The sequence below is a fragment of the Anopheles coustani genome, chromosome 3 (assembly GCF_943734705.1).
Source record: "Anopheles coustani chromosome 3, idAnoCousDA_361_x.2, whole genome shotgun sequence".
NCBI lineage: Eukaryota > Metazoa > Arthropoda > Insecta > Diptera > Culicidae > Anopheles > Anopheles coustani.
Window position 1 is genome coordinate 31,712,217 of NC_071288.1, and position 128,600 is coordinate 31,840,816.

The 128,600-nt window shown below is 46.4% G+C and overlaps 10 protein-coding genes across 13 annotated transcripts; 4 read left to right on the plus strand and 6 right to left on the minus strand.

Moving 5' to 3' along the window:
• Window positions 1-3,582: 3,582 nt before the first annotated feature.
• On the minus strand, window positions 3,583-7,259 carry LOC131259710 (protein unc-45 homolog B). 2 transcript variants are annotated; one of them, XM_058261281.1, is made up of 3 exons: window positions 7,168-7,259; window positions 5,439-7,022; window positions 3,583-5,357 (listed from the first exon to the last, which is right to left on the minus strand). In XM_058261281.1, exons 2-3 carry the CDS (start codon window positions 6,777-6,779, stop codon window positions 3,846-3,848), a joined length of 2,853 nt encoding a protein of 950 aa, XP_058117264.1. In that variant the 5' UTR covers window positions 6,780-7,022; window positions 7,168-7,259; the 3' UTR covers window positions 3,583-3,845. The 2 variants fall into 2 exon arrangements, with proteins under 2 accessions (XP_058117264.1, XP_058117265.1); XM_058261282.1 differs by having other exon boundaries at window positions 7,119-7,178.
• Window positions 7,260-7,603: 344 nt separating this feature from the next.
• On the plus strand, window positions 7,604-8,971 carry LOC131259713 (probable 18S rRNA (guanine-N(7))-methyltransferase). The gene is made up of 3 exons (XM_058261286.1): window positions 7,604-7,720; window positions 7,781-8,197; window positions 8,283-8,971. The coding sequence occupies exons 1-3, from the start codon at window positions 7,682-7,684 to the stop codon at window positions 8,661-8,663; spliced, it is 837 nt and encodes a 278-aa protein (XP_058117269.1). The 5' UTR covers window positions 7,604-7,681; the 3' UTR covers window positions 8,664-8,971.
• LOC131259714 (dnaJ homolog subfamily C member 30, mitochondrial) lies at window positions 8,701-9,580 on the minus strand. The gene has a single exon (XM_058261287.1). The coding sequence runs from the start codon at window positions 9,527-9,529 to the stop codon at window positions 8,810-8,812; it is 720 nt and encodes a 239-aa protein (XP_058117270.1). The 5' UTR covers window positions 9,530-9,580; the 3' UTR covers window positions 8,701-8,809.
• Window positions 9,581-9,919: 339 nt separating this feature from the next.
• Window positions 9,920-15,906, minus strand: LOC131259712 (uncharacterized). Its single transcript, XM_058261285.1, has 4 exons — window positions 15,787-15,906; window positions 11,492-11,681; window positions 10,606-11,406; window positions 9,920-10,535 (listed from the first exon to the last, which is right to left on the minus strand). Exons 2-4 carry the CDS (start codon window positions 11,621-11,623, stop codon window positions 10,104-10,106), a joined length of 1,365 nt encoding a protein of 454 aa, XP_058117268.1. The 5' UTR covers window positions 11,624-11,681; window positions 15,787-15,906; the 3' UTR covers window positions 9,920-10,103.
• On the plus strand, window positions 14,206-24,834 carry LOC131259711 (phosphatidylinositol 4-kinase type 2-alpha). Of its 2 annotated transcripts, none has more exons than XM_058261283.1 (5): window positions 14,206-15,365; window positions 22,527-22,645; window positions 23,189-23,319; window positions 23,380-24,258; window positions 24,615-24,834. In XM_058261283.1, the coding sequence occupies exons 1-5, from the start codon at window positions 14,780-14,782 to the stop codon at window positions 24,697-24,699; spliced, it is 1,800 nt and encodes a 599-aa protein (XP_058117266.1). In that variant the 5' UTR covers window positions 14,206-14,779; the 3' UTR covers window positions 24,700-24,834. The 2 variants fall into 2 exon arrangements, with proteins under 2 accessions (XP_058117266.1, XP_058117267.1); XM_058261284.1 differs by lacking the exon at window positions 14,206-15,365 and adding an exon at window positions 19,319-20,487.
• Window positions 24,835-29,641: 4,807 nt separating this feature from the next.
• LOC131259402 (stabilizer of axonemal microtubules 1) lies at window positions 29,642-32,653 on the plus strand. The gene is made up of 7 exons (XM_058260887.1): window positions 29,642-29,661; window positions 29,927-30,188; window positions 30,263-30,469; window positions 30,541-30,829; window positions 30,909-31,261; window positions 31,781-32,066; window positions 32,153-32,653. The coding sequence occupies exons 1-7, from the start codon at window positions 29,642-29,644 to the stop codon at window positions 32,449-32,451; spliced, it is 1,716 nt and encodes a 571-aa protein (XP_058116870.1). The 3' UTR covers window positions 32,452-32,653.
• A 661-nt stretch (window positions 32,654-33,314) lies between these two features.
• Window positions 33,315-34,751, minus strand: LOC131271247 (eukaryotic translation initiation factor 1A, X-chromosomal). 2 transcript variants are annotated; one of them, XM_058272657.1, is made up of 3 exons: window positions 34,686-34,751; window positions 34,296-34,559; window positions 33,315-33,914 (listed from the first exon to the last, which is right to left on the minus strand). In XM_058272657.1, exons 2-3 carry the CDS (start codon window positions 34,497-34,499, stop codon window positions 33,672-33,674), a joined length of 447 nt encoding a protein of 148 aa, XP_058128640.1. In that variant the 5' UTR covers window positions 34,500-34,559; window positions 34,686-34,751; the 3' UTR covers window positions 33,315-33,671. The 2 variants fall into 2 exon arrangements, with proteins under 2 accessions (XP_058128640.1, XP_058128648.1); XM_058272665.1 differs by having other exon boundaries at window positions 34,637-34,693.
• Window positions 34,752-35,500: 749 nt separating this feature from the next.
• LOC131259412 (mucin-19) lies at window positions 35,501-43,360 on the plus strand. The gene is made up of 6 exons (XM_058260899.1): window positions 35,501-36,416; window positions 36,500-41,054; window positions 41,719-41,818; window positions 41,908-41,988; window positions 42,064-42,188; window positions 42,282-43,360. Exons 1-6 carry the CDS (start codon window positions 36,278-36,280, stop codon window positions 42,403-42,405), a joined length of 5,124 nt encoding a protein of 1,707 aa, XP_058116882.1. The 5' UTR covers window positions 35,501-36,277; the 3' UTR covers window positions 42,406-43,360.
• A 697-nt stretch (window positions 43,361-44,057) lies between these two features.
• LOC131272539 (SWI/SNF complex subunit SMARCC1) lies at window positions 44,058-50,269 on the minus strand. The gene is made up of 6 exons (XM_058274298.1): window positions 50,103-50,269; window positions 49,604-49,723; window positions 47,381-49,534; window positions 47,031-47,316; window positions 45,772-46,644; window positions 44,058-45,660 (listed from the first exon to the last, which is right to left on the minus strand). The coding sequence occupies exons 1-6, from the start codon at window positions 50,223-50,225 to the stop codon at window positions 44,999-45,001; spliced, it is 4,218 nt and encodes a 1,405-aa protein (XP_058130281.1). The 5' UTR covers window positions 50,226-50,269; the 3' UTR covers window positions 44,058-44,998.
• Window positions 50,270-52,162: 1,893 nt separating this feature from the next.
• On the minus strand, window positions 52,163-80,248 carry LOC131259627 (putative transcription factor capicua). Its single transcript, XM_058261167.1, has 20 exons — window positions 78,702-80,248; window positions 72,022-73,750; window positions 70,336-71,047; window positions 69,391-70,264; window positions 69,152-69,263; window positions 68,847-69,065; window positions 68,614-68,732; window positions 64,691-64,939; window positions 63,715-64,639; window positions 62,274-63,660; window positions 61,075-61,522; window positions 60,431-60,997; window positions 58,551-58,912; window positions 55,809-57,001; window positions 55,444-55,595; window positions 55,214-55,351; window positions 54,881-55,125; window positions 54,675-54,813; window positions 54,365-54,585; window positions 52,163-54,208 (listed from the first exon to the last, which is right to left on the minus strand). Exons 2-19 carry the CDS (start codon window positions 73,347-73,349, stop codon window positions 54,404-54,406), a joined length of 9,351 nt encoding a protein of 3,116 aa, XP_058117150.1. The 5' UTR covers window positions 73,350-73,750; window positions 78,702-80,248; the 3' UTR covers window positions 52,163-54,208; window positions 54,365-54,403.
• Between the last annotated feature and the right edge of the window lie 48,352 nt (window positions 80,249-128,600).

Below are 128,600 nucleotides of genomic sequence, written 5' to 3' on the forward strand. Positions count from 1 at the left end.
AAAACCGCTTTCCTCGAGCACTTTACGTAATGAAACGATTTGCACAAAACCAACGCTACCGAAGGGCAATGGAGAGGAATCGAAAAACCGTTCAGCGTCCGATTAGAGACTGACCAAAATAAGAAGCAAAAAAAGGACTTGAATAACGGACAGAAGTGCAAATTTGCACCGCATTCAAACCCTTTATGGGGCCGTAGTTAGTTAATCAGCATTCTCGAATGACTGGGTTGGCGAAGATTCTCCGGCTGGTACCGACCGTCATCTTCAGGTGCAGAATGGAGAGGAGAAAGAAGGAAAACATCTAACCCGTTCCGAACTAAATTGCAAACCAACTTTGTGACTTAAGGGGACTGCTGCGACGGGGAAGAATGTAATGGTAACCCATCAGCGCCCAAATCCCGTAGTGCTAAAAGGTTATTGATTTTGGTCAGCGTTTCTAATGCCACGTAAAAATCGGTCCCTTGGGAACGGTACTTTGGATTCAAGTTTTCCACCCCGTTTTATTTTATTTTATTTAACTTTGTTTTTTCATTACCTTCACCCGGTTCGATCTTGCCGCGGTTTGGCTTCAATATTGACATTCGTGGGTGAAAATTGCCACAGGCCATGGAGAGATAGGAAATGGTTTGTTGTTTTGAGCGCATGTGTTCTGCGTGTATTTACAAATGGAAGATAATCAAGCGGAAGTGGAATTTAATAACAATATTCGAAACAACGTTCAATTGATCACCGCATTCGAAGAAAATTCAATTTTTAATCATTTCAAGCGTTTAACTCACTCACGTATGTAACGATGAACCTGCACAGAATATTTATTCGAAATTGAAGAATCCCTTCTGATTGTAATTTATGTTGGCTGTGACCCATTATTAACTGTAATAAATTAAATTTCAAAAACGAATAAAAAGTCAATCGTTTCACTTGCCCACTGAATCTGACATTTGTCGCAATACAAAATTCTTTGGTTTATTGAAACCAACATAAACGACATGAGCCAGAATAAAATGGATCGCCTACGGGGTTTGAAATTGTTGGGGAAAACAAGAAAAACGAAAACGCTCTCGTGCCGGGGCAAGAAACACTCGCAACGAACAGATGTCGAGCGCTGTTGTTTATCGTGTAGCGCGAGTTCGGGCGAGACTTTTCGTAAGTCGGATAATTGGCATTAGCCACCATAAATCTAGCTTTCGGAGCGGCTTATCCAGCGATAAAGCAAAATCATAGACCTTTCGCCGGAAACTGCCGGCGAGTGTCAACTGCCTGACGCCAGCCCAGCCCTTTTCTCTTTCGCTTTGTTTCACGATACATAAAAGCATCGGCCACCCAAAAACCTGAGGGGCCGACTGCGGGATAATGCCGGAATCGTAGAGGCAAGCACGATGCCGAACGTCCCAACGTGGTGGGATAATTTATTTTATCTGCCCAAAAATCCTTCCGCCGATTAGAGAAACTTCAACGCGCGGTGGGTCGCTCCGTGGGCACAAAATGAAATCATAACGTAATCTACACCATCTCGACGATCGCAAGACCACTCCGATGGCAACTGGGAGGTGGTCATTTATGCCACTCCAAATTCCGAAAGGTCGGCCTACTCTTTACCGGCCCGAAGGAAAAGAATACACCACCCATTTTCGTTTCGGTTGAGTTGTGAATTTTCTCTCGGGCGCCCACCCACGCTAGAGTATGCCCGGTTAGACGCTACAATTTTTTGACCCATCACAAAATGAGATTAATGACAAAAGTTTTCTTATTTTGTTTCCTTCTTTTACCATCGTTGGAGGGAAAAATGTTAGTTTCGTGTAAGTGATAAGGGTTTTCGCTGCTGTCGCAAAATTGTTCTTTTTGTTTCATGCGACGAAAATATAGCAGACGAATGCTTGATAGAAGAATGTCCAAGTGCACTCAAAGATAGAATGTAATTCTCAAGCAGCACATGCGACAGAATGAATAATACCATACAATTGAATCTACCCTATGACAATATGAAATGATATGATCAATTACATTATCGCAAATGCAAGTGGAAGTAATTACTTTAATCTCATAATTTCAAGCCCAAGCACACGAACAAATAGCGGTTGATATTAAAGAGGAATGGAAAACGATTAACGCACGAACAAATACCAACAATGCGTTGTTCAGACGTAAAAAAGACCAACGTTACTTATTATTAATTTGCTAAGTGATAAATTTTATTTGAGAAATATGCGAACACAATACCAGGATAGAGTGTTATTTACCCTGATACAAAATAAAAACGACCTGTATGGAAAAAGAGAAACACGTGCATCAACATTTACCGGCTAATTATTTTTATTCACAAACATGGTTCAAAAGGTAATTGGGTGGAACGGAAACATCTCCCCGAGGGGGAGATATATTTCGCAATGGATGGTAGGCTTTTTCTTTTTTGCTTGGATGGTTTTCGTTACAAAAGGCCATTGTAGCCGGTGGAAAAAGTTGGTGCACAAAGCAGAAGCAGTGAAGAAATCGCTGCCAAAAATAAGCTAAGTGCCGCCTACCGAAACATGCCCGTAGCTTTGGAGTGAACGGAAAAAAAGATTTTTCCCAAAACGCAAGAAAGCAAGCCGGACGAAAAATAACTGTCAAGCGATTTTCCATTGGAGATGGGTTGACAGCACGCGACCGGTTTTGTTTGTTTTTCGCGTGGCAAACGTGAGCGGAGGTTCCGTTGGGGTGAACAAAACTTCGACAAAAAAACCGGCACCGAATGATAGAAACAATGGAAAATGGATACCGATTTGTAAGCGAAAGGGTTAAGCTTGCGGAGCCAAATTTTCACCAAACACGTGAGCAACATTGATCGAATTTTCCTTAGAGTACTTTCATACATCAACAATCTATTAGCTTCATTAAAGCAAAGCGGGTGGAAAACGAAGGCTCCGGTGCGTGGTCGCATGTGCTTTACACAAATCATACCTCCAATACTATCGTAAACTAATCGTTTGGTGCCTTTGAAAGTCAACTCTTGCCTCGTTTCGCAGGTGGAAGCACGCTGGACGTTCGACAACGGGACGATAACGACCGTCAACATAATTTACCTTGCCCCAGTCCCAAAGGACCGTCGGCGCGACGATCCGAAGTAACGTTGTGCCCGATCGGAACATTGCAACGCTTGCTACGGAACCGCTCTGCGATGCCGTTTTCAGAAGCTTTTCCAATGCAACGAGGAAGCTTCTACCGTGCCGAACTTCAAGTGCGGCTCTTCGTTCTCCGAACGATACGAGACGAGAGAAGAAAAGTTAACTTTCTAGTGAATTTCTCCTACAAACTCACTGGTGAGTTTTGCGGTGCAATGATGTGCAGGGGAGATTTTTCCCCACCAACGATGAGAAAATTCATTGGTACGATGAGAAATGTGTGGCATAGTGAGATTTTAACATTTCCTCAATTTCCCCCTCAACGGAAATTCACTGTAAGTGAGTATCGTGAAAAGAAAATCTTCCATGCGGTGAGAAAATTCTTGATTTAAAATTATTCGTCGAAAAAACATAATTTAATTCTTTATCTTCATACAATGTAAAAGTAAAGTAAATGATAATAAAATACATATATGCTTATTTGGAAAACTTTATTTTAAAATGTTATATTGTCAATCGAAAAATCTGAAGGGTCTTGACACTCGAAAAACTTATTTAAACTCAACCTCTCTCCTAACCATTTTAATAAGTACGATCCACTCTCGTAACGAGAGTATACGCTGCGTGTATTTCCCTCCCATTTGGTACGGAAAATAGAACGTTTGAATCAGTGTGATATAAATATGTAATCAAAAATCGATTGTAATGCACTTTAGTTTCTTCAACCGCGCCCCCTTCTTGTGTTCAGTTGTCGATCTCCTCCATCGTTGCCTCCTGCTGCTTGAAAACATCCGGTGCTAGATCGGCATCAGCGTTTTCCTGAATCAGGCGATACTCTTCGGCCAGCTTCAAACATTCCCGTGCTAACTCAATAGCAGGTGCGCGTCGCTCGTCATTCAGCTGCGTGACACCGTACAGCATCTGCAGAATGTCGGTATCGAACAACCGAGACGCTAGCGTCTGGCTCGTCTTGATGATGTTCCGTATGATCACCATGCCCCGATGTTGCACGCCGGGGCTCGGGTTCGCTAAGAGGGTGTGGAAAATTTCCAACCACGACGAGGCTTCGAACATCTTCTCACAACAGCGCTCCGAAACGGCCGTCACGTAGGCGAGTGCACCGGATGCCGCCAGCGCCGTATCTTCGTCCTCCTCTTCGCAAAGTAGCGCTAACAGCTTGACACGATCGTTCGGTTTCTCCAGCCGTTCGATAACGTCCGGCGACTGCACCATGTTGCACAGGACCTGTGTGGCGGCCCTACGAAGCATCGGATGCTCCTCGGTCATGTACTCTTCGATTCTGTTCATACCTTGCTCCTTAAGGATGCGCTGCCGGGTCGACTCGTTCATCGCGGCCAAATTACACAGCGCCATCAACGCCTCGAAGTTTTCCAGCGACGTGTAATCAGGATGCAGCTGATTCATAAACGGCCGAATCACCTCCAGATTACGCTGTCCCGGAAAGGCCACCTCCGGATTGATGGTTATACCGATGCGCGACAGAGCCTGAGTTGCATGCCGCTTGCCATTCGCTGTGCAATTAAGTGACAGCGGAAGCAGTACCTTTACGCCACCCTGTTGCACCACCTTGCCACGTACCTCCTGCTCGCTACAGAGCGCATTGAAGACGCGCGCAATCATTTCCTTCGAGTTGTCGCTTTCCGTTTTGCACAACGCCACCAAACCAGACGTTACGCCCTCGTTCGCCAGCACGATGATTCGCGCACTCACAAAGTCCGGATCGTCCAGCTCGTGCTCTTCCGGGATGTGATGTTTGGCGAACTTGGCCAGCTCGACCAGCTCCGGTACCATTTCCTGCTTGTCGTACGCGTTCACTAGATTGACCAACGTAGTCACGACACCGTACAGTGCCGACTGGTCACCAGTTTTTGCCAGCTCGATCAATCCCTGGATGGCCGGACGATCTTCAACCAGTTTCTCTTTCACTTCCGCATCGAGCGTAAGGTAGGCGAGACCTTCGGCGGCAAACTTGCGGATGTCCTTATCCTTTCCCGGTTTCACCAAAAATCGGCGGCAAGCTTCGGCCAGCTTCTTGGTCGATCCGTCAGCAAACGGGCGGATTGAGGCGTCCAGTCCACCGGAACTGCCAATCTTGCACAGACCGACCAGTGCGCGGACGCGAATTTCCTCGTTCTTCGAAGTGTATAGTTTTTTCAAAATTTCTGCACCGGTTTGCACGAGACCTTTTGCCTTGTCCTTCTTGGAAGCGGCCGCAATCAGACATTCACAGGCAACCTTTATAACGAAAATAAAAAAGACAATTAAAAACTATTATTTCTCGATCGATTTGCACCAATAAAAAAACGCATGAATTACCTTCTGTTCAAGTAAGTTATCCGACTGCGCCATGACGAGAATCATCTGCAGGACACCCTCCCGAGAAATGATGGTATTACCAGCATCCAGCGGTCCCAACAGTAGCGAAGTGATTGCCACCGTGACGCGCACCTTCGATTCATGATCGGGTGTCAACAGTTTGTCTTTCACGAACTCTGCAATCTGCTCAGTGAACCGTTCACGTGCCGCATCGTAGTACATGTTTTCGTAGATACGCGACAGACAAACGGCGGCGATCGTGCGCGAGGAGGGTGTAATATTCATCGCACTCTCGTACTTGTACTCCTCCAGCTCCGAACATACATCCATCAGGCGCAGCAGACCCTTCAGTTCGACCAACCGTTCCGCCCAGTTCAGTGTCTTCCAGTGAACGTTACGAATCAGCAACTCCATGATGGAGTCTCGAGCCATACCCGTGATTGTCCGATCGGTCACGGAGTAGAGCAGACACGTCAAGAGCGTTTCGATGATATGATTGTTTTCTTTCACCAACGCATCAATCGGTTTCGAGTCTTCTTTGTTCTCCATACCGGAGATGGAGTTGAGCACTGTCTGCATGCAGTGCTGCGATGCCGCCACCCGCTCTTCCACGTTACAGTCCAGCATCTGCAGGAACCACGGGATGCCCAGTTCGTTGATTACCTGCTTCGTGCGCTCGGGACTTTTGACACACACTCCGTCTACGGCCCGGATGGCGTTAGTGATAATTTCGTTATTTTTCTCCACCTTCAACAACTTCCCGATGCGCGTTATCAATCCTTCCTTCATCATCACCTCCACCCCGGCCTGCTCTCGCGACAACACAACGATATTACCCATCGCTTGCTCCCGCTTATCCTTAGCTGCACCGATGTCGAAGGCAATCTCGAACATCTGTGTCACCTTGTTCGACGTCTGCGCTCGCTGTCTTGCCCGTTCCTGCACGATCGAATGGAGCCGTTCGAGGTGTGGTTTGATCGTTTTATTATTGGGATCGTGCGTGTGGATCGTGCGTAGATCCTTGTACGCCTCCTCAAAGCGCTCCAACGCTTCCAGTGCTTGGAAGCGACGGAACAGTGCTTTCGGATCGTTCGGGCAGTGCTCCAACGACACCGTACAATCCTTGTGGGCATTTTCGTACTTCTCCTGCTTCAGATAGGCGGCGGCACGGTTCTTGTAGAATACCGGCAAATCCTTGTGCTTCTCGCCGACGGCGATCGCTTTCGTGTACCACTTGATCGCTGCCTCCCAGCAGTCCTCCTTGAACTCGGCATTGCCACGTTCTTTGAAGGCCGTCGCTTCATCGACGTCTGCCGGAACAGTTCCCTCCGTTGCAACCATATTCGGTAACTATTTCTTTCACACAGCTAACAAATTCAGTAACGTAACTAGAACTCTCTTTAGACACTTCTTGTTCGATCACTGTCCTTTCAAATAATCTCGTGCAAGTTCACACCGGGTTGCCTTTTATAAAATTCCTGTGCCCGTTCTAGATTGTTCTCCAACTTTCTCGCAGCCACGAAACAACGTGCATTCGTGCAATCCGTCGAAAGAATTCCCTCTAATGTCGCTGGTACCGTCGTGCTGAGGAGAGGAAAATTGAAAATTATCTATTTTTAAACCAACGACCACCGCACCCATTCGACCCTTCAGCCCCCCGCAACGTTCTAACCTATTTACACTTTAAATGTCGTATAAATCTAGTAAATCTCAACCCGATTTGAAAAACCTTTAAGCGTTCTTTCTAACACAGATTACAATTTTATTAATCTAACTAGTATAGCCAGGGAAAGCCATACAAATTCGTATTGAGAAACAGATGTTTTGTACCGGCGGAAAACACACAAATTCCTCAGATGATTAATAACAACAAACTTGTGTCAACAAGGTAGATTCGATTGACATTTGATAACAGGAGCGAATTTTAAAGACTGTCCAGACAACATTATTTCTTATCTTATATTAAAGTGAAAAAAAAAATCGGAAAAATATTCCAGTGGAACTTGTGAAAAGTGATAAAATATGATAAATTTTTAACTTCTTTAGCAAACGCAAAACATCTGTGAATTGTCATTTTTGTTTCAAAGAGTAGCGCTCCCTGGTGTTCGGAAAAGCTACCTTTCTGATATTTATTTACCAGGAATTCGATTGACAATTTGTCATACCAGACACTTCATCGCACCACATTTTGCGTTGTAAACAAAAGAATTAGGAAATCATCCAGAACTAGATAAAAAGTAATTATGGCTGGCCGACCAGAGCACAAGGCTCCTCCGGAGATTGTAAGTGACACCAAGATCAAACCCCTTCGGAAAAACATTTACAATAAACTTTTATTTCAGTTCTACAACGACGATGAAGCCCAAAAGTACACCAACAACACGCGAATCATAGAGATCCAGGTACAAATGTGCGAGCGTGCGATCGAGCTACTGGCCCTCGACCCGGACGATGATGGCCCGAGGCTCATTTGCGATATTGGATGCGGCTCCGGACTGTCCGGCAGTGTTTTGGAGGAGCAGGGCCATCAGTGGATTGGCGTGGACATATCGAAGTTCATGTTGGAAGTCGCAACGCAGCGGGAAGTGGAAGGTGATCTCATTCTCGGTGACATGGGACAGGGAATGCCCTTCAAAGCTGGCACATTCGACGGTGCGGTGTCTATTTCGGCCCTGCAGTGGTTGTGCAATGCCGATAAGAAAAGCCACATACCCCAACAACGTTTGCATAAGTTTTTCACCACCTTGTTGTCGTGCCTGGTAAGTTAACTGGTGCTAAATGGCGCTTGATATGATAGTTTTTCTTAAAACTCATTCCTTATATTTTTTGTTCTTGTTATTTCAGACCCGTAATGCAAGAGCCGTCTTTCAGTTTTATCCGGAGAATTCAGCACAACTCGAGCTGATTACTTCTCAAGCGACCAAGGCTGGATTCTTTGGTGGACTCGTCGTCGATTATCCCAACTCTAGCAAGGCTAAAAAATACTTCCTCGTACTAACTACTGGTGGCATTGCAAAACTGCCCGCAGCGCTGGGAACCGGTGAAACAGAAAGCCAGGTCCCGTACAACCGTAAGCAGGCGGCATACGCTAAGAATGCCCGTGGTAAACCACTGAAAAAATCGCGCGAGTGGGTCTTAGCGAAAAAAGAACAGCGTAGGAAGCAAGGCGAGGACACTCGTAAAGATTCTCGCTACACAGCCCGGAAGCGTAGTGGAAGATTCTGAAAAAATAACAAGGATAATCAAACTGTAACAAGGTGGTTGTTTATTATTGGCGTTGCACACCAGCGGTATATTGTTATTACTTCATCAAAATATGTACACATAAATAACACATCTTCACTTATGCACTTTACTAACGAACGGCCAACTCATGGCTCCTTCTTAGTTACCGGTTGTGGAGTATCATAGCTTGCCTCTTGGAAAGCGATCACACAATAAAGTATACAGAAAAACAACAACGGAAATATGATGTATTCGTGCTGCAGGCGCGTCTGAAATATCTCCTCCCTTTCCGCCTTTCGTTTGAACCGTTCTTCCGCCTTCATTTTTTGCTCAAATCTGCTCCCGTAATGGTTTCGAGACCATTCGTCAAAATCGTAAATCGGCGTCCTACCTGACGCCGTTGGCGCATGAGTTCTATTCATACGCTTTTTGTAGAATCGTGTCTGGGCGTCGTCTTCCGGCTGTTCGGAGGCTGCACTTGGAGCCTCGCTGGCATAATGCCGACCGGCGGTATGCAAAATGCCTTTGTCGTACAGCTTCCGTAGGCGATAGTTTCCCAGCACCTCGTAGGCAGCGGTAATGTCTCGGAACTTTTCCGCAGCCGAATCACTGCCTTTATTTTTATCCGGATGGTACAGCTTCGACAGTTTGTAGTACGCTTGTTTAATGTCGTTCTGGGTGGCATTCGGGGTCACGCCAAGCGAGTCGTAGTGACTACGGAGCAACGCTAACGAACAGCTGATCCATCGTTTCTGGCTTTCACCACTTCCGAACAGAACCGCCCGTGTGAGCCACCAGTTGAACGGGTGCCGAGGTGGTAACATTTTATAGACTGAGTCAACACGAGTTATCCATTTTCTATTCATTTACCAAACTATCGAAGGGCTACCACTCCTGCGGCAAGTTCCGAACCATTTCAAAACAATTTCTAAATGTTATGTCACGGCAAACAAATGTTTATATAATTTGACAGCATGCCGGATGGATTTTGACGTTTGTCATAATTCTTCGATCTTCGAAAATTCAAACAATAGGAAAGAAATAAATTAATTTACCCACGTGCATTATTCGCATCCTTACTTAGTAAAACGTGTAAAAAGCGTAAAGATTGTATTATAAACTCATGCGAGTATAGTAAAGTCACTTGTATATGTCAACATCCTCAAAACACATTGGCTAAATTGAAAACAAAGTCTCTACACGTGGTATGAAAAATTATCATATGTTCTGATAGACAGAAACGATTCATAGTTTTATTGTCATGGAGAAAGATAAATATTTTTCAGGTTATATCGATTACTACTACTTTCATCTTGGTAACATCTATAAAGATCTACCCTGTTAAATACTGCCTCAGATTAAGCTGCACGTGCAACGATGGAACCCTAGTTTCCCTCCTACAGAAGGAATATTTGGTATGACATTCAGTTTAAATCTCGCTTAAAGCATGCCTCCGTCGACCAGCTCCAGCACGAGCTCGGTCATCTTTCTCCGACACATCTCGTTCGGGGGCACGTTCAGCTCGGGCGGAGAGGTAGCCGTTTCCGACCCACTCGCATACAGATCCGGTGCTTCCTCCGAAGAACAGGTGCTGATGGGAAGCATATCCATAGCTGTGCCAAGTCCAAAACGAGCACAAATCTTAAACTCCTCGTTGATTAGCTCCCAGAGACGCTTTTCCGAACCGAAAAGATCCTCAAAAGCACCCAGAAGTAGAAGTTTAAGCGAGCGTACCAGTTGCCGGTGGTAGGTTTGCAGCCATTGCTGAAGAGATTCCTTGCGCAAGGAGCTATCCGTGCAGCAGTAGATAAGATAGGCCAAATCAAGTGCAAGCGACCCGTAACGAATGAGCTGAAAGTCCACCAAACACGTCTGAAATGTGAAAACAGAGATATAAGGGAAATTTAACACGTTACAATATCACCAAAAGGCGAATACATACTTCACCAATGCTTCCATCATCTACATAGCGGAAGAGCACATTGTTTGTCCAGCAGTCCCCATGGCAAATAACCGAAAGTTCACTATCACGGCTAACCAGCTCCACCAAGTTTGCGAAACAATTTTCTAGAAACGCTTCCAATTTCGCCAGGTGTTCCTTCTTCTCTGGTACGGTTTGACGCACCATTTGAATGGCATTACGCGTCAATACGTCATAGTACTTCCGGTACCAATCGGTATTTGCTTGAGAGAAAATGCCCTCCGACAGGCTGTTTACAAGCTTCTGAAACTCCACCGGATGCTGCTGTTTGTACGCAAGACTGACCGCATGAAACTTGGCCAGTTCGATAAGCACAGCTTCTAGCTGCGTCGGACCTAGTCCGGCCTGCCGATCCGGCATAGTGAACGATCGCACTCGCAAATCTTCCAGTACGAGCAGATCATCCTGGGCCAGATAGCATTGCGGAACAGCATCGAATATACTTTCACTCTGCTGTTCATCGCTTTCGTCCTCTTCGTTGACATGTTTTGTGCCACGGCATTTCGATGCCTCCTTCACCTGACGACGCTGATAGTCGATGTATTCCGGCATAATGCTGTTGTAGAATACGACCTCATTACGAAACAGAGCTTCACTTTTAAACGCCTCCCGTTTTATCTTGCAATCCGGCAAACGCTTACAGATGACACTCTTCTCCCATTTGAGCTTCTTGGAGCTTCCCTCCGGTTGCGTGTGTCCTTTTAGTGCCAGGCGGAACAGAGCAGCTGTGTAGTTGTCACCGCGGCCTGAACCCTGCGCTTCCTGCAAGAGAAACCATCAAATAACATAAAGCCCGTACATTCTTTGAATTAAAAAAAACTAAAGCCACCTATGAACAATCACATACCTCATAAGAGTCTATCACTAAATCAGGCTCAAACTTAACGAACAAGCGTTGCAGTAGCTCCAAATCCAGGTGCGAAGTGGAAGTGGATGATGTAATGGAATCCTTTCGTGAGTCGCCTGCATTCACTCCCATGTTCTTTCAGGTTTCCAACCGTTGGCACGTGTTTTGGCACAAAAGAACACTCGACCCACTTGAAGAACCAAACAACTAAATTAGCACGAGCTCTTCAAACCAAGGAAGTTTGTGAATTCACACCAATTCTAACAAATCGTTCGTCCGTAGCCACCGAGACCGGTTCGAATGGTGGAAAAATCAGCAGGAATATCGATCGATAATGGGGTGTCCTGCTGTATCACTCGTCCTTCAGCGGCCAGCGGTACGTCACACGGTTCTGTCATCGGCCTCCGTTCGAAAACTAAAACCGTTACAAGAAGCCGCATGGAACACGACTTTCTTCGAGGGGCATTAGTGTGGCTCACTGGCCCGTCGTAGCCTGCACTGAACCGGTACTACTATAGTGCACAACGATGGCCTAAGACTGTGCAATCGGCTGTGTACCCAGACACCGAGCCTGGTGGGCTGCATTTGAATCATCTTCCGCATTGTTTGACCCTTGCTCGTGGACACCATCATCAACGTGATTATCGTTTGACACGTTGCGGCTGACCGAAACATGTGGATTGGATCATGCTTGGACTTTGTGTTGTTCCGCAGCGACCCTTTTTGATCGGTTCAATTGGACGGTGCCGAGTGAAGTCGTTTATTAAATTGATGCATATGCTGGTCATAAGATATATCACATTAGGGATAAACAACTTACAGAGTAGCCCACATGATTCTTCATAGACACGATCAAAGAAAAGGGAAACATTAAGAAACATAATTGAAGAAATTTAATAATTGTGACATTGAAATAACAAGACTTCCAGCTTCACCTTCATGACAGGTACAAACACATTTTTAACAGCTAAAGAATATCTTGATTTACCATCTAGGGAGATTTGGCACATGCAGCATCTCAGAATCGTTTCGATTCACTTAGAACAATTGAAGTCACGGATCTCCCGAGACGTCGGCAATTGTTGGTTTTTATTATCCTCACCCAATGGTATTCCAGCTCATTGAAATTCGCACAATTTGTCTTCTGTAATCATTTTTCATTGACGCAATGCCATCGGAAAACATGTGTATCTTGTACTCCACCGCTTTGCTGAACTATTTGTCTTTTTTAATCATATTTCATTGTCGCCACGATGTTGCAAAACATGTGCACAATGCATTCCGGCTACCAATTCAATTTGTGTTTATTTTTAGTCTCTTGTTTTTCGGAGTCCACACTACAGCGCGACGTCGCCTGACAGGAGCTGAACTCCATACTCGGGGTCCACACTGCAGCGCGACGTCCCGTTTCAAAAGTAGCCCAGTTTCGGCAGAACAATCGCGCAAGCTAAGCGCGACAGAGGTAGGAGAGTATGTGGAAATATGCATCACATTGGGGCGCCAACTCGGCTAAAATTTTTTATTGAATTTTGAGGTAGTAATGCATGATATTTGTTTCGCTACGTATTTTATGCACCCTGAGTGAGTTTGGCGCTTCCACATTTGAAATTCACTGAGAAAACGAACTTAAACCAACAACGACGAAATTTGGCCCGCCTTAGGAAGTATATATTTCCACATCATCTCCTACTTGTTGAAGAACAGTTTGTTTACGTTTCGGCACCCGAAAAAACTTTGGTAAAAATATCAATCAAAACGGAGTTTGAAAACTGAATTACATTTGTGAAGCCTAATAATAAGTAGTTCAATGAAAAATCCGAAGTTTCGTGAAGAATATTGCTCGTTTTGTTCGCGTTTGTGATTCGGTTTGTTTACGTTTTGTCCAGCTGTCGGTTTGTTTTCGTTTCGAATTGACATTTCACAAGAGCTAGCGCGACGTCGCGTTTTTCGCTGTTTCTACACTAGCGCGATTTTAGCGACATTTTTTTTTGTATGGAGTTCAGCCGCCTGTCAGGCGACGTCGCGTTTTGTGACGGGACGTCGCGCTGTAGTGTGGACCCCGAGATACTCGTGCAAAAAAAAACCATGCAAAAAAAAACCTAGCACGATTCGCGCGACATCGCGCAAGGTTTTTTTTATATGGAGTTCAGCTCCTGTCAGGCGACGTCGCGCTGTAGTGTGGACCCCGAGTAACAACTAATGAAACAACGAATACGTTGGTAAAAACACGGTCGAATGCTTGCTAGTTGGCCAGACTTGCACAGTAAACAGTAAACAGTAAACAAACAAAGGTTTGACAGCCATTACCTCTTTCCACTGTGGTGCCTCCCAAAAAAAAAATATTGGTAGGTTATGAGGAGTCCATGCCTACCAAAAATACACTTGGCAAGGTTCTTTTTGGTAGGCATGTATACCTTTGGTAGGAAAGTGCAGCAAGGTTCTCCTTGGGTTGTCTCTAGGTTGACTCGTTATGTGACTAATTCGACTCAAATCATTGTGAGTCGATTCAAACAGTTTACGATCAAGTCAGAATCGAATCAAATCGAGTCCCAAACCAATAAAATCTGATTCGAATCCTAATCGAATCAAATCTTTAGATTCTGTCAGATGGGATTCGAATCTTTAGAATCCGTCTAGGGATCGAATCTTCGAATCTTCCGAGTCCCGATTCTGCCAACACTATTCTTTCATCTCGCAGCAAAAAATCACAAAACGCAAAGTAGTACCAGCTGGGGCGATTGAATCTTTCTTTTCGGACCAATTTCAGGGTCCATAAATCGTGGTGTCGTAGCAATTCACATTTCCCGTATTCCGCAGCGCATTCCCATCGAGTTGTGCAAAATATCGATCGAAAAACGTACGTTCGCGCGAGCGACGGAAGTGTTTATCATACACCCCCTTTCCTGGTACTCGCTTTGTTGGTGGAAATTGCGTGTCTATCGTAGCCCTACGACGGCGATGATAATGACGAGAAATTTGCGTCAAGTAAATCAGTCGATGACAAACTAAAGACGTTCGATTACGAATTCGACACCCGGAGTGAAGGACGTCTGCATTCGTTCGGACCGAAAGGCTATCGCTTCGCGGGAAAGGTTTCACGACGGTTCTGGTCGAGCAAGTTCCGTCTTTTGATGCTGCAGGGCACACACAAAAAATCGTGCAATCTCTAGCAAATAGGTAGATTTTGTCATTCCGCGGCAGTACGTTTGACTATCATCTTCATTTAGTGCGGTGCAGTGATTATTCGATGGTGTCATCCGTCGGGTAGTATAGAATAGCGACTATCAAATGACCTCGGAAGGACCGCTTGTGGATCTGGACTTCGGAGACACAAGCAGCCACGGTGACCCGGCAGCACCAGTGAACGGCTACTTTAGACCGATACCGAACGGTCACCCGGAACCGGCCAGCTTCGAAAGCATATCGACGTTAGCGACCATTCACGAAAGAGTGGTGTTGCGTCAACAGGCGAACGAATCGCCCTACGAAAAGACACCGTCATTCAAGTCGACAGTGACCGCTGCATCGAATGGAGACCAACGGATCCTGAAAGATGCGATCGTAAACAGCAACGGCCTACTGCCACCACTATCTTCCGTGCCGCTGTTCAATTCCGTGGCGGGCGAAGATAACCAGAGCGTGAAGAACAGCCACAGCGCGTCGCTGCTGTTGGGCGCGCCGTCAACCTCGACCGTGGCCACCACCGCGTCCAGCGCCGTCACTACCACCGCCACCGTGGACATCGGGGACGGGACGTCACTCGTGCTGCCGGACGTTGGCTTCGAAGGCATCACGCTGGATTCCGGTATCGATCGCGAATCGCAGCCCCTTTTGGGGTCGCGCGATCATGAGATTACGTACAATCAATTTCCCGGTAAGTATTCACGCGAACTCCGGGTGACTCACCCGACTTGAGGTGCGCATTATTTACACTTGCTTCAATGCGGTAAACAACGAGCCTGAACGTTGCAACATCTAGTACAAGTTACGCGAACCGGGTCAGAAGAAACCCTCTAGAAAGAGAGGCTTTAACAGTCTCGATAGCGATCCCGCCTCGGGAAACATTGTGCATACATTGATCGCCTCGCGGAACCACTGTCCACCGCATCTAGGCTGAGGCGACATGAGGCTTATCTCGTTGGGCCGGGTTGGAACGAAATGCGTATTTCGATGCAATCAGCTTCCACAGCAGCAAACCCATCAGCGAGTAACACCCTTAGGTTTCACTGGTCTTACTGGTGAATTCGATCTTTCTTTCGTCATGCAACGAAAGACGTCACCAAAGGAATACTTACAACTGCCGTCGGTCCTCATCGCCGTTGGGGTTGAGTAAAAACCGTACCCACCAGGGATTTGTGACCCAAGCATTGCCAATGCTGTCTGTAAGCTTATCGCCTTCCCTGGAACTACAGTTGCGATGGACGAAGCTGTCTCGTAGTTCATTGTGATGGCAAGCTGTGCAAGGATTTTTTTCTTTTCCAAATACTAAAAGAAAAAAAAGGAACCTTAATTGGAACGACATCCGCTTGGGCTGCAAGAAGGGTTCATTAGGCCACATTGTATGTTATCAAATGGAATGAGGAGATAGTAACAAATCTCGTTATTATGTTGATCCTTTTTAGTTTTGCTGCCATTTTACGATGGTTTTACAGCTCTAAGTTGCACTGTTTTATTATAAATTATTCAGATTTGTACAGGATTAAGCAAGAAAACTTACTTTAATTTTTTACACTTAAATTGAATGTCAACTTGTTTCTCACATCAGAGTTTTAGTAGCAATTTTAATCGTAACTTAAACTAAACATATTGTCTCGTACTCGAAACATACTAATTGTGAATTCACATACCGTGTTACTTTATCACTAAAGTTTTCTGTGAACTACACAAACAGAAAACCATCAATCCACCCATCGAGCTGTAACCATGATTTGTGTTTCCCTTGCACATGTGTTTCTACCATGACCAACCTTCACGATGTGCACTTAACCTTGACCGTGAAGCACGCAGCAATGTTTTGATCGTCATTTTGTGCATTTTCCCATCGAAGTAGTATCGTGTGTCTACTCGTTGAAGCGCCCAATGACACTGCGTTAGTTTTCCTTTGATTTTTTTTTTAAATTTAAGAGCGTTTACGACCACAATTGGCTTGCTTGGCGGTGGCCGTCTTGAGCCGGATGGATTTGAAAGTCCATGTACCCTTTGCCACATTACTTTCCGTGGTGGACCTAATCTGTTATTCATTTTCAGACCGTGGTCAAGTGTGAATTATGAAAACTGGTTCATCTATGTCCACTGTTCTTATCGTGTTTGGGTTCGATAACATAATTATTGAATGAATCATGTGAAATCCCTACCTATAAATTATTATTTTGCATCACAGTCTTCGATCTCCATGAAAGCTTCCTTTAATTCTTCTCTACTTCAAATTATAATAGAGCCGGTTCAAAATCAAAGAATCCTATAAAGAAACTTAAACATTTCTCATCCTTTGCTAAAAACATCGTATAGAGGGAAACCAATCAATTGGAACAATATGCAAATTACACCCGCCACTGTAAAAAGATACACTTTCAACTGCTGACCTTCTGCCACGCATCGTAAATGACAGGCACGGTAGACTGGTTCCTACTCACTTTTGCGAAATGCACCGACCACGTTTCCTTCCACGACAGTAGTTTTCCAGAGGGTTGCACCCGTCGTTCGCACCTCTTACAAGCTTGCGCCCTTCTACTATTCCCCGTTGTACTATGAACATCACGGATATTGAAAAGCTCCGAGCGATTTCCGGAAGCTCGCGAAGCTTTCCTTTGATAAAACAGTGGGTGGGGGTTCGTGACAGATTTTGTTTTACCCCGGAGGCAGAAAATGTCACGCGTGACATAAAAATGTTGTATACCCCGCGCAATTAGCGCGCAATTGGCGCGCAATGTAACAGCTAATTGCGCGGGTCTGAGTTACCCTCGTGGGCGATTTTGCGCATGCGCATGGATCAGAAATGGCGGCCCCCGAGTACCCTGTATAGTGATGGTCATCATGCAAACATAAGTCCGCCAGTTCCGTAATATTTTTATCAAAATATATATTTATTTCGGTTTATTTTTAATTACCTACACCGCTTAAGACTATTCTTAGTCATAAATTTCACTACATATCACTGCACTACACACAACACTTGTACACTAGAGGATATCTTCGGATTCGCATCCGAGCAGCGGAATCCAAAACAAGCTTCCGACGAAAGATGCTCTAGAAATGAAAATAGATAGGAAATTACTATTGATGTTTATACACAATCAATGATGGAATACTCATCTTTTTTTGTTTTTTATCGATGAATTCTGCGAGAACGGATCGGACGCCAGCAGCAGCAGTACCTCTCCGTGCGGAAGAGTAGCGATGTAAACAACACTATCTATCGATTAAATATGTCGTTTTCGGGCTGAATATGAGCAGCAAAGCAAGCCCACACACAATTTCTTCACTCTTATCCATAAAGATCACTAAAAAACACAGAAAACACCACTAATTTACCCACTTTATTTTCACTGCGCTCGACGCACTCCAAGCCGGTCCCGGCGGCTGCCATCACTGAACGCTCCCTTGACAGCTTGACTGTGAGCGTGGGTTTGAGACTATGGTGGCCAAAAATAAGTGTGATCGTTGAACAAAAATCGCGTGTGACGAAAGTTTATCTGTCCTAAATTTTTTTAAATTTGATAATATTTTTTTGTACGGGGTTGAGGTTTCGCCTATTCAACAATTGCATGAAAAATCGGTGATAAAAATAATTTATCCACCCGCAATAAACTTTGTCCACAGGACAACCAAATCCCACAATAATGTAGGCGGTTTCGCTTGGCATTGAGTGATTGAAAATCTGGTCGAAGTGTGAATTTGATTTTCATTGTTATTTTCAAATACATGGACGTAAATCATATTGAAAATGATGGAATCGAACGCATAATTTCTTTTCTATGTTTATTTCTGTTGTAAAATGTGCTGAAATCATTTGAAGTGCATTATGGACATGCTTTTAAACTTTTTTATTCTGTATAGTTACGTACAAAAGTACAAATACGTTTGGAATTTGACAAATTTGTTGATCATTAATCAAATCGACGTTATTTATTTAAGTTTTGCAAAAATGAAAACGGTTTGAAAAATTGACTAAGTCCCAAAAGAGCGAGTACGAAAATTCGGGGTCGAAGGTGGGAGTAGGATGGCCTGCTGATTGTAGCAATTGACCGTTGACGATGTTGCACATCGTTTGAAAAGTGTGGGCCAATGAGGGGTGGAAACGGGTGGAGACGGGAGAGACGTAGACGTGACACGGAATTTTGAGTTACCGCTGCCAGCAGGGTATAGAGATGACGATACATCGAGTTACTTAGATTTTGTTAAAATCTCATGGCGGGATAGTTCTTCATGGACTTCATTGAGGTGTTTCATCATCCTTACGAATCCTTGCTGATTCAATCATTGTTCACATTTCGTCCCATAGAAATAGCTGTGGTACGTGTTCAATCTTTTATCCTCGCAACCACCATCGACAGCCGGTATTTGTTGTGGCTGCTGCGATTGAACACCGTTCGTTCGGCAGTGTGGGTGTAGATATGAAGCACCCTTGCAAAGGGCTTCGTTGGTATGTTCTTTCAGCGAACCGTCTCGCTCTTGGGGCCACGTAGGGCCGCGTCGAGCTTTCGGGTGCTTTCGGTGTACCGATGTGTGGCGCCAGCCGCCAGTCGAAGTTTTCACTTTCGAGTGGCAGCACTTTTCGGGTCCGCGCTACCTTCAACTGCTGCTGCTGCTCGTTCTGTATCTAATTTTCCGTCTAACACATAGCCGTCGTTTATCGTCATACGGACGTATCATAGCACGCTGCGAATGATTTCGGACTACGCGGGTTCATGTGGATGTGGTTCCGCGATCCGCGTGTCACCAAGACAAAGGAGAACGGACTCGTCGTGAAACGCAACTAACGCCGTAGCCATTGCTCACCAGACAGTGTCATCTGGTCCACCCGAGCGGGTGGAAAATCTTTTTAAAGGCCAAGAAAATGAGCAGCGCGTAAATCGGAAAGTATAACCTCCTATCGGGACCGCAGACCGGGATTTCTGCGGGCGCAATATTTCTTGTGTGTTTGTGAACCAGCAGAAAACAAATGGCGACTGGTGGAAACGTGTGCATTAGATTTTTCTCTGTTTTCAACCAACCAACCAAATGCCCTAGTTAAAGGCGTCAATTAAAAGTGCAGTGCCAGTATCTCGCGGTAATTAGTGGTATCGGCTCCCATGATGATGTGTCGGTCCACTGACACCAGGTTTCCACCGACCGAAACACAAAAGGAAAACGCTTCGTAGCTACACCCGTGCCATCGTTTTTCCGTGCAGTTTAGTATGTCCACCGGTGGCAGGTCAACGCCGTGCGTGGTGCGTCCTCGCCCAGGGAAAGCAAGAAGAAGAAGCAGTTTTGCTGTTAATAATTAAGTTACTCCACGGCACGAAGCTACCGGAAGTATCTTTAAGGTCACCTTAAAGTGCCACGGGTGTTCGGGGAAACAATGCTTGTGGAAAATGCGAACATTTTCATCCTGGACGACAGTAACGTCGTCGGTGTGCCTCAATCCACCACCGGTGGGGACGACGAGCAATCCTCCTCCTCCCCGCTGGCGGATGGTGGTAACTGCGTGATAAATCCCACCTACCTGCTGGGACCTCCATCGGAATCCGATGTGGCCACGTACAGCCTTCGCTCGGGCGAATCATCCCGGGCCCATATCGCGCCGGCGGATATCCGGGACGCCAGCTCGCTGGGGAAGAAGCAGACCGCGGGGCATAGTTACCAGCTCCACACGGCTATCGTTAGCCTGACCGAGGGCTCGGCAGGTCTCGAAAACAGCATCAACAGAGGCAGCAGGGCAGATACCCGTGTGGAATGTATTAACGGGGAGTTTCTCATTGCCGAAGACGACTACTATCCGTACAACGATATTCCAGGTAACGTAGGATATGGTTCCTCCAAGTACTCGCACTCCCCCGCTTCGGTGACGTGGCATTGGCGGTGTGGAAAATGGCCCGCCTTATTTCGTGCAGATATTTGCTGCCGCCTTCGGGAGTTGCGGGTCACGTGGTACACATCGGTTTCCCGTCCCCGGCACGTGAAACCAACACGTACGGAGCTACACATAACATACTCCGCTCAGCTGTGTTTAAAAGGATGCCATGCACTAAAGCATGCGGTGAGACAGAGGGAGATAGAAAACCTAGTGGACAGATATACACGCCGTCAGGACAACGCAAGACAACGTGCTATTTGGCGAAACAGTGACGGCTTGATTCCGTCCTTTCGTGGTCAACATTCGTAAACGACCATCAGGCAGGTTGTCCTCGGCTAAGAATATACATTTGCTAAGTTGATCCTCTACAACCCGGTGTGGTCAAAACAAACCGCAGAATAGCAACCACCAGCGCCAGCTGGAGGGAAATCGATAGCTAAGTGAACATGTATAACTTTCTTCGTTCAAGACGAAACGGGTTTCGTTTAATTTTAATTTGCTCCTTGCTTGTGTGAGGCAATATGCTAGCAAATCTTGCTGCTTTTATTGATTTTCTTTTTATTTTTTTTTATGAATTTACGATTGAACAAATAATAATGAGGCACAACTTTTTGAATTGAACCCTTTACATACCCACTTTCTTGACGAAAAGAATCGATCCTTAAACATTATTCGATACAATGTTCGGGTCCAATCGGTGTCTCGCTCATGAAAAATGTATGCTTCAAAAATCATTTCTTTTTTCCCGTCTATTCTAATCCTGAGTATGACGATATTGGCCATCGTGAATTATTCTTAGCCATAATGAAAAAGTACAACCCAAAGACGGAGTGTCCCAGAAACCGTCGTTTGCCGAGTGTTAGTAGCACCCGGCTTGGCCTTGAGCCTGCTCCATTGTGAGTGGGTTTGGGTTTACCTATTTTAGTATTTGCAAGTTTTCGGTTAAATCCCGTTCACTTCCTTGCCTTTCCAAAGACAAAATGATTGTCCGAAAATAAAAAGAATTAGATTATCCCCGCCCCAGCTTCTTCGCACGGGTGGTATTTTTATTTATTTTTTGCTGCTTCTCGTTGTGAAGGCCAACGTCGCAGCTTGGACGAAAAGCTCGGACAACAACAACAACAATTTTGCAAGTGGCACTATTTTTGGCACGACACTCTCTGCGCAATCGAGACCGGCTACGACCCATCACCGGCGGTGCACAATAAAGTGCACTCGAGGTTCCGAAACCCGTTTCATTACTGGTCCCGCCGGGTCGGAAAATGTCCGCCCTCATGAACCCCCAAAAAAGAGGCTTTAATTTGTTGGACGTTTGCCAATGGATATGAGAAACTCATGGCAACGTTCAAGAATGGAGGAAAAAAACAATTTAAAACGCAGAAATGCACAACATGCGGGCGAATGGAAATTCGTATCGAAAGAAAACAACAAAAAAAACCGAATGTGCAAGAACCGTAGGTGTATGTGGCAGAACTTTAATCGGATTTATCCGGTACATGTTTTTCCTCGTGTACCGGAGCTGCACGTTCCACTCCAGGCCATGTCATGGAACCGAGAGGAATACCCGGTAGGGAGTGACAAAGCGAAGGGAAACTATAATTAAAATTACAACTCCACCCACTGCTCCGTGGTTGGCCCAAAAAAGACGGCAAAACGGAGTGTGTACCCCTTTCTTGCGATAACCTAATTCGGTTCGGTTTTAGAGCAACTGGCGCAAGGGCTCGCGAAAGAAACTAATGGTGCACCGTTTTGATATGCATTGGTAGTATAAATTCTGCCTGATAAACCCGTTGACTTTCTTTGGGACAGGTTTTAGGCTGGAAAACATTTTCACTTAGTCCGCAAATTGCCATTCAACAAGTGTGATAAAACTGCCCTGTGCCTGTAGTTGTAGTCTTTAAAACACTTCAAATGTAATTCGAGCCGCATAAATACATCGCATATAATCATTTGCCTAACATTTCTGTCCTATTTTTTCAGATGATCCCCACTTCAGCGACTTGGTCTACTCGGCCGAGATAGCGATCGATGCCGGCATTTACCCGGAGCGCATCTACCAGGGTAGCAGCGGCTCGTACTTTGTCAAGAATCCCGCCGACGTAAGTGTACTGCGAAGGGGGAGACCGGTGGGGGAGGGAAAGCTATCAAATCCATTTCGAACGCTCATTTTTCAACGGGAACCATCGTCCGCAAGCCCTATTGGCGATACGCAATCCTGCAAGAGTGAGCGGACAGCAGAGGAGAGAAAACCCTCAGGCGATTCCCATTCGGTTCATTCGGTTTGAGCGATGTTTGACGTGAGCTGGCATGGGCTTGGCCTGGGCAGCTCCGAATTGCAAGTGGACACGAACACGTCTGTTCTTCGATGCTTTAATCGGTGTCCTGCCGGAGGATGGTCCTAAGGACAACAGGGCGGAGGAACATCGTTTCGTGAACGCTTTGCAACTAATCAACGTCGTGCTCGAGCCTAATGAGTCGAATGCACGGGGAATTTCCAGTCCGTTGAGAATGTCACTGGAAGTTTTGGTATGAATCGTACATCATCAGTCTTGCGAACCTTGGGAAAGGCAATCGGGAACCTCTTTAGAAGTCGATAAAATTAACTGAGATGTCGTTGTGCTGTTCGTTTTATATCTTTGCAGAAAGTCGTGGCCGTCTTTAAACCCAAAGATGAGGAACCGTACGGGCGGCTGAACCCAAAGTGGACCAAATGGATGCACAAGCTGTGCTGTCCGTGCTGTTTTGGTCGCGCCTGCCTGATACCGAACCAGGGGTATGTGTCCGGGTTTTGTCGAATCGAATCGAATCGCTTATCGCGCGACTCCCATTACAGGTATCTCTCGGAAGCCGGAGCTAGTCTAGTGGACCAAAAACTAAACCTTAACATCGTGCCGAAGACGCGCGTCGTCCGGCTGGTGTCGGAAACGTTCAACTACCCGCGCATCGACCGGCAGAAGGCGCGTATCAAGAAGACGATCAAGGAGCGCATTCCGGCGGCCCGGTTCAACCGAATGTCGCTGCCACCGAAGACGGGCTCGTTCCAGCTGTTCGTCGAAGGCTACAAGGATGCCGACTTCTGGCTGCGCCGATTCGAGCAGGACCCGCTGCCGACGCGGCTTGCGCAAAAGTTTCAGATCCAGTTCGAGCGGCTGGTCGTGCTGGACTACATCATCCGCAACACGGACCGGGGCAACGACAACTGGCTGATCAAGTACGATCAGCCATCGATCCTGCCGACGACGCCCACGAGCCCGACCGGTGCCAACGGGTCCGTGCCGAACGGCATCAACGGCGGCGGTTACATTCCACGCAGCAGCAGTCGACTGGAGATGATGGAGCACACGGACTGGAATCTGGTGCAGCTGCCCGAAATAAAGATTGCCGCGATCGATAACGGGCTGGCGTTCCCGTTCAAGCATCCTGACTCGTGGCGGGCCTATCCGTACCACTGGGCGTGGCTCCCGCAGGCCAAGCAACCGTTCAGCCAGGATATCAAGGATCTGGTGCTGCCGTCGCTGTCCGATCCGAACTTTTGCGAGGAACTGTGCAACGAGCTGTACGAGCTGTTCAAGCAGGACAAGGGTTTCGATCGCGGCCTGTTCGAGCGGCAGATGTCTGTGATGCGCGGCCAGATGCTCAATCTGACGCAAGCTTTAAAGGACGGGAAGAGCCCGGTACAGCTGGTCCAGATGCCAGCCGTCATCGTCGAGAGGTGAGTCCGGAGCTACAGCACAACGAAGTTTGCATGAGTGTGTTTATCTGTTACTAACAACCTAGAAGCTTGCAGAAGAAAACAGAACTGTTTATTACGACCGCTTGTTCTTCATTCCTTTTTATTAATTCGCTGTTTTTATAGTTAGTATTATGCTTTGTAATAGAACGTTCCCTACACGATATGGTTTTTGGGGTCTTTCCAAACTTTACTTTCTTTTGTATTTCCTTTCTTTCTCTACTAATCGCACTGTTACACTTAGGTACGTTTTCAAGTTTGCTTTCCTGTAGCTAAGGTTTCAAATAAATGAATAAAACTCACAACTCTAAACCCTTTTGCTTACCGATTCCTTCCAGGTCGAAGGTAAACCCTGGATCGTCGAGGTTTTTCTCATTCCAGCAGCGCTTCCAAAACAAGAGTCCGTTCTTTTCGTGGTGTTAGGTTTTTATGAGCACACAAAATAAAAAAAAAAAAGAACGACAAACGAGGGAAAATCAAATCACATCGTCATCACATCCTCCTCCGGAAAGGAACAGAAACGATCGGGGGTATTGTCGGCAGTAAAAACTCTAGCCTGTGTGGCGTATCATGTGAGTCTAGAGTAAAGCGTGGTTGGCTCGAAACAAAAAGAAATTATTCGTAGTAAGAAAAGATGAAGACGGTACACTGTGGTAGGGCTAGCTATGAAACTCTATCACCCATGAAGGGGACGACGGAAAAGGTAAACCCGTGCCCGTGGTGTGATAGATGTAGGTAATTGGAAACTAATACCCACAATAAGTGCAACGCGCGGTACATATATATTATAATATAGGCATATTTAAAACTAAAAACAAAAACGAACTGGATTCAAGAGAGACACAACAGACCATAATCCGTAGTCGCGTGAGGTTGAGGGAAAGTTAGGTGAAAAGTGAAATCTTATACGCATCAGGATGCAAACCCAGGCACGGGTATTGGAAGCAGTCGAATAGGTGATTTATTTAAAAAAATACCCCATTTATTGTCTCAGGCAACGGCAAAGGGAAAGACTATGGCGTGGTCAATTTTAATTTAGTGTGGGTTTATAGGCTGTTCCGAGTCGGTACAGCAAAACAAACCGAATCCACTCTTTTGTTTTGCCTCTGATCTGAATCATCCGTGCGTCAGAGCATCGAGCAGATCGAAGGAACCGTGTACCGATTGTAAAAAATAGGATGTCCTTTCTTTGTTTTTTTTTTCTGTAAGTAAACCTAAGTGCTAAAAGTGAAACGAACAACGTAAAATTATCAGTACCAGGTAACTGCATAATCAAGTTATATCCACTAGTCCCTATATTAAACGCAAGTGTAATCGATTATGAAAATTAAGAAATGCGCACGACCTCGTGTTACTGCAACTACTCCCTCACTCTACTGCAACTACTATTACTACTAATCTACCTACAACCTACAACCACTATTACTATCCCAACACCACCACCATCTATTGTTTTTTTGTCGCAACTATCTGTTAAAGTCTGTTAAAACTATTACGTCAGTCCTCGTGGTTGGGGTCGCGTAATGTTGGAATGTCTCTGCAGGCCTAGGTTCGATCGTTTTCTGCAACCGGAGTGCCACTGAATGCGCCACGTGTGCCTAAAAACGAATTTCTCGTAACAATACGGCGTAGATAGCAAAATAGGAACGAAAGGAGTGGCGCACTTTTATTTTTATTGTTCTGTGTGTAGTCGGTCGGGCAGGCAGGCAATCAGGACGCGGCGGAAGTGGTTAGCATTATGCAAATGGTATAACGTAAGAAAAATCACACCGGGCGTAACAACACGACGGGGCCATGGCGGGGAGCGCAGAACTAAAACACCGCCACGACATCTCGTAGCAATGATAGCAAAAGGAGAGTCCTTCTTTTCATTCTCGCTTTCGCACGAAGACGTTTCCGTTTCTCACTTCACTGTGTTGATCTTTAAGCTGAAACCCCTTTTCCGTTAATATTTCCTTCCTTTACTCTGTATCCTTATTTGTAAAATATAATTGAAAAAATGCCTAAAACCCTAAACCTGTTGTTGATCAGTGGGAAATCCTGTGGTTTGGAAAAGATGAGAAAACTAGCGAAAGCGGTGTACCGTTCCTGCGACTGAGTTGTTTATCTTCAGTATAACTTCCGAGCCACACGCAACGAAGAAATTAAAACCACCGTGCACGAGGGCAACCCCTTTGCAGATAACCCAGGCTCATCCTTGGGCCTACGGGTGCGACCTAATTTCCAAAGTTTTCTACCACCTCACCGATGGCCCCCTTGGTTTCGGTTGCATTTCAACAATTATGTTTGGTATCCTTTCCTTTGATGTGTGTTTCCGAATTCTTGTTGTTCCATTAAACCATCCTTCCTTCCCATCCCGTTGCCAACGATCCTTGAAAAAGTTTAACCGATGCAGCGAATGACTTCAATTTTATACTTTTTTTTTATCAGTGTTCAACAGTTTTGAGGAAGAAACACAGACACGGATGCCGTCGAAGGAGGTTTATTCCTTGGTTCGGGCAGGGCAAGAGTACTACCAGTAATGTGTGTTTGATCGATGCTCCTGGCATATTTGCGCGTCCTGTACGTGACCTGCTTTTGTGATGGGAAAAATAGGGAGCGACAGCAACGGCTCGGAAACATTCGGGGACTACCCCAAAGATAAGCAAAGTGATTTACCGACGGTTGTGGAAATAATGTTGTTTGGCAATTTCGAGCGGAACGATCCGACTGAGACGTCTCTACCAACACCCGACGTACTGTATGTTTGAAAGGACTTGCCTTTTCTTGAAACTTCATAATACTTTGCTGTTTTTTAATTTAAAAGGCAATTGAATTATTAACATAACTCATAAAACGGTTGATTAAGAAAAGTATTAACCATACTTATCTTCACAGGATCCAAAAATGTACAGCAACTAGAACCAATACACTAAAACACACAAATCGGGCCACTCGGTGAACTCCGTACACCCGTTTGCTGGCATTCCGACAGGGTTGACCTAACCTTGTCGCACCTAAGCACACATGCCCCAAACTGGCAACACGAACCAACATCGAACCCCGAACTCCAATCAGGGGTTGATTGTTTTCCAATATTAAAACACGCCGGCGGAAGAAAGTGAAAATCCTTTCATCGCCCTCGTTCCTCGGAGGGGTTTGGTGGCAAGAAGTTAAAGCAGCCCGCGCCTTGCGGAAAGGCTACGCAAGGACCTCTTTTTTACGATTAGCTGCATTCAAAAGTCAAACTTCCTTGCTTCACGCTTCGGTCGTTAGGATAGGGGAGGTCTGGAATGACCCTCTGCAAGCCTGTTTCTGTTTTCCCTTTCCTTTTTCGTTTAAAGTTGTTCCAACGTCCACTGTCCACTCGACCGGAACACACCCGAACAGTTCGGACCAGAGCATAGTAATGGTGGCATATGAGCTTGTGTTCGTTACTAGCCACGGGGTGGCTTACTTGCAGGACGAACGATTAAGGGATGGGGCATATCATTTCAGGCGTTCATTCGTCTGGCGACGTAGGCGTACGGCCCGTCCTTCCACTTAGGTCCACAGCCGGCGGCGTCATTGTCATCCCCATCATCATCGTCGGCATCTACGGACCCTCCTAAGTCAGCTCTCGGAAAACGAAACCCCCTCGACTGTTGACGCGGTTTGTGCTAACGAATTCGGCCGATGCCATCGGCGTTGCCGTTCGTTTTCAGTTTCGCTTCTTCGCTCGGTCGGTACGGAACGACGGTTCCGAAAGTAGCCGCGCACGGGTCTGGTGAGTCGTTTCTTTTTGTTTGTTCGTTTGCCCATTTCTGCTTAAGTATCCTGGCATGTTTCCGTTCTGATTTTAACTATCGAGGCCACGGAGGCTAGTGTTTTCGCATCTTGGGTCTTTTAAAGTGATTTCAAATGAAAACACACAGAGAGTCAGGGTGTCGTTTACAGCTAGAAGAACCTATCCTACTTTGAAATGGTGGTCAGTGTTGAGCTTATTTAATAACTTAATGGGATATAAGTGATTGATGAAAGCGTGATTTATAACGTGGATCTTTTGTATGGGAAAATCATCATCGTTGAGTTTTAAATAGCACATTTAATTCGGTATGAGGAAAAATCTTGAGGTCGTAACATGAAAGTGAGCCTGTGGTTTGTGGTGCAGAATAATAAAATTGACCCACAACGCGTGCCCAACTCCTGAGTTATCGTTATTCAATCATAATTTACGACCGGTTCACGCATGGTCCATTTTTCGAATGTTTTCATTTTTGCAATTATTTGGCATTACAGAGTCCCCCTACTGGTGAGAAGTTAATCTATGTAACCATGCACGTACTCCTTTAATTTAATGAACCAAAAGTTTTTTGGTAATCAAAGAGAGTGTTTTGGAAGAAACTATTAATCTTACCCGTCTAGAACAAAATGAAGTGATTTACACTACTATGGTTTATTTTAAGCACATGTTTTTCTTTCTTGTTAATTTGTCTGGTATGGATCGACATAAATAGTAAATCTTTAATTTCGATCAGCGGTCATAGTGGTCTACATATGTCTAGCTTCAACGCGGGGAGAAGTTTCTGGCCAAACCAGCCCTTACAGACTTCCAGAAAAGTCTGAATGTTAAGGAAGTTGACCTTCACGTTTATCCTCGAAAAGTGCATAAATTAAGTTTAAATGGAAATCGACAAGCGCTAGCCGGCTTTTAGGGACTAAAAAATGCCCCAAAGCTCCATCCATGATTTTCCATGTATGAATATTACCGATGATGATACAGAACTTCTCTTCGCTGCAATTGAAAGAAACACTTTTTCGTTATCCTTGCGAGTAAAAATAAAAGCAAACGAGAACAAAATCACCGGAGGGCAACGTAGACAGCATGCACTCCACCGTAAAGTGTGTGTATGTGTTTTTTGTGAGTACCAACGTCCCACGCGCTGGGAGTTGGCGTTACTATTTGACCTGGAAATGAAACAAGCTGCCAACGGTAAAAGCAGGTCATGTGCCATCACCGAAAAAAAGACGCAAAGAAAAACACACGCCTACCCACCAGAGGAAAAAAGTATCGCTTTTCGACGATACGGCCAGTTAAAATAAAAACCATTTCAGCGTTGCGCCATGTTTTCTATGCTTAGTATGCCTCGCTTTCCCAACTATGATCCATGGAGGATGCCATGCTTGAAAATCACTACCAATCGACAACGCAAGTAGTCGCAGCAAGCTGAGACTGCAACGTTCACGAGCATAATTCGCGAACAACCATTCAGGATCGGCTCCATTTGCTTAAGCCACGGCAGGTTGGAAAGGTTGAACCAAATTTCGGTCCGAAATTATACCGTTTTGAAAACGTTTTTTCCCGTTACCCACCGTCCGGTTGTGCCGGAAGTTCAAGTTCCGGGATATGGAGTGTGACGGTGTTGGGTAAGTGTCTTTTTTAACGAGCCCCAGGCTGTAGGGATATTTTTGGCCTCATCATGGCCAACCGCCGTCGGTTACAAAGCGCGCACTTGAGAAACGAAAGGAGGTCGAATGTGGCGTTATTTGGGCGAATAATTGAACAGTATAAATAGGTTTTATTGATTAAATATGCTCGTCGGGATGCTTCCGTGTTTTGTGGAATAATGCTAAAATGCCACACTTACTCCATGCTGGTCCGATTGGTTTAACCTCCAAAACTTTTTTTTAGAGCTGCTCAACAATCCCTTGTGGAGGATACTACCGCCTGCTATGATGAGGGTGTGCCATTAGCACCACAAGTGCCTTGCAGCCCGATAATCCAAGGGGAGCCAGAGCCGGATCAGTGTGACGAATTGTGTGTTGATCAGCAGAACTGTTCCCAGCCCTGCGTGGAACCTGGTCCAACCGTAATTGATCAGCGCACCGCCGAGATGCCTCAGTGTTGCAATTGCGCTTGTGGAAGGCCCGGCTGTGTGCCCACGAAGCGGGTAGTGAGTACAAGGACATGTGAGGGTTGTATTAAATAAATTTAATAATATATTTTTGTCTTATTTTGAATCACCAGCGCTACGTTCAGCCACCGAAACGTGAATCCTGTAAACCGATAGCAACGTACAAAGCCCCGGAGGTGCAATTCGGTGGAGATTCGGTGTACAAGACATCGTACAACCCAGATCCACAACTCGTCATCAACGCTCGACCGCTGCCGATCAAACCCCAGTCTCACCTTGTACCAAATCCAGGATGTGTGGAAAACACAACGGTCACTGCGGTAGGAATCGAGAACCTTGAACATCCTTTGCACTGGTTGGTAACATTCTGAACGATTTTTCTGCATTCCAGATGTCGTACCCCGGGTACAACAATATCGAGCGAGCGCAACCGATTGTACCAGTTGGAAACCAGCTGATACAATCGGGACCGTTGCAGGAAGTCACCACGAATCGGCACGACTATGTAGCCAAAACGACTCCGAAACGGTACAAAATTGTGCCCGCCGGTCACATGCACGTGCACAGTGCGCCCTTCGAGAAGCAAACCGTCAACAAGCTCTCGTACAGCTGCCCCAATATGGCCAGTTTTGAACCGGCTCGATCCTGTAAACCGCTGCGCGAGTACGAACGTCCGGAGAGTGAGTACACAGATTTATCTGGGTATGTACCATTTAGGACAATACATTTTCAATCACCGTCCTCTTTTCCCTCCCGTAGTTCCTATGCAATCGGATACGACGACCAAGCTAAGCTATGGACCAATCTGTCCTCCGCCGAAGGAGGACGTCCCGTGGGCTCGGCGCGCCTGCTATCAGCCACCAAACGTTGCAATGGACAACGAGACGACGTACAAGAAGAGCTACATATCGAGCCATTGTGCGAACGAGCGTGCCAAGATGGTGTTGCCATACAATAACTTAGCTGTACCTGCCGGTTCGGGCTTCGAATCGAAGACAGTCTACAAGGATAGTTACCACAGTGCACCCTGTGGCGAGCGGCCGCCGGCCATACGACCGGTCGTGCAGCTGCGGGTGCCCAACACGAAGCTCGAGGACGATACGGTTTACAAGGTATACCCTAGCTATATCGTGGATCATTCCAACTTTTTCTGACCGGAACCAATCGGTGCTGGAGACCATCTGTTCTCAGTAGCGATGGACAGCTAAATTGCACAGCCGGTTACTTAAGACGATAGCCTAGTAGGAGTATCTATCCATTCGTATAATCTCGTATCTCGTAAATTGACCAACTGTGCCTGCACTCCCATTTAATTCATAACGTAAAAGCTTACAAAAGAGAATACTTGATCACCCGTCGGTTTGTCGAAGGTAATTGCCTAGAAGTACATCTCTAGCAGCATGTCTATCACCTCGCGATACACTTAGTGCTTTGTCCACATATTGATTCGATAAACCTGTAGTGTAACTAACACCTTCGTTGATCATTGAGATGGAAATTTTGTACATACAAATTTTAGGCCACCTTTCTAAAAAGCAGTGCATGCCATCGCCACATTTGTTATAGAACGGTCGTCAGTTCAGTAGTATTTGTGGGATCGTACAATTAATATAAACGATTCCAATTTTTAGACTTCGTTCGCCACCCATTGCCATGCTGAACGCCCTGCCCCAATTCTTCCCCGGCCAGCGCCGTTAATTGGGGATGGACCGATGCAGGAAATGACCACACAGCGGCATGACTTCGTCTGCAAGGGCCACGCCAAACGGGAACCAATCGTTCCGCAGGGATCACTTGCCATTCCCACCGGGCGGTTGGAAAGTGCCACCTCGAACCGATTATCGTTTCCAGCGAACAAAGAAAACGTGGTTCCGACAAAGTCTTGTAAACCGGTACGAGTATATAAGAGACCGGAAGGTAAGTAGACCATTCCTGCGCCTGGGTTCTGGGGTTCTTTAACAAACGTTTTCTTGATTAAAAATTCATCCCTTTGCTATGCGCAGAACCTATGGAAAGTGATACGACGCAAAAGCTCAGCTATATGCCCGTCTGTCCACCACCGAAAGAACACTATCCTTGGGCTCAACGTGTGCGCTTCCAGGCACCGAACCAACCGATGGAGTCGGACACCGTGCAAAAGCTTAGTTATCCTCCCCCAGGCCAGTATATCGAGGAAACTGGTCCTTCTGACGGCGGTTTGGCATGCTGCCAGTCGTGTAATCCGGCGGCGATGAACTGTTGCGGTAATATGGACACATCCTGCTCGGGGGTGAGCTACCCAAGGGCCGGCATAGTGAAATAAATGTTCCTCCAGCGCCCGTTGCTCCACCGGGCAGGTGGAAGGGCATATTATTAATGTTTACACCATAAAGCAAGAAGCTGAACCAAATTTTAAGTTGTGACTAAGTTAAAAACAAATTTGTATAAATATTTCCTCCGACCGTGTTGTATGAATGAAAGGACCAGCCTTAGAGAAAGTTTAGTTTATTGTTGTTGTGTTGTATACGCGTCTAAAAAAGAAGTAGTATCTCTATTTCTTCTGTAAAGAAGAATAAAGCAATAAATCCCAATGTGAATGCTCTAGAATTGTTTTTAATGTAAAAAACTCATCCATAGCTCGTGACACACAAGCTTGCACCAATACAATTGCTGGTAACCATAACGACGGGTGCATCGAATGAACAAGCAAAACTCAAGTTATCAATCCTAGACGTGACCTACTTTCCCGTTCCAACACCCGTTCGCCGTGAGACCAGCCACCTGCGAGAAGGTGGCAGTCAATGAAAATGCAACCGTTGCTAAAAATCACTTCATTTCTACGACAGATATTGCAACTCTTTGCATGCATCTGCAATGTTTCCTACGTTTGCTCACTGTTTTGGATCTTCTTCTTCTTCTTGGCGTAACGACCTCTGGTCATGCCTGCCCGTTAAGGGCTTACGAGACTTGTTTTCCTGTTGTACGTGGATAGTCAGTCCTCTCGTACAGGGGAGGGTCCGGTCTCAGTTGGGATTCGAACCCACGCCGTCGAGGTGGTGAGCCCCGGCGCTCATGGGCCGATTTTCTAAGCCGGGTTTTGGATCATGACGTTGATTGTTTTCATTCCTTTCCCTCTCACAAACACACATTTTCTTTGCACAATTAAATACGACACATTTGAAGGAATTTAGTTGGGATCTGTGTTATATAAACATTTCTTTTCAGCAGGAAATTTGGAATTTCTTATACAACACACATAGTTCTTCGCACTGCCTGCCCTGCGCTGCCACCGAGAGGATAAGGATCCTCCTTCTACACTCACACACACTCTTCCGACCGTCTGGCATTCCGCTATCTGCACAAACAATAATATTTTGTTGATATACTAATAGAACCATACCGCACTGCTGCTGTTGTTTATTACTGGTGATTCAATTTCATTTGCATCAGTCGCAGCACCGCTTGCTCACGCGCTTGCCGCCTGCCGTACTGCATATCCGGTCTATTTTAGTTGCAGTTGCTGTTGCCGGTTCTGCCAGCAGATCATATGGCGTCGATCGCGTCGCCCTCCTCCGATGAGCTGTAGTCGTCACCGAACTCGATGTCGTCGTCCATGTCGTTCTCAACGAACGTCACCGTTTCGTTGATGCGCACGGACTCTGGGAACTCGCCGTACGTCTTCAAATTTCGGGCCTCGTCGGGCGTGTACTTAAGGATAACGTCCGCCTTCGAGTCCTGGTAGTCGCGCAGACCGATCAAAATGATGTCACCCTGGTTGATCCAGACCTATCGGGGGAAGAATGTAAACAAAATGAAACAAACACGCACGCGCACGCACGTACGCGGTATTAGTCACAATCGTAGGAGCTCCCCCTTCGTCATACACGTATGCAATCCTCGAGCAGTTGCGTTCACTTGGCATTGACTATTGCGATGCGCAAATATCACCTTCCTTCTCCACTACCCCTCCCATTTGGGGTGGCACACAAGCGTCAGGAATGTTCCGGATGTTGTACTGGTTGACGTTACTTTACGGATTGCGGTACGGAATATGCGCTAGTTGCACTTTTGTGCCTGCAGAATGTGTCCTTCTACCTTCCACCCCTTCTAGGAAGTGCACTGCCAACTAAGATGCACACACACACAAACAATAGCGAAGGTGCTCACCTTTTTTCGCAGCTTGCCACGGATGTGACAAAGTCGCTTCACACCATCGAAGCACATCGCCTCCAGTCTGCCGTTACCCAGCATTTTTGTAACCTGTGCATATTCCTGTTCGTCTTCCTTGAAGATCAGTTCGCGCTTCTCGGACTCGTTCTCATTCTTACCGCGACGACGGTTTTTACCTCCCTTTCCCTTGTTCTTCGGCATGGTGGTGCTGGTGCTACCGAGGTATCTGGCCTGTGGCTATCGCTACACGCAATCGTTTTGCTGAAAAAACCAAGAAAGTTCACACACGCACGGTTCGCGTTAATGCTCTAAGAAAGAACGTAAGCAGAATGGCCCACTTTGCCAATGGCGAACTTTGTTTCGCTCGTGGAAAAAGAAACTTGTTACCAGAATTGCTGCCGCTGCTTGACAGGCGTGGAAACGAAAAGAAGCTGTCATGTATGCGCCTAGCTGACAGCATGGTAGAACTGGTTCAAGGTGATATCGCAAAGGTGGTTTCATGAACAATTTATTTGACACAATCTTTCTTTCAGCAAAGGAATGTTTGTCCATCGCTCATTATTTGAGGGTGATTTTGTCTACCTAGAGTTCGAATCCTCTAGTGTTATTTTTCCAACAGGTCAGCATTATTTTCTCATAAACAAAAATGAAAGAAAAAACGCATTAAAAATAAACCACCGAAATTCTGTTTTGTATCCTTGGTATTGATTTCGAAAAAGTGAAAATTCGAACATTTGCTGTCAAAGTCGAACAAAACAGATGCTTCGCCATCAGGAAATCAAAACATTGGAATAATATTTGTAAACTCTACATTTCGCACATTTGTGAACCACCTGTGGGTAGGTAACAATCAAGAGCATTTCTATTTAAATGAATCAACTTTGATTTCAAACAAGTTGCACTATCAACCTTTCTGCCAATGGAATCCGAGCTCTTTCATAACAAACGTATCGCTGCACTGGTGCTAAAGTGTCTTGTGTAGGACAGAAATAGCAAACGCCCTTTTGTGACACGCCGAATATGGGAATCTGAGCAGGACGGCTACACCGTGCATGACAGCGCAGCAGGGCAGTCAACATCGATTCCATATCGCTTCCCAGTTGCTACTCGAACCGATGGGATGGTGGTGCGAAGACCGATCGGGTGTCGTCTAGCCAAAGAATTCCAGACTCTTTAGTGTTCTCTACCGTGTGCCATCGGTGTTCTGCAGCTGTGCAGGTCTTTGCACCCCTTATTTGCATCGTGTCGGTTGGCAAAAAGCAAGCGAAAACTGTGAATCCTGGTTGGTGTCAGCCGTGCAGCGCTCCTCAAAAGCTGTGTGGGTATATGCGCGTGTGTGGTTTACATTTGCGTCTTAAAAATAAGGGTATGAATCGTCAGGGATGTTGCAGGTTTTTCCGTTTCGTGGCGTACTGGTAACGTGGCCAGTCCTTGGGGCCGTTGTCCACTGGTGCCCAGCTGCCAATAAGTGCCCCCGTTCGGTTGCGTTTGTAAGGTGAAGAATTGTGGAAATTTGTAAAACAGAGAAAAAAACAAAACCGTCTCGCCAGCAGACGAGCAACGTCAGTTCGTTCTAATCCGTGCCAGTGTGTTGCTGCGCCGTGTGCGTAGGTCGCACCGCGACGGGTGTAGTAGTGTCATGAGTGCATTCGGAAATACCATTTCTGTGGCATAATATCAGTTGAGGCGTTTCGAAAAACGACGGCCTACCCCGGCGACGTAGAATATTTTCCAACGAACGGAAAAAGCGTCGACGTAAGGACGTCATCGCGATTGGTCTCAGTAATCTATCCCGTAAAACGTGAAAAGTGAAAGAAGTCTAGCTTGTCTAGGTTCAGCTGTGTGTTCAGTGTAGAAAATGTTATCAACTAAAGTTAAGTGTAAATTACAATCACCAATAGCGTGTTGTAGGACCTTTAAAGTGTAGTACCGTGTAGAGAGCAGACCGCTAGCGGAAGCTATCGGACTGAAGGCGTATGATGTCCTCATCGTCGACGTCAGCGTCGTCGTCTTCGTCATCCGCGATGCGCAGCCCTGGTGAGTGGATGGAGGCGGACAGCCTACGGGATATCCTGAACACTGCCATCCTGTCTAACGTCGATGCACCGGATACACTGGGTAAGAGGAACTCTGGAGCGCGCGAATGGCGACTCACTCCACCCACCTTCTGATGTCTTATTATTCTTTCAATTTCCCCCCAGCGAGTGATGTGGACATTGATCCATCATTGTTTGCCAGTGGAAGCAATTCACTCGACTATCCCGTAGCTCCGCTGCAGCGTCTTCAGCGCCCGGAAAGGGAATTCAGTCAGGGCTTCCACAACGAGGCCTATCCACGGAGGAATATGTTCTGCCTCGACGGATTGTCGTTGCTCAACTCGGACGGTGGAGTGGCTTATTATCCACCGATGGACCCACCGCAGGACGTGCCGGTCCAGCTGACGACAACAGCGACAACGATCCCGTCGGTGGAACCGCCCAATCCGATTCCCCCAACACCTGTCACGCAGCCTACGGCGGCAGTATTTACATCAAGTGCCGGTACGTCGAGTACCACGACGGCGGCACGGCCCTGCCGAATGCGGAACCACCACTACGATATGCTATTCCCCACTGCGCACTACCGAACGCATCCGCAACGGGAACGGCCGGCCGTATCGTCGAGTTCGTTTGGAGCGCACGCCACCCACGGCGGTCGAACGTTCAAAAACGACACACCGATTCCGCCGGCTAATCATCCGTACATGCCGCGCGAAGGATACCATCAACCGCACCGTCCCTCTCCACCAACCTATGTACCGCCGGATGAAAGTGCGCAGATGGGAGGTCAAGAATCGGGTAGGAATGGCGCATGCAACGGCACCAGACGAGCCATGAAGCGTTCGCTGAGCGGAGAACGTAGTGATGATGAGCAGCGGCAACAACCGGCCAGAATGGCCACCGGTTTGTCCTTCGAGGAAAGAGAACTAAGACAAGGCGAAACGTCGTCAACTGCAGGAGCTGTGGTGAAGCTAGAAAATGGATCCCAAAGCGAGGAATGTACGCCTCCGGTAACTGTAAAGACAGAACCGTCGACCTCGGGGCTGGAAAACGGAGCACCTGCGCCTCCAACCCGGGACGATCTGCCGATAATTGCGCCGGAGTTGCTCAAAAGAGAACCGAATGAAGATGAACATGTACCACCACTACCCAACAATTCCGACACGTTTCGAGAGCGGGATGTGGTTCCTCGGTCGCACGATAGCAGTGGCCATACGATAAAGCAGGAACCGAGTGAATGTAGCGGAACAAACAGTACCACGTCAGTCGTTGTATCGCCAGCGGCACCAGCTGTAGGTGCGGGATGTTCGTGCCAGGAATGTTTAGCCGGCGTGAGTAATGACCATCCGCGCAGCGAGCGTACCTTTTGTTCCTGTACTGTCGCTGCCGACGCTCCACCATCATCTCCTTTACCATCGTCTTCGGCAGCGTGTCCACCACAGCAGCAGCAGCCAACGTCGATTAAGGTGGAACCGTGCGAAACTGCACAATCTCTCGTCGATGTTCCTTTGCCACCAACGACGACGGCATACACGGCTGATTCCGGGGCGGAAGTTATGCCGCAAACATCACCGGCCAGAGCTGAAGCTGGTGTCGGTACTTCGACGGTCGCTCCCCCTACGGTGGCTACCGAGGTGGTTAGAAGAGAACCGGCGGTGGTGGATCTGCCGAGCACGAGCAATGCCGCCCAGTCAGGCAGTTCGACGAACGAACCGTCAACCAGCGGCAGAGCGAAGCCATCGACGCTCAGAAAAGCTCAAGTTGAATGGGGAATGGGTCCGGAAAGGCCCAGTACGAGTGGGCTTGTAAAACGTATTTTTACCGCTAAACAAATGGAGATACCAACCGAAAAGTACAATCTTTCCATGTACGGCCCACCAACGTGGGATCCTCCCAGTTTCACAGATGAAGAAGATAGTGAAAATGATGACGGGGACGATGATGAAGAGAGCGAAGATGACGATGATGACGATGCTGACGATAATGATAGCAGCGGTAGTTCATCGTCGAGCGACGGCGACGACCAGGCTAAGCACAAATTGGTGAAGTGTGAGGGAAAGGCCAAGAGTTTCGATAGCGACGACGGGATGGATGTTATCTACATGGGTCCGTATCGAAATTTGAACGAAAGGATCGGCCCGCCGAGTCGCGATCTACGGTCGGACCAGGAACCGGGTAACGGACGACGCACGGCGGGCGATGGTGAAGAGTCCAACGGCGCTGAACCACTAACGCCTAGTACCGCCGCTAATGCTGGTGACGGTTCCTCCGGCCATCCAGGTTCGTCGGGACCGGACACGGAAAGTTGTGGGCGAAGCAGAAAGAGCGATGACACGTCTGCTGCAACGGCCTCCTCCCGTTCGACCCAAACGGGCAGCTCGGATGCACTGAACGCACCGGATTTGCAGCTCGATTGGATCACGGACACGAGCAGCATCAGCGACGAAAGCGATGACGTAATTATTTTAGGTAGCGTGTCCCCGATGCGTGGCTTTACTTCACCACCTGCCACCCCCCGTGACCGTGAGCCGATCGATCTGACGAACGATTCCGAAGACGACGACATCGCGCGCCGCCGAATGACCTCGACGGCGGTCCCTGCTCGGCGTAGTAAAGCGAACGAAACGATGCCACACGCACAGTCACGCACTCGGGGTATCAACGATCGGCCACCACTGCCACCACCGGTGCCATCGTCGTCCGGAAGTCATCCCGTTCTGCGGCATCGTTCGGCCGTGTTCTATCCGTCGACGGTGCGAAGCAGTGGCGCGGTAAGTCGTACCGGTGTCCGTGGGGACATGGGCCGGATGCCGATGTTGAACGCTATCACGCAACCACCGTCGGTGGTGGGTGGACACGAGCACCGGCTGTCCCGGTACAGTTCCAGCCGCTGGTGGGAATCCGCCTACTACCCGATTCCTCACATGACGTCCGGTTCGTCCCGAACGGGAGGAGGGGGAGCGGGTGCTGCTGCTGGAGGTCACCATCACCACCATCATCACCATCACGTGCGTTTCGTGTCTTCCGGACGAGGTTCTGGTGGTGGGGGTGCCGGCGGGAGCCGCAGCAGTTCACGATCCCGCTGTCCGGCCATGGGTCGTCCGGAGTTACGCTGGAGCGGTCCTTTTTCGGGGCACCATGCGTGCGAATTCTGCGCTCCTCCCATGCGCCAATCCTCGTCCATAATGCGCCGCTCTCCGATCGTGACCACCTCGTACCCGTCGTCGTCGAGTCGACATCGCAACGCTAACGCGAACAGTAATAACAGCACTTCACCGTTGCTGGTGGACCTGCTGGACGATCCACCGTTCGGTGTCGACGATGGTGCCGGTGACGGGCCAAATGATCTCTACCGCGCGACACCTCCCATTCCGCCGCGCTCGTCCACGAACGATGGAGCGGCAAGCCAGTCGAACGCCACCGGATCGTCTGACGGTTCGTCCTGGCGTAGTAACCAGGTCCCCCTACCGGTCGAAACTTGGATCGACCGAACGGTTGAAGGTTCGGCAGCACCACCATCGGCCACCTCCGGGCGCGAGAAAAAATGCTGCCGCCGCGGTGGAAATGGTGCTAGTTCATCCTCCGCTACCGCCTCTGCCACCAACGATCCTGGTCCGATCGATTACTCATCGACACCGGGACCATCGGCGGCAACCGCGCATGCCGTTCCCCTCAACGACCACAACAACAACAGCAACAGCAACAGTCACTTGCCGCAAGATGAGCGGGCACTAGCCCACTCACGCGAGATCGTATCGCTGCTATGGGACGAACCGCGCCGATGGGCGCCCCCACCTCCTCCGCCGGCCTCCGAAAGCCGCCCACACGGCCGCGCGACGCAAACCTTGACGCCTCCGATGAACATTCCGAGCCGCGCCAATTCACCGCCCGTCCGCTGGATCGCCGTTTCGGACACGCTCAACTGCACGGACGAGGCGTGGGCCGCCCAACCGCCGGCGCACAATATTCGCCGTCTCCACTTCCGGCCCTCTCGGCAAGCCTACCCGCCCCACGAGAACCTCTGGGTACGGCAGCATAACGCGGCCGAGGTGCAGCGCCGCATGATGTCCATCCCGGCGGATGACTACCAGCATTCGCCGCGCCATAACATCAACAACAACAACAACAACGCGATCCTAGTCCGACGCAATGCCACCTCCACGATGGCCAGTGCTGGAGCGCAGCCACCATCGCAGCAACCTCCGCCTCCTCCACCCCCACCGCCACCGCCTCCGCCAGCATCCGGACCGATTACGGACATGTTTTCCTCCCAGCAGCTGCCCCACCCCGTCCTAGCCCACTCCGCCTCGGCATCCTCTAGCAGCGTGGCGGGTGCGGTGTCCACCGTCCGCCTGCAACCTCCCCTACTGGTGCCCGTTCCCGCACCCGCACCGGTCGGGCATACGGATCCTGCGGCCGATCTCGTTGCCAGCGGCGCTCGGCCGCAGTTCCTTACGAGCCGCCGGGGAACCCTGTCACACTACGGCGCTCCCTCGTCCTCTGCGTCGTCGTCGTCGTTGCTGGATGGTCGTAGCACTGGCCTAACGCCGCCACCATACGGATCCCTACCGTGGGGTACCGGACACTACCATCACCAGGGTAGTAGTTCCATCGCTAGCGGTGCGGCCGCTCAGCACGAACCGCTGGACAATTCGCGCGTCGCATCGCTCCGGGTTCGACGTTTGCACAACACGCACAGTCCGCATTACGTACTACGGTGAGTAACTATGGTTGTAAAAATGGCTTGTTTCGATTGCTTCAACCAACACTGGTTGAGGTGTGTTGTGGTCTCACTCTTCTTGCCTGATGATGAACTTTATGCAACGCATCATTTATATTTGATGTTGCTTAAATTATCGTTGGGAAAGGTAACATGATTACAGGCCTGATATGCTGTTTTCTCTTTAAAATCTTATTATAAAGCGTTGAAATTCGTATAGGATGCATGAGACAAGGCACTTAACATATTGTGTTACTTTATTTTGTTTAAAATCAGTGTAATTCAGCAACACTTTTACCTACATCCAGCTAGAAGCTCCCGAAGAACTGCGACCTAGATTCGACCTGGCCAATGGAGGAGATCCAGCTTTTTCCTTTCATTTATTGGAATGGCGTCTTTGTTGGAATGATATTAGTTTGTTGGAACGTAATCTCGAAGTTTGTAACAAATGGTAGCAAGTTTAATCACATTTAATCAAATATTCCAACATATTAGATTTGAAGGTGATCTTCTATGAGTTGGGAGACAATATGTAGGAAGGCTACAGAGTTGGGTGTGTCTATTATGAATGCCTTAAAGTTATTTCGAGTCTACCTCCGGGGCTGTTCTACAACGACTAGTAAAACTTATTAATCGTCCTATCCCATTTGTTTTTCCACAGTCGCAACGATCATCAGCACGTCCATCATCACATGTATCATCATATTCCGTCGCAAACCAACTTCCTCTCAAATCCGCCGGAAATTCAGTTCAGCATCGGGGTGAGTCCTAACGCACGTCCTCCTTGTTCTCCATCTCTCTCTCCAGAATGGAAAATGCTCAACGACTACGTTTTACCTGCTCCTTTCAGCTTCGGCCGAGTTTGTTGTCCAGCTTGAATCGCTTCGTGCGAGTGATCGAGGACACCTGTACCAACCGGGGCGCTACGCAGGTAGGTCGGAGTGGAATCCCCATTTCCCCGGTGACGATTAATATTTAACGGACATTTTTCTCGGCGGTTCCTTAGGAAATGATCGAAACGAATACGTTCCCGCATAAATACAAACGGCTTCGGCGTGTCAGCGAGACGGACGAGGATAGCGAAAAGTGCACGATCTGTCTGTCACAGTTCGAGATCGACAACGACGTCAGGTGGGTAGATTAAGTCGAGAGAAATGTGTCCTCTCTCGTGCACTCGTGGACTGAAAATCTTATCTCAAACCGGTTCGGTGTTTCGGTTTCCAGACGCCTTCCGTGCATGCACCTCTTCCACAAGGATTGCGTCGACCAGTGGCTAGTGACGAACAAGCACTGCCCAATCTGCCGGGTCGACATCGAGATCCACCACACCAAGGACTACACCATATGACAACCGGTGGACGAAAATGTCCGTTCGGCTGCTGCTGCTGCTGCTGCCGCTGGCACTGGCACATCCTACCGCTACTACACGACGGCACTAACGACAACCGGCGATCGGCGTACGACGGCCAATAGCGCGTCCAACACTACCACCACACGGATTCCGCTTCCGATGGGGGCGGAACTGCACGTCTCGTTCAGCGGCGATGCGCATTCCGAGGGGGCCGTTCCCTCCGACGGTGGTGTTACGGTGCTGCCCGACGGAGACGACGATGACGATGGTGGTGGCATCGAGGAAGAAGAGGAAGAACACGACGACGAGGACGCTGAGGAGGGACCGGAAGGGCAAGAAGTGGCGGAAGCCGACGATGATGAGGAGGAAGATCGTCGTCTGTTGGATCGCACCCGAACGATACTGTTCGGGCCGGCGCAGGAAGTGGTTGGTGCTGGTCCGGCAAACGGTTCCCCCGCGGTGGATAGTGTGGCGGAGGGTGGAGGTGGCAGCATGCTTATCTACTTTCACTGAGCTTCGTCACTAATGGCCAAACGAATCGGTATTACCACTACGTCACTACGACTGCCAAAACGGTTCGGGGGAAACGACGATATTACTACCCTTTTTTTTTCTACACCTTTTCTCAATTTTATAAGCTTGTTAAATATATTCATAGTAAAAAGGGCGGGCAGCAAGTTTGCCACTATTCGCGCAAAGAAGCCGATCTCTTCGCCTCTAGAAGAGGGGGAGCAGGCCAAACGTGGGGTATCGTAGGTTCGTGCGATTTGTAGGGCGCGAAAATAACATACGGAGGCGAGATCAAAGCCTCAAAAACCAACAAACACATCCTATACTAGAAAGAATGGGTGCCCGGAGTGATCGGAAAACGATCAAAGCAGTCAAACCTGTGTGCTCTATTCGAAGCTAAGCATAATAATACTTTTATGGCAATAAATAAATAAATTGTGAACTATCAGTTTGTTCTTGTATCACCACATGTTCCTCGGTAAACAGGTAGCGCTCCAGTATCCAGAATGGTGCAAAGAAACCAGAACAAAAACACAGATGTTTGCCTCGGAGCGGAACAACGAGCAGTAGGCAGTGAGAGTTTCTTTGCTTTCTTGCTGAATTTGCTTCCGGATGCGCTCCGGGCTTGGTGCGAGAAATGGAGCAGATTGCATGCTACCTATTTTATTTGCATAGTGCCCTGTTACCTTCTTCTTTGCTGACGCAACCCTATTTTACACGTGTTCGGCAGCATTTTTGAATAATCGACAGTAATTAAAGTTAGCTATTTACGATGTGCGGGTATTACGTAACAAATTATTAACTTTAATTTTCTTCGGTAGTTTTTTTTTTTGCTCGGTAAGGGGTTGGATGAACAAAATTTGCATTGCACCGTTTTTACTTGATGCATGAACGATTATACGAAATACGAGAAAAACGGGTTTTAGTGCTTAATTTCATATAAAATATATGAAATATCGTGTTTTCCCGCATTGCACCAGCGATGATACTGAAACTAATCTTTCAATAACATGGAAGGAGGGAAAATAAAAATCAAAAAAGGCATTTTTTCGGTATTAACTACCGTTACGTTAATACCGAAAAAATGCTTAATTACAAAGCCATCGGATAAAACTTAAAACACCCAACACAAGGCGCGATTGTAGGACATTAGCATTTGTTTTATTTGTTACTTATACGTAAATCGCTTATCTCTCCTAAAGTATGGTTAGGTAAATGTCTAGAAATAAATCCCCACCCCGCGGCATCGGCGAAGGTGCGGTCCCATCCTATGCCACCGTTTGCGCTACGATGGCGGGTTTTGCTTGAAAATGAGTTTTTCTCTGCTCAATCGTCACGTGGAAAAAAGGGGTCCGCGGCTTGCCAGGTGCCAACACCCAGATTAGCAGCAGCATTGTACTCAGGGGGAGGTGAGCGAATGCCAAAACGGTGGCCATAAAAGAAATGGAAAAATGCTAGGCATAAGACAATGGGGGACAAGAAGGCAAACAGTAATGAATTTGACGTTAAGAGTAGCGCCATTGCGATTACAGTACATAAACAGATAGAGACATATCAGTGGTGGGGCGGGGGAATTACAATTAGAAGATTCTGTAAGGTGCATAAGCACACGATTGTATGTAGTTTAGAAAAAAAAGAAGATATTTCCTTTCCCGTTCCCTATGTTGTGCGCCATTTGCCATCGGACACGATACACGATTACGGTTAGACTACAGATTAAAACGTACGGCGGTTCCGTATTTGTTCCTCATGGTGAGCGATTTGATGTCGTTGCGATCCATCGGGTATGACATACTTCTAATACAATATTAACCGGCGGCTCCCTCCCAAACGGCGGCCTTTAAGGAGTAGTTGCTATCGACCATCGCCTCTCCATTGACCCATCCGCCAGGGTCGCAACCGATTCGGTTTGCTTCTAGCCTTCCTCACCAGTACCACCATCGCACCCGGTGTCCCGGGGACGTCGGTGAAAGCGGGCGAAGGAGCCACGCCCCCGTCCCCGGCCGCGTACGACGACGTTGCTGCTTCGGTTGAGCTTCAACGGTGGCTGCTGCTTCCGGTGGAGGCTTTTCTGGCGGAGTTATGACGGTGGAGGTCCGGCGGGGCCTGCCTGTGGAGCGGTCGCCGGCGGCTCACTGGGTGTGTGATGGTCCGAACCTTCGGAGGCTGCGCCCGGAGGAACCACCCCGGTTGCTCCTTCCGCGGTGGGAAGGGCCACCGCCGCCTCGGGGGACCCGGAAGGGGAAGGGTTGCCCGACGTTGACCGGCTGTCCGTTGCTGTGGGAGGAGGGGCGGTGGTCGCGGTGGCGGCTGCCGCTGGGGAAGAAGCCTGCGGCGCTTCCGTCGCGTCCTGCTGTGACGAGGCTTGCGGTGAAACCTGCTGCGACGAGCCGGAACCAGTCGCCATCGCCGCCGAAGGTGGCGGTGGTGGGTGGGAGGGATCGGTCGGGAGTGGCGGCACGCTGCCGGTCGCCGACGGAGGAACCGCCGGCATAATATTATTTGGCCCCATAGTGCCTTCGGAAGGATTCGTAGAAACTGTTGGGGGCATGCTGCTGGAGGAAGGGGTAGAAGGAGGGATACCGTTGGGCGTCGGCGCTGGCGGGTTGACCGATGGTGAGGAACCGGCTACCGTGGCCTGAGGGGCCACTGCTGGTGCTGCTGCTGCTGCTGCCGCCGCCGGAACTCCAGGAACTCCCGGGCCACCAGCGGTAGACGGCGTCGGTGGCTGCTTGTGAATATCTGCAAAGGGGGAGCCAAAGAGGGCGGGGAAGAAAGAGTTTTCCACACGTTAGTCAATGGTACGCCTTCGGGCGGGTGCATTTCTCATTTGGGTCTGAATATCGGACTCACTAGTTCCGCCCGGGTTGTTGCTAGGGTTTCCTCCCGCCGGGGCTAATGCTGCTGCTACCGCTGGCACACCCGGTCCGGCCTGTTGGTGCTGGTGGATGTTCGAAGGGGGACCCGCCGGTGTGGGAACTCCGGCGGTTGCCCCGGCTGCCATGGGACCGCCGGTATGCTGTTGCTGCTGTTGCTGTTGCTGTTGTTGCTGCTGCTGCTGTTGTTGTTGCTGAGCTTGCGCTTGAGCTTGGGCTTGCTGTTGCTGCCACTGACCCTGCTCCAGCTGGAAGCGCTGGTGCGCCTGCTGGCGAGCCCGGAACTCGGCCGCCTTCAGCTGCTCAAGGTGGAACTGCTGGCGCTCCTGGATGAGCTGCTGGCGCTGGTACTCCAGTCCCTCGCGCTCGCGCTCCATCGTCGTCTCGAGCTCCTCGAAGTGGCGCAGCTTTATCTCGAGCTTCTTCATCTGCGTCTCCACCAGCAGCGCCACCAGGCTCTTGATCTTGCGCTCCTCGACCGCGGCCAGATGCTTCGCCTTCACGGCGGCGGCGGCCAACGCGGCAGCAGCAGCCGCCTGCAGGTTGCCCTCGTTGAACAGCTTCGGATCGGTCCCGCCGTTTGCGGACTCCTTGCCGGTGGCCACCGTCGCGACCGTTCCCTCCGGTTGCGTCGTGCTGGCCGCAGTTGCACCACCGGCAGCAGCCGAGCTTGTGGTCCCATCCTTGCCATCCTTGCCACCGTCCTTTTCCTTCGGCGCTTCCGACGAGCCGCCTGGAGTGCCCGGAGTGGCAGGGGCCGACGCCTCGGTCGATGGTGCTGCCTTGTCTGGAGCGGCTGTTGCATCAGAATCAGTTGCCTTAGTGCTGTCTTCGGAAGCTTTTTCTTTTTCTTATCACACGAACAAACCAAAACGAAACGAGAAACAAAAATAACTAAATTACCAAATGAATGCAGACGTGTAAACGGGCGGTGGTATGAAAAAGGGCACATGAGAAAGTAATGTTATTTAAACAAACCGCTACTAAACTACTTCATCATGCTCAACTTGTGCTACTGGTTTAACTTTCAAGTTAACCTTAAGATATCTGTGTACGCTTAAGTACGCTGTGTGGAAATTCAACACTAAACAATCATAGTAAGCTTTGCGTAAGAATAATCAATTTTTGTGAATTGAAAATCGCTTGGCTAAGAAAAATTGCGCCTGCTGAGAGTGATGCCGAAATGCAGCCAAATCTCAGTGCAATTATTGCATTGCACTTGAACAACGAACTCACCACCATCCTCTTTCTTCGACACATCCTTCATCTCGACATCGGTGCTGGCTGTGGTGCTGGCCGCCGCCGGAGTAGCTGGCGTTGTTCCACCACTGGCCGGTGCTGATGCGTTCCCGACGGCGGGTGTGGTAGATTTGTCCGTCTCTTCCGTCTCCTTATCTTTGTCAGGGCCGGTACCGGCAATACCGCTCGTGGCTAATCCGGCGTATGGATCAAACTTTCCTCCGAAGCTGGACTTTTCCACATTTTTCAGGTGTGCGTCCATCATCGTCGCTGGAACTTCATCCTACAGCGGAAGGAAGTAATGTTGCATTGCTGTTTTTTAGACTTTTCATAGTCGTTACACTTACCTTAATTGCAGCAAACTCTTCCATGGCGGCTTTCGCGGCGCTGGCCGCAATACGGGGATCGACTACCGAGGCCAAGAATGCGACCGTCGACATGATCGGGTTGCCGGCCTTGCTGAACGGAATCGGCTGGTAGGACAGTGGGCCCAGGAAGGTGTTGTCGTCCTCCAGGTACGGATCCTCGATGGGTAGTCGGAGGAAGTGCAGAATGCATTCGTCCTGCGTGCGCGATCCGACGTGCTCGCACACCTTGTTCCAGTCGTCCTTGTACATCTCGAGGCCCTCGAGCAGCAGTAGGGTTTCCTGCTCCGTCCACTCTCGTGTCATGCTGGCCGCGGTCTTGTTGCGCATGGCGGCTGGCTTCCTCGTGTACTGATCGAGACGCAGGCCAAACTGTCCGTTCGGGTCGGCCGTCGGCGCCAGGGAGAGACTGCCCGGCTCGACCTTTATGCCATCCGGTCCGACGGTGGCCGCAGTTACTCCCGGAGCTCCGTTGGCACCCACCGCACCCGGTCCCGCCGTCAGCCCATCGTCCTTCTTGTCACCGAGCAGCGCACCCTTGCCCTTGTCAAGATCGAGCAGGTTCTTGGCCGCTGATGGTTGAGCCGTCTTGGGAGGGTTGATCGGCTGCAGTCCGGACGGTGTGTCGCTGAGCACGTGGAAGTGAGAAGTTGGAGGCGGTCCCATCGGTGTGGGACGCGAATCGGCATCGATCTGGTAGTTGATCAGACCCCACTGCTCGAGGAACGCGTGGACGCGCATGATGGCGCACACGTCACCGGCCAAATTGCGGCGGCAGGCCGTGCTGGTAAGATACTCGGTCGGATTGAGCCGGTACGTGTCGATCATGAAGTTCCGATAGGCCATGAAGATTTCCGGCGTTTTCGATTTGTTCTTGCCGTTGAAGAACTCGGGCAGAGCGCGCTTCTCCACCACGTGTATCGAGTTGTAGTCGAACCAGGCCGAATACGACGGTACGATGATGTGGTGCGTCTGCTCCGTCACGTTGTCCTCCAGGTCGTCCCCTTTGCCATCGCGTGAGGGGAAATCTTGCGTGTTACTATTGTCGCTCGTTTTTCCCGCCTGACTGTCGTCACCCCCGGCACCGGAACCACCGCCCGGGCCACCGCCGCCACCCGTACCCGATGCATTCACCCCACGCTCGAACTCGTCATCCAAGTCGGTAACGCTGGCGTACTTCATCGGCATCATGTCCGGATCGGGACGTTTCGGTTGCGGTGTCGCTGGTCCGGAAGTGCCCGAGTTGGTCGAGCTCGGCTTGACCTCGGTGATATTCGTTTCCGGTGTCGGATCATCCATGTCCTTCGTGAGGTCCTCCGATTCTTCGTCATCGGCACGGGGCTTCTTCTGGAAGGCGGAAGTCGACGCAGCCGAGGCGGCCGGCGACCGATAACTCTTCCGCTTGCCACCCTTACCGGCGGCGGGCGAAGGCGACCGTTTGCGCTTCGAGTTGACCACTTTGGGTGTCTTCTTCACCTTATCCTCCACACTGCCGGCCGTTCCACTAGCGGGGCCCGACGACATCAGATCCTCCACACCGAGCCGATGCGGGTGCACTTTCTTTCGACCACTCTCGTCCACCTCGTAGTCTTCCTCCGACATCCACTCGTTGTATTCGTCGAGATCGATCACCCACGAGGCCGACACACGCCAGCGTTCGGCCGGTGACGGCGGATTATCCGGAATGTTGTCGGGCAGATCGAACGTGTTCGGTACCCAGGTGTCGTACGACTCCGGGAAGTAGTACCAGTGGATCATGACATGCTTCTCGCGGCGGAACGTGGGTCGCGCGTAATCCTCCGGCAGCGGATCAATGACGGGGTAGATGACGTGTGTCGCTTCCTCCTCGTCGACCGTTATCTCACCCTGATGGTTGGTAACGATGTCGGTGATTTTATTCGCCGTCGCGCGGTCCACCTCCGGGCGAATGTAAACGATCGGTAGGCGCATACATTCCGCCTCGATCAGCGCCGTTTCGATGTCGAGCACCATTTGTCCGATCGGGTCCTTGCGCATCGGATTTTTGTTGACGGTAAAGTCGAACTTTCGCCAGCGCTGTTCCGCCTTGTACCGGTACATCGTCGAGAGGATATGGCACAGGGCACCGCCCGGCTTGAAATCCATGAAGCATCGTATCTGCAAGCGAATCAAGGATCAATGAAGGCTACAATGTGGATGCTTGCCGGAGGCTTGGTGAATATTTACCGGTAATCGCGTCGTCGGCGGATCCTGAGAATTTTTGCCCAGTTTTGCCTCCTGGTATTGGATGAATTGAATGATCAGATGTGCTAAAGATTCCTTGGTCGGTGGATCTTGTGCAAGGAACTAAAAGGGAAAGGAATTCAAAACATTATGAACACGAAATCAAGGCACAAAATTCACTTTGAAAAAAAAAACAACAATTCACAATCAACCCACTTTGGGGAAGCTTGGTGAGGCATCCCGGTGTTCGTTTCCCTTTCTCTTTCACTCTTTCGCTTTGCAACCAAGTGTTGCTGGGATGATAAAATTATTTCAGAAAAGCAAAACATTCACAATTGTGCTTCGGCGATGAAACTGAGGAAAGTGTAGTCATATTGGCACTTTTGCATTACGGGAAAAGCACGAAAAGCCCAACAAAATGCAGCACTTGTTTGCCGCCTGTCGATGGGACAAAATGGCTCGCCATTTGCCTGTAAGCATCACCGCATCAACACCACCGTACCTTCTTGAAGTTTTTCTGCAGCCAGAGGCGCACCGTCTCGAAGCCCTGCAGTGTTTCCGGCGCGGTGAAGAACTCGGCATTAGGATTTCCATCCTTTTTGGGCCCCAAAGAAACCATTTCCATGGGAAATCACTTGCACACACCGTTTACTTTCTGCTGGTTTCTACTTTTCACTGCGACGCTTGTGATTAGAGTTCCACCGAACGTTTGAGAGTTCCGACCTGTTTTAGGTCCGTTCCTTCCATTGGAACTGTGCACCTAGTTCCGTGAAGTGACGTACGGAGTTTCGTCATCAATAAAATATCGCAAAAAAGTGCCATACTTTGAGAGTTTGCTTTTAGAAAATAAGTTTAAACTTTTTTTACTTAACTATTGAACTCTCGGCTGTTGCAAAATTCAAAATTAATTCGCTTCTTTTTGTTTAGACCTATTACTCCGTTCCATGCAATGTACATTACTCCCGTTCGGAGTTGTAGTTCCATGAACTAAATCAAGCTACACTAGCGCGCGTTGCGCCAAAGTATGGTACTAATGCCATGAATCATCGTCATTAGATTTGAAAACACAAAACGTGATTAAAAAATTGAAGTTAATTAAACTATCACGTATTTTCTGTGTGGTAATTGAAATTAAATCAATGTCATCATGATGATAGTAATTATTGCACATGCACTTTTTTCAACATTTGTGTATTTGGGAGTTTTTTTTTGTTTTTACTCCTGTTCTTATCATTTCAACTAACACAAACCTTTTTTTTTGGGTAAAAATATGTGTTTTTCATTCAATTTTATTTTCTACCACCCACAAGTGACGTCGGGCGGTGGAATTGCATGTTTCCGTTATTGTTAAATTTTTTTACTGATCTCGTGCGTTGTATATCAAATTTCATTTCAGATTAGCCCTAGAGGCATTTTAACACTTGCATCTACGTTTGTATGATCATTTTGTTATTCTGCATATATTCGCCCGTCTTTTCCTTTTTCGTTTCTGTATACATGAATTGTATGTGACTTGAGAGAGGAAAACTTTGGAAATTCGTTCGTTATTTTGCAATTGCACCCACGCGTGCACGCTCGCTTTTTGCTGTTTTGTTGCTTCTGCTTCCGTTGTTTCAACTACGTGATGAAAAGGAGGGGGGAAATGGGGATTTAATGTGATTCTACTAGTTTGTGAGTGTAACATATTTCTCTGAGCTAATTGCGATGATGCGTATGCGTTGAGTTATGTTTTGGCTAAATTGAAGGGTGTGCTCTGTGTGATTGTATCTTGCGCAATCAACCCGCGCCACACGCCAATACCTTTCTGCTTCGCTCGTCCGCCCGCTTTGCAATCATATAGAACATGATATTTCACTACAGTGTTGTGTGTGGCCACTTAACAACGTACAGCGACGGAAAGATGCACAGCTCACTCTTTGTGGGATGCGGCTTGTGTTTAAGGACCTTCTCTCCTTCGTTTTCCCCTGAGTGTACCTAGGGTACACGAGCTCTTTTGTCTACCTATATTTGAGTTTTCGTGGATTTAGTTTGTTAATCTCTGCCTACGAATTTGATTTCCAACACATGAACAATTTTTTATTAATGATGCTGTTTTTTATACACTACAAATCGTGTGCAACGCATATTTTTTACGTGACGTATGTGTACCACATACACTGAATCTCTTTACTTCACATATCTATCGCTTTGCTTTTGCCCATTTGTAGTAGCGCGTGTGAGAAATACAGAATTTCTTATGCCTCTTACTCAACTATCAACTGGAGGGGTTTTTATTTCTTTTTATGTTTCTACTGCTCTCCAACACGCATCGTGGGCATAACTGAATCATGTTTGAAACATGACAAGATTTAATCTGTTGCGTTTCCCTATGTTTTCCTTTGTTTTTTGTTTATCAGTTGGAAAATATGGCCGTAGGTGTGTATTAGGGATGAACTTCCTTGGGCTATTGGTTTCCTTTTTATTTTTTCCCGCAGCAAAAAGGGGTCGCCGAGAAAATCTCTGATCGATTGTGTTCGTTCGTTTTCACCCTGTAACACTATCGCTTAAGGTCGGTTATTTCGCTATTTTTAATTAGTCTACCTCCTAGTATTTCTTTTCCATTTCTCGCTTGCGTATTATATATCTTTTGTTTTTTTTTTTTTTTACTTTGTTGGAAAACAAATGGGAATGACTCGGCATCGTTTGGCCCTAAGGATTGTGAGAGCGTTTTTTCTTTTAATGTGCATGTATGTCGTGTGATTGTTGAATCCTTTTGTCGGAGTGAAAACGTAAAATCTACTGAGGTGTGTGCACACTACATTTTACTGCGATAGCTTCGTAACACGCTATCGATGGCCTCGCTTTTCGTGACACGGCATGATGCGTAAAGGTACCAATATGGTAGGGATAATCATGCAAAATGGCTTCTAAAGTCGGGAGCGATGGATCCGTCGGCACAACAATGGCCTTCCCCACCCAGAAACAGGTGTCGTAAGGGTTCCTCTCGTACGTACGGCGTATATTTGTTTCTAAACCTTTTTAATTTTAATTTTAAAGTTCTAACTTTTAATGTCTCTAAGTGGTTGCTTTTCCACAGTCGTATTAAAAAGGCTTGCATAGGTGTCCACAGGCGGACAACAAGGGATGGATGCTAGTGGAACATACACATACACACACACACACATACTAACACAAAAGCATCTACATTTGTGAACACTTATGCAGAGAGATGTGTTGTGAAAGAAAAAAGTTCGAAACCGGGGCGTAATATCCTTTCGCCTTAACATTGATGAATTTTACCGTCTCCAGACCAACTTGTTTAGCTGTGGGGAATAGCAGCTTTGACCACACTATGTTATCACACCAAATATATGCTAGAGAGGGCCGGCTACACTCATCTCCATCGATCGCTTCTACGTACTACTCACAGTAAAATTGCTGGCATTGTTAAATCGGTTGTACTTTGTTACTACGCTTCGATTATTCTTTACAACATAAAGTTACTTCTTCTCTTTTTTGTTTATTTGTTTGTTTGTTAGTTTGTTTAAAGATAGCCATCCCCTGCCCCCCCGTAGTGCGGCCGAGTGGTTTGGCGATGGTTGTGTTTGTTCTATCACTCTATGTACATGATGCGGAAGAGTTTGTGTCTGCCGTGAGTGTGTCATGCCAGCTGCGTCACTTCTTCCAATTTGCTCTTAACACTCTCATCAAACATTTACCCTCGACCTGCTTAATTCTCTTTTTTGTAGCTTACAATCTAAAATCACCAGTTGATCCCCATACGATCCAGAAGATATGGTTCCACAAGTTCCCGAACTTTGTTTCCGTTACATGTGTGTGTGTCTCGCATCCTCTTGCCTTCCCTGGTCGGCTTGTTCTGCACAATTGGGCCCGGCCATTGCACGTTTCCTTGCTTTTGCTGTAGCTCTTCCACTCCACCTTTCCCGCTTTCCACAATCCTTGCTTGTTTGTTGGCATTGATTTATGGGGGTTTGAGAATTCGCAGAATGCTATCCTCCGCCGATAGCGGATGGAGTTCGTGCAAGGTACTACAACTCCCTAACGAGGTTAGCGAAACAAACGGATAGTATCGTTTTTCCTACAAGCTAAAAAAAACTTATTCTGCATACGAGCATTAAGGTTTGTGTTACCATCGGCTTTGCACGTTTCTATTTCCAGACTCATGTGTTGAATGTTCTTACGTTTATCTGAAGCTCGATTAACTGACACATTTGGAAATGGCAGCGCGTTCCAAACGAATTCTCGCTCAGCGCCAGCGAAAAAACCGGTAGCAGAGTAGATGGGAAGATGGTGTATGTGTGTTCCTGTGTTGCTGTAGCGTATGTGGGGCCATTTGGGGGAAGGTGCCCCGTTTCGCTAATATACTTAAATAGGTGACTATTGCATACTTGATACGAGATACGAGTATATCCGTGCTATTGTAACTATTGTATAGCGTGAGTGTGGGTGTATATTGTAGTTTGTGAAATATTCTTTATTCAAACGGCATGAAGTTTAACTTCTACACCCGATGAAATCAACGGAAGTTCGTAACGACCATCAATCTCGCCGGTAGGTGTATTGAAAAAGACCGCACCGTAAACGTGCCAAGGAGAGATTGTTCTAAAGCTGAAAGAAACGGATTACAAAAAAGAAAGAAGCATATTAGGTTTAGGCTCACTCACAGAGATTAAAACGTTTTTTTTTAGTTTTTTTCGTTTTTTTTTGTTTTAACAAAATGACTAACAAAAGGTTGTTGTCAGGTTGTGTCAATGCTTTACGTACCCTTCAAGTTTGCCACCGTTGCCGTCCTTCGTTGTTCAACTAATTTGGTTGCTGCTGTTCCTGCTGTTGATGCATTTGCAGTTGCTGCTGCTGGTGATGATGGTGTGTTTGTTGGGAATGCTGCTGCTGTTGCTGCTGCTGCTGCTGTTGGTGCTGAAGTTGATGTTGCTGATGTTGCTGAAGCAGCGATTGTTGTTGCTGCTGGTGACTATCCGATTGTCCTGTGGGTTCAAGAGAAAACTTTACTAACGATCTCTGCGACCAAACTGGGTAGCGGCGACGACGATTGGAGGCCATTGGTTTTACGCACCACTGTTGATATCGGTCGGTGTAATCGGGCCAGCTGATTGGGGCGTAAATCCGGGCTGCTGGGCCATAGACTTTTGGCGCACCTCCCGTATCTTCAGCTGTAGACTTTGTTTGTTCGGAAATATGTCACTGTGCGCCAGCTGCAGGAAAGGCATGAGAAAATTATTTCAATGAATTTTATCACAAGGAAGGAAATCGTGCACCAACCTGAAAGCTGTTAGTGGCATGGGTCGACGGGAACATCCCGTGCTCGTTGAACAGCTGCACCACCAGGTTGCGCCGCTGCTCGAGTATTTTCCGGTGGCCCTTCTCTTCGGCCGAGTTCACCGATCGCTGCGACGGCGTCTTGGGCGTCCTGGGGGACCGTTCGTCTCCTCCTCCGCCACCACCTCCTCCAGTGGTTCCTCCCCCTACAGCGCCACCTCCAGACCGTCCCAACTCAGCCGTCATTTCTACGAAAAGCGAAAAGTGACCTTTACATTCATATTGTTTGCCGAACGAAGATCTGCGACCCTTCTTGTGGCCACGCTCCTTGCTTACCTTTGTACTGTTCCATGTTGAAATCGGGTCCGAAGAACCGGTTTCCGATCACGTACGAACTGGACGGTGTGGCCGTGCTGGAAAGCGGAGCCGCGCTGCCGTCCGAGTGTAGATTGTTGTGCTGGTCATCCTCCGTAACTGTGCCAACATAAAAAAAAACCGTGGGTGGTCAAAACATATTCCATCGACGATGGAATCTGAACACGGTCGTCGTGTTTTGTGAGTCTTACGTGTTTTGTGAGTCGTGGTTTGCTTCTTGCGATAGTTTTGCGTGAACACTCGTGGCGACGACGCCGTGATGGCACTGGGCGAGTGGCAATCCTCCGGCTTGAACTGGGGCAATGTCTTAAACTTTTTCTCAAAGTCCACTTGTCGAAGTACACTGTAAAAGGAAAGATAAACAGGAAGAGTTACCATATAGAATGACCGTGCGTTTCTATTTACTTCAGGTTAGAAACAATGAGTTTAATTGTCAGAAAAACTAAAGAACGACAAAAAAAAATGGTCAATTTAACTTAAATGTTTCAGTAAGTTTTTCAGTTTTCAAACGTCAACTTAAACTGCCCTAAAATCATCATCATCATCAAACACTTACTTATCCATATCGTCGGGTTTGGCCTTCCGGAAGAAAGCTTTTTTCGCGGCGGACGGTGAGATCTGGCTGTGGTAGTCCTCCATCGACGCGGATGTGGGCGTTGGCAGTGCGGATGGCATCGCGGTGTGGTTGTGGTTCGTTTCCATCGGATGGTGCGTTTCCTCGTCCTCGGTCATCATCGGCTGCTGCTGCAATGTGCCATTGTTTTGTGGCTGCTGCTGCTGCTGCTGCTGCACCGGTTCGGGCAGCGTGCCACTGTTGCTGCTGTTGCTACTGTTGCTGCCACCGCTCATCTGGCGTCGCTGGAGCGGTGCTCGGCCCAGCTGGGCTGGGGTCGGTGCCAGGATGAACTTTTTGCTCTCGGGCGGTACCCCAAAGTCCTCGTCCGTTTCCTCCTCGTGCGAGGGATCGGGTTCCGTACCGGCCGCTGAGACCGTACTGCCCGTCCCGCCATCGCCCGACACGACCGACGACGTGGAGGAGGAAGAAGACGACGAGTTGTTGCCGCCACTGCCACCGGACGTGCTGGTGGAGTTGGGTGTGATGGGCAGGTGCCGCGCTGCACCGGGCGATTCCGGGGGTTCCTGTTTGACCGTCGAGTACTGCTGGATCTGCGCCGGGTAGCCCTGTGTTGTGGAGATGAGAAGATTCGATATTCGATTGCCTTGGATCAAATATTGTACGGGAATAGTGGTGGCGGCGGTGGCGGCGGCGGAAGCGGCAGTGATGGTCGTGGTGGACTTGCCGCTAACGTTAACCACAGAATCCGACGACGATGCCGACGATGATGACGACGACGACGACGACGACGACGACGAAGATGATGAGATGGTGGTAGAAGTAGTAGTGGTTGATGAAGGGATGGTGAATGATGAAGATACTGTTGTCGGTAGGATGGTGGTTAGTTTCACGCTGCCATTGCTGGCGAGCCGGGTTGTGGGACCGATCACAGGAAGGGATGACGAGGAAGGCGATGTTAGTGCGTAGGCAATGGTGGAAGTGGAGGAGGAGGATGAGGCACCGGATGACGAGGGACAGACGGCAGACGTGGTAAAGAAGGTGGTGGCGGCATGGGGCTGCGCAGGCTTGATGGCGTACGCGGGCGAACCGGTCGCCGTGGACAGACTGGCGAACGAAATCTTGGACCGATCACTTAACGTGAACTGTTGGTTATCGGGAAGGACTAGGGCAAACTGCAATCGAGACAAGTGTAAGTAAGTGGGAAGAACCGTTAGTATGCGCGCTACCCGAAACCTTGCTAGGGGTAAACTACACAAACGGAAAGCAAAAGCGAGAGCGCGTGCGTGAGTCAAAATTTAGTAAACAGACCCCTCGCACCAAGAGCAAACGCTCACTCAGAAGCAGCAGCTATATACTAACTCCTCTGGCGATACTTGTGGTGGTGCGTGACCGTAAGAGAAAAGTGGTGCGAGCGTGCATAAAAGTCTACTGAATACTATAAAACCTATGCTATCTTGCAATGGAACATCACACGTTTACGGAACCGGAAAAATCGATTGCAACTACCGGAGGGGCTCCCATTCTTCTACAGGAAACCAAGAAACCAGGAACCAAGAAACTACAATACTGTATTAAAAACGCTAACTCTAATCATTCTAAACTCATTGAAGAAAATAAATGCTACAGCATTCCAATAAATAAAGGTGGCGGAATAAAACTCGAGAAACGAAGGAAAACCTCAATGCACAATTGCAACTATGAAGCCACTAGAAAGCATATTAACATTACCATATTTTCGCGTATATAAAATTACAATTGTACTTTAACAAAATTCTTTGAACAAAATTAAACCAATAAATTTTTGTATCCCTTTAGTTCTCTTCTATCGACCTTAAAGTTTCCATTATTTATTTTTTTTAACAATTCTTTGAAAGTGGTTGTAAATCTGTAGTTTTATTTGTGCTGAACAAAAGTGATTTTATTGCTCCAATTACATTGCCATAAAAGTCTAATTCGCAAAGACCAATTTCAAGTAATTAGAATACAAAAATATGTTAACAAATAGCAGTAAATTGTGTATTGAAAAGCTCGTATAATATACGCAAAAAGACGATAATAACATGATTTTTCATTTGCTTTTCAAATACCAGCGCGGATATGAAAAGCAATTCAAGCATGGATTTCAATACTATTTTAACGACCTTAAAATGTTTTAGGCCTGATTGTTACATAGCGATTAAACTGAGCTAAGCAATATAATTTTGCCAGAAAACCAATCAAATTTGTGGCTTTATAATTGTGTGTATAATTTTCCCATTCCCGACTACAAATTATAGCGGTTAGCGAAGAGGAAGACCAAGACTATTTGACTATCAGCTAATATCTACATTAATTTCGTTTCCAATTTCACAAAGCAGGTGTAAGTACTCAACCAAGAGCACGTGGCCAGATTTGGAGGGAGATCGAATTCATACCGGGCGAACCATACGGGGAGTTTGTCAGGGGGAGCGGGAGAATGGTTTTGGGTTTCGTTTGGGGAAAATAAAATGCAACTGATTGATGTTGGTAATGGATGAAAAGTGCAAGAAAATGAAATTGCAAAATGACATACAGGCGAGAGATGTGTGTAAAATGGGTAAACTATATTGATTGAAAAATCTACCAATAGCAGCTAGAGCTCTAAGGTAATCGAACCGGAATGAAAGAAAAATTCGAAACGTTTGAAGCAAAACCAACCCGACGAATTTTCGCGGGTCATATTTCACTCCAGCCGTTACTCACCTGCGGGCAAAGCATAAGTTTCTGGCGCCCCGGAAGCCGCTGGGTGGACGTAAGGACAGCCGTGGCCGTCGCCGTCCCTGGATGATGACTGGAGGGCGTTGTCATGGCAGCGGCGGCAGCCCCACTCAAATCGGTGGCCATTGTGGCGACGACGTTGCTATTGTTCAGCAGCGAGTAGCCGATGGATGTCACCGTGGCAGCGGGAGACTGCGTTTGGCCTGCGTGGTGTTGATGCAGTAACGAACCGGTAACAGCGGACGACAGCGAGAGAGTCGAAGGCAATGTGGAGGAGATGGAGGAAGCGGCCGTGATCGTGGCCGACGAGGACGATGATGACGAAGACGAGGGCGTCACGGGTAGAACTGTTAAATTTGTTGGATTAATCATTATAATCGATTGTTTCGTGTAACTGCTGGAGGGAGTAGTAGTAGTGGAGGTGGTGGTGGTGGTGGTGGTGTTGATGGCTGTTGGAGGAATGTTGTTAGAATGATTCGATTCAGTCGAATGCGATGTGGTAGTACGGATGCACTTTCTATCGTTAGTATTGGTCAGTGTAGTCGAACTGGTAGTGGGAGTAGTAGTACTAGTGGAGAAAGTGGCGGAAGTGGTGTGATCGGCGGGTGACCCAACGGTACAATTGTTAGTAACACTAGAGGAAGCACTGAGAAGGATATTATTAGCACACTGGCTCGAGCCGACTACACTAGCGTTGGAGGACGATGTGGCAATCGCGACGGTTTGGCTTCCAGCCGACAAAGACGCGGAGGCATTTCCACCGCCGGTCAGAATAATCTTCTTATTCCCATCTCTGAGGATCGCCGAAAGAATCTCTCCTCCAGTGTTGGTTCCACCATTAACGATTGTCCCGAGCGTTGGACAGGGTTGCTGTTGTTGCTGTGTTGCCGTTGTGCTTCCGTGTAGCAACAATTCGTTCAGTGACGCCTGTGTGAGCACAATAATACTCCCGGTAGGAAGCGATGATGCTCCAGTTCCGCTCGTACCGGATGACGGTGTTCCAATGATCAAGCCATTTGTTCCTGCTGCCGATACCATTTGCTGCTGCTGCTGCTGCTGCTTCACTACCGGTTGCTGTGGGCGTTCGATCAAGATGGTTTCATATACGAGCGAAGGTGGACCACCAGATGACGCCGAGGTTGTTGCAGCTGTTTCATCCGATAGTCGCACAGAAAACTGCCTCTGCACTTGTTGTTCTAGCTTTATGGTCCCCAGTACTCCCGCTGTCCCAGCACCAGCAGCACCGGGCGTTGTTCTGGCAAACATTGGTTGCGAACGAACGAGGGAAGAACTACCACCATTGGAAGGGTTTATAATGTACGTGGTGGGTCCGCCACTGTTTGGGGTTGCTAGTACCGTTGCCGTCTGAACAGTGACCACCGGCGGGTTGCTGGACGATGAGCCGCTGCTGCTGGTTGTGGCGACAACATTTACAACATCCATGCATGATTCGTGCTCCAGAACATTGTTAGTAGCACAACTGTCGACCGTGTCGCTAGTACTATGTGAAACACTAACAACCGGACTGGATGGCTTGGTAATGGTAGTGGTGGTGGTGGTGGCAGTAGAACAAATAGTACTAGCAATAGTGGTAACAACACCGGTGTTGGTAGTGGTATTCGAATTGATGCAATGTGTTTTGGATGATGAAAGCTGATGATTGGAATGATGGGCAACATCTAGATGAGAAGTTGGTGAATGATTGCTTTCGATAGAAGTTTCTGTACGACTAGTTCTGTGGTGGTGATGATCGAGTTCGTTAGCACTAGTGTTAGTAGTGGTAGTAGTAGAGGAAGTAGTAGTAGTAGAAGAATCAGTAGAAGTAGAGGAACTAGTATTGTTGACAACATCCATTAGTAGTTTACCTTGTTTCATGCTCATCACTATTGCGTTAGTACTAGACTTAAGGTTTGCATTGCTACTAGTGGCCACCACCTGGTGATTGTTGTGGTTGTTGTTACCATTAACACTTGCGATCGTGTAACAGATGGTGGGATTGAGGCTTAAAATCGATTTACATTTGTCCGTCGAGGTGGAGCCGCCGCTGCCCGGTGGGGTCACGGTGGTGGTGCTGGTGTTGCCTGCGCTCGATGTGATCGACGACGTTGTCAAGTGTCCATCACCGTTGCTGCTCACGGCCACCAGAAGCTGCTGCTTCGGCTGCTGCTGCTGCTGCTGTTCGGTTCTATGGTGATAGCTGTTTCCACCAGCTGGCTGCAGCTGCTCCTTTATGGCCGCAGTGGAAAAGTTGAAAATGGTATCACCCTGCGAACGACTGCCGCTGCTGGTGGTGATGGTGGAAAGATTTTCTGCCGGTTCCAACTTTATCGAAGCCGTCGGTGTTGACGGGGCGGGCGAGAGTAGATACGACGATGGGTGATCCTGCTTGCCCAACGTTTTGGGGCTCTGGGGCATCGTCTTGAAGGCTCCTCCTAGAAAAAAATATTTCAATGCGTTTGTTAACATCCAAACACAAAAGCACTCCCGCGTTTTTTCCCGCCGAGTATACCTGTTGGCTGGAATGGTGATACCCCGACCGGATTCTTCGGGCTGCTGTACGCGTAACCGATCGGATGGTGATGATGCTGTTGATGTTGCTGATACCCGCCGATCGGCCCTGATCGGGACGTACCGGTGCCGGATACATTGTTACCGTCACCATTACCAACACCACCACTGTTGCCGCCACTGCCACCACTACCGTTGGTGTTGGCAACCGTCGATGTGCCATCGATCGACTGCTGTCGGATTGCGGCCGCTTTGATCGGTTTCGGTTTGCATGTCGTCAAGCCCGCCGGAGCTTCTCCCGAGCTAGACGACGCCGAGTTGGCTCCGCCAGGGGTTGTCGGGACACTTGCGGTCAGTGCCTTAATCGAATAATCCGTTGCAACGTCGCCGTTGCTAGCATGGTGGTAGTGCAGGCCACCGGCGCTGCTTGGTCCATTGTCATCAGAAACCTGCAATGGAGTAGAAAACGATTAATATGAATATCCATAAAGAGCAAGATGAGATAATTGAACGGTTTCTAAAATACAGATTTAAGTAACTAACCAAGCACTGGAATCGTGTTCTATAACTGAGCTAGTATGCAAAACGTTTCGAACTATTTTTCAACAATGTTTCATATCTACAGTATCTTCAGGAAAAAGTGTTAAATCGCGAATCGTGGGAAAGTTTTTCTTTCTCCTTTTTGCTTTGTAATCTTAACATGGATTCCAATCTTCAAAGAGTGAATCCTTGAGTAAAAGAGTTCCTAGTCCACAGCGTTTCCATTCCATGTTTGGGATTCGATTCTTTGTTACGGATTAAAATCTCTGTGGCGACTAATAATTCTACCGGGGATTTAAATCCCTACATGATATTCGAATCTCTCCTTCCCCGCGGTGAAGACTAGCAATTCTTTTACACACTTATTCACTCTTTTTTGATTTGAATCAGTAATATTTTTCACGTTTTAAATCACAAAAGTGTAACTAAAAGATTCGAATCATCGTGGTGGTTATTTACTCAGATTCAAATCTCTACAAACTCTCTCTTATTATTCACGCTCATCACCGGATCAACCCTTCCTGATCGTACCTTCGTCGTAGTGGTGGCCGTAGAAGAAGCCGTTGCAGAAGCTTTACGATGTTTGCCCTTCTCCTGGTCGTACTTGTTCCCCTTGGCACTAGCAGCACCGTTGTTATCATCCACATCGGAATCGCTTACCTTTTCAGCACACTTGAGATCGATTTCATGCTTTCGCTCTCGGGCCGTCGGTTCCTCGACAGCAATGACCATCTGGTGGTCGTCATCGGAGATGCTACCGCGGCCTGCACCGCCACCATCAACACCACCCTCATCCATTTGCTCGTCTCCGACGGAGATATCCATCCGCTCGTCGTCCTTGTCCTGGTCACCGTCACCATCCGGACCATCATCGACAGCCATCGCTTCGGGTTTGTTGCTGCTGCTGCTGCTGCTGTTGTGTTTGCCTCCCGCAATGGAGAACGTCGACGCATGGTGCTGCTGATGGTGCTGTTGCTGGCTGCTGTACGAGGTAGTAGAGGTCGGTGGCATCATCATACCCGCCGTTTCCGATGCATCGTCGACCGTGTTGTACGGGGCGACGGTCAGTGGAATGATATCGTTCGACGATCCACCACCTCCTCCCATCGCGCCCGGCGTCATAAGCTCCGACGGTGTCTTCGGACTCTTCTCGTCGAACGAATCGTTGCCTTCGAACGAATCGATACGGCCCCGGCTGTTGCTGTTGTTGCTAGCAGCGGTAAGTCCGCTACCTGCTGCCCCACCCCCGGCACCTTCCTTCGCCGACGAGGACGACTTGCGGCGATCTTTCGAGCACCACTTCCACTCGGGGTGCGCCTTAAAGTGGGCTTCCTTCACTTCGCTCGCCAGCTCGTGGTACTTGGTTTTCTCTTCCGGCTTCAGTGCGTACCACCATTCGCCCAGAATTTTGCTCACCGTCCGGTTGTCCTGGTTCGGGTGTTTTTGGTGCACAAGCGCCCGGTGGCGCTTGGAGAAGATCATAAACGCATTCATCGGCCGCCGTATCTTGGCGTCCTTCTTGTTGAGCGGGCTCTGCGGTTCCTTCGGAGTGCTGCTGCCTCCTCCGCCGCCACTACCTTGGCCCCCAGCGCCACCGTTCGCTACTGCGGCCGCCTGCAATGCGGCACTGCACGATTGTGTGCGCCGTTTCGCGATCGATTCGGCACTCTCCGTCGCACCCGTGGTGGCAAGCTTTGCCGGCGCTTCAATGTCCAGACCGCGTACCAGCATGTGACCGCCGGATGAACCACCCCCGGTGCTTCCCAAAAGATAACTATGGGAGGAATTCCCTCCCCCTGTCGCCGCCGCCTTGCTGCTCGGTCCCATCGTGGACGATGGGTTACTATTGTTCTGGTTCGTAGTGGTAGTGCTTTTCACGGGCTCTGCTTCAAAGACATCATCGTCTCCCTGGTCGTCATCATCGATCGAGATATCCTCCGGTGGCGGTGGCGGCGGAGTGTACAGCTTCTTCGCCGGGGCGACAGCAGCGACCGCTGCCGACGAGCACGACGACGCCGACGACGATGACAGCCGGGTAGTGCTGGAGGTGGTGGTGGTGCCGCTGGTAGTTGTCGCGGCGTTGACGGAATGGGAGGCGGATGCGCTTCCAATCGATGACGACGACGGTGGCGAAACGGCCAACGCCGACGGGGCTGCTCCCGGGTGGGAAGCTGATAGCGGCGCTCCCTGCGTTGATATCGGTGGCGGTGGGAGTGGCAGCCCGTAGCTCTGCGGGGCCACGATGAGCGGATGGTGTAGGTGGCTATTGTTTGCCGATGCTGCCGCCTTCGCCAGAGCCGACGGACCGTGTATGATCGGAAGCAGTGCATGCCATTGATAGGTGGAACCCGTGCTAATGCCGTTTTTTGGCATGGTAAGGGCTTGATGGTGGTGGTGTTGGCTGGTCAATACCACTGTATGCTGCTGTTGTTGTTGTTGTTGTGGGGGCAGTTGTTGCAGTTGGATGTGCTGCTGCAGCACCGCCTGCTGCTGGTGGTGATGCGCTTGGGGAGGCTGACCGAGGTGGGAAGATGTAGGCGACTGTTGCGTCTGCTGTTGTACGAGATGCACCTGACCCGGATTCGCCTGTTGTAAGCGTCCACCAGGCGTGGTGACCAACGCGTGCGGTTGTTGCTGCAAGGACAGTGGGTGATGCTGTGTCTGTTGCTGTTGCTGCTGACCTCCGGAAGTACTACCGGAAGTCGACGCATCCACTATCACTTGCTGCGAAGAGGCGGATGATACCGATGACGCACTTGCCGATCCACTTCCACCTCCCGCTCCTTGCTGTTGCGAATACGCCGAGTACAGGGACGACTGGTGCGCACTGTTATGCTGCGTGTAGAGCGGCGACATCCGGATGACACTTGTCGCGTGGCCGGTCGGTGGTGGGGCGGTCGCAACCGTGACCGCGTGAGGTGGTGGTTGTTGTGCAGGCCGAAGCGATTCCGGACGAATTAACTGATGGTGATGGCTACTGCTACCAATTCCGATACTCCCGCCTCCACCTCCACCTCCTCCTACTCCTCCTCCGCTTCCACTAATGCCAGCACCACCACCACCAACACCACCTCCACCAATCCCGCCGCCGGCGATTGCGTGCGGGTTTGGGCTCGGTGTGTTCGTTTTGTACTTGCTGCCGCCACTACCGGTGCTACCGCTGCCGTGCGGGTCACTCAACGGGGCCGGACTGCCAATGGGCAGGAACAGATTCTGCCGGTTGCCAATCATAACCGGCGACTGTGTGGCCAGCGGCGACGATCCGTGCCCCGTCGGCGACGAGAAAGAGTTGCTCGGGGTCGCCGAACGGGAACTGCTGAGGGACACTGTGTTTCGTGCAAGCGAGAAATAAATAAAAGACGAAAAGCGATTAGCGGGAAGTAGTAAGAAAGTAAAACTGTTAACGATATTTTCTCTTCGATCGGTTTTCTTGCACCCATTGTCATTCATTAGTGTATAGCGTTGTTCAACTCTTTATGGAAAATAATCTTTTTCTCAGCAATCCATTGATTCATGTCGACCGAATTTGCCGGTCCCACGAAATTTCCAACGGGTATTTTTCGAGTCCAAATCACATTTTGCACGTGGTTCCCGCATTAGTTCTGAAAAAAAACACGGTCCACAGGGGTATTCATGAATTGAAAAAATGGGCTCCAATTTGATAACTTTTTTTTCTGTCGCAGAAACACGCACACGATAACACGGTGTATTAGAATCGAAATAGCTGGACTGGAGAAAGATTAGCAAAGATGGCGCCATTTCACTTTTTATCACTCAAAAAGATCACTGACCACCACTGTGCTACTGTTTGTTCGGTACGCTGCTCCCCGTCTGGTGAGAACAATTATTTCACAAATAATCGTTTGGAAGCAAGGGAAACAAAACTACAGCACCAATTTGATGAATAATTGTGACCGGCAACTTACGAAGGCATTTGATGTAGAGCTCGGCTCCACTCTGCAAATCGTACATGTTCATGTTCACAAAGTTCATATTTGACACTTGTTTCGTTGGAAAAATGCGTTGCAAGTAAATGCATGTAGGCTTATAACTATACACTTCAAATAAACTGGGAAAAACTGCCTCTTTCGAGGTAGAATTTATGCGAAAGGGAAAAAAAACTTTTGCACTGAACTGCTCGGCGTCACCGAACTGTTTGACTGTCACTTCGATACTACTTCTCCATACACTGTGGTTGATTAATTCGCGCCTATGAACGTCCGCAAAGCAAAGAAATCAAAGGTCCTTCCGCGGAATGGGCTTTAATAGCTATGGCTTATTATGCGTACGAAGCCTGACCGGACACCACCACAAATCCTACACACGAACACCCACAAACAAAAGTCAAAAAGTTCAGTCAAAAAAAAAATAACAGGGCCAATACCTGTTATTTGTCAAGCACGATTAATTGACTAATGTGTCGATAAATATTCCCGGTCTTATAATACAGCCTAATTATCCCGGTTGGGAGACCATTCTCTCAATAGGAAGGTTTGTTCCATGGCTAATGGCATTAGGAGCTTGGTTTAAGGAATGCGTTGTAAAACGGCTAAAACTCTACAACTGCCACCAAGCCATACCTAACAGTCCAATGTAACCCATTTTAATGAAGAATGAGACCTTCTTCTTTTAATGAACGATATGTTTTCGATTCCTACTGATTTCGCCCATGTTCTAAATGCCGTATGAGTAAGATACATCTGTAGGCCATTGCATATTAAAAGTACCGTGCCTTGTTTTGTTTGAAAAAATGTATATACAGCCATATCAAGGAAAAATGTTGTCAACTTTAAAATCACGCGAGAAATATGATGTTCTCCAGTGATTTTCTAAATCACGTTGTTAATAAAATGGTACTAATTAAGCCATAGGGACTGAATGGTTGTCCCACTGTCCCATAACAAACCAACCTAATTAAAAAAATTATCTTTGATTCAAAGTGCCTATCTTCCTAATACCTTCTTTCTTTCGTTGGTTCGAGTGAAGGTCTAGGCCTGTTCAATTGAACGCGATTTAAAATTCCCGTGACTGGAGCTGGGCAATTGTGCTCTTTTCACCATTTCAATTTCCGTCAAATTTCAAAATACAATGCAATAGGGGTAGTGTTCAGTGAGTTTCCATACAAAGTTGAGGTTTTGCATCATTTTAAGTGCATCACTTTGTTCAAGTGAGGACATCGCCCTGAAAATATCATACTTATCAATCGTTTCATACACTACTTTTACGAGTGCTCGTTTTATGAATTTTGCTATCCAAGTAGGACAGGCTCTGTAGGCAGACAGACGTAAATTCTTGAAGTTGACGCTTCAGGTTCCGCAAAATTTCCTATGGATTGTTTAGGAAATCTTACAATTGTGTTTCTTAAATTTAAAAATTGTGGCGCATGTGTTTGGTTTTTGTGTGTGAGCCGAGAGTTTTTGTAAGAGGTTTTTGTGATTGTTTCGGTGATGGTGGTTTGTGTCGAAAACTGTGTCACATGTGCTTGTTTTAAAGTGGTTTTTACTTTTTTGTATTGAAACCCTTTCGTGCATTTCCGGTATTTTTATTTTTCCGGTGAACATTTTTTGGAACCATGTTGAACTACACATTATCTATCTGGTGTTTCCTTGACATGGCTGCACGCATAGTGCCCGGGATCGACATCTTACTTTGTATTCCTTTGCATTTCCCAAAATTTAAAACCGTTTCATAAAACCGATTTTCCTTTTCTCCAATCGAGCAGGTTTCTCCAGGATAACTGTGGTTGCTATAGCGATCCTTCCAATTTTCCCCTAGGAAGACGATTGCTATGGCGATCAATGCAATGCAATAGGATGAGCGTTTCGCGGATGTCCATACAAAAATGAGGTTCAGCATCGATTTTAGTGCATCAGATTATCCAAGTAGTAACATCATCATTGGAACATCAGCATTGGAGCGTTACGTTAAGGATTTTTTATAATAAGACTAGGTAAAACGGCCCGGTTACACGGCCCACTTGCAGAACCCGTTTACAGGGCCCGGTACCAGGGCTCGTTTACAGGGCCCGTTTACATGGCCCGGTTACATGGCCCGGTAACACGGCCCGTTTGCAGGGCCCGGTAACACGGCCCGTTTGCAGGGCCCGGTAAACGGCGGTAACACGGCCCGTTTACAGGGCCCGGTAACACAGCCCGTTTACAGGGCCCGGTAACACGTCCCGTTTACATGGCCCGGTTACAGGGCCCGGTAACACGGCCCGTTTGCAGGGCCCGGTAACACAGCCCGTTTACAGGGCCCGGTAACACGTCCCGTTTACATGGCCCGTTTGCAGGGCCCGGTAACACGGCCCGTTTACATGGCCCGGTTAAAGTCCCGTTTACTGGGCGTAACCTTATGGAAGTAGTTTTATTATTAATTTTATTCTGCGTTGGTTATTTTCATCTCGTTGCCACCTTTCCCAAGAGTAAAAGCAATGTTCGATTCGAAATTATCCCCAAAATCACGAAAACGTTTCATTTCCTTTTGTATGCCCAGAGAAAACGGAAACTATTTCAGTACGATGGTGCAAACAGTATTACGCATACGGTACATGGGGTACACGGTGGTGCAAACATTTTTACGCATACGGTATTTGGTTTCCCTTAGCAACAGCATAGCGGTTAAGGGGAAATTTCTACGCTGTAAAGGGGAACCTGACGCGTCAGCACAGTGCATCTCATTTTCGCCCTCCCATCGCTCGCTCACTTCTCGCTATTGCTATCTAATGCCATCGTTACGGCTAACTGTAATTTTAGAGTGGATTATACAATTTGTTTTTGTTTGAAGTTCTTTTTAATGATATTGGGATGTATTTCATGATATTTGCTAGCGACCGTTTTGCATAAATCCACGGGCATAAATGCCGTATTGTTAGAGCCAACATGCTCAAACTGAGTTTTTTGATCTTAGAGCAGAGTTTTTCTTTTTCGGTTCATTGTTCAGATTTTGTTAGTTCGACTTAAGGTTGTGGATTTTTAAATAAAATTAAATAAAAACTTACCCAACATATTGGCTGCGTCCGTCTCGTCCTGATCGAATTGTCTTGCGACGCGGTAGTGTGGCGATGTTTCGGAATCTCTCGATGTTTCCTCATCCAGTTGCGTTTTGCTGCTAGATCGGCTATAGATATGCGGATCCGGATAGGAACGGAAACGAAAACAGATACATGATTTTGATAATCTTACGAGTAACACCACTGTTGGCCGTAACGTGTTGGCCACTGTGCATACGCACCTGTTGAAGTGGTTCGTCACCGAGCTGGTGGACGATCGGAGCGCGTTGCCCTTCTGACTGAGGTGCCGCGAGCAGTAGCCGCGTCGTTGAGATTCCTTCGAACAGGTTTCGTTCGAGCACAGCCTGCGCCACTGCTTGCCGTTGAACTTCTTCCGGATGCCGGTCGGCGTCGAGACGACGTCACCCTTCTTGAATCGGTGCGGTGTGGCCGCTTGAGATCTGGCCACGGCAAGAGTTAATTAAAAGAGGAAGAGGTTGGTTAACCTTTTAGGCCAGGCGGAAGGGAGTCAAGGATGATAGCGTACCTTGGAGTTGCTGGTTGAGATCGAGGTGTACTTCGTTGGTCCAGTAAGCTTGAGGTACTTCCACGGCTTTGCATACTGCTGCGCTTGCTACTGCCTGAGTATTTTTCAGTTTCTAAAGGACGGGCATGAATGAAAAGAAAAAAACTCCATAAACATCTTTCTCACTGTTTCACAATACTGTGCTGCGTAAGTCAATTCTTTACGTCAAATAATAGTTATTAAAAAGCGTCCCTGCGTACCTCCATCCATGGGGAAACTGCTTCGCACTTCGTCGTCGCTCTCGTAGTCGTAGCTACGGTTCGTGGTGCGCAGGTCGTCCGGACTGACGGTCCGTAATACTGAACTACTGCTATTGCCAGCAACGGCACTGCCGCTACCGCCACTCGAGCTGGAAGCTACTACAAGTGGCCCGACCGTATTACCACTGTGAGCCGGTGCCGGTGTGCCTCCCATTTGTGTCTGCTGATGGTGCGAATGATGGGCGTGCGACCGGGCTCCATAATGTCCACCATTTCCTGCCCCGCCCTGTGGGATGTCGCGATCGCGATGGTGTTCACCAATCGTCGACAGTTGCGTCGACTGAAAGGGAGACGTTGCGGCACTGCGGTAGTGATGCTGTTGTGGCGTTTCTTCCCCCGAAGCTGAGCTCGCCGCTAGCACGTGGTGCAGCTGCAATGGCACATGGACCGACGCCAGTTGTTGCTGCGGATCTTGCGACGAGCCGGTCGCGACGGACGCAACTCCACGTCCCTGCGTGATGCTGATGCTTCCCTTGTACGGAGCACCACCGGTGTAGATGATCGTCGGTGGTGGTGCGCCACTCTCCGCGGAACTGCCACTACCGCCACTTCCATTGCCGTGCGGATGGTGGTGGTGATGCAGTGGGTCACCGCTGATGATGTAGCTTACCATGGCGGGTGCCTGGTGCTGTGATTTACTCGATCCACCGGCTTCCGCATGGAGTTGCTGCGATGACGATCGGTGATCGTTCGGGATGGCATTGGATCGGCTAGGTCCTGCTTCAACAACACTCCCACCGTCCAGGGCATCTTCCAGCTCGTCCCACCAGGGTGGTTTCAGCAGACGCATGTCGACCCGTTTCACGATCCGAAGCTGTGGAAACAGTTTCAAAACATATATCAATTCTCCAGTGACATTGCCATGAAGTTTTCATTGGTACGTACCTCCTGCTTGTCGCTCACGTCGCCTCCACCGCCAGTGATCTGCACCGAGAACTGCTTGTTGGCGTGCACCTCCTTCACGATGCCCTCGACGAACACATCGCCCCCACCGGTAGTGCCGGGATGCGGATGGACGCAGGTGGCACGCACGCAAACCCGCACGCCCGGCTGCAGATCGGTCAATGCTGGTCGCACATCGTCGATGATTTCTTGCCGATGGTGTGGACTGAACACGTCCAGCACATTGTCATACGCTTGCTGACTACCCTCCGGGTGATCAAACCCAATCACCACCGTGCTCGGTGCGGCCGTGGTCCGAATTCGCCCGGAGTCGTATACATCTTTCCGCCTCGCCAGAACTCGATGGTTAATCCATTCGCTCAGATCGATCACGGTGGTAGTGGCGTTGCTGGTGGTGGTGCTACGGCCACCCGCAGACGTACTTCCCGTTTCCGCTGCAACGGACGAGCTGGATGAGGCATGCGATCGGTGCTGCGGTTGAGGTGAGTAAAGCTCCTCGGACACCATTAGCGAACCGGATGCTGACGACGACGATGGCGGTGGTACCGGGGGAGACTGCTGGCGGACATGCTGGTAGTGATGCTGTGGCACGGAGAATGTTGCTACTGCCGGTAGTTGATGTACGGGCGAGGAGGTCGACGTAGTAGACAACGATGTCGGTGGCGTGGCGGAAGGTTTGTAACCTCCTGGAGAGCTGTAGGGATGAAACCACAAAACAATACATGAACATTAGAGCAATATGTTTACCGTACTCGGCTCAACCGATCGAATGCGGCTGTTCGTAGTCAAACGGTACTGCTTATGGATGAGCAACGAGGTTTTTGGAAAACGACCGATTGAATGCATTTTAAACACACGCGCAAACATAGTATTCAAATCACCTCCTAATCGACATCCTCTCGTTCATCCATCACTCCGCAAGCCAAACGTTTAAACATTAAAACGTTAACGAGTGGGGAACCCGGAACGTGACACTGACAAACAAAAAAAATATGTAGAACAACTGGTGTTATTCACATGATCATCATTGCAAAAATGGTATCGCCAACCTTGGAAGAACGAGTTCCGCGAGGTCTGTCTACCCCGTAAAGTGTAACCAGCATCATGCCGACAACACCGAGCAGTATTTGAATGTCCGATAAAACGCATAAGCATGTGTCAACTAATACAACCGAGCCGTGACAAACATCCCCGTTACTTCGTAAGTTCTAGTAAGTTGATTTTTTTTTTCGTTACGGAAATTCACGACAATTCATTCTCTCTCCCTACATTGTACGTGTTGTGAGCAATTTTGAATTTCAAATCATTGCTCGCAGACGAACCCCCGAAGATGGAAGATGTACCGAAGCTACATTGTAGCCCGGCACCAATTGGTGCAAATCAATCGGGACTACGTTCGTGCTTGCGCCCGTAAACGAGCTTTAAAGAATTATTTCGCGTTGCTCGTTTCGAGCTTAACTCGTTAACCACCGAGGTTACCATGATGATGGGAAGTGATCGAGAACTATCGGACAAATTAGATGCCCGTCGAATTACCGATGCCTTGCAAAGACAAAAAACAAGGACATGGTTGATTAGCATAATCGAAGGCCCATCCAGGGACAATTTAAATTTAGACAACAGTTACTGGGTGGTGGGTGAGCCCAACCGAATCCGTATAACACCTACCCGTACGATGGCGTAGTGTACAGCTTCTTGCTCACGTAGAACGTCTCCGGCGGCGAAGACGTATGATGCAACCGCAAGACCGGTTGCTGTTGCTGCTGCTGCTGTGGTTGTTGCTGCCGAATTGTGGCCTGATCGACTGTCAGCAGTATCTGCCGGTTGTGCCCGATCGCCTGCGAGTGCGAATGATGCAGGGGATGTTGTAGGACATGCTGTTGCTGCTGCGACACTTGTTGCCGCTGCTGTGGATGGAGTGAGCTCGAGAGAACTGAGTGCATGGCTACGGGTGGGGACGCCGTGGGCTGTACGGCGATCGTGGAAATGGTGTAGTTCTGAGATCGGTTCACCGTGGCGCCGGTTGCAGCCGACGATACCGATGATGAGGACGGTGCGCCATTGCTGCTACCAACCATCACCATTCCCGGGCTGCTGCTTGGTGGATTATACTGCTGGTGGTGGAGGTGATGGTGGTTCTGATGCTGTACCGGATGATACTGCATCGCGGGTCGGTGCTGTAAATGCTGCACCGGGATACTGCCATGGTTGGCCGCTATCGTCAGCTGCGTTGCTGCACCGTGTGCAGAGGTCGAGGTCGATAGGTTCATCGTCGTGGACGCCGACGCCGACGATGACTGGCTTAGCCCTGGACTGTCCCGGTGTTGTACACTCGATAGCGTCCCGTTGGAAGCCGGCGATGGTGCCCCGGGACTCTCTGCCGGGTGGCGATCGTTGCAGTTTAGCGTCCGTTCGCGGTACACACTGGTGGACGACCCGGTTCCAGGGCGTTCGTGCTCCACGAGGGCCACAGACTCGCCCGGTCTGACGTTGTGATTACTACTACTAATATTACTTCTGGCATTGCCGTTGCTGGCACCGCCAGTGCTACTATATACATCGAAATTGCCGGAACCGTGGCCAATGCCGTTCTGCGCGCCAGTACCACTCCCACCGCCCGTGTCCATCGGTTGCGGTGCCGACGGTTTCCCCTCGGCTGCGCTCGAATGGACTGTCGCTGGTGGTGGCTGCGGCAGGGCCGGCCGATGCGATGACATCTCCTCGAGCTCGGCTAGATCGAACTTGCGCTTCTTCGGATGCTGGCGCGGTATTGCACTCTGCTGGCTGACGGCTGCCTTCTCCGTCACCATCGTCGTCGTCGTCGTGGTAGTGGTGGCCGTGGCACCACCCGGCCCTGCCGGTGTTCCTGAGCCGACGCTCGTTGTCATGATGCTGCTGCTGCTGCTGCTAGTGGCATTGAAAGAGGACGACGGTGACGACGACGACGTGGATGACGACGGTGGCGACTGGGCTGGCGGTTGCTTTTGGGGGATCATGCTTTTCTGCTTCGCCGGAAGCTGGCATGGGGCCGCATCAAGACCTGGCACTTTCTTCTCCTCTATGGCCACGTTACTAGATATATTTTGCGTCCTGTAGTGACACTTTCTGATCTTCCTTCCTGTTTCTGCCTCGCTGCTTCTGCTCTGCAGACCTTTCCGGTGGTGCCTGCTTGCGCCTTTCGCGTCCGTCGTTCTGTCGCTTGCTCTTTGTCTCTGCACCGCTACTGCTGGTTTCCATTAATCGGCTATTAACGTACGGTTGTTTTTATTCTAACGTTTCGATCGGATATTGGATAACGGATATCCTGCATCCGCTTCTTTCTTGTGCGCCTTTTTTTTATTCGGAGTATTTTAAAGTAGGATGCTACTCTTACATCATGTTTGCCAACTGAGGAATCCTAAAACGAAAAAAAAGATAAAAACAATTAGAATAACGTTAGAAATATTTGTCAAAAATCAGTCAAAATTTGTCAAAAAGGCATCAACAACTTTTTTCAAGCCGATGGACTGAAACGCGACCAGTACCGGTAAGTTTATTAATGAAAAGTCACACAAGAAGATAAACTAATATAGGTTTTCGATCAATATAGGTTACAATGGCATGGGAATCTTTTTCAGTCACTTAGAATATGTTTGCAATCGTGTAAGGGAAAATATGTCAAGGAGGTTGGAGAAACGTGGAGCGACATGTTGAGTTAAAAAAAACGAATACCTCATCGTTGAAAAATTGTTGCATGTTAGTTAAAACAATTTCCATAATTTCCACAATTTCCAACCTTCCAAATGTCTCCTAATCAATAAAAAACTATGCAGTTGAACTTTTCCCTCACCGTTTGAAAATGGATCAAAACGCTAGTAGTTTTAATCAATTCTATGTCGAGTCTAAGAATGTCATTCTTTGCGGAATAAAATTGCAAGACCGTTAATGATGAGGGCAAAGAAAACCCCATCCCTTAAGGTATATTGCCAGGCGACATAAAGGCGGACAGAGTTAACTGTTCCACGAACCGACGGATTCATTCCGACCGAACGGGGATATGGTAGCATATCGGTCAGATCCGTACGGACGGCCAAAACCGGACACCCCGGACGATGCGCGCATTATGATTCGCTAATCAACGCTGCTGCAACAAACGCGCCGGAATGCAGTACTGCTTCCCCCCGCTTCGCCTTTCCGTGGGAGGCAATTAGGGCGATCCATTGCCTGTTGGCCGGCTGTTGTGCGGTACACAAGTGCTGTTCATCTTGATCGAGTGTTTCTGTTGTTTTTTTTTCATTTCAACCTCTTTGATTTCCCACGATAGGAATTGCAACGGTAGGTGGAAAGGGGAAAACAACCACGGGCCATCCAAGAAACGCTCTACTCACCGAGGCGAGTCGCGGACACCATCCGGGCTATCGATAATCTCCCCGGAATAAGCGTTGGGGATTGGGAGGGGGGATGATAAGAAAACTCTATCCGGAAAGCGCAGTGTGCACTTTTGAACGCTCATCAGCTCCGTACCGAATGGACAAATGGTAATTGGCAACTGCTTGATATTCCTCACTCCCGATCGGTTCGGGAAAAGCGATGCGCGCCCTTTTACTTTTGCGCAAAACATTGCACGCAGCCAGGGTTTTACGGTACGTCGGCATTGGACGTATGTTTTTCCAGACCCAACCTGATGATTTGGTATTCCGCGAACAAACGGAACGAATCAATTGTCGGCATTTTTGAAGCAGGCGAGGGAGTAAATCGAAAGCGGTTTGACTAAACCACACAGCGATGGATAAGATGTAAAGCAAGTCGGGAAGTTTAATTGCGGATTAAAATCGGAAGTAAATAGCATAAAAATGAGCGACCACCCAACTCTTGGCATGATTTAAAAAATACCACGGAGGCCGAGGAAAGCCATCGCTGTAATTACTCTATCATTTGCTAAGATCTTTACCAATTAGTTGAAGCATCTTTAATTTGAAATACCTCTGTAATATTTTTTTTTTGATTGCAAAGGAGGCTATTAACTACAATTATTTCGATTGTTATTTTTAACCAATAATTGACTAATAATTTAGTCCGTTTGACGTACAAGAGAAATTAAAAACAGTTTTTGTCTCAAGAGACTCAATTTGTCGTCCAGTTTCCATACCGTGTTCATTTCACCGTGGACCAATTTGACGCAATAACGGTCGCAATAACTTTTTACCATATGTATATTTTACAATAGTTTAAAATATTTGGTAAATACTTTAGCTAGGTAAGTTGAGTTTAATATTCCTCTCCGTTTGGCGTCTGCGTGTATGCGATGGGAAAATCGTTTTCTACACATTGCGATATTTCTCTCAAAATTATTTTATATTACATAATATTTCTAATCTATTTACTTCGTGAAGTTATTTTATTTGAGTTAAAATATTAACCCCGGATGATTTTTCTCCCTCGTCAATATAGTTTCGATCGTGACAAGCGTATCGACTTTCCCAACGACGAGTGTGCCCTTTGAAGCTTAAACCTCTTCACCAGCAGTATTATATCGGGGAGCAAATGTGTACTTGGATTGAATTGACCCTCCCCAACAGTTTTCATCAGCTGGGCAACCACTACCACCCCAGAAAGCGAACGCTTCTGAAGAACACAAAAAAAACGCATGTTTTCTGATGCACTTTGGGGTCTCGTGCATATTATAATGTGACTCCGTGGGCGTCACTGCGGGACCGGCGTATGTGCCTGTGTATTTGCGTGTTCGTGTGGGCGGTAAATTTACCGTTTCACCATCACCGTGTGTTTCTCAGCGTGGTTGAAACACTCGGGGAAACAAGTTACACTTGGGAGGAACCCGGCATCCCACGCATTAGGCGAGGGCAGCAATCGGAAAAAGAAAAAAAAAAAGAATCTCTATTCAAGACGAGAGTCGAGTATCCAAAACGCGCCCATAAGGTGGTCGCACGGAGGTGGTATTGTCCGCAGGATGAAAGGACAACCCTCCTTGGGGGGTGGAAACTTTTTACGAAGCTTTTCCTGTGCGTAGGGAATGTGGTGTTAGTTGCCATTAGGTTGTTGCCAGTGGTGAGCATGTGGGTGGGTGGGCAAGATGTTGGCAAACTGTGGGTAGAGACTGCAAAGTGGAAAAGATTTCAACCCCTTTTTTTCTTACAACCCATGGCAAACGGGGAGCTTACTTTATTCTTTCACCACTAAAGGGGGGAGCCGAGGACTACACACTACTGCGTGAGTGGTTCTATTTATGCCACGAGCGTTTTGCGCTGAAGCATCCTTTGTGCGTGCCTTCCCCTATCGAAAGGCGTACATCCTGCAGGACTTTTCCCTCCCTTACCTTCTCTCTTTTACCACCTGGGTTGTTGCGCAGGAAGTATAATGTAGGGGACGAAGTTTTATGTTGTATAAAGTGCCCTCACAGAGCCGAAGGTATGAGGCGCTCGGCAGTGAGGTAGCCAATTAAACTTTACCACATAATGTCACAAATCCGTGCACAAAAGATGGAGGCGGAAAATTCCAGCAACGAAGCAGTAGTTTGAGAAAATAATTTCTTCTCTAGGGCGAGGAGTATATTATGACATAGGATTCTGGTTTATTCCTAGCTGTACCATTCTAATATATTTTTTTTATCATTAGATACAACTGAAATGCAGCTTTACATCAATGATGGTGAGGTACATAAATTGAACAAATATTTGTTTGAAAATGTAACCTGAATTGTGATCTCATTATGCCGGGAAGGCTCCAATCGATCATTCCCTGGTAAAAAAAGACGTTTTCATTACCATTTCCAAGTAAAGGTTTCTGTAGCACAAAAAAGCTCCCTCTGCGAGCAGATCGCAATTTATGTAAGCGATCCGGTCACATAACCGTTCTTTCTTCCCGATATGGGAGAGCCCCAGTTCCAGTGCACCTCACCGGGTGAGAAAGAAAGTAGGGCTCCCTTTGGCCGAGCAAAGATGATGAACGCGAAACAAGAACTCGTCACTGTAAAATAAAGGAGCGAAAAAATGGCGACACAGACGACGTGATGGCATCTGACGGACCAAATCGGACCAGACTCCCCTCCCCCTGGGAGGTGGCTGCCCCAAAGTGCGTCCGGTACGGGGAACCTAGCGTGCATCTTTGTCCGCGTTTGGTTCTAAGCACACTTTGAAGATGGAGCATTAGTGTCGTCGTCGTCGTCGGCATTGCCCGCCGGTCTTGCTTCCCCCGCTGCCTCGCTTTCATCCTAACGCGGTCCACTTTGTGTACCCCGTATCTTGCGTAGGGCCTGGCGTGTAGCTTCACCTGCACCTCCGTGGCGGACCGTAAATGTTGCGGACGGCAGGGAAACACTCCAAACGGGATCAACATCCAAGCAACACACACACACACACACACACGCACACACACATCCTAACACACTCGGACACGTAGTAGGATTTTATAAATATAAATTTAAAGTAAATATAGCCAACGAGATGTTTACACGGGGCGGCACTGCACCCACCCAACTTCCCACACGCCACCTATCTCTTCAACCCATTTCCACTGCCGTTTTGTTTTTCTCTCTCAGCCGTTTTTCCGGTTTCCTTTCCCTCCCCTAAGGGTCGCGCCCCCTCCCCCTTCGCCGGGCAAATCTCCGTCAATCTTGACGGCTTGGCAACAATCTTGAAACCGACGGCGCAGTGTCGGTGACGCCGTTTGGCAGAGAACAACCGGGTGTGCCGGTCTGTGGGTATATGTAGGGTTCGTGGAAGGAAACGGAAGGCAAATGGCATGGCATTAAACAAAACTGTGAACCCTTGCGTACACTACCAACCGTAATGTGTTAGTAAATGAAATCCGCAGCCGTTTGAAAAAGCAATGCAGTAAGTATGACCCCGGAGTGCCGATTTACTTAGGGGGTTACTTAGAAGTCAAATTTGGCGCGTTCCCTGATTGGATTTAATGTTTCTTTTTTTATCGACACAAGGAGATTCGGTCAGAACTACACACAGTTTACAGATTAAATGTGTACGGTAGAACTTTAGCAAATAACGCTTCGAGTCAATTGAGCTCTCAACCCAACGGACACCACAAGTTTGTGTGGTTCTAATTAAAAAAAGTGGTTATGCGAAAAGCAGTTAATTTTAATCTCGTCGCAGGTCACTGCCAATTTTGTTTTTCGACTAGAAAACCTTCCGGCCCAAACGTGGCACGATTCCAAAACAAATGGTTTATCAATCTTGTTAGAAACTTTCGTCTATTTAACAGCGGTAATAAAATGGAATCCGTACGAAAATTACTTTCCCTCACCGCTCGCTCCTGTTTGAACTATTGAACCTTCCTGCCGGTTGGGGGGGAGAGATAAGAACGAGTTCAAATCATGTACAAATATGATGCCTTACCCGTTGCGTCTGCTGTTACGTGTACCGGACCTAGAGCGAAGGTATTATCCAGGAAACCCACCCTGGATCTCCAACTGCTTCACGATACACGGCTTATCGGGTCGCCGACGAATGTGGTACACAAATGGTTCGCAAACGCAGCCACTTTTTCCCTTTTGCTCGATAGTAAATGGGAGCACGCAGCCCCGCCGTAGTGTGTTTGTATTTTTGTTGTTGACCGACCGACCGGCCACACTCTATTGACCGTTGGGGCCGTTTAATTTTGTTTGTTTGTTGTCAAGCCGCCACCGGGACGGACAGAGAAACAGATTGAGAGAGAAACAGAGGGGAGGGAGGTGGAATGATCAGACGAACGGCCAGCGATTGTGGCGGATCATGCACCGTGGACGTTCACTAAACACACACGCACACACACGCAAATACAGGGCCCCCAGGAGGGGAGGGTTGGTCAAGTCGTTGAATGATGTTTGCTGATGTTTTTCTTCTTTCGGTAAATTTGGTGGTATTTTTGTGTGTTATTTTATATGCTTGCGGATTGATGATTTTTCTTTCTTCACTTTGCTTGGGAACACGATGTTAAGACAAGCGAATGCCGGTCGCTGCCGTTTGTCTAATGCTTTGGCAATAGACGATCGCTGAACACTCACGCACACACGTTACTATCAACCCACACAGCACTTTTTTCTCCTTCTCCCCAACCTCTTTTGCTACGGAACAACCCCCGGAATGGTCTCGCCCGGGCGGATCCGCGGACGCCTACACGGCGGATGACGGGGCGGCTCGCGCCTTTTAGTGGAGGTTAATCGTGTGGGTCATCGCCATATTGATCATCATCATCGTTATCGCTATACTCTCATCGTCTCTCCGTTCTCCATAGCAATCCCCCCCCCCGTGGATCCGGTCCGGATGATGGGGTGGATGCGGGTTTCCGCTGCTGCAGTTCACCACCACTACCACCGCAGGAGCAGCAGAAGTAGCAGCATGCACCTTCGCCGTCCCCGCGGGACGGCCATCGTGTAGTGGTGTGCAGCCGTTACAGCGGTGTCCACGGTGCGCGGATCGAAACGGCGGTGGCCATTGACGGAGTATTTACAAACCAAAACGGAGAACAATGAATACACGAACTGCACACACCACACACAACAGTACAACACTCGCTCGCACGTGTAACGGATGTAACAGCTGCTCGTCGGCTAAGTGGTCACCTTCTTAACGTGTCTCTCTCCCTGTCTTAGCGCTGGTGGCTGTTACCGCCCATTTCCGCCCCCTGTCGAACACTGCTAATTATGCATTGTTTGCGCGTACAGTCGCACACACGAACACCACGGGAGTGACGCGTGACGGCACATGGCGTAGAAACAAAGGATCGTAGCACGCGGGATCGCGCACGATCCCGTTTGACAGTTTGCACCTTGGACGCGCTCCAACACTCAGCTGTTTTTTTGTTGCCGCTCCCTTGTACGCAATTCAATGAATCCTTGCCGTGCCGATGATCCAATGGCTCGACGTGGTCGCTTCGGCGGACTGACGGCGGATGCTGCCGGTCGGTTCCCACTCTTCCACACAATTCTGATCGCAGTACCACGCGGCGGTGGTATCACGGTTCTGAGTAATACTTCTCGGTACAAACACAACAACGTACCACTATATCCACACGCACACAAACGATCGCTCCGTTCCTTCTATCGCAACAATGCTCGTCGGTTTTATTTTACAACCGTAACCGAACTATCTTACAAAACGTCACGGGAGGTACTAATTCACTATTTACACTCGCACACATCTACAATTGCCTAGGAATGGATAGAACAAAAACGAAAAGTTTAGATAAAATGCCTTCTTCATTACTATTTTTAGTCCGTTTGACGTATTCGCTGTGGGTTTGTCGCACGAATATTTGGGGTGTTTTTTGGCCAATGCAGCAGAGTCGCTTCAACGTTGATCACCGCGACGACGAATGTGGAATGCGAATTAATGATGAAATTAAATAAAACGTGCACATTGCGCCAGGATTTGCGCGTGTGGCGGACAAAAATAACGAGCCTGAACAAAGGCGCCAGGAGGAAGAATCGAAAAATCCCAACAAAGCATCTATAATTATTATTATATACTACACGACGGTAGAACTGAACACGGGCGTGCGCGGGCTACAACACGACGAGTCAAAAGGTTGACCGTAAAAAGCCGAAACAGAAAGCTAAGTGTACCGGCCGAATAGAACCGGTTGTACAATGTTCACAATGCACTAAAGCACGCACACACGTATACGAACACCCTGTTGGTTGATGCGTGTTCCTGCGCCCGACAGTTTCCGACGTGCACCTCTTCCTCTTCATCATGATCTCCCAAGCGTTACGCATCGCTGGAGAGGCAGTTCTTCATTTTGTGTGCGGAATTGTTGGTGCGCCTCGCGACGGAACGGCAAAGGGAACGGTGATCAAATGGCGGGGGGAAATGGGAGGGGCACCAGCTCGATGACATCGACTATGTGCAGCGAAGTCCCCCCGTCCCAAACAATCCCAATCTTCCCATTTGTCGTTCTGCCCGACGATCACTAAACGCGGTGCGCTGCTTCACCACAGTTGAACTACGAACGTGAACGAAGAACACGCGCATTGAAAGTAAAACAAAGGCTCCCGGATAGTACATGGGAGGTAGGAGAAGGAACCTGGGTTTTACTAACCACCCCGTACGGCAATTGAACGCACGGTGAGATGACGCATGCAGCGCACCCGGGGCAAGAGTGAAATGGTGGAAAAACAGATCATTAACGCCATGGGAGCTGAGGAACGGGAAATCCTTGGTCCGATGACTAATCTACCATTTATCGCCTTTTTGAACAAAGAACGTTTTATCTCGTTGAAAAAAAAACCAACAAGCGTTGTGCACTACACATTACGCTTGAGGTATTTGACAATTTGCACTCTAAAATATGACCATCGTTGGTACATCGACCCCGCCCACTGTGCGAGTGGATCGCGATCGAGATGGATATGATCCAGGACGGACAAAGCGGAATTGCTGCACGCGAAGATCGACACAGCCGGGCGGGACGTCAATCGGGTGAAGTTGTGATCAATGCTAGTGGGTTGGAAAAGGGGTGGACACGAGCAATAAAATAAAATAAAAATAAAGTCCCGTCGTCCCTGCCACCAGTCATTAAACCGTCTACGTTTCGGCGTATTTTCGATGGGACACTAATTAATCAACGGAACTGTTCCTCTCCGGCGCAAAACCCTTGTGTTTGCCCCTCACATACACAAACATTCACGTGGTTCTTCCCAGTTAAGTCGCGAGTGTCACACGTAAGTCGCGAACGTCGTCTTCACCAAGCTGACGGAAAGCATGCCAGCAGGGAGTCTACACAAAAAAAAAAAAATCAAAAGCAAAACTACAACACTTGACGGGTTTGGATTCTAACTGGATGAAATCATCCACGATCTGGCGCGTCGTACGATCGTGTCCCCACTACGGGGCGGCGCACCGGGAACTATAGCCGCCTTTCTCGCCTCTTCGTCCACGGTCGCACACACGAATGTTTCGCCAAATTGCCAACGCCCGGCCCGGGGAGACGTGGTGAAGGTAGAAAAAGGTCCTCCAACTGGCGGACCCAATCTCAACCGCCAGTCGCTGGCTCGTACCGCACATGATGAGGATGATGTCTGGAAGGAAAAGAAAACAAGGAAAGCGATAAATAAGCGTATTTTTTTACACTTTATCGTTTCGAGATAGGTAAGGTTGTAAGGTACTGCCGGTTGGTTTTGGTGGAAGTGATTCACAACATAAATATAAAATTAATACCAAAAACCCAAAACCAAATCACCTCCGTTGACGTAAGTTTTTTTTTTCATACAGAACTTGTGCTTACATGAGGGTAAGAATGTATTTTATCGATACAGCAATGGAAAGCCTCGTACAAAACTAAACGATATAATTGAAGTCCGACAAGAAGCTTGACTTTCTCTTGAACTTATTGCAACAATTTTGGTGTAGTGGTTTTCCAGGTGTCAATAATTTATGTGACTTTGTTGGCCAATCTAAAAAGACGACCTCCATGAAGACAGAACACAAAGTTCTATAAATAACTAAAAGATGGGTCTTAGAAGTATTTTTGACAGAAGCATTAGTCGACATCAGTGAATAGTTTCAATTGCCTCACTTGCACAGTAGCGTCACTTGCACCCCCCCAACTTATGACTGAATTATCCTTCATTCACTGGTGGTAGCTACCGAATAGTATTTGTCAATTTCACTACCGCCGACCGGGAGAGAACGAAATTACTTTTGCGGTCGAGGTACTAATTTATGCTGTTCGTTCTCCGTTGAAACAACAAACGGGCATCAAGGAGAAAGCAACAACACACTGCACAAACCCCCGTGGAGAAGAGGTGGTTAGTCGTGTTGGACGAGGGTGGATGGGCAATTACCTAACAGTATTACGCAAATTGCTGCCAGTCTGTAGGCGCAAAAAGGCGCACGGCAGTAACGTTCGGCCCCGGAACGAAGAGTACACGGGGTATCGCACGCACGACGGAAAGACGGCCGGTGTACGGTGAACAAGGTTGGATGTTGGGTTTGGGCGGGGAAGCGCTGGTCGGTAGGTCAGCCCAGGCAAGGGTACTGTCGCGGGAGAGTTAATGGCTTTAAAGTACAATTTGTAAACAGTTCACGCGAGGTACCTGCCGGCCACAGCACATTTTTGGGGCGGAGGTCCTAAGGCCGAACGGTGCCGAATGCAGGTTGTAGGTTGTTTGGTGTGCTACGCTGTGTGTCCCCGTTTCTTTCCCCCCTTACACACGCCCCGTCGTACTCTGGGAGTTCCATCAATGGTAGAGCATATACATATACCTCCCTGTCAATGTCAAACTGCCAATGTCATTTGGAGAAGGGATACCGTACGATGGCATATCACCCCGCGCACCAGGCAGCTGGATGGAGCAGCAAGGGTAAACGGTTTGTGTTTGTTTGGCTTGTGACTGTGCACTTTCTACGAGGGAAGCACTTTTACGGGTTACATTTTTGGCATAATAGTAGTATAACTCCTATCCCGTGAAGTCATGCATTCGTAGGCTGGTTTGTAGTCACTACATCACGGATGAGTGTGCTACCGAGTTACCTTTTACAATCGTTATAAAATACCTTTAATCCCTTTCTCCCTGGCCATTCAAAACGACGTACTTTATCTTTTTTTACCCTTTCAGTTAATTATGCATTTGAGTCATTGGAAATTACATTCAAAAAAATCATTCAAATTTTTTTTGAGGAAATCTTTAAGCTAATGTGGATGTTCTTCGTTTGCTACGTAAGATAATAACAGTGAAGAAGGAAATATTATGTACTTAAGACTTGTCAAATAAACTTGTTATGACAATGGTAATGTCATAGTTGGTGTAAAGGCAAACATCATAAAGGTTAAATGCATTGGTTTGAAGGCAAAAACATTTCACGAACTGCAAAATGGTTTAAAGGATCCCATCACTGTGCATCAAGCATACACGGGATACAATTGACCATCTCGCTTTAGAATGGCAACGGTTAAATCTGCGTTTCCCCATTTCATTCACCTCCAACTACGATGTGGTGGCCATTGAGTGGCGGCGAATGAAACACATGAATCGATTCAAGTGTCCACACAGTGCTGCGTTACGCCGCGAGCAGACGTCGGGTATTGCTGGTGGGGGGTTGTGCGAGTAGTACACAAACATACTAAAATACGAATACGAGAATCCAATCGAGCAGAACACGGTACACGAAAGGACGGTCGGAAACCAGTGACCAGGGTGGTTACCGCCGTTGGCTTCAATCGGACACATTTGTGACGGTAACGGAACCGTGTACGCGTTCGTTGTTGCACCCTCTTCTTTTCAGGGTATTACATACTCCCCCAACCATGTTGATGTTTCACCCACTATCTCGGACGCGTCTCGGGCCATACACTACTGGCGGCGTAACAAACTTAGCACCCCCCCTCCCTCCCTTCCGCTACTTGGCTGCGTGACAGAGAGCGTTACGGTCATGGCGCGTTATCATCGCGACTGGTGACAGCTGTGTTTACTTAGAAGCTCAACATCGTGGTACATCGGCCTGGGCCTGGGAGAAACGGAGCGAACAGCGTGAACAACGCGACCAGAACGCGACACAGTGACGTAAAACTCCCGGTGGAGCCAGTGGCAGCGTGAAGATGCGATATTTTTATTTTGGTTTTAGTTTTTTGGTTTTCCTCAACCACAGTTATATGTTGGACGGGCGAGACTGATGTGGACGGTGTAATATGCTAAGGTTCATTTGTTTTTGACAGGGGCGTTAATCAACGAAACAACATCCAGTTTGTAAGTATACCTAGAGCATCTGAAAACTGACTAGGTCTTTGACACAATCCTACACAAGAATCGGGATTTACGACTAACGTTTGCATTGAAAAAATAGACAAATTTTATCGATTATTCATGCAGAAACGGGAAACGCTAACAACTTTCCGTTGAAAGCAAAATAAAGAATAGGATTTCTTTTAAATTCATAACAAGTATGACAACTGCATCATTTAAATTGAATCCACCGTGGCCATAACATTAAACCAACTACATTTGGTTATATGTTGAAACATCCAGCTTTATCGCGGACCACGTGACCATCATGGATGTTGTAGTTTATTTACAGCCCGACAGTGGCAAGTGGTAAAAAACCCCTGGTACTTTATGTTGCTTTTGAAGCTTGTTATAGTATATTTAAAGCGTTTTGCGGTCCCTTAACTGCCATAGCACGCCTGGCTGAAAACCAGTAAGAAGGATTTGCACAAAGGCGCTGTTATTTCTGTCAAGACTTCCGGCGTATGGAGAAGTGTATAGTGTGCAACGGAATTAAGCCACTTTATTAGAAAACATCATAAAGACTACGATCCAGTGGTTTGGACATACCTGGCCACAGTAGATCATGCCCAAAGAGCATCGGAGGAGTTGAAGGGTCAAAGTAAAGTTTCGGCCAAGGCTCCCGACTGTCTGTCGAAATATTTTTTGAAAGTACTAAAAAGATGTAACTTAACAATAAAATTTACTTCATTCAATTAGCTTGGTTAACTTTTTTTCTTATCACCGATGAAAATTTGTCCACTTTTTTTAACGCAAACCACCGTAACACTTGTTTTTCGAATCATACCGAAACAAACTCCAAGAACATAGATATTACCTAGTGTTTAACTGAGTTGGACCTATCTCTGTGGTGTAAAATCCCATCATTTGCCAATTTAAAAAAAAAAATTGTCGTACCCGTCCTCACGCTGGCTGCTGGTTGCCACTTCAACACTTTTTATCTCCACTATCTTCCCCATGTCATCACGGGGCTTTTGGACGCCTAGCCGTCAAAGCCGTTCCACAACATCGGCTGATTGTGGGTCACTGCTGTGTGTCGGGTAGGGGGAGAAGAGAACGAAGAGACACAACAAAGCTTCAATGGCACGATATGCTGTGCCAGGCGAGCTGCCGTCTGTCGCTTTCGGAACATGCTATCTCGGGCTACGACTCTCGGTCGAACGACGTTTCGTTTGTCGCTGTGGGTCGTGTATTGATTATCAGCTGCAGCCCCGTGGTCACCGGATACAACCGGTTATGGTGCCGCCATGACGTAGACACACACACACACACACCCACACTCAAGAGCGACTGTTTCCCGTGTGTCGGTAAATTTTGGCAATGGCACATAAATCAACAACGGTACGATGTTTCGGGGAGACTAAACATCAAGATTGTCCCGGTTCCTTATATGGAGATTCTACATGAAGTACTTGATGTGCAACTCCTTTTGCAAAGACGAGAGGCTCTAACGTCGCCAAGGGCATTGACCGGCTAGTTTTATGGTCCGTCGTTTTGTGTCCCACTGGAAACATCCCCCCCGTGTTTTCGAGGGGAATGTAAAACATAGCATTTGTAGCTGGTGTCCCTCACTTCACGGTGGATCTTGTCCACACAAACACGCATTAGAGGTCGCCGGAACACAGATAACGCAGCACGATAAGGGCGCGTCCCACTTGAATGGAACAATGCTCCATAACCACCCGTCACCCCAAGGGGGTGTACACATTGAAACGGTGAATGGAACTTTTAAAACAATATTTACAACCCATTTTGCCATCCGTTTGTTTGCTGTTTGCTATTCTGGCTTTATAAACAGCTTTAGTTCACTTATCAATCAATAATATTTAGAACAATCATTCCGGATTGGCGAACCGAACCGACGAACCGGATGCAGTTTTCTCGGTTCGTTCACGTTTCGGCTCTTGGGATCGAGGTTGAAGAAGCAGTGCCTCGGAAACGATCTGTCGAAATTAGCATAACCTCTGTGCGTGGAACCGGTTTCGTGGTTTCTTATAGCTCACATTTCTTCCTTCTCGTACATATTTCAAGCAAAATTGGTTGGCAAAAAAAATTCTTTCTGTCCAAGTGCTTTGGGTGGGGTTTGGAAATTATGACCAATGTTATTTTATTTCGTATTTTCTATATTACTGGTACTTGAAGTTTATAAAAGAATAAATTTTCTTAGTATACCCCTACACTGTGGAGGAAGCTTTCGTTGAACACTGCACGTTTCTACTTGTCAATTTAACTGTCTTAAGTACAAAGTAGATATTTTTTTTCACACTGGATTCGATTGGGGTTTGAATTAACTCATAAATATAAATTGTCACATGAACTCTCGAGTTTGGCTCGCATTCAGTTGCCATCAGCGGTGAATCCTGTCACAACTGCTCGCTGCAATTCACGTCATCTTCTCGCTGCTTCCCAACCAACCAACCAGTACCACTACACTAGCACTACTACTACTATTATCACTACTACTACCGCCAGCGCCCACGGGAGGGAGGAAAGAAGATCGCGTGAGTTCGCGCGCGTAAGGTAGTCGTGAGCTGCACACAGTTGACCGCGTCCTTGCCATTGACACACCGAAAAACGTGCCCGTCAACAGCAACAGCACCGCGATACGGACACACGCGAGGGAACGGAATGCGGCCGAGTTGGGGGGAGAGAAAAAAAACGCCACACAGTCAAACAACCCCGCGGTTTTATGCTGGTGTGGGCAACTAAAGTAAAGAAAACACGCACAGCGCAGAGACAACTCGCCAAGGAAAGATTCCGCGGTAATGGGATCAAATGTTGGCAGGGCGTTGGAGGTTGAAGCAACAAGATAAAGAGTCGGTGGATCGTCGCGGATTGGTGGTTATCAGAGGGTCGCGGTTTTGCCAGCAGAAGGTAGCAGTGTTTGTAATATTATTAGTAGTAGCAGTAGTAGTAGTTGTTGTCGTCGAACAAGGAACTTAGTATGGGTGTTGCAGTGAAAGTGCCGTGGAAAAAAGGCGCTGCACTTTAGTGAAGGCTCGCGGGAAGACGATGTCGACGATGCCTTTCGAACTATTTCACAAACAAACGACCCTATCCCTACCAACGGTTGCACGTTTGGTGTTTAATGGTGTTGTTAGTTCGAACGTTATTTGCCTCGAAACACTGGCATCCATTCATATATTTTTTACGACTTTACCCTCCTTAGCCCTGCCTTCACGCTGCTATGAGCACCGGGATTGGGTTTGTTTGAACATCCCTCCCGACATCGACGACGATTCGTCTTCCCGGGTTGGCCCTTGGGTGTCTTTGCCCAGGTCTCTTTCTGGTGCATACCTTCCCCAATGTAGCAAACGTTGTACGGCTCGCGGGAGTTTTTCTTATCGTCGTTCACTCGGCTACACCCCGGTCGCCCCGTCCGATTTTGTTGTCTTTCGGTGCCTTTGGAGCGAGTAAACAACGCACACCAGCGTACACCGGTGCGCGCGGTTCACGCTGTGTATGAAGGTTGCTTTATCTAACCGTTCTCGGAATACACGGACAGCTTTTTTATGTCTTTTGCCTTTCTTCCACCATTCCCGTCCATTGACATCGGCGTGACCGCGAACACCGGAGCGGCCATGATGGGATGGTAACGTCAATCGATACCGGGAATCCACAACGGTACCCCAACGGAGCTGGGGAGCATCAAGAAGATGGACGACGCACTGTGCGGGCGCCATTTGTTTTTCGTTTCAGTTCGTCCTTTTTTCCCCTCCCCCTACCGAAAGCCGGAATGAGAAAAATGCCATCGAGTGAGCCGCCGGCCGGAAAGGAATGATGTTTCGTTCCTTGTTGTTGTTTAATCATCCCCGAAGTCCCATTAGAGTAACTTTGTTTCTATGCGTGTGTATATAACCGTCAGTAGTAATTTTAAACTCTTAACAAACGTTCGTCAAGGTCCTCTTTTCTATCCTCGCTATCTCTCGCTAGGTTTCATAAATGTTTAAGGAACTTTTTAATCGTAGTGATTTGATAGAAAAAAGTAAAAAACGTTTCTACTAGTTGTTTATCTCTGTAGTTTTCGCATAAAAATGTGTGGTTTATTTTCTAACTTCATCATGTTCCATCTCGCATCCCCAAATCTCTCTTTTCCTTCAAGAACAACGCGATGGCCTTCAAACGTGGGGTGCGAAATTTCGAGCATCTTCCTCCATCTTCATTGACCGGTATGTATGCCGATGCCGTGGGACGTTTTCTTCTGCTGGGTTTTTCTTTCAATCACCTCTCTACTCTATTGCCAATAATCGCAAGAGGATCGGATGATGTGCGTGTTTGTTCAAATGTGATCGTAGGTTTTCAAAACAGCACATGCATACTCGAAGGAGTGGATGGAACATCACGTGTTTGGGAATTCCAATCTTTTTACAAAACGAACACGCAACGTTTATTTTACAAACGTGTGTATAACTACATTCCAGTTCTTAATTGAAAAATGTGTTTTTCTTTTGCTAGGAATAATTTATCTTATTGTTACGAATTCGAGTATTATGGAAAGCGTATAAAGAAATGACATACCAAAGGCCTACAATTTTAATGCTTAATTGTAACACATTGTGTTTTACAATCAGTGTATATTTATCTAATTGAAGTTTATTATTTTTAACAAACTTTCTACCGGCTGAAGAAAACTTCGATTGTCCCTCCCCTTTCCGTCCACCATTCCCGTAAAATCACCTTATTGGCGATAGAGGAACCTTCTCGATCGAGTGTAAACAAACGCAAACGAAATCTGGTTAATATGGATGTTTTTCTCTCTCTCTCTCCAAACCCAATTCAACTCCACGTTGGAAACATACGTCTTTCGACGTACGATAATTCTGACCATTTTTTTGTCTATCGCTAAAACAGATAAAATAAACACCAATGCCGCGCACCGGTTTCCATGCCAGTATCTTACAATCGAAACACATTGGTACTATTCTACGGCGATTGAACCAAGCAAATGGTACGTGAGATCGTACTCGATCGAAATATCGGCAACATCGCTAACGAGCTGCTGCTGCTTCATTCACATGTTCGTAAATTAATTTCATAGCAATTTACTTTGGAAGTAAAATTTCAATTTCTTTTTACTTATATCTCTATTAAAAACTTACAATTCTCACGCTTATCTCTTTTTTGTCCCCAAATGGGGGGCTTGGAAACATTTCCTGCAGGTTTCGTCAGCCAGCTGCCACCGATAAGCGATCGGTATCTTTCACATGTGGACCAAATATGATTCCTGTGGTGGTCGATGGACTTTTCGGACGGTAAATACACCGAAAACATAAACAACTCAGCCTGTTGTCAACTGGTATCGTCGTGTCTGCCGTTGTTGTTTGGGCGTGAGATTGATTGGCCACTACACACCCCACTTCAATCCCCCGGTCATGCATTACCCCACTACACTTGAGATTGCAGAAATCCTAAAATCCATGAAAGAAAACTCAGTTGCTCAGGGTAATGAATGAATCGATATCAGTGCCGGGGCAAAAGGGAGGGCAACATAAAAAAAAATAACTAGCAACAAAGAACACGAAAAGGAGGCACGGGGGCACACAGGAGAATAGAGGGGACAGCTGTTGTGGCCAAGATAAACGGCAATCCGCCTGTGTGCCTCCTTCGACCGGCCAGGCAGCAGACGGTAGGTGGTTTTTGCGTGATAGAAACCACATGGCTTCGTGTTACAAAGTTTTGAAGCTCCATTGATGGTTTCACATGTACACGCACACAAACACACATACATGTTTTTATGTACTAACTAACTCCAATGGTACCAGCGCGGACAAGCGCCCATGTGGGTTGTTGATGATAGGTTTACTTGGAAACCTTTCGTCCGGTTAGACTACGAAGAGCATGTGCTTCTTGGCCTATTGGACCGAACGTTTATAAGCAGCTATATAAACGACTGTGCTATTCGATATTAAATTTTTTTTTGACTTACATTTAATGTATTTGCATGTTTTCGAAAACATACGTTCAGTGAATGTGCATAAATGAAATGAAACAGTTCTATTGCGAGCAACAACAAGCAGGAGAAAATGGGTTTAGATGATCTAGCATTTTGTCGAAGATGTAATAAAGGTTTGAGGTCGATTGATTATATAATTAAAAACTGTCGATGAGAAAAAAAATGAACGTTAGAATGGAAAAAGAAAGAACCACTCTTTAACAAATTTCTCCAATGAAGCTTTGTTACGTTTTGCAACGCACAGAGTATTCATTGCATACAACCCTTTGACACTCAGTCTAACCAACAAAGCGTGATAGGCAGTGCACAATTAGTTGTAATTAAAATTGGAAAATAAGTGGAAACCTACGGACACAACCATCGCAAAACCGTGACTCATATAAGCGGCGCTAATGAGAGGAATTGAAACCAATCCAAAAGAGATCAGTGGTTAACTAAACCAAAAAAAAGGGCAATAAATCGAGCGCCAAATAAATACGCCTTTGTCCGGGAGGAACTGGTGAAAAACTAAAATTAGTTCATCAACATAAACAGACGGAGGAAAAGAGGGAGAAAGAAAGAAAACCCCATACTGAGCGCAATATCCGGCTGCGTATTCCGATGAGTCGCTGTTGCCGGATTGATAAGTTGATTAATTCAAACTGCTAATGTGACATCACCCCAAGTTGGCAGTTGGTGGTCCAGAGTTCATGCACCGCCAGGCAAGTACCAGCCCGGGAATGCCAGGTAAGAAACAGTAAACCCAAATGCTCGTCGTCGTCGTCAGGAGCACACGCGATTCTATTGACACCGGCGCTCCAACCTGGTCATAATAACTGGAGGCATAGACATGTTCAAAATGCTCACGTAGACATTGGATTGGAAAGTGTATAGGATTGTGGGTGACTTGGTCTACAGAATAATGATTTAACTTAAATTAACAACACATTACAGAAAGAATATAAATACATGCGAAATTGTCTACTTTCGAGTATATTTTGCAAAATCACCAGCACAAAAATGGTCGAACAATCGACAATCGAAATTAGTGACATTTCATTTTCCATATTTTAAATTAATGAAACTATTAACGAATTTTGCACTAACGATAATGTTGGTACGGTAGCAATCCTGAAGAAGTAAAGTAAATGAAATAAACTACACAAAGTTGGAGTAAATTTATGGGTTAGTCACTAGAGCTTGTAATGTGTAAACATCACCCAAAAAAAAAAAGAAACTTAAATTACCGAATGTGCTTCCAACCTGGTTGGTTTGAATGGACATTCCAAACATTCACTAAATTCGATTGGTGCTGGTTTAGAAACTTATCAATCCTCGACAGGCAAAACACGCTGGCAACAGCAACCGATAGCTGCTGCGTACCCTTTTGTGATTCACCGGCGCTGAATTAGCATTTATTGCCCCAATGGTGGAGAGCATTCGTCGATTAAGTAGCGCTTTGTCATACGATCTAACCTTGCACTCCCGGCGAGTGTCTGTTATTAAAAAGCTTGATTCTAAAAAAGAAACAAACGGGAAAAAGAACATCGTTTGAGTCTCACACTAGGTTGGCGTAAGTGGGAAAGATGATGTAACGTAACGAGCCTTGCACCGTACGTTTTCATGCTCTGCTAGGACACAAGAAGGCATCGGAAAATGGTGTGCAGGATCGTCGAGGACTTTCGAGGAGATGAGAATCATTTAAGTTGCTAACTGCTGCTGACGTTGAAAGCTAGGTCGTTGTTAGGTCCAATCACCTCAAAGACTAATCGACCCGATTTTTAATTCTGAAACTGCTGGCAGGCGGACCGAGCATTCCGATAAACTAGTCAATTTTGGTTTAATAGTTCATCTTTCATTATAAAAATGTTTGAAGTTTTTGGGGGAAAGCCATTTTCTTATCGCTTCTTGATAATTTACTGGCAGAAAAGGTTAGTTCAAACTGATTGCCAACACGAGACTCAAACTGATTGCCAACTGTTGTACACGAGAAACAGTTAAAAATAAAATAAAACTATGCCTTTAGCAATCGGGAGCAATATGCTGTATCTGAATGTGATGTATTTTATAGCAAAAGAAAAACAAAAGGAGGAAAACAACCTAGCAAATGTTATCGAAAACCTTGGCAGCTAACAAGTTTTTTTTGAAAAACAGTTACAATAGTGGAAGCAAATTTCCTTAAAGAGAAATTTTATTTAAAAAAATATACAATAGAAAAACTGAACTTGAATGAGGTTTTTGGAAAATACAAAAAGCATGTAGTTTGGTTTCGATATTCGGTCATTTCAATTTCGGATAAGAACAACTTATTCACAACGGAATCGATGAAACAACCTGTTCACGGCGCACGAAGCGTCATTGAGTCAGTAGACAGGATGTCGTCTAGCGTGGAAACACCGCGTCTCAGTGGTGGTATAAGTAGATGCGCTCGATAAACTCATTCAAGTGTTTTTTAAATGTTGTTTTTGGTCACCTTGAACCCACCTTCTTGTCTTTGTATATAAAGAGAGAGAGAAACAGGGACAGAGATAGAGAAAAAGAGAATGAGACAGACAAAGAGCAGAATGTGCAGTCAAGGAGACATTTTATTTTTAACAATCTAACGAAAAGGAAGTCCCTTCATTCATCATTCACCAATCAGCCACCGGTTTTGGGCCTACGCCCCAGGAAGAGGTATTTTGTCATTTGTTCTCAGCGGTACAAATCATTAACATTGATTCTACCAATCTTGCCCTCTTCTTTCAAGCTTGTAGACAGCATGATTTCGATAAAAACGGACATGGCTTCTTTCTCGAGCCGATGAGTCGAGTCGAATTGCCACGTTTGTACGAGGGTTCTCGGGTTTTCGATCACCTATTTTTGGATCAAAATGATTCTGAAAGTGCAAACGGTAGACGCGATTTTTCACAGCCGAGGCGTCGCTTCTAATTTGAACGATAAACATTGTGGTTCCGCCCAAACCGGCCGGCACCGATTGGAGCAAAGGATTTCTGATAATTCGTACAATAACACGAGTTCAGCAAAAACTTCGGTTTGAATTTACTACGCTTTAACTAATGTTATAATTAGCCCAATTGGCACTTTGGTAGTTTGGGGCGGGGGCTCAGATAAACGTGACGAGTTGTTCCGAAACCATTGAACCGCTGCTGGATAGATTGATAAATTCTGGAACATTTCCATTGGCTCTACCGAACCATTTAGCGACCATTAGAGTGTGGACTGTGAGTAATTGATTTGCTCGCGATGAACACGCACTGAAAATAGCTTTGCCCGTAACACGTGTGCCTAACGCAGTTCGATTAGGAGTCACCGCTTATAGTGTTTCCCACGCTGAAGTTACACCAGTCGAAAGAAGTGTGTTTTTATCGACTGGCTCATTCGATTATCAGGCCCTCAATGGTTCAACTGGCAAACCTCTGCTCCCTAGTTGACTGTCTAATTGGGGTCCACTCATTCTCGATAAGATGGTAATGTTTGCCGCGGCGGGAACCTTCAGAAAATCTGTGAGATATCTCCGATATGAGCTTGCATTAGTCCGTTCGAATCGAGTGGTCAACGGGCGAACGTCAGAAAGCATTTGGAAACCACAGTGTTTATCGATTGAACAAATACGCTATCGACTTAATTTTTTCATTAAAATTTTTAATCAAAGTTTTTTGCTAGGTTTTAAACAAACGTTCATACTACCTGTGTAACAACTTTTCCTTACAGCATGCCCGCTTCAAACGTGGGGATGTTCAGCTGAATCACTCCAACCATCTCGACAACACAAAGAATGGGAGAATTTCAATGGAAAAGGGAGCTGCTTGATGGTGCTGCTGCTGCACACAAAGGGTTGCAGCCATTTTGGTGTTGCGTACAAAGGCACTGGCCACTAACATTGGGTTAGATCATGAATATGTAAATTATTTGGAACAAAATTGTTGCCCAGTTAGTTAGTAGTGTTCGATCTACCGTAGATCGCTTCTGGTTACGTTATGTACCATAAGTCTGATATGCAAAATGAAAAACAAAGTTCAAGTGTGGGGTTGTTTAGGTAGAGGCACTTCCACTACGTGAAAAAAATGTATAATGTATTTGAGATTGGCCATTAGTAAATCGAACGATAAAGCAATTTCTAAAAACAAAGTTAAAAAAAAAACAGGGGACAAACCTACCCAACTACTCGATGGAAGGCACATTGGAACTGTAAAACCGAGCACCATAAACAATACTTTGTTTCAAGGCAATTCCGTTGTGCGTTGGTGGAGCATAAATTGAAAACGTGCGTGCGTGCAACGTCGCGGTGACGTTCGTACAGCTTTTCGAATGCCAAATCTGTATATAGCCCGTCACCAGAACCCACATACGCATACCATGCTTCAAAGCAAACAAAGAAATTGTCACGCATCAGACGTTACATGCGAGATGATGGAGGACACGTTAATGAAAAACGCGGGCCAGCCGGAGCGATGGTTGAAGGAAAGAATGGTGGCATGTACAGAAAAGGGGCCAGCTTTAGAGCGAACATAAAGACGACAATGAAAGGAATCGATGTAGAATGGACCCTTTTAGCTGGACTATCATTACGGAAACTGATATCATCTGAAGACGGATCGATTTAGACACAAATCGAATTACGGGCTGTCTTTGAAACCATTTTGAATGAGTGTCTGTTAAATAATAAAAACTTTTTAGAGTTAATGCATCAGTCGCCAGGAAAACTGAATTGCAACAAAAAGTTCGGTTCCACGTGGGAAGGGGAAAAAATCAACAGTTCCCAGGAACTGCCATTTTTGTCGATTTGTAACAACAACAATTTGCCAAATGTTGTTCCCAGCCAGTCTACAGTAGAAAAGAGGTTTAAAGAAGGTTATTGAACGCAACCAAGCGGCTGCAAATCGACGGAATGTGCATTATGGCAATATTGATGAATCGATCATCGGTAAACAAGTCAAAAACATTTGCGCACACGCACCATGTGCGGTGTGTGTGTTTGTAAAAAGTGAGCAGATTTTGGCGTGTTGTTTGACAAATGTCGTACAACGGGTGAGCCTAGCAATTTTCTGTCGATAAAGCAAGCACCCCACCGGCAACATGCGCTGACACGCGAGAAACAAGCAAAAACAACGCTAGAGTAAAAGCAATCATTGAAAAATAAACCGCTATACGGGGCGAGATTGTAAAACTGCTGAAGGAGGTTGCTGCTGACCAGGTTTACGCTTGCGAAACGAACGGCCCCCGGCAAGCATAGGTGAACCTACTGTGGCCCGTGGTGTTGGGGAAAAAAAAACTGCAAACTCGATGCAAATGGGAGTCGGTGGGTCGCTTGGGTCCGGTGTCGAGGTAGAAGTTATGTGGCGGTTGCAGAAAACGTCTGCACTTTGTTACCTCAACATAACTGAGTGGTTTGATAAAAAGCGCAAAGTTGGTTTCATGATTTAATTGATTTTAATTTGTTGCTTAATTGTTGGTATCGGAAGCATTCGGACACAACATTGTTATAGACGCACATAGCGTGGGAGCATAACTAATTCGATTCATTTCTGGATCATCACAAAATCATTTGGTAAAGAATAATTACACAGCGGGCCGAGTGCAAGTGGTTTTAGTACACAGTATTTCTCCGAAGGTTTCTATCCTACACCAGAATAACAAGGATCCATCCAAGTATCCATCGGTTAACTTGGTCAAACCGAACATCAACGCGTCGGATGTTTTGTTCCGTGAGCCAAGGATATGGAAAATTTTCGCACCTGTGCGCGACGACGTGTAAAATGCTATACGACGTAGAAATGGTAAGAGGGAGAACGAGCGAAAATAAGAAAATGAAAAAAATTGCAGCGCGTGCGCTCGGCTGAGTAGAGTCGGCGACCAAAGGTGCATCTTTAGAGCCAGGCACAAATGTGGATGATGTTGGAAACCCTGAGCCCAGCCATACTCAGCAACGATTATGCATCGAATGCAATAATAATGCCAAACCAAGTAGTATCGTGCAACGATTGCACCGGTTTAACGTTTCTACGACATCCCCACAGCTTTTCACACCGAGCCGAAGCCAACCTGTCAAACGGAACTGTCAGAGAGCAAACAGGATCATTTGTTGCTGTTGCTAATCAAAGTGTGCATCGTCAAAGATGGCTTCCAGCAGCAGTCCATCCTTGTCGGCTCGTTTCAGCAACCCAGAACCACACGGAAGCACATGAGAACGCGGAGAAAAACAAAACAAACAACACGCTGCCAAAGGCACCCGTTTACACAGGCGCAGTCGAACGGGTTCTGGTGTGCATTATGCGCCCCACGTCCCTCTGCCATCGGCGGGAAAGGATACGCATACGCGCGAGAAGACGGCACATAACTGTGCGTGTATTGGGAAAGGACATGACGTATCAGGTACCGAAGCTTTTTCGTCCTCGTGGTGTCTTTGCTTCTTGCTGATTGAGTCATCACTATCAGGTGGGGAAGTTTCCATGGAATTTAGTAGTTATTAATTGCCCCGTTTTAGTTTCACTTTAGAGGTAATTTGCTCAATTTCAATGTTTGTAAATAGGTTGATATATGCTGAAGAACGGTGACATATTTTATTCCTATTATTATTCCCAAAATACCACGTCGTAAAAGAACATCGAGTTCGTTAGCATGTGCCTTCAGTAGCAGAACGTCACTTTGCGTCATGTTTGCAACTGTTGGTGGAGTGTGAAGCGGGGGGTTTGCGTGATGCTTGATCTCCATCCCTTCGGCGTGCACCATGTGCGTTGCGCTTTTCTTTTGCATCCCCATTCGTGTCAGATTTATGTATGTTGTTCTGTTTCATTTTTTTTTTTGTGTTTCATTACTCCATTCCTCGTCCGCCGCTTTCTCATCAGCAGAGCAACAGTAGCAGCAGCAGCAGCAGCATCGTCATCACTAGCATTTGCATTACTACATACCGTCTTTCTGTTTGCCGGAGCAGGCAAGTCAGTGCCCACCGAGCTAATCATGGGAAAATTCCAACAGATGCTCCAGTGCGTGACCGACACCGTGGAAGCGTACCGTTTTTCTATCAGGCAAAGAATTGTTGGCCTGTGTTGCCGATGATAAGTTTGTTGAAAATTGTTTCGTTTGTTTTGTCTCACTTCACACTCGTGCTGCTGCGGTTCTTACTTTGCTTTACGTTGTGCTCCTTTTATTTTCCGTTTGGCACTTGGTAGAGCGGCATAATGTCTTGTGTTAAACAAGCACCATGCTGGAAGATGTCTTTTTTTATAGTCGGGAAATGTAAGATTATGTTTTGGAATAATTATTTTGAACTGTAGTAGATTACTGCTTACCTTTAATGTTTTCTTGATGATGACGCTTTTTTGTTGTTAGATCACATGTGACAGGTAACGAACGTATCCTTTGCTATTGTTGGTTTTTTTTTGCGTGAGCAATATATTTGCACACAACTCCCACGAGGACGTGCAGGATCCCCGGGAAGATGGTGCATGCGTGTGTGTGTGTGTGTGTGTGTATTTGTATTAACGTTAGCAAGAACAAGACGGTTGTTTATCCTGGCCGGAAATTCGTTCCTTGTTCCTCGCACTCGGCCCACGCTAAAAGGTTTCCATCACATCAATCGTTTTCCCTCACTCGTAGTGTCCATCGCGCCCCGCCAATGGACTTGCATGTTGTTTTTCCTTATGCTTATGTTTCCTCCACTGCCAAACGCGACGACTTTCTCACGCGCCAGTGTATTATTAATGAAAGCACACAGGAATGTTGCCAGGCACACCGTATACACACACAAACACATACATGCGCGCGCGCGCACGCGATTCGAACGGGTGATGATGGAAAGAAAAAACTACACACTGTACCAGAACGCACAAACAACTCGATCCAAGCACCCGAGTTCAAACATACACACACAGTCACTCAGTCTTCTTCACAGTCCACTTTGCGATACTGGTTGCTAGCGGTCCGCCGACAACCTTTCGGACTACTCCTTCGAAGGCGCCTTCTTGTTCTTCGGTAGGAAAAAAACCAGTTCCCGTTTCAAGAAGCGGGAAGGAGGTGAAGCCAGGAGATGCTCTGGGGACGGGCACAACCGAAAGGAGGGGGCATTCCATCGGCAGGTTGTGGGTGTATGTGTGTGTTGGTGTGTGCAGAAAGGATTCTGGGCAGACTTTTATCCTCACTCGTCCTACGAAGCACACAGCTCACTTTATGCAATACATTGTGCTCACCGGGTGCGGGGATTTTAATTAACGCGACGAGCGAAAAACGTACAGAACAGCATGCGCCGTCGATAAGAGCAACATTCATCACTAAACGGACTGACAACGTCTCATCAACGCGGAAGGTGATGTCGACTGGCAGAACTCAAACCAGCGTACGGTAATCACTGCACCGGAGCACTGTACGTACACACGGGCGTTTGTATGTGCTTCGTCTTCGGATGGCTGTTGTTGTTGTTGGCCTCTTCAGATTCTGTCTACCTTCCATCCGCGCCGCGCACGGTACCACTTGTTACTCGCGGCACGCAAAGCCAAGCTAACAACCTACGTTCTCCTACACGGTCGCCGATCGAATGGGATTGACGAGAAAATTCCTATCGAACGGTGTATGTTGACTTGGCTGACAAACTGGTTCTCTCGCAGCTCGAAGGTGCTACAGCAGCACAACTGTCAAACTGAATGTGTCACACAGCTGGTGCGTGTGTGTATAGGTGTGCATATGGCATTGTGGTGGACAAAAATTACAACTTTTCGTTTACAACTGTACACCACGAACCTTTCTCGTACTCTCCACCAAGTTGATCAACAACAAACTGACAAAAGAATTTTTCAGTTGTTTGAGCCAGGCCGAAGAAAAAATGCCTGTGATCGGTATGTACAACTAGCAAAGGTTTTCAGAAATTATTGTTTTATCAAACTATCCCAGACTGGAGAGCATAAAGGTGTTCATCATGTCGTGGAATCTTAACAACTCAAGAACCACCAAGCGAAGAAAAACCCTCCAGATCGACGGGGTGTCCTTTTATGTGCCGTTTCGTCTCACTTGACTTAGCTTTGTTGTTCCTGTTGTTGTTGTTGTTATTGTTCCTTGAGTCTTTTCATTGGAATTTCTTTTTCGGAACGTTCGCAGCAGCAATCACAAAACCCACGGAGACGGGAATCGTATTCTTGCTTTCTTCCTTCCTTTTATGTTGTTGTTGTTGTTGTTGTTGTTAGCTGCTCCGCGTTACCTTTCTGCATCACACGACGAAAAACATCAGGAACGTAAGCAATCAAGTGTATTCGTCAGTTGATGCTGACCGATCCACGGGAACCGCGAGTTCACACACACCTGCGTACAATCCGCGAGAAAAAATCCGCGTACCGACAATTGGGGCGCTAGCGGGGCGAGCCAGTTTTCGACATAGCCGAAAATGAAAGCAGCAGTAGCTTAAGATTTGGAAAATTATGGAAGTTTTTAAAGAGCGATGACTAACAAAACTGACACTTTTCAATATGTTCAGAATCAAATGACAGCAGAGTTCTAGACTACTGCAGCACATAAAAGTCTCAGGTAAAAAGAAGTATGTTTACTAATATTTCAGCATTTGCCGATTGGAATTGAATGATATACCCCAATATGATTCCTCAAAACATATGTTTTGGATTTCTCTACTCCTTATACACTGCACCTACAGCTATTCGCTTGTGATAACAAGTTAAGTCAAGAATTGCAGTGTTTTAAAATCCATAATTCCCCAGCACACCCTACGCCGAAACCTGCTCTGATGCTCGTACTGGTTTTGACATCATGTTCTCTTTCTCAACCACGTTCTCTCTCTGTTTCTCTGAGCATTATTAAAAGAGCTAGCATACTTCGCTCTTCTGGTGATTTTCCTTCGTGTTTGGCTACTTTATGCTTCAGGCACGGTCGAGTGGGTTTTGCCTTTTGCTTCTTCATTCATGGTAGCATTATTATGCTTTGCTTTCCACTGGCCCGACGGATGGCAGGGCCGAAGGAAGAAGAAAAACAAATCCAGTCGAGATGATCGAAATCGAACGACAGAATGTGATCGGAGTGACTGGAGTGAAGGAGGCACGTGGGATGGAGTGGTGGTGCGAAGATCGTAAAGATTTTTTTTCTTTTTCCCAACCAGTTCAAGATGATGACCCCGGGTGGATGAAGAACGAACGGCGAAGGAGGTAAACGATGGAAATGGTAAAGTTATCGTTGAAAGTCGCCGTTGAATCCGTTCTCGCATTGCGTGAAGATTCTTTTCTGCTGCTCCTCCTCTTGGCATGGTGATGCTATCGGTTTCGGTATTCGAACAATGAACAACTGAATGGAGCGAAGCAGCGTAGGCGACGGATAGAGAGAGGCAGAATCTGCCGTCGAGAGAGCAAGAGAGAAGCAGCACAAGAACGAGAATAAAATTAGGAAGAGCTTCGAAGAAAAAATGTGAATGGGTCGTGGAGGACTTCTGGTTCGTTCCTCCGGAATATGTATTCTTGCACAGTACGGCGTTTCGATTTGCTTTTACTACCACGTCCCTTGCGCAGTACATTTTTTCACAGCACATTTCACCCGAGCAGTAGCACTGATTAGAAAATCGCGGGGCGTCCCGTGAGTATTTAAAGAAACGGTCCACGAAATATTGACACGAAAAATGACGTCAAGTGCCGTTGTTGCAAGCAACAGCGACAATTGGGCTACGCAAAGGGGAAAGAACTGCCTTTTAAAACACACACACACACACACACACAAACTGTGCCAGCAGAGCTGCTGGGATAAACAACCTTTTTCGTTCACCGTTTTTCACGCAATCGATGCAATAATCCGTGTGCGAAATGTGACTACATTGATTGATTTTTCATCTTCACAACTGCGACGACCACGACACCACTACCACTATGGGCTTCAGTCACCGTTGTTTCGGTATGTACGAAGAGCCCTTCGAAGACATCGTCCCACGCAAAATACCGTCGACCAAGTAATGATACTCCACGGAAATATGGAAAGTGCAACTGAGGAGCACACACAAACCTCATCGATTGAGCGAACAATGCGCCATTCAATAATTTCTCTTGTTTTTTTCGTAGTCAGCTGCAGAAAGAAGCAACGCCGAAGCAATTCACGACCGAACGAGAAACACGACACAACGGGTTGAAAGAAGCGACTCGACTGACGAACGTGTGAATCCTACGCACATCAGAAAGGAGAGGCAATAACAACATCGGAAAAGTGAGAAGAAATTGACAGTGCGAGAAAGAGACAGGAAAACCTTTGACTGCAATGGTCAATTTGCATGTAGCTTTGTCCGATTTACGCAAATTGAGGAGTTTGGGTTTTCAGACAATTTTGTGGAAGGTAAGATTTTTATTATTCTTAAACTTTTTAAGAAAATCTATTGTTTCAGGACTACGCAAGTCGTCAAACCATTGACGGAATCCAGCGGATTGGATCACATTTGACAGATTGAGATCGTGTGAGTCGGTTTAGACTCAATGTGAGTCAATTTAGATTCAGTTAACTCGATTCCAGCCCTGCTTGATTGGAAATGTAGGGTTAGTGCGAGAGTTTTGGCCTATGCATGTAATTTTGGCCCACCGAAAAGGAGATAAATTATTATACTAATCTCCAATAAAAATGTACCTTTAGCTTTTTAATAGTGTTAGTATCGCTTTATTCTAGCAAAATATCAAATTTAAAAGCTACGAATCTGTCACTGTATCCACAAGGAGAACCTTGCTGCACTTTCCTACCAAAGGTATACATGCCTACCAAAAAGAACCTTGCTAAGTGTATTTTTGGTAGGCTTTTTTTACATTTACACCTCATAACCTACCAAAGCGTATTCGGCACAATCGCCGAACGAAACGTCATGTGGCTTCGATTGCCAAAATTTGTTTTCTTCCCGCTAGGCGATTTCGAGCAATCATCCTAAAAACGTTCTAAAATGAAACAAACATCGAGTAGTTTTGTATGGGAAGAAGGACAAAGAAGAACGACTGCTCGAAAACGTATTGCATTTGTTTCACCCCCATACAATAAAGTAGGACGTTTGTTCCGCGCGTAGGACGTTTTTAGGACGATATTTCGAGCTGCCTAGCGGGTTTTTAATGAAATCAAAGCAACTTGCTCGGAAGCGCGAGTTAATAATAACGCTTTCGCGGGTTTGGGTGTCTGAATCGGAGTGAAGTTTATAGACAAGTTTTTAAACAACATCATGGAACATGATAGGAAAAGGGCAAGAAAGGTAACAGGAAGAGAAGATGACCCTTAGCGACAGGCGCCGAAACTGCAACACAGCGTTAATAGTTGGTCGGTGGCGGTTGGACATCGTGGCGATCATCGGTTGTTACCGGGTGTAACATAGCATCGGTGGCCAGTGTTCGATAGCAGGGCTTGGATCGACCCCACAGCAGAAAGTTCTTACTGATGATGATTTGTCCGTGCTTTTCACACATTTTAGGGTCTCGACAAGGAGGAAGAAGCGGGTTGAAATAAACATCAACGCGTTCTACGTGTTTTCACTGGCCATGACGGAGTGGTGCTGCACATCGTACATCGAAGGAGCCTGCTACGATCCGTAGTCGCTGTTTGCCAGCACGAACCAAAGGAGGGGTCTGACGATTTCTGAACATTTCCCCTGATTGCCTTCCGAACCAAACGATATGTATATAATATTATCGATGTATCAAAATACAGGCTGGCCCCGGTTTTCGTCACCAAACGGGACTTTGACAGCGACGAAAACCGAGGCTAGCGGACTACAGTTCTTACGTTTATAATACCTACTCAAGACTTGACTGACACAAAACAAACGTTGGATGTGATCATTATTCTCGTTTGAATTTTTAGTGGTTGATATGAAGGTGTTTTTGAAACTATAACAAAGTTTGTGTATTTAATCATCAAATCAATGGCCATCAACCGTTTTATATTCCGTTTAACTTCTTTGGTTTCCATGCCGTGTAGGTTTACAATAATACATTCAGTGCTTCAATTGGAAGATATTTTTGATTGAGCAAAGTAGTCTGAAGCAGAAAACCTGTACCACTTGTTTATGAGTCCATGTTCGGATCTTATGTCATACAAAATGCATTCATCCATATGAGTAAAGAACAAAGCACGCTACTATAAACCAGCTTCGAACGATTTGTCAAAAGACGAAAACCGAGGCTGATGAAACCCGGGGCCAGCCTGTAATAAAACAATCAAAAATATTTTCCTGCATGAAAATATTTATTTTGGGAAAGAAAAGATATCCTGAACCCTGCTCATATAATCTACTACGAATGGGTATACGTTTTTGCCACGTATAGTTAGAAATAGGTGTTATACACGCACAGTCACGTTGTCAAAACTGTTCTCTTTTGAGGTGTCCCGCAAGTATAAAGAGAACTATTTTACCCTTCTTTTCAGAAGTCGTTTTACGCCTAGATTGCATAGGAAATCTGCTGCAAAAGAAGGGGTAAAAGATTTCTGAAAAGAAGAGCGGGCAGTTCTGAAGAGAATTCTTTTACCCCAAAATAACGCCAAAATTTCTCGTTGGGTTACCCTTATCTTTGTTCGGTTTATATCGGCACCCACAACAGTTAACTCGTTTAAAAAGTTAATAAAAGTAACCTGACCGGTCAAGTGCTGCAATGACCGTGAAATGATGTTCAGCTTAACTTCTTGCAGCTACGAACCTTGTTCAGCTGTGCTTAGCTTGGGTTAATCATCTTGCTTATCCGCGAACAAGACTAGCCGAATTGGAGAATGGGCTACTACGCCGAGAAAGTGGAAGTGAAATTGTTTTGTTAAGTGACAACATTGTATATAAGCGGGTTTATTTTTAACAGCAGACAGGTCATGCACAACTGGCAAAACTGAGCTGACTACATGGTTGTGCAACGGCTTTTCAAACCCTTCGTCAAATCTGATTTGTTCGATTGGTTCATATTTTTCTCCCTAGGTGGCACTGTTTTAAATTTTGAAAGTTTCGTCAAATTTGTCGTTTACTTCTAGCACGTTTCATAAAAACGAGTTCAAACGAGATATCAATGTAATTATTACTTTATAAATTCTAGATAGTTTTCAACAAAATAATTCTTTTTTCATCAATAAGATATATCATTGTCTGAGAAAGAAAAGAAAAGGGTTTGTTTATTAAATACTTCAATGTTATTTTAGATAAACATCTGCATGGATAATTGGGGGAATATTGTACAAACCAATGGAATATAGTTTACGAAAAAAAATGTTTAAAATGCTCTTCAATATTCCTATGGATTCTGGAGTTAGTGATGCACTCAAGAGAAGCACTTTAAATAATTCCGGCCATGAAGAACCTAATCTTAAGCTCCGAACTCCAGACCACCACCGTTGGAAATGCACTGTCTTGTGGCCAAAACCTCGGCACACGACGCTTTCTTGGCACGTACGAGCACTTCAGATACGGTTCGGGCTTGTCGCTCCCACCCCGTGCGCTTGGCCGCCAGCAATGGATGGATCCTGTTTCCAGCTTATCAGTAAAAGACAAAAGCCAACGCGCCAGTGTGCTGGCTTGACTTCCGGCAAACCGGATGCCACGACAATGTTCTGTTTCCACCGGCCGGCGGGAGCGCTTATCTTGCCGCATGCCTTTTCCTCTAGTGCATTTTCGGATTTTCTCAAGTTCGCTTGAAGGGTATTTGCTACCAAAACCTGGTGCAACTGCATGCCCAGACATTGCTAGCCGGCTCGTTGCAGAGCGGAAGGTTTTCGTTGCATTTCAAATGCATTAAATTTGGTGCCAATGCGCTTGGGATACGAATATCACCATATTCGGTGGTGGCTTATTTATTTATTATTTTAACACAATCAACCGTGCACGGTTCGATGATAATGCCGCTTTTAGTAAACCACGAGGAGTGCTCAAGATTATATTTTTCTACTAAACATACTTCAAAATATTTCTAATGTTTATTTCTAAAGCTAAAGCTTACATTACACCTACAAATTTATCGTAAGAATGCGTTATTATTTTTTTTGTCTCACAGTTAGTTTCTCTTTGTTTTTCCAGAAATGGTTTAAAGCAACATTGTATCTAAAACAACTTCATTTATGTACTAAGAGTTTAAAAACACGCTTGGAAATATTACGGATCCAATTTGGATCCAATCCTATCATTCGTGCGACAATTTCGGAAGAGAAATGAATGGTGGCTATTTGAAAAAATAAAACACTCTATATGTTAGTACTACGTTTCAAAATTGCACTTTCGTTTCCCAACCGGTCTCTTCGGTCCATTTGAGACGAAAAGTACGTACGGGACGTATAAAACACAGTCGCAGAAAAACCAACATTATCCGTCGGAAAAATGCACTTCTCGATTTCGGTTAACCAAACCACGGGACTGCGTGATTGTTCTTTTCGGTTTTGTTGTGGCTACATGGAGCAAAAACACAGGAAAAAAGAAAATAAATGATGGAACTGGTGATGCGGTAGGACAATATTGCTGCAGTTTACCGTGCGGCGACCGTTGCATTGGGCCATGAAACCGAAACGGTGAATTTTCCTGCGACGGTACGGATCAAAATGAAATCGGAAACTGCACTTTGTTGTTGATTTGTCTTTGGTACGGTAGGAGGGGTAGAGGAGAGTATTATGTTGGCTTTTGGAAACAAACCTGAATTTGATGAGCTATTCTTTCGTTCGCACATAGTATCTCCTTTGGAAAAGTTTATTTAACGCGTAGATGGATATTATTGTTCTAATATATTTTAGCACGACTTTCTATAAATGTGTTTCCTAACATGTGCATCAATTCGATATCGTTACTGATTTTAAATTACCTTTTGATTTTGCAAATCGAACCCTTTCTGTAAAAGTAAAGCTATGTCATATAAAATAAACTATAGATGCTTGACTTAAGACACTTACCACGGTTTTACCGCCTCTAACTACTGACGTTTAATATTCCGTGACTTCTGAACGTAATTTTCTGTGCATTAAAAAAACTTCTTCTCCAAAACATTACGTTCTTGTTGAGCTTACTGGGAATGGCATTTTCGTTTGTCTTAATTCTCATTTCGATCCCCCCACCCGATCAGCCATTTTTCATCTCGAAAAACAATGAAGCACAATTAGAAAACTCCGGCGTGAGTCCACCCTCTTCTCGTTCCTTCCACGCGCCTGACGACTTGACAAGCGGTACCCGGGGAGTAGAAACATTCGTGCGAAGTTCCGTTTCGAATAACTTTTGCCCGGAGCCGTCAAACTTTGCCACCACGTGGAGCCAGGTTTTCGCGGCTCATTGGCGTTGGGAACGATGGTGGGGTTTGGCGTGTGGTCGATTGGCGGTGGGAGTGAGGGAGTTTGTGAAATCACATGTGTAATTATTCAATTACTCTTCGTCGTCGTTCCAGGTCGGAGGGCTATTTATTTAGCACTCATAAATATTGGCGTAGGCTAAAGCAAAACGACTCCCAAACACACACGATCATGAAATCTTATGATATGATGGGGTTCGACGAGAAATGAGGGGAGGGGTGGAGGAATATATATTTTAATCACAAACAAAAGAGAGAGGTCGATCCCCGCATGTGGGGTTGGTATCGCTTCAAGGGATTGTAATTAAATGGTCTGGGATTGCTCATGTAAGCCAGCGGTGTCAGCATCAGCTTAAACCGCTCGTAATTATTATTGTAAAGTGTCGATAAATTACATTGAAGGGTTCAAGTTTTTGCAAATTAATTATCGAAAAAACAACGCATAAACGGAGTTGAATCGTTCAGAATGAAAAATGAATGTGATGAATTTTCAATCAAGAAAGACTGATTGAAAGCGAAACCATACTAAAGAACTAAGATTTGTGGAATCAAACCTTGTAAACCGAGTTATGCATTTTCTTACCGAAATTCCTGACTTCATTATTCTTGAAAATACGTAAGGAAATTAATGCTTCCCACCACAGAAGGCAAAAGATTTATTAGTCTGTAAATCATAAACTTTTCTAATAGACATTGATTATTGGCATTTAGTTGTCGTGATTCGTTAAAGGCGAATTTTTACATCTCATCACGAACAACGTTTTCTCTCCTACCGCTTTAACGTAATTAGCATACATAATTTGACAATAGGGAATTACAATCACAGACTAGATTGACTGATACTGGTACGAGAAATGGAAGCTATTTCCAGACCACCATGGAATTGAAATGAAACCCCACAGGGTTACTCGTTCTGGTATGATCGGTGGCACTGTCAGTACTTTTATTATGGGAAACCGTACCAGAAATACACTACCAACATTCAAAAGAGGAAAATGTTCACCGATACACATATTTTTGTTAGGCAAAAACATCAACCACTGTGGGAGAAGTACGATTGATAAAAATCCACAGGAGAGTAATGATCGATTTTTTGTTAGTTTTTCCGAGTAAAACACAACACCGCGGAACTGCGCGAAGGGGGTTGTGAACAGGGAAATGGATTAAATTAAAACTTTAACCAAGCGCTCAGCTATTAGGAACTTTCGAGCTAAAGTGAGAGGGGGCAGGTATAGAGTGGATTGATTAAATGTTCTCGCCAAGCTGACGTGACACACAGCGAATGTGCGCACGCTAACGAACGGTGAATTCAACAATCGTCCTTCGGCTGTGGAACCTGTCTGATTTGGGCAGCCGGACAATAAGCAGCCGGACACAAAACAGTCCACCGGGTTGCACAAAGCAGGCCAAATCCGAAAGGTGAAAGGTTTCGGTGCCGGATCGCGCACGGCACACAGGACCTCGGGTCTTGCCCGGAGCCGGGCTGCGGTTGGCCGACCCGGACCCTCGCACGTTCCGGCAACCGCGTGTATTTATGGTTTATTAAATTTTCAAATAAATTATAATTTCCGCGCGTATCCACGATGCGGTGACCTCCCGGGAGGGGTGAATGGTGGCGACGGGAAAAATGGGACGGTTATGCGAAACGGGACAAAACTTTGAGGTTCGGTGAGCCGCGTGTAACGAAATCGGTTGCGTTTGGTTTCGTCCTTTTCGTGCCCGCCATACTGGACGTCGTCGTCCCCGGGAATGGTGGTTTGGCTAAACGGAAACCGGAGCTTTCGTAGGACGCGGCAAATAAAGCAACGAGAGGAAGGGAAAGAGAGGGAGCAAGAGGAAGAAAGAGTACTGCAAGAATGAGCCCGAGAGTATGCGAACCGCGGTGCAAAGTTTGTGAAAACCGCGCTAGGCCCGAGGGAGTTTTGCCACGGTGAACTTTTACCTTTTGCGTTGGCACAAAATTTTCCCAGGTGGTGCACTTTTGTGACGTTTTTCCGGCGGTTTTCCAATTTCCATCCCGCCGCCCGTCACCGATGGTGGTGGTGGACGGCCCACAACGGCCGTTGATCCGATCGATTCTATTTTCCACAAATTTTGCTACCACCCTCACAAGATCACAAAGCACGACGGGACCGAACCGGGGTAAAGAAACTAAATAGAAGAAAAAATAAATACAATTTTCACTCCGTATGGTGGGGCACGGGTGGGACACGAAACCGAAGGTGATTTAATAAATAAATTTGAGGAAATTATTTTATTATAAGCAATATTACCGGTGGTGGAGCGTATTTATTATTCAAATTTGGAACGGGGCAACGTCCGGCCGGGTGGTAGGGAGTGGTGAAGGGATGGCCAATCGAGCCCGCTGGCAGGATTATTTCATGCTGGGCAGCACTGTTGATGGCTACGTGTGGCTGTGCGTCCGCTCGGATTCAGTTTGTCGTAGCTTATCGTTGTTTGGATATGTGTCTGGATATAATCGGTATGTTTTTTCCACTACAGCTCGCAGATCGATAAGAACGGGGTTTTTGTGCTGATGAAAAAAATTGAGAATTATTTTAGCAATAAAGATAAAAAGTGTTAATATAAAAATAAAGAAAGAACTAACGGGCTGCAAAACACAAAATGGACCTCAATCAATCGCTTCAAAGGTTGATAATTTGAAATACTTTTACTTTTTTGCATGTTGTTGAAACTACTTTTCTTCTTTTATGATAAAATTTAATTTGAATACTTCAACATGTCGCATCACCGTTTCTATTTGAACTTTATCTCTCAATCCTTATGATCAATTGGAACGCGACTTGTTTTAAAAACTCGTTTCAATTAAGCTTATTTTAAGAAGAGCCCTTCTGAAACGTATTATTTTGTTATGAACATGTTCGATGAATAGAATTACGTAACTGAATTTTCATAATGGACCTGTCCTTTTCTGTGCAAATACAAACCATAATGGTAGAAACACAATAAGAAAAATTAATCGAATAGATTAAATTTTATTTTCTTTCATTATATTTATTCTCAAAACGTTGTTTCATTTGTGTGTCAACTTTTTGAAGTAAATTTCGACGATAATCAACGAACAGTAACCCCAATTTATTTTGCATCCAACGTTTATCAATGAACCCTCCGTTCGATCGTCTTTGTGGGTCCAGATTAAACCATGTTTGTGGGAAATATTTGTTTTCAAAGTGTACACATTAAATGTACTCAAAGGCTTTCTCCAATTCATATCAGTTCGTGGAATTCACGATAAAACATATCATTTTGGGCGATTTTCCTTCGGCAAAAGAACGGTCCGTACCGGTTGGAGCCGTGTTGTGTTGGTGTTGCCTGCCGGTGTGTTGCTTTCTCCCGAATGCCGGTGGGCGCCCGTGACCCGCGGGGTTCAGTCAAATCAGTGTTTATTGCGTTCACAGCCCGAGAGAACGGACCGAAACCCTTGACGAGGGTAACGACAGGTAGGGTTAAAGTTTTGTTTTCTAAAGCTCCCCCTCCTTTCTGTCTCCTTCCTTCCGTGGTCTAAGGGGCCTTCTGTTTACCTGACCCAGCAAGGGCACGCGACGGGTGGCTGTCGAGAAAACGTTCGGTGAAAAGCCCACCCAGTCCACAGACCATCCGTATTGGTCTGTTTGTTTGTCCTTGCCCTCGGACGGGTTTTCCGATGGACCGACGAATACCGGGGGCGGTAAAAGTTTCTCAGTAAGTGAAGTGAAATTTATATTCATTTTCCTTGCATTATTGTGCCAGTCGTTCAGTGGGCTTGGTGCGTCGAGTTTTCTCGGTTGTTTCAGTGGGTTCTTGCTTCGTTCATTGTAGCTGGCCGCTGGGCGAGAAAAGCTAGAGAAAGGGTCGATGGAGAAATATTTCTTGCAATTCATTTTATTCATTAGAACTGTCGTAAATGTTCGTGAACTCTTTTAAGAAAGGTTTGCGATGGAGGTTTCCACCGATAGCGCTGTCGCCCTTTTTTGGAGCGAATGGTTTTGATGGAGCAAGTTGCAACCATGGGATTTATTGTGCCAACATTTACGCCATTGCTGAGCAACGAATTAAGGGACATGGAAAATTATTTGAAACTGTCTTCAAGCAATAAACGCAATTTTTCAGAAGAACGGATTTGCAGCATTTGAAATATTGAAAGGCTTCTCACAACTTTTCAGGACGTGTAATGTTTTTGTAATTAAACAGGCATTTCCTAGAAGCAGTTGTTTAATGAAAGAAGGAGAAATTTCTAATCTTCCAACCCTCTTTAATCTACTGCGCAGGTACGACAACTAATTTAAGTGACATTAGCCACCCGACAGTAGAAACGAAAACAAATCACAAATTATGATAGCGCATAAAGCATCCTGAAGATGGAATTCGTTTTTCACCACCAATCACACGACCGATAAAACTCAAAGCAGGACAAAAACCACAAATCACTTCATCCATCCATCCGGTGCTGGAATGCGCACCGGGACGTTTCCGGGTCGATGCATTGCTGAAAGTGCCGGAAGTTTGCAGTTGCTCCATGTACCTGAGCCTCGCTTCCCGTCTGCCTTCATCACACTGGCCTTGCCCAGTCGGGCCAATGGAACGGAAATGAAGTCACACAGTGGACGGAATGAATTAGGGTGATTTATGAGAGTGGCGCGCGTTTTAATGAGCGCATGTGTTTAGGCACATAATTCTATTTGCTTGCCTGCCCTAAATTGTTCCCTAATTTTCCCCACAGAGAGGGGTGATACAAGTGTGATTTCCTGACATCGGGGTCGGGACCGTTGCCGTGGCTTTACTGCTGGCATGTGTGGGATGTCCATTGGCGCTATTCTAATATCATAAATCAGACAATCATTATTGGTTAATTGACTATTTGTCATAGAAAAACACAGGCCGCACCGCGTCGCAGCTTCCGGTGCCTCTTTCTCGATTACCCTCCTCTAGCATGTCAAGCGGAAAAATGGCCAAAACATGAACATCCCGTGCGATCGTTCGAGAGGATTATACATCTCTCTCTGTACTAAAACATGTTAAGCATCTCTTGTTCATCTTGATGTATTGGCGTAGGGCAGAGGCTCTCAACCTAATGCACTTCCAAAGTGTAGTTTGATGCAACTTTAATTTTTCTAATTTTATTGATTTAGCTACAAGATAGGTTTAAGTTTTATGTTTTTTTAAAGAATTGACAAAAACTGTTTTTAAGAAAACTTTGCAATGTTAAGTTACATCAAAATATATTATAACAGGAAATTCAATCATTGCAGTAGTTTGTAACCGATGAGCATGGTAGGAGTTGCTATATATGCTCAGTTGATTTGATAAAATTTTGAGCTTGTTTCTCGTACATTACGGCGACGTTGACACTTAATATAAAGCTTGAGTATCACTGGCTAAAACTGTTAAATCAAGCCGAAACAATGCTGGTCGTTAACTCTCCAAACTCCTTCTCATAAAACACAGTAAAGCTTTTTTTTTTTGCAAACTAAAGTCCAGCAGCAGTGATTGGCAGTGACGAGTTTGGAAACTCTACGGTAATGATCGAAATGAATGATGGCAGGAGGTAAATTACGACCGGGCATTTGTTTTAGCACGGAATGCACCGGTGATTGAATAGTTGCGTTTTTGCCTAGAATGTGTTCACCATCAGGGATTAGGAAACATAATTAGTCCAGTGATTCCCACACACATACACGCACACACGTAGTCAATCGAACACTTTACTAACCGCTCAAGCGCACTGGAAATCCCCTATTTTGGCAATGGCTTTACTGGGAGGGTTTGATTTTTCCCATCCTTTTCCGCTGGTGGACTGAGGTGGTCGGTGTGAAAGTAGTAGGCACATATGTTAATGTGGGCGGTGGCATGGAATGGCCGAAATGATTTACTGTCACTTACACCCCCTTTCTCTCCCCTCCACCAAGGGCGTGGTGGTGACTAATGCTAATAACAACACCGCTAATGCAGTTAGTGCTGAACCCGCGCGATGATGGGGTGAAATACCTTAGCAGGTGGCTGAAGGAAATGGCAACCAGGATGGGTGGGGGAGCGATGTAAATGCAACATGAGCGAAGAGTCCATGGCCGAAAAAAAAACGCAACGAAAACACGCACTGACATGGTTTATGCTGCGCAATCAATTGGGTCTAATTTAATTACTTCACCGTTTGCGCGGATGTGCATACTAAGTGCCGCTGATGTTTAATTTGATGAGGGGGGTTAGTTTTTCCACCGTAATTATTTTGCCCTTTCATTAACCCACCCGAGCGTGAGTGAATAAATATTGATTTGTCCATCAATGCAACATTTTTTTTCAAATACCGCCTAAGCATTGAGTTATTCGATTGTGTGGTTGGAAAGAGGTTTTTAGATGGAAGGGAATGTGAAAGAATGGGAGAAGTTACGATAAATATACAGTTAATACATTCGTAAAATTCAATTGAAAGGTCAATTTATCTTTGAAAAAGGGTTTTTTGTAGGGAAGAAATATCACCATGTTGATGCTCTTGTTTAATAACTATCAGCTTTATCAGAAGGTGACTTGCAATTAATTTGTTTTACATATTTCTTTTTAACGTTGGTGAATAGGCAAATAGCCATGACTTGTATCTGATGTTTGCATTTCCTTATTCTTATTATGAAGCGAGTTTCCTTACTCTAATCGTTGATGCAATATATCAACTTAACTATATTGAAGCGATTATAAAATTTGTAGCTAAAACTTACCTATAGCTGACGTTTAGGGCACTTATGTTAATTAAAATTGAGGCGGAAGTTTCGTTAAGATTAACTAAAATAGTTATGAGAAACACACTTTATAAACACCAAACTTAAAATGTAAATTTGTTTTTCAATCCGTTTGCTTATTTTCATAACTTTAAAGTTAGTTAGGTACGGCTTCCCTAGTTATTATACTATAGTACCTAATTTTCAATATGTTGATTACTCAAACTAGAGCGGGTTAGAACGATTGATTAATTGATATTGCACGCCACGTGTTCACCATGGTTATTATTTACTAAGAAGAAGATGATGTTTCTAAATTCATGACGTTGAACAAGCTTCCCTATTAATCGCACAATTTATGAACACCCAACACTAGGATGCACGGTCCCGTCTCACTCTGCACACCACACGAATCGCGTTCGACCCGAGTGTGACACCTTCATTCGGAGCAAACCTCCCGGTACCAGGCAGGATGATGACATGCACATAAATAACGTTTATCGTTACAGATTAGCCTCGAGAATGTTGTACTTCCCGCGGGTCGGATTTTAAGCCAGCTTGCCAAACCCCAATCTTGTTCGGTCTAGCATCCTTTCGGTGGAGAATCTAGCGTTTGCGTTGCGGAAAAGGGCAATATCTGGCACGGGTGAGCTTATTTTTCGCACCCGCCAGGGGAAATATATCAACGCAATAATAAAATATATTGGAAAAAATGAGAAGAGCATCCAGCCACGAGTCGGTCGATTGCCTTCGTTTGCTTCCCGGTTTTGACGAGCTCGGGCACAAATTGTGGGCCGTTTTTCCGGGATTGGATCGAATAAATTTTTCTTTCCCTGCTTCCTGTCGCTTCATTGGCGCGGCCGCTTTTCCTGCACTACCATCACGTTTACCCGTGCTGGGCCGGAAATCGAAACCGAGTGGTAGACGGAAATCACCATCAACCATCCAGCGTCGCCCATAGCTATTGGCAGAATCCATCTTCTCTCACATCTCGTTGGGAGCAGTGGTTTACCAGAAGGAGGTTAACGGCGAGTGTTGCGACATCGAGCATTTTTAAACACCACCCCATTTCCCGTCGTGTTCCGTGGCGCGCGGGGAATTGCATTATTTATGTTCGCCTTCCATATCGTCCTTCGATTGGTGCGCTTGTGGATTGGTTTGCTGTCGATATTGTTGTTTTCTCACGCGACGTTTGCAACATTGTCGGTGATGGAAGGCACACTTTATCCTGGTGCTGGCGCTTGAGCTCTTAATGTAACTTTAGGTGATATTTATGTGCCTCATTTGACGCCTCGGTCAACCGAAATGATCCTTTACCGGGTGTTTGAATCAGGAACCACGAAAAGATCACACCAACGTGGAAAAGGATGTTGATGATGATGATCGGCCAGCCATCTTCCAGTCGGCCCGAAACGGACGACGAAGGACGGGAAAAACTTGCAACTTGCCGCGTTAAAAAAGTATGATAATAAAAATAAATTGAAGCAAAACCGAAGAATTTCCACCGGCTTTTCGGTAATCTTCGGGCCCGGACCCCGACACAGGGGTTTGGGTTAAATGGGTAAACCGCCAGAATTCTGGGACAAAAATGAAGGCAAAAATAAATAAACAAAAATCCCGTACCATCAATCTTTCCGCTGTCCAGTTTGCGTCCGAAAACAAATCCACGCTAAATCGGCTAACCCCGCGCGTAAATAAATAAATAGCGCAATATTCGCGCAAGAAAGCCCACACCGCACGGTGGTGCTGGTTGCGACGTTTGGTTGGCCGTCATAATTTTTCATTCGAGTTTTCGGCAGCAATAGGTATAAGGTACTCTTCACCATCTTAATGTATTATTTATTTACTAGAATCACTTTAGGTCAATATTTTCATTGTTATGGTCTTTATCATAATAATCACTAGATTTTCATTGTCTATTTTCTTAAAAATTCATATCAATAGTTTACATGTTTTAATTATTAATGTTTGAACAATTAGGATGATTTAAGAATTGCATCAGCATTTTAACCCTCTCATCATCAGCATTTCTACCTTCTGAGTTGTTATGTGTTGACTAACAATGTTATTTCAAATACCATATTATTTATCGAAAATGTTCAAGTATGATAATTTTGTAGCTAAGACTAGTGTAAATAATTTGCAAGAAATATTGAAAAGTTATTATATTATGAAATAAGAACGACTCTTGTATTTTAAAATATTTGTAGAATGCAAACCAAATCTGATTTGTCCTTTTTTGGCTAAACGATCTTCTTGGGTCATCGTTTATGGTTTACTAGATATTTTTCATTTTTCTACGTAGCTAATATGTTTTCGCGTGGCGAGAAGAGGGTACAGTATCGGTTAGGATTCGAACATTGTAAATATATTTCAATTCTTTTGTTTTTCCAGGAAATATTTTGGTCTGTTAAATGGTATAAACTTCGTATGTATATTTCTGGTACCTATCAAAGGCAATCAAACATAGAAATGTTTGAAAGTATTTTCGTAATGTTGACAATCGACACAAACCCATATTAAAATATTTTGCAAGTTGTTGCTCAACATCTTGGAAGCTTTGTTCTACTTTGTCGAATCTGAATTGTGTCCACTGTCTTAGCCAATGTTCACCACCCGACCATTTCGGCCACCCGTTGCCCGTCATTATTCCATAACTCTTTATTAAATGGGTAATATTTTTCTACGTCACTCCAAAAACCCGTTCGCTGTGGGTCAAACGCATCAAACCGAGTGACGGTTGGATGGTCTTTTCGCATAAAAAATAAAGATAAATAAAGCCGGAAAAAAGAACCGGATCCAGTTAAGAAACTTCCCACTCGAGAGGGAACCGAAACCCCCGTCCAGGGGGCATGGTGACAACAGTGAGGGGAAGTGAGGGTACGTGCGAAGGAAACGTCTATCCCATATAATCTAATGGCTTTAATTTGTTCAGCATAAATTTTATAAACTGCCCGAGGAAAGGCTTCCAAGTGCTGGGGGATGGGGGGGGGGGGAATTGGGTTTGCTTGTGTAGTAGTAAGGTGTTCGTTTCTTAATCCTTTACTTCGAGGCAGGGAAACTGTCGGTGCGGTGAGTGACCGGAAACGAATGCGTGTAGAAGAAAAAAAAATAAAATGGAGGCATTCAATTCGGTGTGTGTGGTGGAAACTCGTTGGAGTTTTCGGGAGGACATTACCCGGGGAAGGAATAACAATAAAAAATAAGGGATGGTATAAAAAAGAACCATCATCCTTCCATCACCACGCGGTTTGAGGAGGAGGACTGCCTGGTGCGCGAGGAACGAGTGGCTAGCAACAGGACGGTGAGAGCATAAATTTTGATGACCCCCGAAAACTGGATCGTCTTCGCTATCGCAAATCAGAAATTCACCACTCGAATTCCCTGGTTTGATGGCCCCGGAGGTTATCTTTCAACCCCCGAGGTAAGAGAAAAATGGAGGGAGGTGTGGGGGGTTTGGTGTCGTCGAAAAGGGCTCTCGAAAAAAAAATGGCCTTCTTCCACGCGTGTGCCGAGATTCTCGCTTCGTGGGAAATGGTTTGTTTTCCGGGTTTTCCACCCGGCGACGTCGTAAATTTCCGGAGGATTTGCCCCACTCCCTATCTGCGAGAATTCGATGTCATCGTCGTCAAATGGGCTCTTGTCTCCCAATTCAATTCCATCCCATCCTACTTCCGCCCCGAGGTGGGATATTTTTGGAACATCAACCTCGCTGATTTCTTTTTTTCTTCAACCCAAACGATTTCTACCAATCGACAAAAATCAAACCTCATATCGGGATGGTGAATAATTTTCCTAGTCACCACTCGAGCGAAGGACTTCCGATATTTTTTTGCGGGGAAGAAAAATTTCCCTGTCAATTACTGGTGGTAGCGAAGAGATCGATTGGATCGGTCGCACTTTCGGCCGGTCGGGCAAAACAAACAAGGCATTAGGAAAATATTTATCGCCTTGGAAAATGGAACCGGAGGGTCGATGAAGTTCTGGTGCGGTGTTGGGAAATTAACTTTACGACGCGCGTTCGCCCGAGAATGGAGATAAATCGAATTTAGTCATAATACCGTGGGCGAGTGATTTGTGTTCGTTTGCGCTTAACCGCAACGGATGGTAGTTGTTTGATTTCTCCTTTCCACTGCCCCCCCCCCCCCCCCACCACCAAAAATTCGTGGTTTGACGATGGATCCATCGAGCGCCCTTTCACGCATGGAGCGGGCGCGTTGTTTTCCACCGTTCGAATAATTTGCATTCTAAATAACGTTTGTGTAGGGGTTTTTGCCGTGAACCTAATCCTCGCCCGGTTTTGTGATCGGGGTTGAAAAACAAATAGACAAAAACCAACCACCCGAGATGGGGTGTTAGTGTCTGCTAACGATTATGATTATGATAATTTATGTTTCTCGGCTGCGCGATGAAACTACGCGAGCGGTGTTATCTTTGATGTGGGTGAAGTTTGTTTTTCGGTTTGCTGATTTGCTTGGCCGTTTTCTACCATCGCTTTTTTTTCGCGTTTTCCACCACCGGGCTCTGATTGCCCGGTTACATTCGAGAATTGTTTTTTTTTCTGGAGCACGAAAAAACAACCGCCCGTTCGTTTCCGTTCTTGTGTGCTTTGGAGAAAATTTGCATCTTTGATTAAGCGCACAACATATGCGCTCCGTTCGGCAAAGAGAGACATGCTTCGGTCTCTTCCTCCTTATTGCATGCGGTGCGAGCTTTCAAACAAAATGAGGTTTTTATTACACAAACAGTGGCGTAGCGGGAAAATAATAATAATTTTCATACATAACGGTCCGCAAACCGTGCTCCGGTTCCCGTAAAAAAAAGGGGGATAAATATTTCATACTTCTTTTTGCTGCCTGCTGCTGTATGAAAGTGCAATTAAATATGCTGCCGCAGGACGAGTCCCCACCGGGGAGGATACCAAAGAAAGGAACATGCGGGAAGGGAACAATTTCGCATCCCTGCGGGGGTTAAATGAGCACTGCTCGTTGATTATTATCGTCGTGATGCATTTATGGAGCTGTTGTCGTTGGAGCTGTTTGCGTCCGGATTTCTAGTGTCATCTTCTCCTGCCTTTTTATTCTTTCTTTCTATTTGTCAAATCGTACATGGCCATCATAAGGCTGGATGGGCTGTATCTAACATCAGCGAATAATTGGATCTTGTTCGCCACAATTGGATCGGAATGTTGCGGTCCCTTGCTCGTTGTCCATGGAGACGAGCGACTGTGCGTGATGAAGTGGTTCAGTGGTGATTGGAATTCGAGCCGATTCTCCAGACTTCGACACGAAAACCGAACATCATGAGTTCGCATTGTGCCATTTAATTGTGATATAATGCAAGGGGTTTTAATTCCATAAAGACACATTACCAAGAGTAGGGAGCAAGTGGATGCTCTTCGTTTTTATACGTTTTAACGCAATCGATTGAATTGTAAATTTCCAGTTCAATTTTCCCTGCTTGACCTACATTACATTGAATGCGCACCACTTTGCGCGGTTTTCCCCCCTCAGCCAGCGTAATACCCTCTCTTGCATCGGAACAAGTGGAACCAACCGAACCAGAAGAGTACCTGGGTACTGGTTCCTGCCCTCGAGCGACATTCCTTCCCTTCCCCGTTGGCTTCACGCAAATGTAATTCCAAATGCGGCGGTGCAAACCATGAACATGCCGGACACTCCGGAATCTCGCACCTGATGTGCAGTTACGTTCGGGGATGCACTTGCACTCGCATGTGTATGTATGATAAAAATCGCTTCCCTTCGTATGCGGTTCTTTTGTGTGTTCCCATTGTTTTCCGATCCATGGTGATACCGGGTGTATCTTTCGTTGGTTCGGCTGCTTTTGTTTTTTCTTCTTTTCGACCATTTTTGACTCACAATGAGTTGTGTTACAAGCACCTCACAAATATGGAAGCCCCGGGCCGGGGTTGGACGTTTGTAATTTGAATATTTTCTATCCGGGTGCATAATTTCGAGTGAGTTTTACCGGTCCGTTAGCGACGATAATGCGGATAGGGGGACTGGGTTTTCCATTATAGATTCATAACACTTTGCAGAGTGGAATTCGGTGCAGCTTCCGTACGGAAGTTACTGGAACGTTGTTTTGTGTTTCGTCGAACACCGTTCATATTTATGCAGCACTTTAACTAAAGCAATAAATAGAAACATAACAAAATGGAGGTTGGAGGCTTCTTTTATCCTTTCGGTACAGTTTTTGTTTGCCAACAATCCCAGTTTTAGTTATTCAAATTTTCGTAGAAACGATTTAAACATTTGCTTTTTATTTGCAGAAGCAAAAATAACCTCAATTGTATACTGCGTAGTAAACCAATTTGCAGTGGAGTGTAAAATGAGAAATGAAACTTTTTAATTATTGTAGTGTTTTTTTTCTCACACTCATCCCACGGTCTTGCACTTGCTCATTACAGCCAGCTGATTTTTAGAGAATGGATGTTTGTACAGGACAAAAGGCACTGTACCGTTTCCGTTTGTTTCCCAGACTTCGCTTCGCTTCCCGGACGGAAGGAAACGAAAACTAGTTAATTTTCTCTATTCAAACTATTCCACTTTTGACTGCACTGCTTCGGTAGCTTCGGTTCGGTTACGGAAAAAGTTTGTTGTGTTAAGAACGAGAGGAACCGCTTTTAATCGTCCTTCCCGGCCGGCAGTTAAAGTTTGCTTCATGGTAGAAGTACGAAGGAAAAAAGGCAGATCCTCACAGTGAAGCGGAATGAATGGCGGTTTTATGGTTCTTTGGCTCAGATTATCGGCGATTCTTTATGTGATTATGCCTAAGTCCAGCGTGATTTTTTCTTCTTCCTTCCTTGCGATTTATTGTGATACAACTTTGTCGGAAGGATGAAATCCGTGTCGTGAGAGGTTTTTTTTTTTTATCTGTTCTCCGGCCTAGTTTTTCCTCGCAAACCGAAAAACCAGCTCGCTCGAACGACGAACATTTATACCGTAATTTTGCGGCCTAGCTCTTGTGATTTTTTTGTTCCATGTTTGGTTTTCGCTAGGCATGGGCTGGATCCTTTCGATATTGTGTGTGTGTGTGTTGCCGCCGGAGTGCTTGTCCTTTCGGAGGTCGGATCAGACAACGGTGGGGATTAAATGTTTCTTAACTTCTTTTCCATCAAGCAGATAATGGGGGCGGTTTTGTGCTGCCGAAAAGTGCAATAATTAGTTTTAAGCCTGTGGCCTTAGCAACATTAGCGGAAGGAGGGCAATACTTTTCCGTACGCTTCAGGAAGCGCCTTCGGGTCAAGGTTTTTTTTCCCCCGGATGAACGGAAAGTTTCACTTCTACGAAAAAGGGGGAAAAACTTAAGGAACGATAAAAATATAGAAGGATGTTCCTGTTGCTTTCAAATGAATAAGAGCTGTGCAGTTGTTTCGCAAAACCGAAGAACGTTTGTTCGAAATCAATTGAGTTGTAAATCATTGTACCACATATTAGAGCCTATTGTCAATTTCACAGTTCTATGAAACGATTGAAAATTGATTTGTTACTCGTTTAGATTCCATAAACCATTCGGCTTTGGCGGAAGGAGGTTTTCCGCAATTAAAACGAATGAGAGAATCAGCACTTCGCTTCATAGAGTAGAAAATAATATTTCCTGAAACATTGCCCACATTTCCCCGAAGCACTTTCACACACCAATACATAAATACATCCACATAGAACCACTGACACATTGAGTGAAGGCAATAGCAGCGGAATCGATTTCGAATTCGCAATTTCTCGGTACCCCGGAACCGTGCGGCACCTGGCGCCTCCATTTCTTTCAGCACATTCTCTCTCCCTCTCCCTCTCACTGGCCTACCGTCTGAGGTCGATAAATTTACCCATTGGAGAAAATGATATAAAATTGAAAACGAATGGCAGAGGAGAGAAAAAAATGAAAAAAAAAAAAAATGTTTGAAAAATAAAATAAATGAAAAAACACCCTTCGATGTGTTGCATTTATTTTTTCCTACGTCCGACAGTTTCACCATCGATATGACCATCTGCGTTGTGGAAATTCCTTAACTTCCCCGGATGCTTGAGCCCCCGTGGCTCCCGCCGGGTGCATTCCGCACACCCCCACGGTCCACGGTCCGGTTTGGAGGGAGTCAACTTTAATTTAAAGATTACAGACCCTGACGTATCGACGGTTTCGGCGATCGACTTCTTCAACCGCCGCACGTCTTTCTCCCGCTCACCTCGCTTCCGCCCGGTTGTGGGCGGTTGGAAGCTGATGATAGGAAAGAACATTAACTGCGCAAGGATGATTAGTGGCACTAGCGCGGTGAAATGGTACGGATGCCGATCACACGCCGGGGCAGGTTGAAGGTGGGGTGAACTTCAGGGGGAACGTGGAAACGAGAGAAGAAAGAGAGAGCGAGAAAATTATGGCTGCTGGTGAAACGAAAGCCATTGCTCAATTCCCGCCGTTCACATTTTCGTCTCAATCTCTTCGGCCTTCGCCAGAACCGGGGGATGCGAAATTAAATTTATTACATCCGCTGGAAAATGGGCTTTGCTTCCTTTTTTTTTACTTTCGGTAGCCTGTCGCTTTCGGCAAGCTGTTGTCGAAAGATGGTTCCCTTTGGCTGGCAAGGAGCACCGGGGCCACCAGCGACGGTAGAAGCCGGCGATCGTTCGGTGGTTTCGTGCTTGCTTCATTTGGCCGTCGTTCGATGCCTTGTGATAGTGAAAATGTAATCCCCTGATTACTGTATGTACGGGCGAAAGGTAAATGCCCATGGACCGACCTGAACCCTGCCCTGGCCGGAAGAGCAGGGGAGAGAAGAGGTGCAGCTCGAACATTCAATTTAGATTCGACCTCCCCGGCGGGATTCTGGCCCGTTTCAGCACCGGACGGCAAACGGGTTATTTAGTGTTCGATAATTTGATTTATGGCCCGGCTGGCCTTTACCGAAGCGGGAAAAGCATGCTGCCCAGGGCATTCCTATCGAGCACCGGTAAGGCGGTGCGGAGGGCCAGAATCGTTCATCCTTGAAGGTAATGGTTTTCTACAGGGCATGCTTCGAAAGCAGATTGCAATGCAAAAAAGAAACCAAAACGCAAAGGAAAAGCTGCACAACATAAATTCTAATTTTTAGAACACGAATAACCTTTGCATCGAATCATGTTTTCCACAGAAAACATTTGCATGAAAGTAATGGTAGTAGTAGTGTAAAATATCTCCTTATTTAGTTAAACCATTCTGAGCCTGTGTTATGCATTTAGTATTACTTGAGAGCAACGAAAAGCGAAAGCATGCGCAACATGAATGCTTCTAAAGACCAGAGTATTTTTTATTCAAACAGTTTGTCTTTTATTTACCTTAAAGTAACACTTCAAGATTTATTTTACTAGGTTCTTGTTTTAATCTTCAAAAAACCAACCAAAAGAGTACTCAAATTGTACAAATTGCATGAACGTCTGCTGCCAAACATGTGTCTTCTAAGAGGAGGTAAGGAAAACAGACAAAAACGAAATAAAACAATCGAAAAAAATTCTACATTCAGTGCTTTGGGTTCAACTCATTTAACCATTAGCATACATTAACATGCTGATACGATGTTTTACCCCGAAAAAATTATAACCCGCTTCATGCATTATTCCCTGACCAAAGCTAATAGGGACCACTCTGTGGGAAGATAAGACTAAGCGAAGGGAAAACAAAAAAAAACCGGCGAGCAGCGTGGTCCGCACAACAATATTGAAAATTATGCATACGAATCAGCTAAATCGTCATAATGGATGGTGGAATAAATCATAAAGCACTTGAGCGTGACTGCTTGCACCATTTTTTAACCCCCGAAAATGAAAAAGGGAATAAAAAATAAATTGATAAAGGTAGAGTAAAATGGAAAAAACCCTTTCCTCGAACCACTTTCTGCTTTAGCTCCACTTTCTATGTGCGTGTTTTTTGCCTTTTTTTTCGGGTGTATTTTATATTTTCTACTCGGTCGCCGTTCGGTGATTTTTTTTACCGTGCTCCGGAACGTTGTCGCGTGTGGGAATGAATGTAGTTTTAGAAAAAGAACTGAGAGAAGCAAAGAGAAAAATATTCCTCTGCTCCACAGAAACAATAGGGAAAGGGTCGGCGGGAAAGAGTCGCCTTTCGCTACGTGAACCGGCAATGGTTGTGCTTATTGTTGAGGGTCCCTACCGACCGGAAGGCAATCCTTCCGGTGACGGGAAGCAATGACTGCACGCGCACTTCCCGCTTCCTATCCGTTGGCTTCTCGTTCGACACTCGGGCCAACACTTACGACACTCTTATCACATCGTCATCGTTGCCGAGTCCGGGCACGGTACGGCCAGTCACGTGGTAGCTCGGACGCCAAGGTACACCCATGGGAAGGGATGGAGAATGGAGTGGTCGAGCGGAAGGAAAAGGTCACGAGCGTTCGAGGAACGAACAGCACCGGGTTGGGTCAAGCGAAAAGGCCAGCAGCAACAAAGCCTAGCGGAGGCTAGTAACAACATGGCGAACATCATTATTATGTTTATGGGGTGTGGCGGGGCTGGTTGGCTGGCGAAGCATAAATAAACGTCCCCATGTTTACTACCGGGCGCTCATGAACGCTCCATCATCATCTTTCCACCAGCGTCCGATTCTCCCCAACCCGGGGCGTCTGCCGAATAAGGCTGGAGGTTGGTTTGCTCGGAGTCTAACACCAACCCCGAGACCGGAAGACGGTGCGCGTCGAAAAGCGTTAGAAACGAAAAAAAAAAAACAAAATGACATGCGTTAGTTCGTTTGTGTGCCCGCGTGCCGTTTTCCCATCGGGTGGATAAAACGGGACGTTTTTTTTTTGCAGAGCTCGGGCAGGTAAGCTCCGGACCGCTCCGAAGGTAACTCGTAAGGTGGTTTTTCGATTTTGCTTCACGGCCTCACGGGGAACGCGAGGGCCGCAGGATGCTGGCGGGCCGGTTCGGTTCGTTGGTGGGAATAGCAATTTCCTTTCCTTGTTTCCAGTCGCTATTCGGTGCCCCCATTTCCCTCCTCCCCAACCCTACCACGACTTCTGAACGTAACGGAACGAACGGAACGGATTGAGCATGGAAATCAACCACTCGGAAGCGGAACTACACGCAAGCCAAGGGGAGGAAAGCTCCTGACAGGAGGAGAGGGCGAATGGCAACCACCTTCTCGGCGGTGACGACATCGGGGGTGTGCGCATTCGCCTCTAATAAAGTTGTTTACCGGCAACAACGACGTCGTCGACGCCCGGTGCTAATGAAGGCGGAAATTTGATTAAGGAATTCCTCGTTCGAGCCTCGTATTGCGCGAAATGCGAACGAAAATACAAACGCGTCGCGTGTGATTGAATCGAATGAAACGTTTGGATACGTGCGTGTGTGTGAACGTATGCTTTCCTCCTTGCTTCCTGTGCGCTGCTTTGCCCGCCTCCACACGTGTTTCCAACGATCATAGCCTCAGGGAGAGATAAACACCAAATGAATCGTAACTGAAACAGAAAAGAACGTCCGTGCAGATGGGAAAAGAATCGTGTTGCGGAAGAACTGCACTACAATCACGTCAATGTATGGTATGAAAAACATACCCGCTCTTTTTCCTCACCCGTGAACGAAAACTTTGAAATAATTGTACTACGATTGTACTATTTGTTTTTTTGTGGCGTTCGCACAACATCGAATTTTTAAAGACGTCTTTTAACTTAGGCTTTACGCTTCATGTTCGGAAATATGAACTTATTTTGTGCATGGTACATCAGCACGGGTCTTTCATCAAATAACATTTCAGTTCATGATTTGAACTAAAATTCGAATGGTCGTAATTGATATTAAATTTCAACCAATTCATCCGAACGGTTGAACATTTGATAAACACAAAAAGTAGATACGACCCTAGATACCAAGTTCCATCAAGTTTCCATTGATGAAATTCGATAGAACCAAATTGTATCTTGTGATATTTTATTACTAAACCATAATTTTATTGTTGATGTGTTACTGATCTATTTTTATTAGGCCACGAATGTAATGTTTTAAAATGAATCCATATGTATAGCATTCTTTCCATATATTTCTAGTGCTTTGGGCTGTTTACACTATGGTTACGGATGGCTCTCTATTCAAACCCACTCGTTCGGTTGATCGGTGGGTAGAATTAATTGGAAATAGTAATTGGTAGTGCTCAATTATTGGTTGTCATAATAATTCGATACCCGATGCAAACCAACAGCGCGGATTGAATAAAAAACTTTAAATGTAAATAATTAATCTGGCAAAACGTAGCAATTAAAACATTAAAAAAGGGAAAATACGAGAAAAATAAAAATCACCCTGTTTCGTTTAGGCTGAGTGAGGGTATTTTGGCCCACGTATGTAATTTTGGCCCACTTAGAAAGCAGATCAATTATTTCAATGATTTCAAATAAAAATGCCCTCTAACATTTTTTTTAGTGTTGAGGTCAATTTATTCTTGTTTAATACCAAATTTGGAGGCGATTGCATCAATATTTTTCGAGAAAATCGCTTAAAACTACGAAGCTGTCTCTTTTTCAAAAAACCATGCCGTAGGCAGATAGTTCGCCCACCTTGAGATATAAGCAACCACCGCGTAAAAAATTCTGAAGTAATGTTTTTCTAAAGCTTTGAGTGTTTTTAGGAATTATCAAAACATTACTTGAATTTTTAGAGCACGAGAAATAATTTTAATTTCGATGCAAAAGTGGGCCAAAATAGATGCAAGGAAATCTGGTTTCGATTGAAACGAAATTTGTATGCATTCTGACACTGACAGCTGATTGTCAGAAATTGTCTAAACGAAAATCCGATGATCTCACAAAAAAGTGGAAATTAAAATATCGAATTAAACATTTTATCTTACTTATTTAACAAAAGTAATAGTTAATAGCACAATCTAAATTATTATAAAGATTATTAAAACCATAAAACACATAAAAAAGGCATTTTTCAGGTGGGCCAAAACTGGTACACAGGTGGGCCAAAATAGAAGCATAGCGGGCCAAAATAGCGACAAAAAGTGTGTTCGGAAATTGATAATTTTTCAGTGAAAACATCAAATAAACTCAAAAATATGAATTTTAATGCATGCTTAGATAGCTACTCTACATTTTCATACCCAGTTTATTGTAATATGTTCGGTACCATTAATGCAAAGATTTATTTTGTGGAGACCCTTCCCTAAGTGGGCCAAAATTGGTACTTTTACCCTATGACATTGTTTATTCAACACACATCGGCATGCATCAACTATTAATAGGCGTTCAAGCGGGTCAAATTAACGCGTTCCGGTTTTAGATCAACGAGTAAATGTCATCGAGAAGTAATGGCGTACTCTGTCATGGTGGCAGGAAAGTGACCAGTTGAACCTGTTGAGCATCAAACGATGTGGTTTGAACGATACAATGCCATTGGCCAAGTGGGAAAATAAGTTTTAACAATAAATGTCCGTTGGGCACGGTAATACGAGTACATGCTTGGTTGTTTTTTGGATGGGAATAAAATTATCTCGAATACTCTTTCAAAGTGCCTGATTGTGTGAAAACATGTTTAGCATTACAAATTTAATTATTAATCAATTTTAAATATTTCAATGGAGGCGCCTGGTACTTTAACGTGCGGAAAGGTTTCTAATATGTGTATGATATCAGCTCGGTGAATTACTTCCTGCGTTAGGCATTTCAATGTATCAGACATCAATGAACATATAATATAATAATACAAATTTCTGCGTAATACAGTTTGGCTACATGGCGCCGATTCGCCGAAAAGAAGTTTAAGTTCAGTTCAAAAAAAGTTCAAAAGTTCAGTTTGTCAACCGTCTCCGCAACTCCCGCAGTCATTAATAATTCCTTATCTCTGACGTGAAACGTGTAATTAACTATACTGTAATTGTAATCAACCGAGTACGAAAATTCGAGGGGGTTACACAGTCAGTCGAATCAATGAATAATAAAAAAAATAAAAAATAGAAAAGGATGGTGTCGAAAATCGATACATCTTAACCCGATTTTCGCATAAACTACACGTTCCCCGGAAAAACACCTTCCACTAGCAGCATGTTGTCGCTACGGGATTAGAACGATTTAAGCAGTTTATCATTTTCCGGTACGTTATCTCTTAACAATCATCCCACGGGTACGTTCATGCAAGCGGAGCCACTGCGAATGTTGAATATTTATGAACCGCGCACATAAAGGCTGCCAACGGTGCACGTTATCCCGTTCGGTAAAATTGAAAATCCCCACCGCCGAATCGTTGCTCTTCGTCCACGGAAAATAGGCGCTCGGTCGAGGTGCCGGTAACATGGTTGAATAGCGATTTAAAATTAGTCTTGGCACTTGAAAAATCACGCCACTTTTCGCGTAACATTCGTGCCCTCCGGTCACGAAGTGCATCGAAACACGGAGAAAGTGGATTAGGCTGACGCGGACCATAGGGAGGGCCGGAAGGAGGTAAATCCTCCCGAAATGGCGATCACGGCCCCGGAATCGTCGAAGTGGCGCTGTGCCAGCACCATGGTGCTGGTTTGTGCGCAGCGATGGAATAAATGATAAATAATTAATTAATTATACTGGCCATGGAGGTACCGACGAGCCGGGAAAACGATGGAAAATTTTGGCGGATGGTGGGTGGAATTATGTCCGGAGGATAGATTACGTCCAATTG

Coding starts and splice junctions, on each gene's coding strand:
- LOC131259627 (XM_058261167.1), bottom strand. CDS start 73,349: ATGATCCCCCAAAAGCAACCGCCAGCCCAGTCGCCACCGTCGTCATCC. Junction 71,048..72,021: donor TACACTACGCCATCGTACGG/GTAGGTGTTATA, acceptor TCATCCCTACAG/CTCTCCAGGAGGTTACAAAC. Junction 61,523..62,273: donor ATCTCAAGTGTGCTGAAAAG/GTAAGCGATTCC, acceptor ACTCCATTGCAG/GTTTCTGATGACAATGGACC.
- LOC131259713 (XM_058261286.1), top strand. CDS start 7,682: ATGGCTGGCCGACCAGAGCACAAGGCTCCTCCGGAGATT. Junction 7,721..7,780: donor ACAAGGCTCCTCCGGAGATT/GTAAGTGACACC, acceptor CTTTTATTTCAG/TTCTACAACGACGATGAAGC. Junction 8,198..8,282: donor CCACCTTGTTGTCGTGCCTG/GTAAGTTAACTG, acceptor TTGTTATTTCAG/ACCCGTAATGCAAGAGCCGT.
- LOC131259412 (XM_058260899.1), top strand. CDS start 36,278: ATGTCCTCATCGTCGACGTCAGCGTCGTCGTCTTCGTCATCCGCGATG. Junction 41,819..41,907: donor AAATTCAGTTCAGCATCGGG/GTGAGTCCTAAC, acceptor TGCTCCTTTCAG/CTTCGGCCGAGTTTGTTGTC. Junction 42,189..42,281: donor GAGATCGACAACGACGTCAG/GTGGGTAGATTA, acceptor TTCGGTTTCCAG/ACGCCTTCCGTGCATGCACC.
- LOC131259710 (XM_058261281.1), bottom strand. CDS start 6,779: ATGGTTGCAACGGAGGGAACTGTTCCGGCAGACGTCGATGAAGCGACG. Junction 5,358..5,438: donor ATAACTTACTTGAACAGAAG/GTAATTCATGCG, acceptor TTCGTTATAAAG/GTTGCCTGTGAATGTCTGAT.
- LOC131259714 (XM_058261287.1), bottom strand. CDS start 9,529: ATGAATAGAAAATGGATAACTCGTGTTGACTCAGTCTATAAAATGTTA.
- LOC131272539 (XM_058274298.1), bottom strand. CDS start 50,225: ATGGAAATGGTTTCTTTGGGGCCCAAAAAGGATGGAAATCCTAATGCC. Junction 49,724..50,102: donor TGCAGAAAAACTTCAAGAAG/GTACGGTGGTGT, acceptor TTTCCCTTTTAG/TTCCTTGCACAAGATCCACC. Junction 47,317..47,380: donor AAGAGTTTGCTGCAATTAAG/GTAAGTGTAACG, acceptor CTTCCGCTGTAG/GATGAAGTTCCAGCGACGAT.
- LOC131271247 (XM_058272657.1), bottom strand. CDS start 34,499: ATGCCGAAGAACAAGGGAAAGGGAGGTAAAAACCGTCGTCGCGGTAAG. Junction 33,915..34,295: donor GTGGCAAGCTGCGAAAAAAG/GTGAGCACCTTC, acceptor TTCCCCCGATAG/GTCTGGATCAACCAGGGTGA.
- LOC131259402 (XM_058260887.1), top strand. CDS start 29,642: ATGGAGTGTGACGGTGTTGG. Junction 30,830..30,908: donor CGAGTACGAACGTCCGGAGA/GTGAGTACACAG, acceptor TCCCTCCCGTAG/TTCCTATGCAATCGGATACG. Junction 31,262..31,780: donor AGGACGATACGGTTTACAAG/GTATACCCTAGC, acceptor TCCAATTTTTAG/ACTTCGTTCGCCACCCATTG.
- LOC131259712 (XM_058261285.1), bottom strand. CDS start 11,623: ATGGGAGTGAATGCAGGCGACTCACGAAAGGATTCCATTACATCATCC. Junction 11,407..11,491: donor TAGTGATAGACTCTTATGAG/GTATGTGATTGT, acceptor TTTCTCTTGCAG/GAAGCGCAGGGTTCAGGCCG. Junction 10,536..10,605: donor ATGATGGAAGCATTGGTGAA/GTATGTATTCGC, acceptor TTCACATTTCAG/ACGTGTTTGGTGGACTTTCA.
- LOC131259711 (XM_058261283.1), top strand. CDS start 14,780: ATGACCTCGGAAGGACCGCTTGTGGATCTGGACTTCGGAGACACAAGC. Junction 15,366..22,526: donor TACGTACAATCAATTTCCCG/GTAAGTATTCAC, acceptor CTATTTTTTCAG/ATGATCCCCACTTCAGCGAC. Junction 24,259..24,614: donor CCAGCCGTCATCGTCGAGAG/GTGAGTCCGGAG, acceptor GATTCCTTCCAG/GTCGAAGGTAAACCCTGGAT.